Source organism: Castor canadensis, chromosome 2, assembly GCF_047511655.1.
Source record: "Castor canadensis chromosome 2, mCasCan1.hap1v2, whole genome shotgun sequence".
In the NCBI taxonomy this organism is placed as follows: Eukaryota; Metazoa; Chordata; class Mammalia; order Rodentia; family Castoridae; genus Castor; species Castor canadensis.
Genome location: NC_133387.1, coordinates 141,258,471 through 141,402,649, shown reverse-complemented (window position 1 = coordinate 141,402,649; position 144,179 = coordinate 141,258,471). Strand labels below are relative to the sequence as shown.

The 144,179-nt window shown below is 37.1% G+C and overlaps 1 long non-coding RNA gene and 4 pseudogenes across 7 annotated transcripts; 3 read left to right on the top strand and 2 right to left on the bottom strand.

Annotated features, from left to right (window-relative positions):
• Positions 1-2,265: 2,265 nt before the first annotated feature.
• LOC141418289 (olfactory receptor 8D1-like) lies at positions 2,266-3,219 on the top strand (annotated as a pseudogene).
• A 74,600-nt stretch (positions 3,220-77,819) lies between these two features.
• On the top strand, positions 77,820-120,007 carry LOC141420811 (uncharacterized). 7 transcript variants are annotated; one of them, XR_012445470.1, is made up of 6 exons: positions 77,820-78,380; positions 81,668-81,707; positions 82,036-82,137; positions 83,725-85,979; positions 119,117-119,174; positions 119,752-120,007. It is a non-coding gene; the product is annotated as an uncharacterized lncRNA (long non-coding RNA). The 7 variants fall into 7 exon arrangements; XR_012445471.1 differs by lacking the exons at positions 119,117-119,174; positions 119,752-120,007 and adding an exon at positions 101,935-106,020; XR_012445472.1 differs by lacking the exons at positions 119,117-119,174; positions 119,752-120,007 and adding an exon at positions 96,657-101,653.
• Positions 111,484-112,361, bottom strand: LOC141416863 (olfactory receptor 8G50-like; annotated as a pseudogene).
• Positions 120,008-121,839: 1,832 nt separating the features above from the next.
• On the bottom strand, positions 121,840-122,761 carry LOC109679173 (olfactory receptor 8D1-like; annotated as a pseudogene).
• Positions 122,762-133,840: 11,079 nt separating this feature from the next.
• Positions 133,841-134,879, top strand: LOC109679170 (olfactory receptor 8D1-like; annotated as a pseudogene).
• Positions 134,880-144,179: the final 9,300 nt, after the last annotated feature.

The window sequence follows — 144,179 nt, the reverse complement described above, 5'->3', positions numbered from 1 at the left end:
CTCCCCACATTATGTATATCTCTATATTCAACCATATTAAAAAAATATATACCACATTAAATTTGAATTAGTGTTTCTAGGATAATAAATCTTTAAATTCATTCATTTGATCATAATAATGCTTTGAAACTGGTATTTTCATTCTCCCTTCACAGATGAAATTAGATCATAACACTGACTTTTTCATTATATATCTTGCCTAAGGTTGAAATCTGGTCAGCAGTAAGGTTCAGTCCTTGAATTTAAGCCTCCACAGACACCAAGACCTACCCATTAGTTTGCTGAGTAGACTGTAAGTTGACCTTGTTAATCTCATTTATCATTTTTGTTATCAAATGGGTATAGGAATTATTGAGCTTACAAAGTACAGATTTCTTTACAGTTTGGCCATTTAGAGTTTTAATGCACAAATCTTCCCTCTGAACTTCTACAGGAGGTATATGTGAGTATTTCCTTGAAAATACAAGAGTCTATTTGTTTTGTTTTGTTTTTCTTCATAGAATATCTTGAATATCATTGGGGAAATGTAGCTCAAGGGTGTGAACAGTGTTTCAGTTTGCTCCTTTAAGGATTCAATGGGAAATACTCTTTTAGTCCTCTTTTGAATATTTAATATTCTGTTGAATAAGGTTTTCTGAAACCAAATGCACCTTTTTTCCTCTTTTCCATGTCTTCTTCAAACTCCCATAAGCTTTAAGTAAAATTATGAGACAAATAAATGTCAGAATCTGCTTTCTGCCAATTTTTATGTAATTGTTTAGAATCAGCTAATTCATCACAAAACTTCCAAAGAAATTTAGATGACAAGGAACTGTGATCATTTTTAGACGCTGTAGAATGGTCCAGATTTCAGAGCGTGTCTAGGAAAGTGCAAATCTAGATGGTGTACAATAGGAGGGGCATGCGGATCTGTAACTTGAGAACTATGAGAACTACGATTATTGTAGAAGAAGTCAAAACAGAGATACTAGAGATCCAGCACAAACTTCTTTATGTCATAATTTTACCTAAAGTTCATATGGAGATTCTGGACTTGAAAAGTGACTACTCTTAAATTCTTTGTGCTTCAATTGCTTCAAAAGTAAAATAGGGTTATAAATACATATAATATTTCAAGATTTTGAAGAATTAAATAATATAACATAGATAAAGCTCATGGAAGTAATGTGAAATCAGTGAGGAAAAAGGCAGGAAAAAGAAAAGAAGAAAGAGAAATTGGGGGAAAAAGAGGACGAGAGGGACAAGGAGGAGGAGGGCGATCATTATTGTCTTTGGTTGTCACTTCTGAAATAAGAACAGAATGACTGGTTCCCTGAGAAACACACTTCATTAGGCAGCCAGTTCATGTTGAACAAGTGTGGACTGATGAGACTCTAAGGCTTCTTATGAAAAAATGCAACATGCTGTTTTATTTCTTCAAATCCATGGCCCAAACTAGCACAGATACCAGGCATTGGGAAGCTTATGATTTACACTGACAAAAATATGCTTTTAGGCAACCTGAATCATCTTTTACTCCTAGGGAAAGGCTGCTAGATGGGGTTTGTGGGTCTCATAAGTAAGAGGATGGCTGCTCACTGCCAGGATTCCAGCCATTCGACTTCCCTGGGAATGACTGAACTGTGAGGAATCTCTCATTATGAGTATTTGAGTTGGGCACCTGGATGAGAGAAGGTCTACCTTCATTGGGGAGAGCAGTGGTGGAGCTCCTGCTTCCTTGCCCTTTGACAACTAGTGAGGAGCAAGGAGCTTTTGAATGAGTATTTCTGATCTTTGGTGATGGGACCCTGATGATTAGAGACGTTTTTCTTCCTAGAGTGATTGGTTGCCTTACACCTGACTCCATGACCACCCACACTCCAACAGGAGGTGAAAGAATATTTTCAATTCTCTACAGCTTTGTTTCATTCTCTCCTTTTTTGCAGATCTTGTGCAAGGTGCTTGCAGGCCTCAAAGTGTTGGAAAACAAACATTGACTACAATCCAATTTTATTCTTTTCTACAATTTTACTGTCAATATTTTGGTATTAGACATTGTCCTCATGTAGAATTTTTTAAATATTGCTGTGAAATTTAGGAGGAAAAGATTTCTAATCCAGATAGGGAACACTTTTGTGACTTAAATTTGGGATCAAGTAAGAGGAGGGTTAGGGTGATTTAGAGAGAGATGGCAGAAATATGAGAATCAGAGATGATGACAAGCAATGACTCAGTTCGTGTTCCCTTTTGCAGGCTTGGTTTCATTTAGGAGTGAAGGCCTCTTTAATGTAAATCTATGTGTTTCACAGAAATCTCCACAGAAGAATGGCCACTGGAAATCACTACACAGAAGCCATTTTTGTCTTGGTGGGTTTAATACAGCAGCCAGAGTGCCAGCTGCCCCTCTTCCTCCTGTTTCTGAATTTATGTGGTGACAGTGGGGAACCTGGGCATGATCTTCCTGATCAGTCAGTCCACTGGTCCACACTCCCATGTACTATTTCCTCAGCAGCATATCCTTCATTGATTTATGCTACTCCACTAACATTCCCCCCAAATGCTCGTGAACTTCTTAAGGAAGAAGAATATGGTCCTTTATTCCGAGTACATGGCACAGCTCTTCTTTGTGGTCTTCGTGGTGGCTGAGGGTTAACCCCTGACTGCCATGGCCTATGATCGCTATGTTGCCATCTGTAGTCCACTGTTTTATAACGTGATCATGTCCTCTTGGCTCTGCTCACTGCTAGTGTTGGTCTCCTTCATCCTGGGTATTCTGTCTGCTGTGGCCCATACAAGTGCCATGATGAAACTGACCTTCTGCAAATCCCACATCATCAATCATTATTTCTGTGATGTTCTTCCCCTCCTCAATCTCTCCTGCTCCAGCACACACCTCAATGTGCTTCTAGTTTTTTATCACTGGGGGACTCAACACCTTGGTGCCCACTGTAGCTGTGGCTGTTTCCTGTGTCTTCATCTTCTGCAGCATCCTTCTCATTGGTCCTCAGAGGGACGGTCCAAAGCTTTTGAACTTCCAGCTCTCATCTCATGGCTGTGGGGATATTCTTTGGGTCTGTCACCTTCATGTATTTCAGACCTCCTTCTAGTAACTCCCTGGACCAGGAGAAAGTGTCCTCTGTTTTCTATGCTGCAGTAACCCACATGCTAAACCCATTAATACACAGTCTGAGGAAGAAGGATGTAAAGAAAGCACTGATGAAAGTCTTGGTGGGGAGATAAGTCTTGATTCTGGAGATTTACAGATGGGAGAAATTAACATTTCAATGACTATATGTGTTTTATGTTCATTTTCTTTGATACTCTATTTGTGTAGCTCTGATATCACACCCAGGACTTATTGCATGCTAGGTAAACACACTAAGCTACATCGCCAGGCCAAATTAATAAATTTTTGAAATTTATTTTTCATCTACGGTTGATTCAGTTTTCACAATAAAATGAAAAGAGAGACCCAGGCCTGGTAGCCTATGCCTTTAATTCTAGTACTCAGGAGATGGAGTCAGGAGGATCATGAGTTGAAGGCTAGCCTGGGATACACAGTGAGATCTTATCTAGACCCCTACTCCATTGCCTCCCAAAAACCAAAATCAGAATTTGTGACTTGGGTACTAGTGTTCTTATATTTTAGCGGGAAAACATTTTTTACTGTGATAGAAAAGAATGAGAATTTAGAATTTCCATTATTTTTCCTTTCCTAAAACCTCATGTTTGCTTACTGAGTACCTGCTATGTGAGATACACTGAGTTTTGCACTGATATGAATGTAAATAAACATATAATCTGATTCTATATATCATTCATTAATTCTTGAATGAACAAGACAAATGCACAAAAAATAAGAAAAATGAAAAAATAGCTACAGAACAAGGGATGGCAATGTTGTCAGCAGGTAATATGAAATACACACTTACAATTTTTTTCTATTCAGTGTATTTATAATCTCTATATTTCTGTTTCCTTGTTTGGCATCATGACTCACTGAGTTCTTTCTACAAAGACACAGAACAAAAGGAGTAGGTGTATAGCCCACCATAATTTAATTTTAAACTCAAATTATTTCTCAATTTCATTAGACATGAGAAACCCCTAGGAGGGTAAATATTAGGAAAAAGACAAAAAGTTATCTTAAAATACAAATGATACTGTAAATTATCTTGAACTCCCTAGAAAATTAATAAGAAAATAAAATTAATTATTCACTAAAGTAACAAGTGGTAAATGAAGACTAAAATCAACACAAAAGTACAACTAGTTGAAGGATATAAAACCCCTTTACAACAGCAGTGAAAAGATAAAATACAAGTGATTTACTTAAAAAATGTGAAAAATCTATATGAGGGAAACATTCAAGTATGCTAAAAATATAATAATGGATATGAACAAATGAAAAGATCTTTATTTTTATTGGATAGAATTGCTCAACATTTAAAGATATCACTTCTCTATGACTGATTTGTACATTTCAGACAACTCTGGTAAAAATACCGAACAAAAAGTTCTAGAAAATTTTTTGACTTTACTGAAGTATTAGTATATATGTAATTTTATGTAATGTAATTTAATATGTACAGTTGAAGTACATCAAACTGCACTCAATTTCAACACAAAAGTATTAACATGTAGATATATTTTGAAAACATCACCTCCAACAGGATAACAAACAATTCCTTTTCTAGTATTCCTTTAGGCCTCTGTCCACAGGCAATGACTGATTTATATCTTGTCACAGTAGATTGATGGCATTTTCTATAATTTCATGTAAATGGAATCATACAGTATGTATTAATTTGTGCTTATCTTTCTTCACTCAGAATTATAACTTAAATGTTCATCCACAGATTCATTCTTATTGCCTAGTAAACTTCTCTTGTATGTATATACTACAATATATTCATTTATCTGTAATCAATTGAGTTGTTTGGGGATACTACTTATAAAATTGCTATGAACTATCATGTCACGTCTTTAGGTGGACATACATTGCCATTTCTTTTGAGCCAATGCCTACAAGTGGAATAGCTGGATTACATGGTAGGTGTGTGCTTTACTGTCCAACAAACTGCCAATCTGTTTTCTAGTATAGCAAATTTTAAACATGAGAGATAAAGATGGTCTGTATCATAGTCAACACTGAGTGTCATATTTTTGGTGTTAATTTAATAATTCAAATGTGTATTATAGGTTTTTCATTTGCTACCTATATGCCTAATAGTACTAAGTGTCTTTTTAATGTGCTTGTTAGCCTAATTATCCTATTTGTGAATTAAAGCCTTTTGCTCATTTTCTTATTGAGTTTTGATCTATTATTGAATTGTATTTAAGTGTTTATTCTGGTTGCATTCTGTTTCTGAATAGAAGACATGTATCAGTTATGTGTTCCAGAAATATTTTATCCAAATCTGTGACTTAACTTATGTGTTCTTTATGGTGTTCATCAAAGATAAATGTATTTCATTTTAATGTTCAATTTATCATTTTTAAATTATGTGTGTGTTCCTAGAAATCTTACATACTTCAAAGTTTCAAAAATAGGTTTTCTTCTATTATTTTTATTGCTCTGTGTTTTACTATTAGGCCTATGATTTTTTAAATATATTTTTGTACTAGGTTTCTTTGTTTTGGAGAGTCCTTAGGTGGACTTTTAATATGTGTTTCAGATTTCTAATTATAATTACTGAGAAGAGTATGCTGAAGTGAGCTTGTACTGCTGTATTAGAATTGCAGTAGTTTTAGGCTAATTTAATACTCAGATTTTCATAGAAAAAATGAAAAATAGCTAGGAACCCATTTAAAATGAAAAGCTTTGGGGGAAGTTAGAAATACTATATATTAATACAAGCTGTAAAACTTTTAAAATTAAAAAAGCATTTCAAGTGTATCAAAAACCAGGAAGTCTAATGAATACAATATCTGCCATAGCATTCAGTACATAGAAAATTAAGGGTATCACATAACTAGTATCTAAAATAGCTGGAAATAGATGGATTATTTTAGTAAATAATGCTAGAAATCCAAAATACTCATTTAGGAAAAGAATGAATGAGATATATATCTATAGCTTTTGTTAGAAAAAACTCCAACACAAGAGCTACAAAATTCAGTGTTAAAAATACCAAAAAATCTTGGGAGAATACCCCTATGATGGGCAGAGTTTTCTAAGTGTTGCACAAAATTCCAGGAATTTAAAAGAAAATGTTACAAATCGTATTATGTCAATTTTAAAATTTATAATAACAAAACATTACAAATAATTCTGTGTTTTCAGTGATACTTTCTGCTGTTCTTTCTCAATCTCCCTGGCTAATACCCTCTTTTAAGAGTATTCAAGGCCAAGAGCAGTGGTTCATGCCTGTAAACCTAGCTGCGTGAAAGGAATAGGTCTCAGACTGGATAGGGCAAAAAGTGAGACTACATCTGAAACATAAGCTAAAAGGAAAAAGGGCTGAGTCATGTGGCTGAGCACTCGGGTAGCAAGTGCAAGGCACTGCATTCAAACACAGTTCTGACAAAAACCAAAAAAAAGTGTGGTGGGGAGAGAGACTTCAAATACGGTGCCATACATTCTGTCTGGATATTTTAGTTGGGTACAAGGAGAATACATAGGCCAGTTGTTTCATCTTAGCTGGAAATGGAATTACAATTTTGTTCTGGGACTGAAAGAGAGTAGAGATAAGGCTGCAAGCAGGCATTAGATAACCTTGTTGTACTCCTATTGATCTATTTGCTTAAACTCAGCAAATTTTCCTCTTAAAAAATTGCAACACAGTATGATTGAAGCTCAAGAGAAATATTCTGAGTAAAATGAACCCTATACAAAAGAGGAATTACTGTATGATTTAATTTGTATGAAAGTTTTCCAAATGAAAACTAATCTATAGCTGCATAAAGCATGAAAGTTTAGGTGGAAAGCATTACCAAGAGACACAAGGGAACATGTTATGGTGATGGATACATCAATATTTACTGTGTGCTGGTTTTATGAGGCATGCACATGTTGATACATATTCAATTGTATAAGTTAAATGTGCACGGTTTGTTGTTTGTGCCTCAATAATGGTATTAGAAAATAAAGTATAGCAGCTTAGCTCAGTGCATCCTAGTGAACTGTTTTAAACTAGTCACTCTTGTTCTAACAAGGAATATTGAGAATTGGGTGGGATGAATGGACAGAACTGTTACTCTATAACTTCCTGTGTGAGAAAACATGTGTCCTACAAATGGAGTTTCCTTTTCTGACATTGAAGTCTGGAAGAGGAACATCAGAAACTTAAACCTTGAGTGTATGAGATTGTTCAGCATGAACAATAACTACTCTAAGTCATCTCTGCAAGAAATCTACCACTCAACTGAGAACTATATTCTGGAAATGGAATGGGAGGAAATGGAGCAAAGAAGTGAATTACTTAGGACTGCCACTTAGGAACGTGTCCTTGATCTCAGGGTCCTGAGGTGAAATGATTCACTTAGGAAGTTGAACTTTTGAAAGATGGAATTGTCCATTGTCTATACATTTTGGTAAAATAAATCTTTCAGAAAATACCTTCCTTCACCTACCATGTCCTAGATATTTTGCTATTAATAATTTCTCTTTAAATTTTGTAATGATTTATTGTTTGAGGATTATCCTTTTCAATAGAAATCTATGCAATAGTATAGAAAAGGAGGAGCTTCTATGAAGAGGGCTTTAAATTAGCTAAGAATACAAGTTATTTTTTTAGACTTGCCATTGTCAAGTGTTAAGACTACTATTTTGTATAACATCATAGTCTGATAAGACTTACCTTTTTTGTTATATAGCTAGTTACTTGAGACAGAAGGAGATGAATGTCAAGTTGTCCCAACTTTTGGAAAAAATTAATCTATGTTGTCTAGGTAGGGAAGGAATAAAAATCTCCAAAGTTACCAAGGACCCAGTGAATTATATATTAAGATATTTTTCTCAAGGATGAGGTCATTGAACATGGGCATGTAAATGCTTGAAAAACTGTACAAATCAGGGGTGGAAGATAAAATCTAGTAGCTGTGGTAGGGGAAATGAGAAAGGGATGTTAACTTTAGGAAACAGAAAGGGAAATTAGGTAGAAAGAGAAAGGGAAATGAGGTAGAAAGAGAAAGGGACAATGATCGCCATGACTTTTCGTGGTTCTGGCCACTAACCCTGGAGTGGGCCACGCTTCTTCCTCGTGACTTCGCTCAGCACCTTCTTCACATCCTTGTTCCTCAGACTGTAGACCAAGGGATTCAGCATGGGGATCACCGTGGTGTAGAACACAGAGGCTACTTCTCCTGAGGCTGGCTTGATATACATGAATATTATGGATCCATAGAAGATCCCAAGTGCTGTGAAGCAAGAGCCGCAGGTATCAAAGGCTTTGGATCTGCCCTTAGCTGAGGGTATTTGAAGAATGTTGGTGAGTATGAAGGTGTAAGAGATGGTGATCGGCACAGTTGTTGCCAACACATTGAATCCACCTACAAGTATCACCAGAGACTCATTGAGGTGGGTGCTAGAACAACAGCTTCAGGAGAGGAAGTATGTCACAAAAGTAATGGTGGATGACATTGTTCCCACTGAAGGAAAGCCTGATCATGCATGTAGTGTGAGTCATAGCTCCAAAAAGTGCCATGATATAGACACCAATCACCAGTACAACATATTTTTGGGGACATGGTGACATTGTAGAGCAAGGGGTTACAGATAGGCTGCATATCTATCCTATGCCATGGCTGCCAGCATATAGCACTTGGCAATAGCAAAAGTACAAAAGAAAAGATGTGCCGTATATCCAGAGCAAGAGATAACATTTTGCTCCCATATAAACTTTCCCAGAAGTTTGGGGGTTACAACTGAGGAATAGAAGAGATCTAAGAATGACAGATTACTGAAAAAAAAGTACATGGGAGACTGGAGTTGGAACTGAAAGTGATTAGGAGGACCATGCACAGGTTTCCCACTACAGTGACCCCGTAGATCTCCAGAAACAGGAGGAAGAGGGGCAGCTAGAGCTCTGGTTGAGTGGTTAATCCCTTGAGAACAAATTCAGTCATGGTGGAATAATTGTGTTGGGTCGTTTTCTAGAGGAACAATATGAAACTTAGAAAAGGACAAATCACAGAAAGTAAGAATGATACTTCACATTATTGGTAATTGTTTTATAACTGGTTTGACAAAAGAAAATAAAGCCTGATCATCAAATGAAAACAAAAACAGTTAAACTGTTGTCAATAGGAAGCTGGAAAATTTATGTTCCATGTTGAAATTGAGATTCTTCCAGTCAAAGACCATCATAAGGCAGGAAATGAAAAAATAAATATTATCATTTCAAAAATACTTGGAAAAGTCAAGGATGTTTTCACATTTGTGTCCTCAGAAATCACAGTGGTGTCTGAAAATTATTCAACAATTACAGCTGGAAAAGGAACTTTATCTTATAGTGCTAATATCAAGACTAGTAACATCAAGGTTTTACTAAGAGCTAGGAAAATGATTTTAGGGCTAGTGCAGGCCTTGCATGTGCAGTGGGTTGTTGTTTACCATAAAAAAACAATGACTGGGGAGAGAATGCATATTTTAGGGTCAGGTTTAAAGCCACAAGGCCCTTGGTACTCCAAGTCAAGGAGATCTCAACTTCATTCTGGAGTTCTGGGATTCAAATGAATGAGTACTTCATTATATAGTTTTATTTCTAATTGTACATTTACACATGCTTTCTCATACATTGTGGGTGCTTTTTAGCACATCAATGAAATAAGGAAGAATGGAAAAGGAACTTTTTCCCATCATTCTGCACACTGTACACAACAGGCAACAAAATACTTGTTTCCTCCAACTTGAGTTACTTTAGGTTAACAAATAGGCACGTGTTTGAATCAACTAATTTTATTGGAATGTAAGTTTGTAATTAGCCTCCAAAATTCTACTCTATAGTGAGTACTTAAGTGATACACTGCTTTTGGGAAATGGTGTGCACTTACCTGATCTCTGTAAGTAACAGAAGAGTTCTTGCTCCTATTTAATTGATGTGCTTTCTCCTGTTATGTGAGTTAAATTCACATATGTGGCTTCCTGGCAAATGCTACCTTTCTAATCTTGTTTAGGGTGTGATTTATGGACATTAAAAAACAAATGGAAATTATCTGAAATGAAGAAGAAATAAATGTCTTTCTCACTACCTCTAAAGCTTGCTTTGTGCTGCAACTGTGTCACTAATTCACTGTGAATTTGGCAAACCTTTACTACTATATAAAAGGATAGATTGGGATTGAGCATCCCCACGGTCTATTATTACTCTAAGACTAATGACACTGGGTGAGTGTATCCTGAGCAGTGTCTTCTAAGCAAGGTGTTTAACTTCTAAAGAGATGGATGAGTATTCTCTGAAGACTACAAGATTCAGGGAAGACTCTCAGGTGAAATTCTCCTGGGAAAAAACACAATTAATAAGTTACATTTGAACTTAGACTAATGACACACAGAAATTACATTTCAAATGTAGATTTAAAATTTTGACTGTGTTTTAGGAAGGATAAAAACTTATGCAACATATGGGAATGGATCCCATTTTGGAATATTACAGGATAATCACAAAACAGATGTGCAGCAATTAAATGAGGAGGCTTTCACTGGACTCAAGCTAAGGTCTCTTCTATCTTCTCTGAGCTTTAAAAACAGAGCATAGTTAATGAATTTTATGTTTTAACTCTTCTTATCATTAAGGTCTATTGAGGTTCATTGTACTATAATAAGAATTAATATACCAGTTGTAACAATGATGACCAAAGTTTTGTTACAATAGGTGTCTTGTGGTTCCAATAAGAGAGTATTCTGCTCTATTTCTACAGAGAGCTTTAGGATATATTACACATATATTGTATGTAGCCAAGTCAATATTGAAGGACATGAACAATGCGAGGACTGTCACTATCTGAGTTCAAGATACTATGAAGTTACAGAGATGATGAAAGTGTGGCATTGGCTAAAGTAAAGAAAATCATATAAATGGAACATTTAGCTGAAAAATAGCTGGGCACCAGTAGCTCATGCATGTAACCAAACTTTAGCAACTTGGGAGGCTTGAGATCAAGAGGATCCTGGTTTGAGACCAATCAGGGCAAACAGTTCACAAGACCCCATTTCCAAAATAACCAGAGCAAAATGGCCTGGAGGTGTAACTCAAGTGGCAGAGAGTCTGCTTTTTAAGAATGAAACCCTGAGTTCAGACTCTAGTCCCACCAAACAAAAGAGAGCTGAGAAATAGACACACACAAATAGAGTCAACTGATTTTTGACAAAGAAACAAAAACAACTCAATGGAGAAAGAATAATATTTTCAAAAAATGGTGCTGGAACAAGTGGATGTCTGATGCAAAATAATTAATTTAGACACATAAGACATCTTTCACAAAAATTAACTCAAATGAACTATAAATCTAAAATCAAAATGTAAAATTATAAAACTCAGAAAAAAATGGAAGACTTTGTTTGTTTGGATTGGACTGAAAGTAAGAAATTTTAAATATTATTGAGAAAAATATTTGGCTTTCAAACTGGTTGGGAATTGAACTGGGGCAAAATTAAAAACAAAACAAAACAAAACAAACAACAATAACAAAGACCAAAATTACAGTTATTGAATAGATCTTGGCTGTCTTGAGCCTATTGCTGCAGAGTTATGATGGTTGTTCTTGCGGTTGTCCCAGAGTGAGGACTGTGGTTAAACTTCCTGCTCTAGTTACTACTATTGCTGTTGGGTGATTTCCTGGATGGTTGATGCAGAGTTGTGATTGGATCTTCAGAGGGTATTTAAGATTCCTGGCTGACTGCTGAAGAATTGTAGCTTAGCTGCTTGTCTGAGTGCTTCAGAGTTTGTGCTTCTGCTTCTTGGATCAGTTGGTACTGATGATGTGGTTAGATTTCTGGGTCTTATTGCTGCACACTCTGTGGCTGTGGATATGATTTGCTTTCATGAGCTGATCATGCCAAGTCATGTATTTATTAATCATCTAAAACAACCAATTTCCTAGTTTAGCAATCTGAATAACAACATAAATAACATTTACTGCCTAAACCCATAAAAACACAAAGACTAAAATAGAAAGAAGACTAAGATTTAAAAGCAGTGAAGGGGAGAGGAACTCTCCTATTTTCTCAGATGGCTACTATACAGCATTTTACTTCCTTTGGTCAAATATATCAATTCTTAACTTTTTGCAATGACATTATTTTTATGAAAAAATCTATTCTAATTTCAAAGATATTTACAAAATCTAAAAAAGAAAATAAAGGAGCAACAAAAGATGTTCCACATTCTACTGCCTGCACATGTACACACACACACACACACAAAAGCTGTCATTAAGTAAAATCCCAAAAAACAGTTGGTAATCATATATGGAGACAGACAATATACCCACAGAAAAATAATGGTTAAGTTTGGATATTAGCTATTTGTCTTCTCTTGTTTACTTTAAATCATCCTTTGTTTACTTACAACATAAATGCTGTGAAAATAGTTGTTATACTGTACTGACTAGGTGATTATGACAAGGAAAATGACTGTCTACATGTTCAGTACATATACTTTTTCTTCTCAAACATTTTCAGATTGGTTCAATCTGAAAGATTGGTTGATCTACAGATTGGTTGAATCTGTAGATGTGGAATCTGAAACCCAGGAGGCTAACTGTATTATTTTTCAGTATCATAGAAGAAGCAAAAGAGCCCAATTTTAAATAGAAGAATTTCTTTTTTTTAATTTTTATTTTATTCATATGTGCATACAATGTTTGGGTCATTTCTCTCCCCTTTCCCACCCCCTCCCTTACTCCCCCACCCCTTCCATATCCCCCCTACCCCCTTGCTACCTGGCAGAAACTATTCTGCCCTTATCTCTAATTTTGTTGAAGAGAGAGTATAAGCAATAATAGGAAGGACCAAGGGTTTTTGCTGGTTGAGATAAGGATAGCTATATAGGGAGTTGATTCACATTAATTTCCTGTGCATGTGTGTTACCTTCTAGGTTAATTCTACTTTTTTTTTCTTTTATTATTCAAATGTGCATACAAGGCTTGGGTCACTAATCCCCCTGTCCCCACCCCCTCCCTTACCACCCACTCTGCTCCCTCCCTCTCCCCCCACCCCCTCAATACCCAGAAGAAACTATTTTGCCCTTATTTCTAATTTTGTTGTAGAGAGAGTATAAGCAATAATAGGAAGGAACAAGGGTTTTTGCTGGTTAAGATAAGGATAGCTATACAGGGCATTGACTCACATTGATTTCCTGTGTGTGGGTGTTACTTTCTAGGTTAATTCTTTTTGATCTAACCTTTTCTCTAGTTCCTGGTCCCTTTTTCCTATTGGCCTCAGTTGCTTTTAAGGTATCTGCTTTAGTTTCTCTGCGTTAAGGGAAACAAATGCTAGCTAATTTTTTAGGTGTCTTACTTATCCTCACCCCTCCCTTATGTGCTCTCGCTTTTATCATGTGCTCAAAGTCCAATCCCATTGTTGTGTTTGCCCTTGATCTAATGTCCACATATGAGGGAGAACATACAATTTTTGGTCTTTTGGGCCAGGCTAACCTCACTCAGAATGATGTTCTCCAATTCCATCCATTTACCAGAGAATGATAACATTTCGTTCTTCTTCATGGCTGCATAAAATTCCATTGTGTATAGATACCACATTTTCTTAATCCATTCATCAGTGGTGGGGCATCTTGGTTGTTTCCAAATAACTGGCTATTGTGAATAGTGCCGCAATAAACATGGATGTGCAGGTGCCTCTGGAGTAACAGTCTTTTGGGTATATACCCAAGAGTGGTATTGCTGGATCAAATGGTAGATCGATGTCCAGCTTTTTAAGTAGCCTCCAAATTTTTTTCCAGAGTGGTTGTACTAGTCTACATTCCCACCAACAGTGTAAGAGGGTTCCTTTTTCCCCGCATCCTCGCCAACACCTGTTGTTCGTGGTGTTGCTGATGATGGCTATTCTAACAGGGGTGAGGTGGAATCTTAGCGTGGTTTTAATTTGCATTTCCTTTATTGCTAGAGATGGTGAGCATTTTTTCATGTGTTTTCTGGCCATTTGAATTTCTTCTTTTGAGAAAGTTCTGTTTAGTTCACTTGCCCATTTCTTTATTGGTTCATTAGTTTTGGGAGAATTTAGTTTTTTAAGTTCCCTGTATATTCTGGTTATCAGTCCTTTGTCTGATGTATAGTTGGCAAATATTTTCTCCCACTCTGTGGGTGTTCTCTTCAGTTTAGAGACCATTTCTTTTCTTGAGCAGAAGCTTTTTAGTTTTATGAGGTCCCATTTATCTATGCTATCTCTTAGTTGCTGTGCTGCTGGGGTTTCATTGAGAAAGTTCTTACCTATACCTACTAACTCCAGAGTGTTTCCTACTGTTTCCTGTACCAACTTTAGTGTTTGTGCTCTGATAATAAGATTCTTGATCCATTCTGAGTTAATCTTGGTATAGGGTGATATATATGGATCTAGTTTCAGTTTTTTGCAGACTGCTAACCAGTTTTCCCAGCAATTTTTGTTGAAGAGGCTGCTATTTCTCCATCGTATATTTTTAGCTCCTTTGTCGAAGATAAGTTGCTTATAGTTGTGTGGCTTCATATCTGGATCCTCTATTCTGTTCCACTGGTCTTCATGTCTGTTTTTGTGCCAGTACCATGCTGTTTTTATTGTTATTGCTTTGTAATATAGTTTGAAGTCAGGTATTGTGATACCTCCTGCATTGTTCTTTTGACTGAGTATTGCCTTGGTTATTCGGGGCCTCTAGTGTTTCCATATGAATTTCACGGTAGATTTTTCAATGTCTTTAATGAATGTCATTGGAATTTTGATGGGAATTGCATTAAACATGTAGATTACTTTTGGGAGTATTGACATTTTTACTATGTTGATTCTAACAATCCATGAGCATGGGAGATCTCTCCACTTTCTATAGTCTTCCTCAATCTTTTTCTTCAGAAGTGTGTAGTTTTCCTTGTAGAGGTCTTTCACATCTTTTGTTAGGTTTACACCTAGGTATTTGATTTTGTTTGAGGCTATTGTAAATGGAATTGTTTTCATACATTCTTTTTCCGTTTGCTCATTGTTAGTGTATAGAAATGCTAATGATTTTTCTATGTTGATTTTATATCCTGCTACCTTGCTATAGCTATTGATGATGTCTAGAAGCTTCTGAGTAGAGTTTTTTGGGTCTTTAAGGTATAGGATCATGTCGTCTGCAAATAGGGATATTTTGACAGTTTCTTTACCTATTTGTATTCCTTTTATTCCTTCTTCTTGCCTAATTGCTCTGGCTAGGAATTCCAGTACTATGTTGAATAGGAGCGGAGATAGTGGGCATCCTTGTCTGGTTCCTGATTTTAGAGGGAATGGTTTTAATTTTTCTCCGTTAAGTATAATGCTGGCTGTAGGTTTGTCATATATAGCTTTTATAATGTTGAGGAACTTTCCTTCTATTCCTAGTTTTCTTAGAGCTTTTATCATGAAATGCTGTTGGATCTTATCAAAGGCTTTTTCTGCATCTATTGAGATGATCAAGTGGTTTTTGTCTTTGCTTCTGTTAATGTGGTTTATTATGTTTATTGATTTTCATATGTTGAACCACCCCTGCATCCCTGGAATGAAGCCTACTTGGTTGTGGTGAATAATTTTTTTGATGTGTTGCTGAATTCGGTTTGCCATTATTTTATTGAGGATTTTTGCATCAATGTTCATTAAGGAGATTGGCCTATAGTTCTCCTTTTTGGAGGTGTCTTTGCCTGGTTTTGGGATAAGTGTAATACTGGCTTCATAAAATGTGTTAGGCAGTTTTCCTTCCCTTTCTATTTCGTGGAACAGTTTAAGGAGGGTTGGTATCAGTTCTTCTTTAAAGGTCTGATAGAATTCAGCAGAGAATCCATCAGGTCCTGGACTTTTCTTTTTGGGGAGACTCTTATTGCTGCTTCAATTTCATTTTGTGTTATAGGTCTATTCAGGTGATTAATTTCCTCTTGGTTCAGTTTTGGATGATCATATGTGTCTAGAAATCTGTCCATTTCTTCTAGATTTTCAAATTTATTTGAATATAGGTTCTCAAAGTAGTCTCTGATGATTTCCTGGACTTCCATGTGTTTGTTTTTATCTCCCCTTTTGCATTCCTGATTCTACTAATTTGGGTTTTTTCTCTCCTCATTTTAGTCAGGTTTGCCAGGGTCTATCGATCTTGTTTATTTTTTCAAAGAACCAACTTTTTGTTTCATTAATTCTTTGTATGGTTTTTTTGGTTTCTATTTCATTGATTTCAGCTCTTATTTTTATTATTTGTCTCCTTCTATTTGTTTTGGGATTTGCTTGTTCTTGTTTTTCTAGGAGTTTGAGATGTATCATTAGGTCATTGATTTGGGATCTTTCAATCTTTTTAATATATGCACTCATGGCTATAAACTTTCCTCTCAAGACTGCCTTAGCTGTGTCCCATAGGTTCCGGTAGGTTGTGTTTTCATTTTCATTGACTTCCAGGAACTTTTTAATTTCCTCTTTTATTGCATCGATGATCCATTCTTCATTAAGTAATGAGTTATTTAGTTTCCAGCTGTTTGCATGTTTTTTGTCTTTACTTTTGTTGTTGAGTTCTACTTTTAGTGCATTGTGATCAGATAGTATGCACGGTATTATTTCTATTTTCTTATATTTGCTGAAGCTTGCTTTGTGCCCTAGGATATGATCTATTTTGAAGAAGGTTCCATGGGCTGCTGAGAAGAATGTATATTGTGTAGAGGTTGGATGAAATGTTCTGTAGACATCTACTAGGTCCACTTGATCTATTGCATATTTTAGATCTTGGATTTCTTTATTGATTTTTTGTTTGGATGACCTATCTATTGATGATAATGGGGTGTAAAAGTCTCCCACAACCACTGTGTTGGCATTTATATATGCTTTTAGGTCTTTAAGGGTATGTTTGATGAAATTGGGTGCGTTGACATTGGGTGCATACAGATTGAGGATTATTATTTCCTTTTTGTCTATTTCCCCTTTTATTAGTATGGAATGTCCTTCTTAATCTCATTTGATCAATGTAGGTTTGAAGTCTACTTTGTCAGAGATAAGTATTGCTACTCCTGCTTGTTTTTGGGGGCCATTGGCTTGGTAAATCTTCTTCCAGCCTTTCATCCTAAGCATATGCTTATTTCTGTCGGTGAGATGAGTCTCCTGTAAGCAACAAATTGTTGGATCTTCTTTTTTAATCCATTTTGTCAAACGGTGTCTTTTGATGGGTGAATTGAGTCCATTAACATTAAGCGTTAATACTGATAGGTATGTAGTGATTCCTGCCATTTAGTTGTCTTAGTTGTTTGAAGGTTTGATTGTGTGTACCTAACTTGATGTTACTCTCTACTGTCTTGCTTTTTCTTATCCTGTGGTTTGGTGCTGCCTGCCTTTTCATGGTTAAGTTGGGTGTCACTTTCTGTGTGCAGAGTCCCTTGCAGAATCTTTTGTAATGGTGGCTTTGTGGTCACATATTGTTTTAGTTTCTGCTTATCATGGAAGACTTTTATTGCTCCATCTATTTTGAATGATAGCTTTGCTGGGTAGAGTATCCTGGGGTTGAAGTTATTTTCATTCAGTGCCCGGAAGATCTCACCTATCTTTACCTATGGGTTTACCTATGTATGTACTTGTTTTTTCTCTCTTACAGTCTTCAATATTCTTTCCTTAGTTTCTGAACTTGTTGTTTTAATGATGATATGTCGTGGAGTAGTTCTATTTTGATCTGGTCTGTTTGGTGTCCTGGAGGCCTCTTGCATCTGTATGGGAATATCTTTCTCTAGATTTGGGAAATTTTCCGTTATTATTTTGTTGAATATATTACGCATTCCTTTCACTTGGACCTCTTCTTCTTCGATGCCCATGATTCTCAAGTTTGGTCTTTTGATGGAGTCGGTGAGTTCTTGCATTTTCTTTTCACAGGTCTTGAGTTGTTTAATTAATAGTTCTTCGGTTTTTCCTTTAATTACCATTTCATCTTCAAGTTCTGAGATTCTGTGTTCTGTTTGTTCTATTCTGGTGGATTGGCCTTCCGTTTTGTTTTGCAGTTCTGTTTCATTCTTTTTTCTGAGGTTGTCCATATCCTGGCAGTTTTCTTCTTTATTGTTGTCTATTTTTGTCCTGAGTTCATTTATCCATTTATTCATTGTGTTCTCTCTTTCACTTTGGTGTTTATACAGTGCTTCTATGGTTTCCTTTATTTCTTCTTTTGCTTTTTCAACTTCTCTATTTTTGTTGTCTTGGAATTTCTTGAGTGTCTCCTGTACATTTTGGTTGATCCTATCCAGTATCATCTCTATAAAATTCTCATTGAGTACTTGTAGTATGTCTTCTTTTAAATTATTCTTGTGGGCTTCATTGGGTCCTTTGGCATAGTTTATCTTCATTTTGTTGGAGTCTGGATCTGAGTTTCTGTTTTCTTCATTCCCCTCTGGTTCCTGTACTAATTTTTTGCTGTGGAGAAACTGGTTTCCCTGTTTTTTCTGTCTTCTCGAAATTGTCTTTGGTGTTGTTACTGTCCCTGTACTGTGTGTAATTAAGTATTTTCTAGCTTGTAATAATAACAATGGTAATATTTAGAATGGAAGAGTGAGCTGAGATGGAAAGCAAGAAGTTAAAGAAAAGGGGAAAACAAATATACAGACACGAGAGAGATAGCAGAACAAGGTATCAGACAAGAGAGTTTCAAAGGTATAAACAGGGAGTGTTAGTGTACTAATCGACAGTAAGCTGAACAGACTTTAGAGAGACAGAGAGAGGATTGAAAATCAAAGATAAAAAAATAAAAAATAAGTAAATGAAAGTAATATCGATATATAAAAATGAACTAAAATAAAATGGAAAATAGAAAATTAAAAAAAAAAACCAAAAAACTTCCAAGTTTATATGCAATGCAGTTTCAGTCTTAATAATTTGGGTGTCCGTCTCAATCTCCAGTCCTGGAGTTGGTGCCTCAGATGTTGTTCTGTAGTTGTCTCATCAAAGGGGATGCATAAAGTAGAACAAAACTACACACTCACACACACACACACACACACACACACACACACACACCCAAAAAAAAAAAAAAGCCCCACCAAGTGTCCCCAGTTCAAATGCAATACAGTTTCAGTAAGTTTTTTGGCTTGCAGGTGTAATTCGGTTGTTCTCTCATCAAAGGTAGGGAGAAAAAGAAAAAAAGTGTCTGGAGACAGTTCTGAGAGTGGTATCTGCAACTGTGGCTTGCCTGCCTGCTGCTCTCAGCCTGTAGCTGGCGGCGTTATTTATGCAGATCTCTGGGGTGAGCTAGCACTCACCTGGTCCCACAGGCTTTGTTTGCTCAGAGTTCTCCTGTGCGGGAGCCTCTGCTACAGGCTTTCCCCTTTCCAAGCACTGGGAAAGGTGACACTGCCCCCGCATTGTCAGGCCTGCGTGTTTATTTACAGTTCATGTGGGAGGTGGGTCTTCCCCCCTCTCCTCTGAAGTTTTCCTCCCACCGCCACTTTCACAAGCTTTCCTGCTCCTGATTACTGGGCGGTGCTGCTGCTCCTGCCGGCTGCCATGTTTGTTTACAGTTCACGTGGGAAGTGGGTCTTCCCTCCTCTCCTGTGGAGTTTTCCTCCCTCTGCCACTCTCACAAGCTTCCCCACTCCTGGTTGCTGGGCGCGCACCCCGCTCCTGCCAGAGGCTCTCCGGCCTGCCCAGCTTGTTTATTTACAGTCCTGGGAAGGATTCCCTTCCCCCAATCTTCAGCGCTCTGAGCGCCCCACCCTCTTTCCAGTGTGTCTTAATTGTTCTTATTGGTTATTACTCAGTTTCTCTTTTTTTCCCTGGGTGGAGGTCAGTCTGTCCAGGGGGCTATGCTGCTCTGGCCCAGGCTTGTCTGTGGGAGAACCGCAGTACCACGAAGCTCACCTGGTCTGCGTCTTCCCAGTGGGTGCCGGCCACTGGCGGCCCGGGGACCCTCCTCGTTTCTTCGCTTAACGTGAAGTGGAGATTCTCTGCGCTGGCTGGTGGTGTGGAGGAGTCAAAGTTGTGCCTTTTCTCAGTGATTATGCCTGCAAAGTGTGTCTCCAGCGTCTCTCCAAGATTTCACTATAGGAGGGTCGCTTTCTGCTTCCTACCTCTAGCCGCCATCTTGGAATTCCTCTTACATATTTTTTAAAAGGTCAGCACATCATCAAAAAGACTCCACTGAAAGCACAAGCATGGGAAAGTGTATCAGTTTTATGTAGCGGAGCCTCATTAGCCATGCTACCCACCAGGCCTGATGTCCTTGTAGACAAAGTTTTCAAGCCATATATGAACTCTCCTGAATGTGCACCTGCATCCACGTGGCAGCAGTAACCAAAATGCTAAGCATTTAAAAGACATCTTCAGTTGCACATGTGAAATATGCCTAAACTGAATTTCAAAGAATTAGAAATGATGTATTATGCACCTGAAATTCAATGATGCCAAAACCAGTAATTTCTAAGGAAATATTCACAGCAACTCCATTTTCATTCTTTCAGCATATGATTTCATAAAACAAAAATTCTCGATAATTAAAATAATAAACATTTCAAATTAAGAAAGGCAGGAAAATAATTATGGCTAATGACTCATTGAAAATCTTGATGAAATTGGCAAACAGAACAAAAACCTGCTATTTTGGTACACTTCTTGTCATTTTTCCCATTTTCAAACAATTCCTGTGATATTCCACAATAATATTCGAGCTGGTTGAAATGATCTCATCTTACTTTAGCATGATCTGTTCCTTTCAGTTATATTGTCTGAATCCTTTCTATCCATTCCTGCTCATGCTTGCAAGAAGCACCATGTACAACTTCCCTCCCCAAATCTAGCCTAGCCTAGATATCACTAAGAGTTTAACCTCCATGCATCACAGCTCTCATCAGCCACTCTCTGGATTATGATGAATGAAAAAGGAAATCTTACTGTCTCCCCCACAGCTACAGATTAAATCCACTATAGCACAGGGTTAAGAATACAGGACCTTGAGCCAGATTGAGTCCAATTTCTAGTTCAATCATTTTCTAGCTCTGTGACCTAGGACAAATTATTTGACCTTCACAGCTTCCTCAACTGTAAAACAGAAAATAATTATAGGGAGGTAACTATGATATGAATTAATATGAAGAGTGACTTGCAAATAGGAAATGCTCAATACACGTCAGCTATCACTGTCATTATCATCATTAGGCCACTCCAATCTTTTGAAATTGACCTGAACTTGGCTTCCAAACATTACATCCAACTACATCTATCAACTCCCAAATCATGACCTGTTCCGCACAGATTCTCTACACTTTTCCTCCTGCACTGTGTCCTCTGCCAAAATGCCCTCTCTTTCTGCATTCTTTACACCCTGATGAATTATATAACTTCACATTATCTGTCCTGATCTCTTTGGCTGAACACAGTATGTTCATTCTGAACTCCCATACTGTGTACCTTTTTGACAGGACTCAATTTTTCCTGCTTATCCTTAAGCAGTTCACATGCCCAATTCAAATGTAAAGGCTGTGACAACAGGGTTCAGGGATTTTCTCATTTTTTTTGTTTCCAGGGATATATACAGCAGACTGACATCTGATGTTTCAAAAGCACCTATAAGCTAGAAGACATTGCCTTCAAAATCCTAATCATGAACCTAGTAGTTATATTCCAGATAAAACAAGTAAGTCAAGAAGTACAATACAAAGGCATGCAACCTAGAAAAGACTTCTTAGAATTATGCTTAAAGCCACTAGCTGTGTCTTACAAAAAGAGAGAGAGAAACAGAGAGAGAGAGAGAGAGAGAGAGAGAGAGAGAGAGAGAGAGACAGAAAACAGTAAATTAAAAAACAAAACAAAACAAAAAGCTGAGTGTGAGCTGGAAGTACTGGTTTTTGGTAGTTCTCTCTTGCCTGGTATGTATAAGACTCTCAGCTTAATTCCCCAGCACTACAAAAATGAAATAGAAACAGTTCAGAGACAGAACTCCAAGAAAAAAAGGAATAGGTGGAGAAGACCAACAGATGGGTTACAGCAACTAGAAAATAACAGCATGGTTTGCTTAACAGACAAACTTCATGTACCACGTGTAAGTTAATTTACACAGACAACTAAGCCAAAAAAAGAGGTATATATAATTCAAGAAAAGCAAATGACTGCGTAACAAAGAAAATATGGTCATAGTACTGCATTTTACCTATGCAGTGAACAATCATTATATGTCATAGTGATATAAATAGTGACTAGCAATTGGTTAAAAATTATGATATATCCGTATTAAGAGCAGATAGGGAGAAGACTTAGAGAGAAAAGAGATGGGAAAAGATGTAAACTCCTTGCCTAGCATAACAACAATTGCTAGAGAATGCCTTACATTAGGAACCCAGATCATGACAGAATGCTCATGTCGCTAAAAGATTCCCTCTAATGAGTGGGTCCCAAGGGTAGCCAAGTGTAGAATGGGGTACTTCCACTTTCTATCAGAAGAGATTTTGCAAAACTATCTGATTTTTAAGTGTGCACATTATCGCTTCAGTAAAATGAACATTTTAAGCACAGAAACTAGCATTTGGCAATCTTTTGGCCTTACCAGGAATTAAATATTCTCCCTTATTTTATGATAGTCTATTTGGGGGAAAAACAACTCCAATGAAAAAAATGAGAAAAATATCAGAGTATATTTTCACAGTTAAGCAAATTCTCTAGAAATGAAACCATAGCTATATTTCAATTTTTCTTCTAAATGTTAATAGGCAAAAAGTCTTGTTTTAGCGACTGAAACAACTTAAATCCATTCTTCAGAGCAGATCAACATGAGAATTTTAATTTAATGTAAGCATTAAAGACCTGGGAATGAAATTTTCATAGGTACTAGGTACAAAATGTATAGCAAATTGTCATTTTGCTAATTAAACTGACAGCTATTAAAGCATATGAAACCATACCACTCCTTTCTGACAGATCACTGGAAACACAACATTAAATGTTTTTCCTTTTTTTTTTTTGGTGGAACTGGGGTCTGAACTCAAGGCCTCACATTTGCTAGGCAGGTGCTCTACCACTTGAGCCACTTTGCCAGCCCTTTTTTGTGTTGGATATTTTTGAGATGGGGTCTCGCAAATTATTTCCCTGAGCTGGCTTTGAACTGTGATCCTCCTGATCTTTGCCTCCTGAGTAGCTAGGATTACAGGTATGAGCCACCGGTACCTGGCCCACTAAAATAGTTTTTAAGAAATAACAAATTATTTTCACCCCCAAAAGAAGACAAAGAAGACTTTATAAGTTATTTCTCAAAAGAGAAAATGAAAATTACATAATATGAATTATAAATGCATAACCCTGTATGTTACATCAACATATGTAAACATTTGTCATGATACCTATTGGTGAATACAAAATTATATGTATTGAGACAATATATTTAATCTGAAGAGTTTCAAGAAATGAAATTCTAGTGCTCTACAAGTCTTTCTCCTCATGCCCACAGGGCTCTTTCTACATGTATAACCAGAACTGAATGAAAAGAAATAAAAGCACTGACTTGACATTGAAAAAACATTTGCAGCTTGCTTTATTTATTTATTTTATTCATTTATTCATATGTGCATACATTGTTTGGGCCATTTACCCCCCTCTACACCCCATCTTCTTGCTCTCCCCTCAACACCCCCCCACTCCAGGCAGAACCTGTTCTGCCCTTATCTCTAATTTTGTTGAAGAGAAGACATTAGCATAATAAGGAAGACAAAGCGTTTTTGCTAGCTGAGTTAAGGATAGCTATACAGAGAGATTCCTAGCATTGCTTCCATGTAGAAATATGTTACAACCCAAATTTATTCATCTCTAACTGATCTTTACACTGGTTCCTGATTCCCTTCTCGTGTTGACCTCTGTCGCTTTAAGGGTTCTGTGTTAATTCCTTTGGAGTGGGGACATCCAATGCTTTCATGTTTTGTGTTTCTTACCTGCCCCCATACCTCCCATTTGTGCTCTCTGCTTATCATGTGCTCCAAGTCCAACCACATTGCTGTATTTGCCCTAGATCTGAAGTCTGCATATGAGGGATTTTACATGCAAAAGTGATACAAATAAAGAAAACTGTTTCTCTGAAAATAGATTCTCAAGTTTCAGTAGGAAGGCAAAACATTCTTAAGTGTAAAAGAAAAAAGGATAAAAATGTTTAGGCTTTAAAAATACTTCAGGAAAAAGAGAAAGGAGGGAGAAGGTTATATAGACAGGTAAAAGAGAGAAAGAAAGAAGACAAAAATATATCAGAATATTGACAGCTATTATGTCTCAGTGGTAAAAAAGTACAAAAATGATGTAATATCCAATAATACCTGATATCAAGGTACATTAAAGAAAAAAACTTTATTATTATTTTTTAATTTTATTATTCATATGTGCATACAAGGCTTGGGTCATTTCTCCCCCCTGCCCCCACCCCCTCCCTTACCACCCACTCCGCCCCCTCCCTCTTCCCCCACCCCCTCAATAACCAGCAGAAACTATTTTGCCCTTATTTCTAATTTTGTTGTAGAGAGAGTATAAGCAATAATAGGAAGGAACAAGGGTTTTTGCTGGTTGAGATAAGGATAGCTATACAGGGCATTGACTCACATTGATTTCCTGTGCGTGTGTGTTACCTTCTAGGTTAATTCTTTTTGATCTAACCTTTTCTCTAGTTCTTGGTCCCTTTTTCCTATTGGCCTCAGTTGCTTTTAAGGTATCTGCTTTAGTTTCTCTGCGTTAAGGGCAACAAATGCTAGCTAGGTTTTTAGGTGTCTTACCTATCCTCACCCCTCCCAGAAAAAACCTTTAGAAAGTAGTTAAGGCACATGTGTCAATGTACCTACACACACACACATACACACACACGCACACATGTATATGTATTTATCTGTTTTAGCTAATAATCTTATTTCTGAAAATGTACTCCAAGGAAATGATGCAAATGACTAAAAAGAATATACCAGGAGGAGGTATTTACAGAGTTCACTAACTGTAAGGAAATAGTAGGTAGCCCATAGTTGAGTATCAGATAGCCTCTCAAAACTGCCATCTCACCTTGAGAACTGTGAGAAATATAAAAAGTATATACATTAAGTGAAAAGGCCAGATCAGTGTTGCATAGATACTAAGATAACTGCTACTTAAGGAACACAATTTTGAGCCAGATGCCAATGGCTCACGCCTGTAATCCTAGCTACTAAGGAGGATCATGGTTTGAAGCCAGCCCTGGGCAAAGATTGTGAGACCCAATTTTGAAGAAACCCTATTTTGAAAAAAGGGCTAGTGGAGTGGCTCAAGGTGTAGGCCCTGGAGAAGCTAGTAAATCCTTTTGATACATTAGAAGCAAAAAGAACAAATGTTAGGCCATTATGAAACCTCCTTGTAAGAATATAGAGAATAAGGCAAAATTTCCTTAGTTACCATAACTCATCCACTACACTGGAAATACAATTTTAATCTACGTCCTAATTTTAAACCTGTACAACTTCCTGGAAGACAAAGATATCATATTCACCCTTGCCTCACCCACAGCTACCTGGGTAGTCTTGTACATAGCATGTGCTTATAAATATTTCAGAACGGAAAGGATGAGTGAATGGTAATACCTTCTACATGCTGGGATGCTGACTGAGCATGCAGGACACCAATGCCTCCAGAGCACTGCCCATGTGACAGTCAGCACTACAAACCAGAAACATGTATTTCTAAACATTTGATCTCATTCTCATTTTTATATTCCAGAAACAATTTTCACACCAAATAAATGAAAGACCCCATATTAAAGTAAAACCTCACCAATCTGGCAAAACAGGGAAAGTAGGTTAGCTTGAATTCACAGAGACTATAAATCAGAAATATTGTACCACAATCAATTTTTTTAATTTTTATTTTCAGTACATTAAATTTACTCATAAAAACATTCTAAAAATGTACAATTTTTCCTTTTTAACAAAGTATAATAAAACATAAAAATCCCCAAAACAGAATACTTGACATTTAAATTCAAAATCAAATTAGCAGAATATTAAATATTGGCCTCTTCCAGTGCCACCTCACCTGACCTTCGGGAGCTTGGAGAGGACAGCTGACCCTGCTCAGTTCCATGGGACCATCCTCAGGGACAAGGCTGGGCAGGGGGACAGTTTCCCTTACCACCTGTAAGCTTCAGCAGGTAGTGCTGCCACACCACAGTTAATTTTCAACAAAATTCCACCTAGGCTATCCCGGGGTTAAGTCTGTCTTCTAAGTATGTACATCCTGTGTCCCCTGCCCCACAATTCTATTTATACTTAATTTTCACAAAATATTAACATAAATTGAGAAAAATAAGCATTATTCCAATCTCTAGTACGATTTCTAAGTTTTTAGATAAATTTTAACGTTGTGGCATGCCATATACAGAGAGGGAAAGAACAATTCTATTTATACTTAATTTTCATAAAATATTAACATAAATTGAGAAAAATAAGCGTCATTCCCATCTCTAGCATGATTTCTAAGTTTTTAGATAAATTTTAACGTTGTGGCATGCCATATACAGAGAGGGAAAGACCAATTAACTAATTTGAGTGCTGCTGTGTGCCAGGAGCTTCTTCTCATCTCAGTCTAGCCGCAAAGACACAGATGCACTGCTGTTGGATAGCTCACTCTACTCTAAGAGGATTAAACTGATGCTCGAGGACATTAAGAAACTGGAGATTTCTCAGTTTTTTCCTGTTTTCTTCATTTTTCAGAAACCTGAAACTTTAATGAAAAAAAATTAAGTGACTACATAAACTCAAGATAAGCACAATAGGATAAATATAAACCTAACTGGGGGAGGGGGTGTTGATTGGCTTTTAGTTCAGTAGGAAGGGTGCAAATGACTTACTGAAGTAAGAGTAAAAAGTTCTGTCTTACCTGTTAATATTACCACAATACTATAAGGGTAGACTGTCAATTCATTATTTTCAAATATAAAAATATTCACTAGATAGCTTGTTCATGTAAGGCCTTATTTACCTGCAAAACATGTAAAGATAAGTTTGAAAAGAAATACCTCACATTGATTTCCTGTGTGTGTGTTACCTTCTAGCTTAACTCTTTTTGATCTCACCTTTTCTCTAGTTCCTGGTCCCCTTTTCCTATTGGCCTCAGTTGCTTTTAAGGTATCTGCTTTAGTTTCTCTGCATTAAGGGCAACAAATGATATCTAGATTTCTAGGTGTCTTACCTATCCTCACCCCTCCCTTGTGTGCTCTCGCTTTTATCATGTGCTCAAAGTCCAGTCCCCTTGTTGTGTTTGCCCTTGATCTAATGTCCACATATGAGGGAGAACATACGATTTTTGGTCTTTTGGGCCAGGCTAACCTCACTCAGAATGATGTTCTCCAATTCCATCCATTTGCCAGCGAATGATAACATTTCGTTCTTCTTCATAGCTGCATAAAATTCCATTGTGTATAGATACCACATTTTCTTAATCCATTCCTCAGTAGTGGGGCATCTTGGCTGTTTCCATAACTTGGCTATTGTGAATAGTGCTGCAATAAACATGGGTTGCAGGTGCCTCTGGAGTAACCTGTGTCACAGTCTTTTGGGTATATCCCCAAGAGTGGTATTGCTGGATCAGATGGTAGATCAATTTTAGCTTTTTAAGTAGCCTCCAAATTTTTTTTTCAGAGTGGTTGTATGAGTTTACATTCCCAGCAGCAGTGTAAGAGGGTTCCTTTTTCCCTGCATCCTCGCCAACACCTGTTGTTCGTGGTGTTGCTGATGATGGCTATTCTAACAGGGGTGAGGTGGAATCTTAGTGTGGTTTTAATTTGCATTTCCTTTATTGCTAGATATGGTGAGCATTTTTTCATGTGTTTTTTGGCCATTTGAATTTCTTCTTTTGAGAAAGTTCTGTTTAGTTCACTTGCCCATTTCTTTATTGGTTCATTAGTTTTGGGAGAATTTAGTTTTTTAAGTTCCCTATATATTCTGGTTATCAGTCTTTTGTCTGATGTATAGCTGGCAGATATTTTCTCCCACCCTGTGGGTGTTCTCTTCAGTTTAGAGACCATTTCTTTTCTTGAGCAGAAGCTTTTTAGTTTTATGAAGTCTCATTTATCTAAGCTATCTCTTTGTTGCTGTGCTGCTGGGGTTCCATTCAGAAAGTTCTTACCTATACCTACTAACTCCAGAGTATTTCCTACTGTTTCCTGTACCAACTTTAGTGTTTGTGCTCTGATAATAAGATTCTTGATCCATTCTGAGTTAATCTTGGTATAGGGTGATATATATGGATCTAGTTTCAGTTTTTTGCAGACTGCTAACCAGTTTTCCCAGCAATTTTTGTTGAAGAGGCTGCTATTTCTCCATCGTATATTTTTAGCTCCTTTGTCGAAGATAAGTTGCTTATAGTTGTGTGGCTTCATATCTGGATCCTCTATTCTGTTCCACTGGTCTTCATGTCTGTTTTTGTGCCAGTACCATGCTGTTTTTATTGTTATTGCTTTGTAATATAGTTTGAAGTCAGGTATTGTGATACCTCCAGCATTGTTCTTTTGACTGAGTATTGCCTTGGCTATTCATGGCCTCTTGTGTTTCCATTTAAATTTAACAGTAGATTTTTCAATGTCTTTAATGAATGTCATTGTTATTTTGACGGGAATTGCCTTAAACATGTAGATTACTTTTGGGAGTGTAGACATTTTTACTATGTTGATTCTACCAATCTATGACCATGGGAGATCTCTCCACTTTCTGTAGTCTTCCTCAATCTCTTTCTTCAGAAGTGTATAGTTTTCCTTCTAGAGGTCTTTCACATCCTTTGTTAGGTTTACACCTAGGTATTTGATTTTTTTTTGAGGTTATTGTAAATGGAATTGTTTTCACATATTCTTTCTCAGTTTGTTCATTATTAGTATACAGAAATGCTAATGATTTTTCAATATTGATTTTATATCCTGCTACTTTGCTGTAGGTATTGATGATGTCTAGGAGCTTTTAAGTAGAGTTTTTTTGGTCTTTAAGGTATAGGATCATGTCATCTGCAAATAGGGATATTTTGACAGTTTCTTTACCTATTTCTATTCCTTTTATTCCTTCTGCTTGCCTAATTGCTCTGGCTAGGAATTCCAGTACTATGTTGAATAGGAGTGGAGATAGTGGGCATCCTTGTCTGGTTCCTGAGTTTAGAGGGAATGGTTTCAGTTTTTCTCCATTAAGTATAATATTGGCTGTAGGTTTGTCATATATAGCTTTTATAATGTTGAGGTACTTTCCTTCTATTCCTAGTTTTCTTAGAGCTTTTATCATGAAATGATGTTGGATCTTATCAAAGGCTTTTTCTGCATCTATTGAGATGATCAAGTGGTTTTCGTCTTTGCTTCTGTTAATGGGTTTTATTACATTTATTCATTTTTGTATGTTGAACCACCCGTGCATTCCTGGGATGAAGCCTACTTGGTTATGGTGAATGATCTTTTGAGGTGTTGTTGAATTCAGTTTGCCATTATTTTATTGAGGATTTTTGCATCAATGTTCATTAAGGAGATTGGCCTATAGTTCTCCTTTTTGGAGGTGTCTTTGCCTGGTTTTGGGATAAGTGTAATACTGGCTTCATAAAATGTGTTAGGCAGTTTCCTTCCCTTTCTATTTCGTGGAACAGTTTATGGAGGGTTGGTATCAGTTCTTCTTTAAAGGTCTGATAGAATTCAGCAGAGACTCCATCAGGTCCTGGACTTTTCTTTTTGGGGAGACTCTTGATTGCTGCTTCAATTTCATTTTGGGTTATAGGTCTATTCAGGTGTTTAATATCCTCTTGGTTCAGTTTTGGATGATCATATGTATCTAGAAATCTGTCCATTTCTTTTAGATTTTCAAATTTATTTGAATATAGGTTCTCAAAGTAGTCTCTGATGATTTCCTGGACTTCCATGGTGTTTGTTGTTATCTCCCCTTTTGCATTCCTAATTCTACTAATTTGGGTTTTTTCTCTCCTCATTTTAGTCAGGTTTGCCCAGGGTCTATCGATCTTGTTTATTTTTTCAAAGAACCAACTTTTTGTTTCATTAATTCTTTGTATGGTTTTTTTGGTTTCTATTTCGTTGATTTCAGCTCTTATTTTTATTATTTCTCTCCTTCTATTTGTTTTGGGATTTGCTTGTTCTTGTTTTTCTAGGAGTTTGAGATGTATCATTAGGTCATTGATTTGGGATCTTTCAATCTTTTTAATATATGCACTCATGGCTATAAACTTTCCTCTCAAGACTGCCTTAGCTGTGTCCCATAGGTTCCGGTAGGTTGTGTTTTCATTTTCATTGACTTCCAGGAACTTTTTAATTTCCTCTTTTATTGCATCGATGATCCATTCTTCATTAAGTAATGAGTTATTTAGTTTCCAGCTGTTTGCATGTTTTTTGTCTTTACTTTTGTTGTTGAGCTCTACTTTTAGTGCATTGTGATCAGATAGTATGCACGGTATTATTTCTATTTTCTTATATTTGCTGAGGCTTGCTTTGTGCCCTAGGATATGATCTATTTTGGAGAAGGTTCCATGGGCTGCTGAGAAGAATGTATATTGTGTAGAAGTTGGATGAAATGTTCTGTAGACATCTACTAGGTCCATTTGATCTATTGCATATTTTAGATCTTGGATTTCTTTATTGATTTTTTGTTTGGATGACCTATCTATTGATGATAATGGGGTGTAAAAGTCTCCCACAACCACTGTGTTGGCATTTATATATGCTTTTAGGTCTTTCAGGGTATGTTTGATGAAATTGGGTGCGTTGACATTGGGTGCATACAGATTGAGGATTATTATTTCCTTTTTGTCTATTTCCCCTTTTATTAGTATGGAATGTCCTTCTTAATCTCATTTGATCAATGTAGGTTTGAAGTCTACTTTGTCTGAGATAAGTATTGCTACTCCTGCCTGTTTTCGGGGGCCATTCACTTGGTAAATCTTCTTCCAGCCTTTCATCCTAAGCATATGCTTATTTCTGTCGGTGAGATGAGTCTCCTGTAAGCAACAAATTGTTGGATCTTCTTTTTTAATCCATTTTGTCAAATGGTGTTTTTTGATGGGTGAATTAAGTCCGTTAACATTAAGCGTTAGTACTGATAGGTATGTGGTGATTCCTGCCATTTAGTTGTCTTAGTTGTTTGAAGGTTTGATTGTGTGTACCTAAGTTGAGGTTACTCTCTACTGTCTTGCTTTTTCTTATCCTGTGGTTTGGTGCTGCCTGCCTTTTCATGGTTAAGTTGGGTTTCACTTTCTGTGTGCAGAGTCCCTTGCAGAATCTTTTGTAATGGTGGCTTTGTGGTCACATATTGTTTTAGTTTCTGTTTATCATGGAAGACTTTTATTGCTCCATCTATTTTGAATGATAGCTTTGCTGGGTAGAGTATCCTGGGGTTGAAGTTATTTTCATTCAGTGCCCGGAAGATCTCACCCCACGCTCTTCTTGCTTTTATTGTTTCTGTTGAGAAGTCTACTGTGTTTTTGATGGGTTTACCTTTGTATGCTACTTGTTTTTTCTCTCTTACAGCCTTCAATATTCTTTCCTTAGTTTCTGAACTTGTTGTTTTAATGATGATATGTCGTGGAGTAGTTCTATTTTGATCTGGTCTGTTTGGTGTCCTGGAGGCCTCTTGCATCTGTATGGGAATATCTTTCTCTAGATTTGGGAAATTTTCTGTTATTATTTTGTTGAATATATTACGCATTCCCTTCGCTTGCACCTCTTCTCCTTCTTTGATGCCCATGATTCTCAAGTTTGGTCTTTTGATGGAGTCGGTGAGTTCTTGCATTTTCTTTTCACAGGTCTTGAGTTGTTTAATTAGTAGTTCTTCGGTTTTTCCTTTAATTACCATTTCATCTTCAAGTTCTGAGATTCTGTGTTCTGTTTGTTCTATTCTGCTGGATTGGCCTTCCGTTTTGTTTTGCAGTTCTGTTTCATTCTTTTTTCTGAGGTTTTCCATATCCTGGCAGTTTTCCTCTTTAATGTTGTCTATTTTTGTCCTGAGTTCATTTATCCGTTTATTCATTGTGTTCTCTGTTTCACTTTGGTGTTTATACAGTGCTTCTATGGTTTCCTTTATTTCTTCTTTTGCTTTTTCAACTTCTCTATTTTTGTTGTCTTGGAATTTCTTGAGTGTCTCCTGTACATTTTGGTTGACCTTATACAGTATCATCTCTATAAAATTCTCATTGAGTACTTGTAGTATGTCTTCTTTTAAATTATTCTTGTGGGCTTCATTGGGTCCGTTGGCATAGTTTATCTTCATTTTGTTGGAGTCTGGATCTGAATTTCTGTTCTCTTCATTCCCCTCTGGTTCCTGTACTAATTTTTTGCTCTGGGGAAACTGGTTTCCCTGGTTTTTCTGTCTTCTCGTCATTGTCTTTGGTGTTGTTACTGTCCCTGTACTGTGTGCAATTAAGTATTTTCTAGCTTGTAATAATAACAGTGGTAATATTTAGAATTGAAGAGTGAGCTGAAATGGAAAGCAAGAAGTTAAAGAAAAGGGGAAAACAAATATACAGACAAGAGGGAGAAAACAGAACAAGGTTTCAGACAAGAAAGTTTCAAAGGTATAAACAGGGAGCGTTAGTGTACTAATCGACAGTAAGCTGAATAGACATTAGAGAGACAGAGAGAGGATTGAAAATCAAAGAGAAAAAACTAAAAAATAAGTAAATGAAAGCAATATCTATATATAAAAATGAATTAATATAAATTGGAAAATAGAAAATTAAAAAAAAAACCCAAACAACTTCCAAGTTTATGTGCAATGCAGTTTCAGTCTTAATAATTTGGGTGTCCGTCTCAGTCTCCAGTCCTGGAGTTGGTGCCTCAGATGTTGTTCTGTCTTTGTCTCATCAAAGGGGATGCATAAAATAGAACAAAACTGCACACACACACACACACACACACACACACACACACACACACAGCCCCACCAAGTGTCCCAAGTTCAAATGCAATACAGTTTCAGTAAGTTTTTCGGCTTGCACGTGTAATTCGGTTGTTCTCTCATCAAAGGTAGGGAGAAAAAGAAAAAAAAAGAGTTTGGAGACAGTTCTGAAGTATTTGCAACTGGCTTGCCTGCCTGCTGTTCTCAGCCTGCTGTAGCTGGCGGCATTATTTATGCAAATCTCTGGGGTGAGCTAGCACTCACCTGGTCCCACAGGCTTTGTTTATTCAGAGTTCTCCTGTGTGGGAGACTCTGCAACAGGCTTTCCCCTTTCCAAGCAGTGGGAAAAGTGACACTGCCCCCGCGTTGTCAGGCCCGCGTGTTTATTTACAGTTCATGTGGGAGGTGGGTCTTCCCGCCTCTCCTGTGGAGTTTTCCTCCCTCTGCCACTCTCACAAGCTTTCCCACTCCTGGTTGCTGGGTGTGGGCCCCGCTCCCGCCAGAGGCTCTCCAGCCAGCCCGGCTTGTTTATTTACAGTCCCGGGAAGGATTCCCTTCCCCCAATCTTCAGCGCTCAGGGCGCCCCACCCTCTTTCCAGCGTGTCTTAACTGTTCTTATTGCTTATTACTCAGTTTCTCTTTTTTTCCCCTGGGGGAGGTCAGTCTGTCCAGGGGGCTATGCTGCTCTGGCCCAGGCTTGTCTGTGGGGGTACCATGGTACCGCGAAGCTCACCTGATCCGCGTCTTCCCAAGCCATATGGGTGCCGGCCACTGGTGGCCCCAGGGGCCCTCTTCGTTTCTCCGTTTAATGTGAGGTGGAGAGTCTCTGCACCAGCTGGAGATGTGGAGGGGTCAAAGTTATGCCTTTTCTCAGTGATTATGCCTGTAAAGTGTGTCTCCAGCGTCTCTCCAAGATTTCACTATAGGAGGCTCGCTTTCTGCTTCCTACCTCTAGCCGCCATCTTGATGTCCCACCCTATTTTTTGATTTTTGAGGAAAGAACACCAATAGTGATTTCTGTAAATGCTTCACTAATTTATATTATGAAGAACAGTGGATGAGACTTTTCTTTGTTCTGCATTTGTTATTTTGTTTGTTGTTGATAGTCATTCTATTGAAGTAAATAAATTCTCATTGGCATTTTCCTTTCAGTGTACATTAATTATACAAAGGGGTTTCAATGTCATTTGTTATTGATATGCTTAGGTTTTTAATATCAGTTTGATAAGTCACCTCTCTCTAGAAATGTAGTCATTTCTTTTAGATTTTTGTGAAGCATAAATTTTCACAATAATCTCTAATCGTCTTCTGGATTTCAGTGGTATCTGTTGTAGTGGCCCTTTTATCTCTAGTCCTCTGTATTTGGGTCTTCTCATTTTTTTCATATAATTTGGCAAAATATTTGCAATCTTCTTATTCCTTTCAAAAAAGCAAACTTCCCCCATTGATCCTGTGATCTATTCTTTTGTGTTCTATTTCACATGATTTCAGCACTGAACTTGTGTTTATAATTTCATTTGATTCCAGGAAGCTTTTTTTCCTTTTCTTCTTGATTTCTTCAGTGATATTCTGGATCATTCTAAAGTTTATTGTCAAACCTCCATCTGTTTTGTAGTTTCAGCAGTTTCTTTGGCAATAGATTTGTAGTTTTAGTTCGCTCTATGAAAAGAAGTTGATATTTACTGCACTTCTTTTGCTAATATTTGTTTTTTAGGCAAATATGAGGCAATTTGTGGATCGTGTCCCATGATCTTCTGAAAACATTGTGCATTCTGTAATGTAACAGACATCTCTAAATGTCTGTGCTATCAAATTGACTTATAGTTTAGATTAACCCTGAAGTTTCTGTTGATTTTTTTTATCTGAATGCTCTATTTAATGGTGAGAGTGTGGTTTTTCATTCATTCATTGTTTTTGTGTTTGATCCTCTCTGCCTCTTTAATTCATTAGTATTTTGGTTTTTTTTTTTTTTTTGTCTAGTAGGTTTACAGTGTTATTCAAGTTTTCTGTTTACTTGCTGAGCTTCTGGCTGGTTGTTCTATCTGTTATTAACAGGGAGTACTGGAGTTCCCAACTGTTACTGTTGAATTGTCTATTTCTTCCCTCAACTCTGTAAGTTTTTGTTTCATTTATTTTAGGGCATTTGTTACGTGCCTTCTTGTATATAATTGTTATATATACTTTTTATTGTTTATTGATTTATTCATATGTGCATACATTGTTTGGGCCATCTCTCCCTCCTGTTTTCCCTCCCCCCTCTTCCCTCTCGCTTCCAGGCAGAAACTGTTCTGCTCTCTTCTCCAGTTTTGTTGAAGAGAAAACACAGAGATAATAAGAAAGGCATACAATTTTTGCTAGTTTGAGATAAAGAGAGCTACACAGAGAGAGATTCCTGTCATTCCTTCCATGCACATGTGTATTACAATCTACATTGGTTCATCTCTGCCAGACCTCTTCACTACTTCCCAACTTCCCATAGTGACCTCTGCCAGTTTCAGAGTACTATATTAGCTCCTCTACAGCAAGCACATCAACCACTTTCAAGTTTAAGTTTCCTTCATTTCCCTATTCCTCCTGTATGTGTTCTCCCCTTAGTGTGTAACCCGTGTCCAATAGTATTACTACATTTGTTTTAGGTCGATAACCCGCATATGAGGGAGATCATACAATTTTCTTTAGGTCGATAATCCGCATATGAGGGAGATCATACAATTTTTGGCCTTCTGAGCCTGGCTAACTTTGTGTAAGATGATGTTCTCCAGTTCCATCCATGTACTTGCAAATGACAAAATTTCATTCTTATTTGTGACTGAGTAAAATTCCACTGTGTAAAATATCACATTTTCTTGATCCATTCATTGGTAGTGAGGCATATTGCCTGTTTCCATAACTTGGCTATTGTGAATAGCACTGCAATAAACATGCATGTGTCTCTGGAATAACCTGAGTCACAATCCTTTGGGTATATCCCTAGGAGTGGGATTGCTGGATCACATGGCCTATTGATGTTTAGTTTCTTAAGAAGCCTCCATATTGTTTTCCAGAGTGGTTGCACTAGCTTTCATTCCCACCAGCAGTGCATGAGGGTTCTTTTTTCCCCACATCCTCACCAGCATTTATTTTTGGTGGTGCTTTTGGTGATAGCTATTCTAACAGGGTGAGGTGGAATCTTAGTGTAGTTTTGATTTGCATTTCCTTTCTGGCCAGAAATGGTATTTTTTCATGTTTTTTTTGGCCATTTGGATTTCTTCCTTTGAAAAAGTTTAGTTTAGTTTAGTTGCCAATTTCTTTATTGGTTCATTGCTTTTGGAGTTTAGTTTTTGAGCACCCTGTATAGTCTAGTTATCAGTCCTTTGTCTGATTTATAGACAGCGAATATTTTCTCCCACTCTGTGGGTGGTCTCTTAGTTTACAGACCATTTCTTTTGTTGTGCAGAAGCCTTTTAATTTCATGTAGTCTCATTTTTCCATCCTTTCTCTTAGTTGCTGGGGTGCTGGATTTCTATTGAGGAAGTCTTTGCCTATACCTATTTCTTCCAGAGTATTCCCTGCTCTTTCCTGTACTACTATAGAGAGTTGGGTTACATATTAAGGTCTTTAATGTACTTTGAGATGATACTAGTACAGGGTGATAGGCATGGAACTAGTTTCAATTTTCTGCAGGCATATACCTCTTTCCCAGCAACGTTTGTTGAACAGGCTCTATTCTCCATCACATATTTTTGGCATTTTTGTCTAAGCTAAGATTGGTATAGCTGTGTGGATTCATATCCGGGTCCTCTATTTTGTTCTACTGGTCTTCATATCTGTTTTTGTGCCAGGACCATGCTGTTTTAATTGCTATGGCTCTGTAGTATAGTTTGAAGTCAGGTATTGTGAATCTTCCAGCATTGTTCTTTTTGCTGAGTATTGCCTTGGCTGTTCACAGTCTCTTGTGTTTCCAAATGAACTTTAGGGTAGATTTTTCAATCTCTGTGATGAATATCACTGAATTTTTATGGGAATTGGTTTGAACATGTACATTGCTTTTGGTAGTATAGCCATTTTTACTATGTTGATTCTACCAATCCATGAGCACAGGAGATCTTTCCACCTTCTGTAGTCTTTCTTAATCTCTTTCCTCAGTGGTTTTTAATTCTAATTGTAGAGGTCATTCATATCCTGTGTTTAGATTACTCCTAGGTATTTGATTTTTTTGGCTTTTGTTAATGGAATTGTTTTCCTATATTCTATATCAGTTTGTTCATTATTGATGTAGAGAAAGACTACTGAATTTTGTAAGTTGATGTTGTATCCTACCATATTACTGAAGCTATTTTTTGTGTCTAAGAGTTAGTGGGTAGAGTTTTTTGGGACTCTGAGGTACAGGATCATGTCTTCTGCAAATAAGGATACTTTGACAATTTCTTTACCTCTTTGTATTCCTTTTATTACTCTTTCTTGCTTTATTGCTCTGGCTAGCAGTTCCAGAACTATATTGAATAGGAGTGGAGAGAGTGGGTCCCCTTGTCTCATTCCTGATTTTAGGGGAAATGGTTTCAGTTTTTCTCCCTTAAGTATGATGTTGGCTATCAGTTGTCATATGTAGCCTTTTATAATGTTGAGGTACATTCCTTCTATTCCTAGTTTTCTTAAAGCTTTCATCATGAAGTGGTATTGAATCTTATCAAAGGCTTTTTCTGTATCTATTGAGATGATCAAGTGGTTTCTGTCTTTGCTTCTATTAATGTGCTGTATTACATTTATTGATTTACATATGTTGAACCACCCCTGTAACCCTGGGATGAAGCTGACTCAGTCATGGTGAATGATCTTTTTGATGTTGCATTCAGTTTGCCATAACTTTAGTAGGATTTTTGCATCAATGTTCATTAAGGAGATTTGCCTATAGTTCTCCTTTTCAAATGTGTCTTTGTCTGGCTTTGAGATGAGTGTAATACTGGCTTCATAGAATGAGTTAGGCAGTGTTCCTTCCCTTTCTGTTTTAAGGAAAAGATTAAGGAGATTTGGTATTAGTTCTTCTTTAATGTTCTGATAGAATTCAGCAGAGTATCTGTCAGGTCCTGGACTTTTCTTTTTTGGGAGACTCTATTGCTGCTTCAATTTCATTTTGAGTTAGAGATGTGTTTAGGTGGTTAATATCCTGTTGGTTCAGTTTTGGATTGTGATAAGTACATAGAAATTTGTCCATTTTATCTAGGTATTCAAATTATTGGATATAGGTTCTCAGAGTAGTCTCTGCTGATTCCCTGGATTCCTTTGCTGTGTTGTTATCTCCCCTTTTGTGTTTCTGATTTTGCTGGTTTGGGTCTTTTCCCTCTTCATTTTAATCAGATATTCTAGGGGCTTGTCAATCTTGTTTATTTTTTCAAAGAACCAGCTTTTTGTTTAGTTGATTCATTGTGTGGTTTTTTTGGTCTCTATTTCATGAATTTTGGCCCTTATTTTTAATATTTCTCTCCTTCTGCTTGTTTCTCTCCTTCTGCTTTTTTCTTGTTTTTCTTGGAGTTTGAGATATAGCATTAGGTTTTTTATTTGAGATCTTTTTGTCCTTTTAATATATGCACTCATGGCTATAAACTTTCCTCTTAGGACTGCCTTTTCTGTGTCCCGTAGGTTCCAGTATGTTGTGATTTCATTTTCATTAACTTCTAGGAACCTTTTAATTTCCTCTTTTATTTCATCTATGACCCACTGATCATTGTGCCATGTGTTTTTCAGCTTCCAATTGTTTGTATATTTTCTGCTGTTGTTTTTGTTGTTGAGTTCTCGTTTTAATGCATTGTGATCAGATAGCATGCAGGGAATTATTTCTATTTTCTTATATTTGTTGAGGCTGTCTTTGTGCCATAAGATATGATCAATTTTGGAGAAAGTTCCATGGCTGCTGAGAACAATGTATGTTGTGTAGATGTTGGATGAAATATTCTGTAGACATCAGTTAGGTCCATTTGATCTATGGTGTGATTTAATTCTAGAATTTCTTTATTAATTTTTTGTTTGGATGACCTATCTGTTGGTGAGAGGGGGCTATTAAAGTCTCTCACAACCACTGTATTGGAGTGTATATTTGTTTTTAAGTCCTTTAGACTTGTTTGAGTATGTTTGTTGATATTGGGTACACTGACATTGGGTGCATATAGGTTGATAACTGTTATTTCCTTTTGGTGTATTTCCCCTTTTATTAGTATGAACTGTCCTTCTTTATCTCATTTGATCAATGTAAGTTTGAAATCTACTTTGTCTCATATAAATATTGCTACTCTTGTCTGCTTTCAGGGGCCATTGACTGGTAAATCTCCTTCTAGCCTTTCACCTTAAGCCAGTGTTGGTTTCTGTCAATGGAATGGGTCTCCTGTAAAGGACAGATTGCTGGATCTTCCTTTTTAATCCAGTTTGCCAAACAGTGTCTTTGGATGGGGGAGATGAGTCTGTTGACATTCAGTGTTAACATTGATAGGTACATGGTAATTCCAGCCTTTTAGTTGTTTTTGTTGTTTAGGGGTTTGGTTGTGTGCAGCTGAATCAATGCTACGCTCTGATTCCTTGTCTTTTCTTCTCCTGTGGTTTGATACTTTCTGTCCTCTTGTGGTTTTGTTTGCTTTCATCTTCTGTGTGCAGAATTCCTTGGAGAATCTTCTGTATTGGTGGCTTGGTGGTCATATTGTGTTTTAGTTTCTGCTTATTGTGGAAGATTTTTATTGCTCCATTTATTTTGAATGATAGTTTTGCTAGGTAGAGTATCCTAGGGATGAAGATATTTTCATTCAGTGTCTGAAATACCTCATTCCATGCTCTTGTTGCTTTTAAGGTTTCCATTGAGAAATCAGCTGTGATTTTCATGGGTCTACCTTCATATGTTGTTTTTTCTCTTTCATAGCCTTTAGTATTCTTTCTCTGTTCTCTGTGCTAGTTGTTTTAATGATAATATGCCATGGGGAGGTCCCATCCATTTTGGTCAAGTGTGTTTGGTGTCCTAGAGGCATCCTGTACGTGAATGAGCAAAACTTTCTCGAGATTTGGGAATTTTTCATTATTATTTTATTCACTATATTATAATCCCTTTTGCTTGTACCTCTTCTCCTTCTTCAATATTCATGCTTCTTAGGTTTGGTCTTTTAATGGAGTCTGTGAGTTCTTGCATATTCCTTTTACAGCTCTTGAGTTGTTTACTAAGATATTTTCAGGTTTTTCTTTAATTTCTAGTTCATCTTCAAGTTCTGAGATTCTGTCTTCCACATGTTCTTTGTTCTGGTCTGCTGGAGTGGCCTTCCACTGTGTTTTCTGTTTCGGTTTGATTCTTTCTTCTGAAGTTTTTCCATATCTTTTGTCACCTCCTCTTTTATATTTTTTGTTTGCCTCTTTAACTCATTCATCTCTCTTTTTATAGTGTCCTTTGTTTCACTTTGGTGTTTGTTTAGGTTATGTCTGAGTTCATTTATTTCTTTCTGTGTCTTGTAATGCTCTTTATTTTTGGTGTCTTGAAATTTCTGGAGTGCATCTTGTATGTTTTGGTTAACCATGTCTAGTATCTTCTCCTTGAAATTCTCAGTGATTTCTTGCAAGATTTCTTCCTTGACGGTGTTTTTGTGGACATTGCTGGGTTCCTCAGTGACATTTATCATTGTTTGGGGACAGGAACTTGGTATCCATTTTCTTCATTTCCCTTTGAGTCCTGTATTGAGTTATTTTTTTTTTTTTGAGGAGAGTGGTTTCCATCCCTTCTTCTTCTCATGGCTCCACTTGGTGCTGTGTAACTATGTTGATAGGCTAGTTGGTGGTTTTAATTGCCTGCTTTCTTTCCCTTGATTTAATTTTAGTGTTGTGATTTCCTTGGCTGTAAGCTAGGTTGGTGTGCTATTTCTGTTCCTGGCCTGGAGGTATAATTTAGCAATAACTAATTCACAGGTTTAATGGCTGACCATTTCTTTATATATTATATGCAAGACCCCTTGGTGATATTATCTATAAACTGTGAGAGTGTGGGGGGTAATGTTTGTTAGACTGGCTACAGAAATTTGGGGAATTGGTTAGGGTGGAACTAAAAGGGGAGATGGGATATGGGATGGGTGAGTGGGGGAAGCAATATGAGGCCTGCTGGGTTTTGTGGTCCTTGTATGTGTTTGGGTATATTTCTATTGTTGTAGTGTAAGGTGCTTTTCTCAGTGCAGCATGGTGTGAGGGAGCTTTCCATGGGCTAGGAGTTGGATGTCTCAGAGTTTGATTCTGCTTGATGCTCTGTTTTTGCCTGATGGAGGAGGGTGAAGAGAGGGGGGGAAAAAAGGAGGGAGAAACCACCATGGGGTAGAGGGTTTCCCAGGGCCAAACCTGCCTTGCTGGCTGTGTCATGGATTGCAGCTTTTAGGTGCAATTAAAGGCTGATTTGAGAGTCAATCTTTGAATTTTTCCTGCACCTAATGTGATGACAATTGTTATTTTGGCTAGAAGTAGTCAGAATTACCCAAGTGTGGCTCCGTTGTCTCAGGGAGGTTTCTAGAGTCACAGAGCTTAGGCTTTCTGCATCTGTATCCTAGTCACCAGCTTGGATCCTCCCTCATTAGTGCTTTTCTTTGCAAAATGTTAGGCAGTAGCATGTAGGGTCTCTATATCTACATTATATTAGTGTTCTATCATCTCTCTCTCTTTCTCTCTCTCTGTCTAGTTTACCTACCTACTCATAGCCATATTACTGTTTCTTTACCAATATATAGTGAACTTCTTTTACTCTTGTGACTAATTTTAACTTGAAATCTGTTTTATTTTAGTTTTAAAAATTGTGTTGTTGATATGAATATAAATACCCCTGCTTGCTTCCAGATTCCATTGGTTTAATATAACATTTTTCTGTCCTTTCACTTTCAGTCTGTGTTTATGTGTGCTAATAAGATATGTAACTTGTAATCAGTAAGCAGTTGAACATTGTTTTTGAATACAGTGATCTAGTCTTTTATTTATTTCTTTGGGGGGGGTAGGACTGGGGTTAGAACTCAGAGAATGATCTAGTCTTAATCTGCAGAATTTAAAACATTAGCGTTTAGTGTTATATTTTAAATATGTCTATTAATTCCAGTCATTTTGTATTATTTCTGATGTTAATTCTTTTCTGTTGCTTTGCTTATCTACCTTTCTAGTGGAATTTCTTCTTTCCAATGCTCTTATTGACTGTATTTACCTTCCTCTCATGTGTGCCATATACATTTACATATACTTAGTTATACTGGCTTAGTAGTAATTATGGTCATGCTATTCTTAGAAAGTATTTCTCCATTGATTTTGAAGGATTTCTTTTCTGGCTGTAACAATTGAAGTTGGCAGTTAGTTTACTTCTGGACGTGTATTAAATCATTTCATCATCTCCCCGCCTTTGACCTTCTTTTGGGAAATGTTCTGTTGTTCTGATGGGTTTGCCTTTAAAACTGAGCTGGTGCTTCTCTCTCAGTTTTTAATATACTTTCTTTGTTTTGTTATCTATGAATTTTAATAATATGATGTGAGAGTTTCATTTTCTGCTTAAATCTACTTTTAATAGTAGATTAAAATCTACTATTTTAAATGCATCTTGTAACCTGGATGGCCGTATCTTTTACAACCATTTGGAAAAAATTTTTTGTTATTTCAGCGAATAATTGTTCAGTGTTCTTCATCTGTACCTGTACTTCTTCTACACAAAAATATAGATGTTTGGGCTTTTAATCATTTAAAAATGCTCTACATGTTCTTTTCACATTGTTTTTCTTTATTACTATCTTACTGCTCATCAACCTTGTCTTCAAGTCCCAAAACTCACTCTTCTGCTTCACCTAGTTGATTGGTGAGGATTATCACTGAGTTCTTTTTCATGTTATTTTTTTTTTTTAAATCTTTCTCAGTCTTTTCTGAAGAAACAGATTCCAGGTATAAAAATGAAATGAGGAAATTGTGTTTACATATTAGACCACTGTGTGTCCTTTGTTCCTTGGGGACCCAATATTCTACTCAGGCTTTCTCTGTTCTTGTGGGATTGTATTTATTGCTTGTTGGAGCCAATATTATACTCTGATCTCCCCATCACCTTGATCTCTTAGTTGAAATCTATCTTTTGGGTTTTTATCTCTTTGATTCCACATCTTTAGGTAATGTTCAACAGAGTTCACCTCTAGGCTTCCTTGTTGGTTGTACAAATTTTTTCAAGGACAACAATAATTCACACTATACAATTTCTTTCCTAAATTATATCCAAAAACTACTTCTAATGTTTTGCATTTCTATTAGATATTTTAAAAACACGTATTTAAAATTCCTACCTCCATATCCTGTTGAGTCCTTAAATGTAATGGTACAATCTTGAGGTCAGCAATTTCTAAAGTCCTTATAGAAAAGAATGTAGGTGTAAAGTTAGAGGGTCTATGTTTATATCCTTACCAGTCTACTTCCTACCTTGTAATGCCTTGGACAGGTTATTTAACTCTCTATACATCAAGTAATCCCATAAAATAGGATAATAAAATAGATATAATAAAAATAGAATATATTTCACTTAGGTGTTATGGTGTTTAAATGAAGAAATATAAATGATTAAAGTAATGCCCTGTATGTGGAAAAATCTCAAATGTCAGCTATAAGCACAGGTGATCTTGGGCTCATGAATGGATTATGTCCAGTTTCGTGTATCATAATGTGAAAATATCACATGCTGACAATGCATTCATTACATCTCACACATCACACATCTTATCTCAGCCCAGCCTATCTTAAATTTGCTCAGAATCATTATCCAACAGCTGGACATCACAAGAGAATTGGATTACTTTTCACTAGCAAAGGAACGCAACAAAATTCAAAATCAAACTACAGTTTTTATAAGATGTGTGTAGCTTTCTCACAGTACTCTTTGTTTTTTTAATTCCTGTGTTCCCTTACGAACTATAAATTCTACAACTTAAATTTCCTGTGTAAATGATGTATAAGTTCATAACATACATTGCTATATTTTGGGTTTTTTTGGGTTTTTTTATTTTTATTGTTTTATTATTCATTTTTTATTTTATTATTCATATGTGCATACAAGGCTTGGGTCATTTCTCCCTCCTGCCCCCACCCCCTCCCTTACCACCCACACCACCCCCTCCCTCTCCCCCCAGCCCCTTAATACCCAGCAGAAACTATTTTGCCCTTATCTCTAATTTTGTTGAAAGAGAATATAAGCAATAATAGGAAGGAACAAGTGTTTTTGCTGGATGAGATACTGTTAAAACAGTGCTGGCCCTCAAAACATGCCCAAATGCTCATTCAATTGGGCATACCTCAACTACACAATTCTACCAAGCATAGGATGTGGTTTTGTACCTCCTGAGCACTAATACCATTTATTCTGTGCCTCTGTCTGTAATCCGTTCCAACTATAAAACACAAATAGCAGTAAAATGGCTAAGGGAATATATACTATGACATGGCCCAATAAAATGCAATTGGAGCACTGATCCAGTATCTCTGCCTCATTAAGACCACAGGGAATAGTGGTCTCACAGGCAGCAGAGACCATCAGAGACCATCTAGTTGCTCCATGCAAACTCATAGGGAAGGTAGCAAACCCAGACTTTGGCTCTCTGGGGTTGTCACCACCTGTTTCATCCAGAATCAGAATCAAAGGTTAGACTAAATAATGAAGGTCTGTTTCTGCAATTGAATGAGTGAATAAATAAATAACAAATAGTAAATATCAGTGGATGCAGCAATAACTTTAATATTAGCTCAAACAAGGAGTAAATACAATCCCAAAAGAACAGGAAAACCTGAGTAGAATATTGGGTCCCAAAGGAACAAAGGACACACAGTGGTCTAACATGTAAACACAATTTCTTCATTTCCTTGTTAACTACCATTACCATGTTGTCCATTTGACCTCCTGAACCTAATCATGTTGCATAATTGAACATTTTTTACCTCTTGGCCAGCATGAACTGAATTTCTCTCCTCTTGTCTCTTGGAAACCAACATCATTCTCCCAGCTTAAGTAAAAATAACTGTGTTAGGTTGCATATGTACTGTTTTTCTTCCAGTGTGTTGCATATTAGGAATAACATAACGTTTTTATCTTTTTGAGATGATGTCCGGGAACCTAGAAATATGCCATTTTCATTTCATTTTGTACAATCCTAAGATTGAAGTGAAGTTGGTTCAAGAATCACTTTGAAAGTGGAAGAGAGAATGTTGGGAAAGTAGGTGAACACAGAGGCTGCATTGTCCTAGTAGGTAAGTTGCCTTTATATGGACATATATCACACTATTCTAGATTTATGAGTTTCATGTGGTATGGGGAAGTAATTTAACCATTCCTAGTCTCTGGTTATGTTTTAGATCAGAAAAGTAAGAAGTAATGTTTAAAATCATGTTAAATCTTTCTCAGTCTTTTCTGAGAAACTATACATGAACAAAGTGAGAAGTTTGGTTAAAAAAATAAAAAGACAAAAGAAAAACAATCTGTAGGAGGAGCCAAGATGGCAGATAATCAGCAAGCAACCTTTAGGAAACTCTCTGCATCTTAAAATTGAAACAACTCCAAAATAGCTTCTTACCAAGGTCAGTGATGGAGGGAATGCAAGGGAATTTAAGATTGAACAGAAAGAGACTGAGATGGACAATGAGACTCTGATTACTGAACCTAAATAGAAGAGACAGCACATAAGCTCAAGGTGGCCTGGCTTCATGGCAGAGTGATGGTTAATAGAAACGAAGAGAGGGAGAGATAGTAGGAACAACTGACACAGGAACAGAGACTGAACAGAAAGGTAGTCTTCCCTTAGCTGACCTGGCAGCTGTGTAGCAGATTGGTACGTTAGAAGAGTTCTGCTTTCCTCAAGGTAAAATGATGATGCTGTTATGGGGATACATCTCAAGAATGTTGCATCCAGGCTTGCTATTTTGAGAATTAAGTACCTACATTGACCTATCCTGTAGAACTCACAGAAATTTTATCATGACCTACTAGCCAGCATCTACCTTGTGCCCCAAGTATGGCCCTGGCAGAATACAAATGAGTGAAGCATATTTGTTGGCACTGCAAGTAAAGAGGACTGAGAGGCTCAGAAAGTGTACAGGATTGCCTGCAAGGACTGTGCTTCAGAAAACATAGTTTGGGGTGGTAGAAAACACGGGACTTGGTTCATGAGCTCCACTCAGTAAGGATTGCTGCCATGATCTCAGGGAAGGTTTGAAGGTGAAGGCTGAAATGCAGGTTCACAGTGTAGCTTAATGCCAGTCCTGCACTTGGGGGTATGTGGAGCTAATCTTTCTGGAGTAAACTCCAGCTGAGGGAATTTTAACTTCATGCTTACCTTATATTAGGTAGCAGGATAATATATTGATTCCAGGCAGGATGGTCTCCAAACCACTGCCACTGTCCTACCGGTGAACATCGGGAAAAAGAGAAAGGAACAAATATCCCCTCAATCTTTGCTCTCTTCAAAGGGTGCATCATCCTAGAAGTCACACAAAGAGGTGCAGTTTGGGTTATGTAGTGCATATTCACTCTTGCCTGCACAACCACCCAAGTGGAGATAATATGTCTTTATTTCTATTTTTTACTTTGTAAATTAAGACCTTTATTATTTGCATTTGCTGGCTCAAAATTTTGTATGTGTTTGCATATATAGGTGTGTATAGATGTACATATATGTATATATTCATTATTTTGCATATGTATTTTTCCTTTTATTAATCTGTTTTGTTTTGTTACTCTACTTTTCCTGACCTTTAAATATTCAAACTATTTCATTCTTTCTTTCTGTTATTTTGCAATTAAAACCTTCACATTCCAGCTGCTTTTTCTCTTTTCACTGATTTATTATTCTAACTCTTCTTTTTCTCTCTTAACTAATTTTTCTATTTCTTATCATATCTCCTTTTCAAACTTTTTGGTTTATATTATTTCTGTCTTTACCACTCCTATTGTTGTACCTGTTGTGGATGTCATAGTTGGTACTTACTTTTACTTTATTTCTGTATCTAAGCAGTTTCATTGCTCTTTGTTGTTGTTACAATTGTTTGTTTTCCCCTTTTATCCAGGAATGGAGATAGATCAGAAAATTTTGAGTACATTGTGTAGATGTTCTGCCACTGAGCTACACTCCCAGCCCAACTAAAGATTATTATAATTTGCCTTGCACACACCTCACCAGTAGCTTGAAATTAAGCAAATATTTTAACTCAGAGAATAGGGGAGATGAAAACAAGACTTCAAGAAAGGAAAAGTATTGGACTGGTTTGAAATCATGCTTATTCTCATCCACCCCTACCACAACAGCAGAGAAAACATGAAGATGGGGCACCACACCTACAAGGGATTGTAGCATAGGTAACATCTATACCATATCAAATGCAATATAGTTGCCAAGATTAGAGAAGCAAGCATTGGAGCTGCCTCCTATGCACTCCACACTCTATAGGACAACTGCCTGATTGGCTAGAAGTAGCACACACTCATAAAACCTATAGAAAAAACAGGACCCTCAGGCACCAACACTATATTCACTGTGTCAGAAATATTCTAGCCACAACCAAAGAAGTAACAAGGAACTATACTACAATATTCAACTGGAAAAATATTCAACACTTCACAACAATCCAGTATGTCATGACACATCCTTAAGACTGTTTCCTAAAAAGGCTCTCATGAAAAACTAGAAGACATACTTATACCAAAGGATCACAAGTCTGAACATATAAATACGAGAAATATGAGAAAACAAGGCAAAATGATGCTTCCAAAAGTTCATAATATAGCAAATGACTCAAAAGGTTTTGAAGACGATTAAATGCCAGATTAAAAAAAAACAAAAGAAATTAAAAAATCAATAAATTCTGACAAAAACAATTGAAAAAGAAAGCAAAAGAGTCAGGTCTGAAATGAGATTTTTAAGAAAGACATAGAGATAAGAAATATAAAATATCTTAAAAATGAATAGTTCAATAAATCAAGTAAAAAAAAAAGAACTCAGTGATAATCCTCACCAATCAACTAAGTGAAGCAGAAGAGTGAGTTTTGGGACTTGAAGACAAGGTTGATGAGCAGTAAGATAGTAATAAAGAAAAACAATGTGAAAAGTACATGTAGAGTATTTTTAAATGATTAAAAGCCCAAACATCTATATTTTTGTGTAGAAGAATCACAGGTACAGATGAAGGACACTGAACAATTATTCACTGAAATAACAAAAAATTTTTTCCAAGTGGTTGTGAAAGATACGGCCATCCAGGTTACAAGATGCATTTAAAATAGTAGATTTTAATCTACTATTAAAAGTAGATTTAAGCAGAAAATGAAACTCTCACATCATATTATTATTAAAATTCATAGATAACAAAACAAAGAAAGTATATTAAAAACTGAGAGAGAAGCACCAGCTCAGTTTTAAAGGCAAACCCATCAGAACAACAGAACATTTCCCAAAAGAAGGTCAAAGGCGGGGAGATGATGAAATGATTTAATACACGTCCAGAAGTAAACTAACTGCCAACTTCAATTGTTACAGCCAGAAAAGAAATCCTTCAAAATCAATGGAGAAATACTTTCTAAGAAAAGCATGAACATAAGTAATTACTACTAAGCCAGTATAACTAAGTATATGTAAATGTATACAGCACACATGAGAGGAAGGTAAATACAGTCAATAAGAGCATTGGAAAGAAGAAAGTCCACTAGAAAAGTAATAGAAAAGAATTAACATCAGAAATACTATGAAATTACAGGAATTAATAGACATATTTAAAATGTAACACTGAATGGTAATGGTTTAAATTCTGCATATTAAGACTAGATCATTCCCTGAGTTCAAACCCCAGTCCTACCCCCCCAAAAAAATAAATAAAATTTATTTAGATCTAAATAAATAAAATTTATTTATTTAGATCACTGGATTCAAAAACAATGTTCAACTACTTACTGCTTACAAGCTACATATCTCATTAGCACACAGACTGAAAGTGAAAGGACAGAAAATGTTATATCAAACCAATGGAATCTAGAAGCAAGCAGGAGTATTTATATTCATATCAACAACACAATTTTTAAAAATAAAATAAAACATTTCAAGTTAAAATTAGTCACAAGAGTAAAAGAAGTTCTCTATATATTGGTAAAGAAACAGTAATATGGCTATGAATAGGTATGTAAACTAGATAGAGAAAAAGAGAGAGAGAGACAGAGAGATGATAGAACACTAATATAATATAGATATAGAGACCCTACATGCTACTACCTAATATTTTACAAAGAAAAACACTAATGAGGGAGGATCCAAGGTGGTCACTAGGATACAGATGCAGAAAGTCTAAGCTCTGTGACTCCAGAAACCTCCCTGAGACAACAGAGCCACACTTGGGTAATTCTGACTGCTTCTAGCCAAAATAACAATTGTCATCACATTAGGTGCAGAAAAAATTCAAAGACTGACTCTCAAATCAGCCTTTAATTGCACCTAAAAGCTGCAATTCATGACATAAACAGCAAGGCAGGTTTGGCCCTGGGAAACCTTCTACCTCATGGTGATTTCTCTCTCCTTTTTTTCCCCCTTCTCTTCACCCTCCTCCATCAGGCAAAAACAGAGCATCAACCAGAATCAAACTCTGAGACATCCAACTCCAAGCCCGTGGAAAGCTCCCTCACACCATGCTGCACTGAGAAAAGTAGGCACCATTTATTCCCACCACCACTGCTGGCTCCAAACCTGCGTGTGTGTCAATTGTCAGAATGAAGAGGTGAGCATCACGCCCATACGGGACTCCCGTACCCACCCTCCGGGAACATGAACCAGCACAGCCCCTGGGCTGACTGATGCCCCTCAACAAAACTGAAAAACAAACAGCAAACTGTATTCAAACATGGGCAGCAGAGGGGGTGGATGGAATGCTGAACCTGAGCACAGGAAAGGCAGGGACAACTGAGAGTGAGAATGGGCAACAAGACACCTCCCAAAGCAGGGCAGGTAGTGGATTGCAGAGCTGATCTCCTGAACCAGAGTGCAGCATTCAAAACTCAACTGCCCCACCTAACTGGGGAAGGGGCTGACCTAACAGCTGCAGCTGAAGGATAACACAGCATTCAGCTGAGGAAAACAACAGCTCCGACCACCATGTGTGATCTGGCACACCTACCTCACCTCACAATTTCAATTAAACTGGTAGACAGAAAAACGAAAGACTACTCACAAGCCAGTCACCTGGTGAGACTACATCAGAGCTTCTGCTTATATGCCAATACCAGGACTGGATGCTGCAGGAATAACTCCAGAACTTAAACCAAACTTAAATTCTATTGTCCTTAACCTGGTGTTTTTTATTGTGGTTTTTTTTTCTGATTTTTTTTATTTGTTTATTACTGTGGATTTTTTATTGTATTTTTATTTTTATTTTCTTTTTTTTCTTTACTATCAACTTTACCATCGCTATCTTCTCACCTCTATTCTCAGCTCCTTCACTATCACTCCATCTCTTATGCTACAATCCATTTTTCTACCCTACTCTTTCTGCCCCTTCTCATCCACTTTCTTCCCATCCGTTCCCCTTCCCCTATTCTCCCCCAACCTGTCACCACACTATCTCTCCCTCTTACATACTCACCACCTGCTGACTAACCTATTGTACCAACTATACACAACCCCAAACCCCTGCAATCCCTGACACAAGCACCTAACACTACAACAATAAAAATATACCCAAACACATACAAGGACCACAAAACCCAGCAGGCTTCATATTGCTTCCCCCACTCACCCATCCCATATCCCATCTCCCCTTTTAGTTCCACCCTAACCAATTTCCCAAATTTCTGTAGCCAGCCTAACAAGCATTACCCCCCACACTCTTACTTACTGTTTATACATAATATCACCAAGGGGTCTTGCATAAGATATATAAAGAAATGGTCAGCCATTAAACCTGTGAATTAGTTATTGCTAAATTATACCTCCAGGCCAGGAACAGAAATAGCACACCAACCTAGCTAACAGCCAAGAAAATCACAACACTAAAATTAAATCAAGTGAAAGAAAGCAGGCAATTAAAACCACCAACTAGCCTATCAACATAGTTACACAGCACCAAGTGGAGCCATGAGAAGAAGAAGGGATGGAAACCACTCTCCTCAAAAAAAAAAAATAACTCAATACAGGACTCAAAGGGAAATGAAGAAAATGGATACCAAGTTCCTGACCCCAAACAATGATAAATGTCACTGAGGAACCCAGCAATGTCCACAAAAACACCGTCAAGGAAGAAATCTTGCAAGAAATCACTGAGAATTTCAAGGAGAAGATACTAGACATGGTTAACCAAAACATACAAGATGCACTCCAGAAATTTCAAGACACCAAAAATAAAGAGCATTACAAGACACAGAAAGAAATAAATGAACTCAGACATAACCTAAACAAACACCAAAGTGAAACAAAGGACACTATAAAAAGAGAGATGAATGAGTTAAAGAGGCAAACAAAAAATATAAAAGAGGAGGTGACAAAAGATATGGAAAAACTTCAGAAGAAAGAATCAAACCGAAACAGAAAACACAGTGGAAGGCCACTCCAGCAGACCAGAACAAAGAACATGTGGAAGACAGAATCTCAGAACTTGAAGATGAACTAGAAATTAAAGAAAAACCTGAAAATATCTTAGTAAACAACTCAAGAGCTGTAAAAGGAATATGCAAGAACTCACAGACTCCATTAAAAGACCAAACCTAAGAAGCATGAATATTGAAGAAGGAGAAGAGGTACAAGCAAAAGGGATTATAATATAGTGAATAAAATAATAATGAAAAATTCCCAAATCTCGAGAAAGTTTTGCTCATTCACGTACAGGATGCCTCTAGGACACCAAACACACTTGACCAAAATGGATGGGACCTCCCCATGGCATATTATCATTAAAACAACTAGCACAGAGAACAGAGAAAGAATACTAAAGGCTATGAAAGAGAAAAAACAACATATGAAGGTAGACCCATGAAAATCACAGCTGATTTCTCAATGGAAACCTTAAAAGCAACAAGAGCATGGAATGAGGTATTTCAGACACTGAATGAAAATATCTTCATCCCTAGGATACTCTACCTAGCAAAACTATCATTCAAAATAAATGGAGCAATAAAAATCTTCCACAATAAGCAGAAACTAAAACACAATATGACCACCAAGCCACCAATACAGAAGATTCTCCAAGGAATTCTGCACACAGAAGATGAAAGCAAACAAAACCACAAGAGGACAGAAAGTATCAAACCACAGGAGAAGAAAAGACAAGGAATCAGAGCGTAGCATTGATTCAGCTGCACACAACCAAACCCCTAAACAACAAAAACAACTAAAAGGCTGGAATTACCATGTACCTATCAATGTTAACACTGAATGTCAACAGACTCATCTCCCCCATCCAAAGACACTGTTTGGCAAACTGGATTAAAAAGGAAGATCCAGCAATCTGTCCTTTACAGGAGACCCATTCCATTGACAGAAACCAACACTGGCTTAAGGTGAAAGGCTAGAAGGAGATTTACCAGTCAATGGCCCCTGAAAGCAGACAAGAGTAGCAATATTTATATGAGACAAAGTAGATTTCAAACTTACATTGATCAAATGAGATAAAGAAGGACAGTTCATACTAATAAAAGGGGAAATACACCAAAAGGAAATAACAGTTATCAACCTATATGCACCCAATGTCAGTGTACCCAATATCAACAAACATACTCAAACAAGTCTAAAGGACTTAAAAACAAATATACACTCCAATACAGTGGTTGTGAGAGACTTTAATAGCCCCCTCTCACCAACAGATAGGTCATCCAAACAAAAAATTAATAAAGAAATTCTAGAATTAAATCACACCATAGATCAAATGGACCTAACTGATGTCTACAGAATATTTCATCCAACATCTACACAACATACATTGTTCTCAGCAGCCATGGAACTTTCTCCAAAATTGATCATATCTTATGGCACAAAGACAGCCTCAACAAATATAAGAAAATAGAAATAATTCCCTGCATGCTATCTGATCACAATGCATTAAAACGAGAACTCAACAACAAAAACAACAGCAGAAAATATACAAACAATTGGAAGCTGAAAAACACATGGCACAATGATCAGTGGGTCATAGATGAAATAAAAGAGGAAATTAAAAGGTTCCTAGAAGTTAATGAAAATGAAATCACAACATACTGGAACCTACGGGACACAGAAAAGGCAGTCCTAAGAGGAAAGTTTATAGCCATGAGTGCATATATTAAAAGGACAAAAAGATCTCAAATAAAAAACCTAATGCTATATCTCAAACTCCAAGAAAAACAAGAAAAAAGCAGAAGGAGAGAAACAAGCAGAAGGAGAGAAATATTAAAAATAAGGGCCAAAATTCATGAAATAGAGACCAAAAAAACCACACAATGAATCAACTAAACAAAAAGCTGGTTCTTTGAAAAAATAAACAAGATTGACAAGCCCCTAGAATATCTGATTAAAATGAAGAGGGAAAAGACCCAAACCAGCAAAATCAGAAACACAAAAGGGGAGATAACAACACAGCAAAGGAATCCAGGGAATCAGCAGAGACTACTCTGAGAACCTATATCCAATAATTTGAATACCTAGATAAAATGGACAAATTTCTATGTACTTATCACAATCCAAAACTGAACCAACAGGATATTAACCACCTAAACACATCTCTAACTCAAAATGAAATTGAAGCAGCAATAGAGTCTCCCAAAAAAGAAAAGTCCAGGACCTGACAGATACTCTGCTGAATTCTATCAGAACATTAAAGAAGAACTAATACCAAATCTCCTTAATCTTTTCCTTAAAACAGAAAGGGAAGGAACACTGCCTAACTCATTCTATGAAGCCAGTATTACACTCATCTCAAAGCCAGACAAAGACACATTTGAAAAGGAGAACTATAGGCAAATCTCCTTAATGAACATTGATGCAAAAATCCTACTAAAGTTATGGCAAACTGAATGCAACATCAAAAAGATCATTCACCATGACTGAGTCAGCTTCATCCCAGGGTTACAGGGGTGGTTCAACATATGTAAATCAATAAATGTAATACAGCACATTAATAGAAGCAAAGACAGAAACCACTTGATCATCTCAATAGATACAGAAAAAGCCTTTGATAAGATTCAATACCACTTCATGATGAAAGCTTTAAGAAAACTAGGAATAGAAGGAATGTACCTCAACATTATAAAAGGCTACATATGACAACTGATAGCCAACATCATACTTAAGGGAGAAAAACTGAAACCATTTCCCCTAAAATCAGGAATGAGACAAGGGGACCCACTCTCTCCACTCCTATTCAATATAGTTCTGGAACTGCTAGCCAGAGCAATAAAGCAAGAAAGAGTAATAAAAGGAATACAAAGAGGTAAAGAAATTGTCAAAGTATCCTTATTTGCAGAAGACATGATCCTGTACCTCAGAGTCCCAAAAAACTCTACCCACTAACTCTTAGACACAAAAAATAGCTTCAGTAATATGGTAGGATACAACATCAACTTACAAAATTCAGTAGTCTTTCTCTACATCAATAATGAACAAACTGATATAGAATATAGGAAAACAATTCCATTAACAAAAGCCAAAAAAATCAAATACCTAGGAGTAATCTAAACACAGGATATGAATGACCTCTACAATTAGAATTAAAAACCACTGAGGAAAGAGATTAAGAAAGACTACAGAAGGTGGAAAGATCTCCTGTGCTCATGGATTGGTAGAATCAACATAGTAAAAATGGCTATACTACCAAAAGCAATGTACATGTTCAAACCAATTCCCATAAAAATTCAGTGATATTCATCACAGAGATTGAAAAATCTACCCTAAAGTTCATTTGGAAACACAAGAGACTGTGAACAGCCAAGGCAATACTCAGCAAAAAGAACAATGCTGGAAGATTCACAATACCTGACTTCAAACTATACTACAGAGCCATAGCAATTAAAACAGCATGGTCCTGGCACAAAAACAGATATGAAGACCAGTAGAACAAAATAGAGGACCCGGATATGAATCCACACAGCTATACCAATCTTAGCTTAGACAAAAATGCCAAAAATATGTGATGGAGAATAGAGCCTGTTCAACAAACGTTGCTGGGAAAGAGGTATATGCCTGCAGAAAATTGAAACTAGTTCCATGCCTATCACCCTGTACTAGTATCATCTCAAAGTACATTAAAGACCTTAATATGTAACCCAACTCTCTATAGTAGTACAGGAAAGAGCAGGGAATACTCTGGAAGAAATAGGTATAGGCAAAGACTTCCTCAATAGAAATCCAGCACCCCAGCAACTAAGAGAAAGGATGGAAAAATGAGACTACATGAAATTAAAAGGCTTCTGCACAACAAAAGAAATGGTCTGTAAACTAAGAGACCACCCACAGAGTGGGAGAAAATATTCGCTGTCTATAAATCAGACAAAGGACTGATAACTAGACTATACAGGGTGCTCAAAAACTAAACTCCAAAAGCAATGAACCAATAAAGAAATTGGCAACTGAACTAAACTGAATTTTTTCAAAGGAAGAAATCCAAATGGCCAAAAAACACATGAAAAAATACCATTTCTGGCCAGAAAGGGAATGCAAATCAAAACTAAGATTCCACCTCACCCCTGTTAGAATAGCTATCACCAAAAGCACCACCAAAAACAAATGTTGGTGAGGATGTGGGGAAAAAAGAACCCTCATACACTGCTGGTGGGAATGAAAGCTAGTGCAACCACTCTGGAAAACAATATGGAGGCTTCTTAAGAAACTAAACATCAATCGGCCATGTGATCCAGCAATCCCACTCCTAGGGATATACCCAAAGGATTGTGACTCAGGTTATTCCAGAGACACCTACATAGCCATGTTTATTGCAGTGCTATTCATAATAGCCAAGTTATGGAAACAGGCAATATGCCTCACTACCAATGAATGGATCAAGAAAATGTGATATTTATACACAGTGGAATTTTACTCAGTCACAAACAAGAATGAAATTTTGTCATTTGCAAGTACATGGATGGAACTGGAGAACATCATCTTACACGAAGTTAGCCAGGCTCAGAAGGCCAAAAATTGTATGATCTCCCCCATATGCGGATTATCGACCTAAAACAAATGTAGTAATACTATTGGACACGGGTCACACACTAAAGGGAGAACACATACAGGAGGAATAGGGAAATGAAGGAAACATAAACTTGAAAGTGGTTGATGTGCTTGCTGTAGAGGAGCTAATATAGTACTCTGAAACTGGCAGAGGTCACTGTGAGAAGGGGACTGGGAAGTAGTGAAGAGCTCTGGCAGAGATGAACCAATGCAGTTGTAATACACATGTGCATGGAAGGAATGACAGGAATCTCTCTCTGTATAGCTCTCTTTATCTCAAACTAGCAAAAATTGTATGCCTTTCTTATTATCTCTGTGTTTTCTCTTCAACAAAACTGGAGAAGAGAGCAGAACAGTTTCTGCCTGGAAGCGAGAGGGAAGAGGGGGGAGGGAAAACAGGAGGGAGAGATGGCCCAAACAATGTATGCACATATGAATAAATCAATAAACAATAAAAAGTATATATAACAATTATATACAAGAAGGCACCTAACAAAAGCCCTAAAATAAATGAAACAAAAACTTTCAGAGTTGAGGGGAGAAATAGACAATTCAACAGTAACAGTTGGGAACTCCAGTACTCCCTGTTAATAACAGGTAGAACAACCAGCCAGAAGCTCAGCAAGTAAACAGAAAACTTGAATAACACTGTAAACCTACTAGACAAAAAAAAAAACAAAACCAAAACACTAATGAATTAAAGAGACAGATAGGATCAAACACAAAAACAATGAATGAATTCAAAATCACACTCTCACCATTAAATAGAGCATTCAGATAAAAAAATCAACAGAGAAACTTCAGGGTTAATCTAAACTATAAGTCAATTTGATAGAACAGACATTTAGAGATGTCTGTTTCACTGCAGAATGCACAATGTTTTCAGAAGCTCATGGGACACTATCCACAAATTGTCTCATATTTGCCTAAAAAATAAATATTAGCAAAAGAAGTGCAGTAAATATCAACTTCTTTTCATAGAGCAAACTAAATCTACAAATCTATTGCCAAAGAAACTGCTGAAACTACATAACAGATGGAGGTTTGACAATAAACTTTAGAATGATCCAGAATATCACTGAAGAAATCAAGAAGAAAATGAAAATAAGATTCTTGGAATCAAATGAAATTATAAACACAAGTTCAGTGCTGAAATCAAGTGAAATAGGACACAAAAGAATAGATCACAGGATCAATGGGGGAAGTTCGCTTTTTTGAAAAGGAATAAGAAGATTACAAATATTTTGCCAAATTATCTGAAAAAAATGAGAAGACCCAAATAAAGAGGACTAGAGATAAAAAGGCTACTACAACAGATACCACTGAAATCCAGAAGACAATTAGAGATTATTGTGAAAATTTATGCTTCACAAAAATCTAAAAGAAATGACTACATTTCTAGAGAGAGGTGACTTATCGAACTGATATTAAAAACCTAAGCATATCAATAACAAATGACATTGATCTAGTAATAAAATGTCCACCAAGAAGGAAAAGGTCTGCTGCTGATTTTACCAGACCTTAATAGAAGAAATAATGACAATGGTCTTCGAAATATTTCATAACATAGAAACTGAAAGGAATACTTGTAAACTCATTCTATGAAACCATATACCAATACCAAATAAAAATACACCCTTAAAAGAAAACTGCACACTATTATCCTTGATGAACATAGATGCAAAAATCTATTACAAAATACACTCAAGCAGATTTTCAAAAATCATACATCATGGTCAATTTGCTTTCATTCAAGGGATAGAAGTGTTGTTTGGTGTGCAAAAATAATAAATGTAATGCAGCCCATGGATGGAGCCAAGGACACAATCATTGACCATCTCAATGGATCCATAAAAGCATTTGACAACATAAAACAAAATTCGTGAAAAAAGCCTGAAGAAATTAGGAACAGAAGGGTTACACTTCAACATAATAAAGGCTATGTATAAAAACCCCGCAGGCAACCTCATACTGAATGGAAAAATTCTGAAAACAAGAACACAAGCAAGTCCATTCTCAATATTCTTATTCAATGCAGTATTTGAAATTATAGCCAGAACAGTAAGAAAGTGAAAGAAATAAAAGGAACAAAAACATGGAAAGAGTAACGCAAATTATCTTTATTAAGTCCTACACATAGCAGACCCTAATAACTACACAAAAAAACTTTAAGACCTGATAAAAGTATTGCATTGCAGCGGGATAGAAAATCACACACAAAAATCAGTAGCTTTTTGTACACAATAATGAATCACTGAGAGAGGAATCAGAGAAACAGTCACATTCACAGTATCTTCATGAAGAATAACACACACAGAAGTAACACCATGCAAGTAAGTAAAAGTTCACTACAATGAAAACGACAAAGCAGTGAAGAAATAAAGAAAATAGTGCAGATGGAAAGAACTACCACGTTCCTGGATCAGCAGAACTACTATTGAGAAATGGCAATATTACTGAAAGTGATCTGCAAATTCAGTGCAATTCCCCCAGATTTCAATCACATAGTTACTGGAGTAGTAAAACAATCCTAGAATATATATGGAAACACAGAATACCATGTATAACCAAAGCAATACTGAGCAAAAAGAGAAATGCTGAATTACTGCAATACCTAATATCAAATTACACTACAGAGCCATAAAAACTAAAACAGCATTTGTGGCACTACCACAAAACTAGAATAGATGGAGGACTCAGAAATAAGCTCACTACAGCCATGTGACTTTCAAAATTTCCAAAAATACTTTGGAGAAAAAATATATATCAAATGTAGAAGACTGAAAGTAGATCCTATCTCTCACCCTGTACAAAAATCAGCTCAAAATGGATTAAGGACCTGAATAAAAGACTTTAATCTTTGAAAATACTGGAGTAAACATAGTTTTAAACACTTCAAGATATATGCATAAGGAATAACTTTCTAGGCTTCTAGACAGGACACAAATATCTCCGGACATAAGAGTAAGAATTCAGGGATTGGTGGAGTGGCTCAAGTGGTAGAGCACTTCAGTAGCAAAAGTGAGGCCCTGAGTTCAAGTCCCAGTGCCACAAAAGAAAAGAGTAAGAGTAAGAATTGACCAATGGATTGCATCATATCAAAAACCTTCTTCACAGCAAAAGACATAATTCTTATTTATCCCACAGAGGACTAATATCCACAATATATAAAGAACTCAAAAGATGAAACACCAAAAGAACAAACAAACCTACCAATAAAATGTCAAAAGGACTGAATAGTTTTCAAAAGAAGTACAAATTCTAACAAATATGTGATCGAATGTTCAACAGCTTTAGCAAGCAGAGAAATGAATACAGCGTAAATTATATGCATTACAGAAACACCACAATGAAACCCCCTTGTATAATTAATGTACACTGAAAAGAATACGCCAACGAGAATTTACTTACTTCAATAGAATGACTATCAACAACAAACAAAATAACAAATGCAGAACAAAGAAAAGTCTCATTCACTGTTTTTCATAATGTAAATTAGTGCAGCATTTACAGAAATCACTATTGGTGTTCTTTCCTCAAAAAAACAAAAAATAGAAGAATGATATGTTCCAGACATTGTACTTCTAAGTATATACGCATAGGAACCAGAGTCAGTATAAAATAGACATAGATACACAGCCATGTTTACTGGGTTACTAGTCTCACTAACCAAGACATAGAATCAGTCTAAAGGCCCCAAATTGAAAAATTGATAGAGAAAACTTGTATATGAACAGTGGAGTATTATTTAGCCATAGAGAATAACTAAACCATGCCATATGCAGGAAAATGGAACTGGAGAAGAGCATATTAAGCAAAATATACCAGATTCATTAAGGTGTCATGTTTTCTCTCATATGTGAAACCTACAAGACAAACACAAAAAAGATGGGGCTATGAGGGAAGAGTAAGGCAATCAGGAGGTGGGAGTGCAAGAGAGAGTGAGAGGGGTGAATAAGACCAGAGTAAAGCATTTCACAAAGGAAAACATGAACGTGGTCAAAACAAATATAAAAATACTCAATTTCTCTAATTGCTAAAGAAGTGCAACTTAAACCAGGAGGTTTCACCTCACACCTGCCAGAATGGCTCTTATCAAAAGTATGGCAGGTAACATGTATAATACTATTCAGATGGCAAAGGAAGAAATCCTTTTCTTTGCAAGAAAATGAATGGAATTAGAGAAACAAAGCAGGTACAAAAGACAAATGTCACAGCTCTTACTCATATGTGGAATATAAATCCATTGAATTCATAGGACAGCAGGTAGAATGGTGGCTTCCTGAGGCCTGGGGATGGGGAGAACAAAACATAATGAAAAACGATAAAAGTCTCATTACAGAAAACTAGAGTATTTTTAGATGTATTGTACAGCACAGAAAATGTGGTTATTAATAGTGTATGGTACATTTCAAAATAGCTGACAGTAAATTTCTTTTGTTCTAATGTTCTCACCACAAACACATTTGAGGTGATACATATGTTAGATTCGTTTAGTTATGCCACATCATGCTCATAAAACATAGTATCTCTTTGTGCCCCATAAATATATACAACCATAACTTGTCAATTTACAACTAGGTTATTAAAAAGGAAAAAATAATAAAGAGCTTTCAATAATTCTACATTACAATTGTAGCTAGGTAATGCAAGTATAAGTAAAAAAATTTGATTCGAACGTGTTTAAAGTTGAAGATGAAATTAAGAGTTTAATTGATGAGAATCCATGAAAGAAACTTAGCCCGGCAGTGCGTAAAGACGTTTCTGTGTACAGTAGATCATATAGTCAGTGGTGTACAGTATGTGGTGTTAATTTCAAAACTAAGGCTCCACTGGACCTTACAATATACAAAGAGCTGATAAATCCTGTGTTTCCATCTTTGATCCAGAGAAAATTTGGAAAAGCATAAAAAGGATCTGCCAATCCATGACTTAGATGGCATGTGTCACTTTACATCCCAGGGTGCTAGGGTTTAGAAACTGAATGTCCTCCAAAGACCCAGGGGTTGAAGGTTTAGTCACCGGCTAGTGGACGGGCTATAAGGTTTGTGAAAAAAGTCATGTCATTGGCATGTGTCCGTTAGTGGTTTACTGGACTTCAGAATCTCCCTCTCTTTTGCGTCCCAGCCATGATGGTGCGACACCAGCCTTCGTCAGTCACTTCACCATGATGTACGACTGCCTTATCAAATGCCCCAAAGCCATGGGCCTCCTGATCATGAACAAAAACCCCCAAAACCGCGAGCCACAAAACTTTCCATTTTACAAGGCGATTATCTCAGTTGTTTTGTACCTGTGACTGACACACAGGTAGCGTCCAAAACCAAGTGGTCACATCTGAGAGCTTTTCTTTCTTTTCTTCAAACCTTATCATAGATTGAAATTATACACAGATCAAAAATATGAGCGTCCTTTGCGTAAAGGCAGTGGACGCTCACATTTCTGAAGGATGTGAGTAATAAATGGGCCTTAACAAATCCCACAATGTGACGGCCATTGCGGGCCACAGAGGGAAGTCCCGGGTGGGGAGAGCCACCATGGGAGGCCCAAGCGGTGGCAGTGGTGCACAAGGCCGAAGTGCAGGGTGCAGCCTGGAGCTGGGACAGCAGCCATGTGTCCTGGGGTCACAGCAGCGTTCACAGGAGGACAAGACCCTGAGGACGGCGAGCCCCACTGGACCTGCCACCTCAACGCTGAGCTGCCGCCTGCTGCCCGGTCCGGCGCGGCCGAGGTGGGGGCCCTCGATACCAGCCTCGAAGACCTGCTCACCCGAGTGCACGAGTTCGTGGGCGTGCTGGACATGGCTCGCGGCGACTGACCCCCGTGGTCAGCGAGGGCGCATCCACAGCAAGATCCACAGCTGGAGGCCATGGGGAGGATGATGGTGGCAGCATGGCCAGGATGGAGGTGTTGAGTTTCAATACCTTGGTTTCATACCAATACCATGCTCAAAACAAAAAAAAAAGTTTTAAAGTCAGTTTCCAACAGGAGAACATGAGGCAATAATTTCCCAGCTGCCCTGATCCAACAAGAACCCTCTTTCCCCCAAAAAGACACATAAATGGTTTTCCTGAACTAAACACAAGTGCAAAAATAATCTTTATAAGAACAAAGCATAGGAGAATTCCAAGATGGCGGCTAGAGGTAGGAAGCAGAAAGCGACCCTCCTATAGTGAAATCTTGGAGAGACGCTGGAGACACACTTTGCAGGCATAATCACCGAGAAAAGGCATAACTTTGACTCCTCCACATCTCCAGCCGGCGCAGAGAGTCTCCACTTCACGTTACACGGAGAACCAAGGAGGCCACCGGGCCGCCAGCGGCCGGCGCCCATACGGCTTGGGAAGACGCGGACCAGGTGAGCTTCGCGGTACCGCGGTTCCCCCACAGACAAGCCTGGGCCAGAGCAGCATAGCCCCCTGGACAGACTGACCTCCACCCGGGAAAAAAAGAGAAACTGAGTACTAAGCAATAAGAACAGTTAAGACACGCTGGAAAGAGGGTGGGGCGCCCTGAGCGCTGAAGATTGGGGGAAGGGAATCCTTCCCGGGACTGTAAATAAACGAGCCGGGCGGGCTGGAGAGGCTCTGGCGGGAGCGGGGCGCGCCAGCAACCAGGAGCAGGGACGCTTGTGAGAGGAGGGAAGACCCACTTCCCACGTGAACTGTAAATAAACACGCAGGCCTGACAACGCGGGGCAGTGTCGCCTTTCCCAGTGCTTGGAAAGGGAAAAGCATGTAGCAGAGGCCCCCCTCCCCCGCACAGGAGAACTCTGAGCAAACAAAGCCTGTGGGACCAGGTGAGTGCTAAGCTCACCCCAGAGATCTGCATAAATAACGCCGCCAGCTACAGGCTGAGAGCAGCAGGCAGGCAAGCCACAGTTGCAGATACCACTCTCAGAACTGCCTCCAGACGCTTTTTTTTCTTTTTCTCCCTACCTTTGATGAGAGAACAACCGAATTACACCTGCAAGCCGAAAAACTTACTGAAACTATTGCATTTGAACTGGGGACACTTGGTGGGGCTTTTTTTTTTCTTCTCTGTGTGTGTGAGTGTAGTTTTGTTCTACTTTATGCATCCCCTTTGATGAGACAACTACAGAACAACATCTGAGGCACCAACTCCAGGACTGGAGATTGAGATGGACATCCAAATTATTAAGACTGAAATTGCATTGCATATAAACTTGGAAGTTTTTTGGTTTTTTTGTTTTTTTTTAATTTTCTATTTTCCATTTTATTTTAATTCATTTTTATAAATAGATATTACTTTCATATACTTATTTTTTATTTTTTTATCTTTGATTTTCAATCCTATCTCTGTCACTCTATTGTCTGTTCAGCTTACTGTCGATTAGTACACTAACACTCCCTGTTTATACCTTTGAAACTCTCTTGTCTGATACCTTGTTCTGCTTTCTCCCTCTTGTCTGTATATTTGTTTTCCCCTTTTCTTTAACTTCTTGCTTTCCATCTCAGCTCACTCTTCCATTCTCAATATTACCATTGTTATTATTACAAGCTAGAAAATACTTAATTACACACAGTACAGGGACAGTAACAACACCAAGGACAATGACAGGAAGACAGAAAAAACAAGGAAACCAGTTTCCCCACAGCAAAAAATTAGTACAGGAACCAGAGGGGAATGAAGAGAACAGAAACTCAGAGCCAGACTCCAACAAAATGAAGATAAACTATGCCAAAGGACTCAATGAAGCCTACAAGAATAATTTAAAAGAAGACATACTACAAGTACTCAATGAGAATTTTATAGAGATGATACTGGATAGGGTCAACCAAAATGTACAGGAGACACTCAAGAAATTCCAAGACAATAAAAATAGAGAATTTGAAAAAGCAAAAGAAGAAATAAAGGAAACCATAGAAGCACTGTATAAACACCAAAGTGAAAGAGAGAACACAATGAATAAATGGATAAATGAACTCAGGACAAAAATAGACAACAATAAAGAAGAAAACAGCCAGGATATGGAAAATCTCAGAAAAAAGAACGAAACAGAACTGCAAAACAAAACGGAAGGCCAATCCAGCAGAATAGAACAAACAGAAGACAGAATCTCAGAACTTGAAGATGAAATGGTAATTAAAGGAAAAACTGAAAAACTACTAATTAAACAACTCAAGACCTGTGAAAAGAAAATGCAAGAACTCACCGACTCCATCAAAAGACCAAACTTGAGAATCATGGGCATCGAAGAAGGAGAAGAGGTGCAAGCGAAGGGAATGCGTAATATATTCAACAAAATAATAATGGAAAATTTCCCAAATCTAGAGAAAGATATTCCCATACAAATGCAAGAGGCCTCCAGGACACCAAACAGACCAGATCAAAATAGAACTACTCCACGACATATCATCATTAAAACAACAAGTTCAGAAACTAAGGAAAGAATATTGAAGGCTGCAAGAGAGAAAAAACAAGTAACATACAAAGGTAAACCCATCAAAATCACAGCAGACTTCTCAACAGAAACATTAAAAGCAAGAAGAGCATGGGGTGAGATCTTCCGGGCACTGAATGAAAATAACTTCAACCCCAGGATACTCTACCCAGCAAAGCTATCATTCAAAATAGATGGAACAATAAAAGTCTTCCATGATAAGCAGAAACTAAAACAATATGTGACCACAAAGCCACCATTACAAAAGATTCTGCAAGGGATCCTGCACACAGAAAGTGACACCCAACTTAACCATGAAAAGGCAGGCAGCACCAAACCACAGGATAAGAAAAAGCAAGACAGTAGAGAGTAACATCAAGTTAGGTACACACAATCAAACCTTCAAACAACTAAGATAACTAAATGGCAGGAATCACCACATACCTATCAGTACTAACACTTAATGTCAATGGACTTAATTCACCCATCAAAAGACACCGTTTGACAAAATGGATTAAAAAAGAAGATCCAACAATTTGTTGCTTACAGGAGACTCATCTCACCGACAGAAATAAGCATATGCTTAGGATGAAAGGCTGGAAGAAGATTTACCAAGCCAATGGCCCCCGAAAACAAGCAGGAGTAGCAATACTTATCTCTGACAAAGTAGACTTCAAACCTACATTGATCAAACGAGATAAAGAAGGACATTCCATACTAATAAAAGGGGAAATAGACCAAAAGGAAATATTAATCCTCAATCTGTACGCACCCAATGTCAATGCACCCAATTTCATCAAACATACCCTGAAAGACCTAAAAGCATAAATAAACGCCAACACAGTGGTTGTGGGAGACTTTAACACTCCATTATCATCAATAGATAGGTCATCCATACAAAAACTCAATAAAGAAATCTAAGATCTAAAATATGCAATAGATCAAGTGGACCTAGTAGATGTCTACAGAACATTTCATCCAACCTCTACACAATATACATTCTTCTCAGCAGCCCACGGAACCTTCTCCAAAATAGATCATATCCTAGGACACAAAGCAAGCCTCAGCAAATATAAGAAAATAGATTAATACCGTGCATACTATCTGATCACAATGCACTAAAAGTAGAGCTCAACAACAAAAGTAAAGACAAAAAACATGCAAACAGCTGGAAACTAAATAACTCATTACTTAATGAAGAATGGATCATCGATGCAATAAAAGAGGAAATTAAAAAGTTCCTAGAAGTCAATGAAAATGAAAACACAACCTACCAGAACCTATGGGACACAGCTAAGGCAGTCTTGAGAGGAAAGTTTATAGCCATGAGTGCATATATTAAAAAGATTGAAAGATCCCAAATCAATGACCTAATGATACATCTCAAACTCCTAGAAAAACAAGAACAAGCAAATCCCAAAACAAATAGAAGGAGAGAAATAATAAAAATAAGAGCTGAAATCAACGAAATAGAAACCAAAAAAACCATACAAAGAATTAATGAAACAAAAAGTTGGTTCTTTGAAAAAATAAACAAGATCGATAGACCCCTGGCAAACCTGACTAAAATGAGGAGAGAAAAAACCCAAATTAGTAGAATCAGGAATGCAAAAGGGGAGATAACAACAAACACCATGGAAGTCCAGGAAATCATCAGAGACTACTTTGAGAAACTTTATTCAAATAAATTTGAAAATCTAAAAGAAATGGACAGATTTCTAGATACATATGATCATCCAAAACTGAACCAAGAGGAAATTAATCACCTGAATAGATCTATAACACAAAATGAAATTGAAGCAGCAATCAAGAGTCTCCCCAAAAAGAAAAGTCCAGGACCTGATGGATTCTCTGCTGAATTCTATCAGACCTTTAAAGAAGAACTGATACCAACCCTCCTTAAACTGTTCCATGAAATAGAAAGGGAAGGAAAACTGCCAAACACATTTTATGAAGCCAGTATTACACTTATCCCAAAACCAGGCAAAGACACCTCCAAAAAGGAGAACTATAGGCCAATCTCCTTAATGAACATTGATGCAAAAATCCTCAACAAAATAATGGCAAATCGAATTCAGCAACACATCAAAAAGATTATTCACCACGACCAGGTAGGCTTCATCCCAGGGATGCAGGGGTGGTTCAACATACGAAAATCAATAAACGTAATAAACCACATTAACAGAAGCAAAGACAAAAACCACTTGATCATCTCAATAGATGCAGAAAAAGCCTTTGATAAGATCCAACATCATTTCATGATAAAAGCTCTAAGAAAACTAGGAATAGAAGGAAAGTTCCTCAACATTATAAAAGCTATATATGACAAACCTACAGCCAGCATTATACTTAACGGAGAAAAATTAAAACCATTCCCTCTAAAATCAGGAACCAGACAAGGATGCCCACTATCTCCACTCCTATTCAACATAGTACTGGAATTCCTAGCCAGAGCAATTAGGCAAGAAGGAATAAAAGGAATACAAATAGGTAAAGAAACTGTCAAAATATCCCTATTTGCAGACGACATGATCCTATACCTTAAAGACCCAAAAAACTCTACTCAGAAGCTTCTAGACATCATCAATAGCTATAGCAAGGTAGCAGGATATAAAATCAACATAGAAAAATCATTAGCATTTCTATACACTAACAATGAGCAAACGGAAAAAGAATGTATGAAAACAATTCCATTTACAATAGCCTCAAAAAAAATCAAATACCTAGGTGTAAACCTAACAAAAGATGTGAAAGACCTCTACAAGGAAAACTATACACTTCTGAAGAAAGAGATTGAGGAAGACTATAGAAAGTGGAGAGATCTCCCATGCTCATGGATTGGTAGAATCAACATAGTAAAAATGTCTATACTCCCAAAAGTAATCTACATGTTTAATGCAATTCCCATCAAAATTCCAATGACATTCATCAATGAGATTGAAAAATCTACTGTTAAATTTATATGGAAACACAAGAGGCCACGAATAGCCAAGGCAATACTCAGTCAAAAGAACAATGCAGGAGGTATCACAATACCTGACTTCAAACTATATTACAAAGCAATAATAATAAAAACAGCATGGTACTGGCACAAAAACAGACATGAAGACCAGTGGAACAGAATAGAGGATCCAGATATGAAGCCACACAACTATAAGCAACTTATCTTTGACAAAGGAGCTAAAAATATACGATGGAGAAATAGCAGCCTCTTCAACAAAAACTGCTGGGAAAACTGGTTAGCAGTCTGCAAAAAACTGAAACTAGATCCATGTATATCACCCTATACCAATATTAACTCAAAATGGATCAAGGATCTTAATATCAGACCCCAAACTCTTAAGTTGATACAAGAAAGAGTAGGAAATACTCTGGAGTTAGTAGGTATAGGTAAGAACTTTCTCAATGAAACCCCAGCAGCACAGCAACTAAGAGATAGCATAGATAAATGGGACCTCATAAAACTAAAAAGCTTCTGTTCATCAAAAGAAATGGTCTCTAAACTGCAGAGAACATCCACAGAGTGGGAGAAAATATTTGCCAATTATACATCAGACAAAGGACTGATAACCAGAATATACAGGGAACTTAAAAAACTAAATTCTCCCAAAACTAATGAACCAATAAAGAAATGGGCATGTGAACTAAACAGAACTTTCTCAAAAGAAGAAATTCAAATGGCCAGAAAACAAATGAAAAAATGCTCACCATCTCTAGCAATAAAGGAAATGCAAATTAAAACCACACTAAGATTCCACCTCACCCCTGTTAGAATAGCCATCATCAGCAACACCACCAACAACAGGTGTTGGCGAGGATGCGGGGAAAAAGGAACCCTCTTACACTGTTGGTGGGAATGTAGACTAGTACAACCACTCTGGAAAAAAATGTGGAGGCTACTTAAAAAGCTGGACATCGATCTACCATTTGATCCAGCAATACCACTCTTGGGGATATACCCAAAAGACTGTTACTCCAGAGGCACCTGCACATCCATGTTTATTGCGGCACTATTCACAATAGCCAAGTTATGGAAACAGCCAAGATGCCCCAGCACTGACGAATGGATTAAGAAAATGTGGTATCTATACACAATGGAATTTTATGCAGCCATGAAGAAGAACGAAATGTTATCATTTGCTGGTAAATGGATGGAATTGGAGAACATCATTCTGAGTGAGGTTAGCCTGGCTTAAAAGACCAAAAATCGTATGTTCTCCCTCATATGTGGACATTAGTTCAAGGGCAAACACAACAAGGGGATTGGACTATGAGCACATGATAAAAGCGAGAGCACACAAGGGAGGGGTGAGGATAGGTAAGACACCTAAAAAACTAGCTAGCATTTGTTGCCCTTAATGCAGAGAAACTAAAGCAGATACCTTAAAGCAACTGAGGCCAATAGGAAAAGGGGACCAGGAACTAGAGAAAAGGTTAGATTAAAAAGAATTAACCTAGAAGGTAACACCCACGCACAGGAAATCAATGTGAGTCAATGCCCTGTATAGCTATCCTTATCTCAACCAGCAAAACCCCTTGTTCCTTCCTATTATTGCTTATACTCTCTCTACAACAAAATTAGAGATAAGGGCAAAATAGTTTCTGCTGGGTATTGAGGGGGGGACCGGGAGGGGGTGGAGTGGGTGGCAAGGGAGGGGGTGGGGGCAGGGGGGAGAAATAAACCAAGCCTTGTATGCACATATGAATAATAAAAGAAAAATGAAAAAAAAAAAAAAGAACAAAGCATAGTCAAATTCCAAAAGTATAAATGTTAATTTCTGATTTCTAGAAATAAAAAAATAAAATAAAATAGGACATATACAAAGAAAGGGTTGTAGACTAACAGCATATTCTAAACTTTTTATTTAAAGATATTTATATATATATGATTTTAAACAAATTATCAAATTAAAATTTTGTTATTAAAATTAATATACATTAAGAATCTTTTATTTTCAAGGTGAATACCACATTTATCCAAAAAGAATTCATTGCATAGAATGTATAGCTGAAAACTGGAGTGTATTAAATAGTTTATATAAGACAATCTGTATTTAAAATGTTGGCATTTTTAAAATGACATATTCATAACCAACAGAGTAGAGATTAGAAAGCTCGTGCTGCTTTGCAAGTGGAAAATATGAAGTGCTATGAATAATGGCATATTATCACACTAGTATCCAATTATTTTATAATTTGCAACTACATTCATTATTTTCTATGATAAAGTCCATAATGAAAATGAAAAAAAGAAATATGTAAGATTTTTCATATTATTCTTAAATAGGTAAAAGTATAAAAAGTAGAAATGGCTCACATGGTGAGAAAATAGAGAGATCCTAATGTAGAAAAACAAGAAACAAGACAATTTCCAACATTCCCACCTAACATTAAAGAAAGAAATAAGGTAACAAAGCTGCCACAAAATTTGTTAATTAAACACAGAGAATCTCTCTGTGCCTGTAGTTACAGCACAGAGTTTCTGATCAAAATGATCTCCTGCTCAAGGTTTTTCTCAGAGCAACTTTAACATCTTTGTTCCTCAAGCTGTAGATTAAGGGATTCGTCACAGGAAGTGCAGTGGTATAAGAGACAAAAGATATTTTTCTTTTATCCACAGAGTCAGTTGAGGAGGGTTTGAGATAAATAAAGACGCCAGACTCAAAAAACAGAGAAACAGCAATTATGTGGAAACTGCAGGTGCTGAAAGCTTTGAAACTGCCTTCAGTGGAGCTCATTTGGAAGATGCTGGAGAGGATGAAACCGTAAAAACCGAAGATGATAAGACTGGGCACAATGATGTTTTTACCCCTACAATGAAAACACCCAGTTCACTGACATACGTGCTTTTGCAGGAGAGCTGGAACAAAGGTGGGACATCTCAGAAGTAGTGGTTGATGGTATTTCCACCAGACAGAGGTCAGTCTCAGCATGAATCCTGTGTGTACCATGGCATCAGAAAATGCCATCAAGTAGGAACCAACTATAAGGTAGAAACACACTTTCCAGGATATGAGGATATTATACAACAGAGAATTGCAAATGGTCACATAGCAATCAAAGGCCATTGATGTCAGCACACAGCATTCAGAAAGGGAAAAAAAAAAAGAAAGAAAGTACAGCTGGTCATACATCCCATGTAAGAAGTAACATTCTTGCTTAATATGAATTTCGTCAGCATTTTGGGTGACGAAGAATGACAGAGGTCTATGAATGACAAAGAGGAAAAAGTATATGGAGTGTGAGGGTGAATTCAGCACAATTAGAATTGTCAAACCAAAATTCCCCAATGCAGTGACCAGATGCATCACTACAAAAAGGAAGAGGAGGGGTGTTTGGAGTTCAGATTTGTCTACTAAGCCCACAGAATGAATTCAGTCACCAAAGTGTGGTTTACATGACCCATTTTTCTTTGGGAAAATCCATGGGAACAAGAAATAGCATGGCATTAGAAGACAACTCAAACTGTTGAACAGTATCTCCTCCCACATGTTGAAATGCATACTGGGAATGGCAGAAACTGATCAACCTCAGTATAAATAATTTTTTTACATGCTACCATGATATTGAGTGACATTACATTCTCCATATTAGCTTCTACAAAAAAATCAATGAATAAAATGAACAGAGAAGTGACAAGAGGCTTGACTGGAATAGGATTTTCCCTCTCTCGTCCCTTCATTTGCTTCAGTCCCACCTCCCCACCCCCAATTACTGGTAAAATTAGAGGCAGAAGCCATAGCAACCTGGTGCTTATCTACAAAGCATCTCTGGTGGAGTGGGATCCCTGAACACTGTTTATAATCTAAAACAATAGAATCAGAAACTAGGAATGTAAACATATGGTCCCATGTCACAGGAAACTCATAACTGAGTGTGCTATCTGTCCATGGAGCAGGAACTGCAGCCCCTCTTGTTTCCTGAATCTTTAAACATTCTCTGCTCAACTTTCAAAGACATTTTTCTACCATTTTGCTTGAGTCTTCTGATTTCACAAAATTGAACAAAAATGGTACGTGTTAGAACATAGGAAATCATCTCAAAACATGAGGACACTATGCTAAACATAATTAGGAAGACAATGAATGAGAAAGACTGCACCACCTCACCTATATTTGCAATTTAAAACAGATATATTCACATAAGCAGAGTACTGTGCTGGTAGCCATGCCAGTGGGAGAAAAAAACTTATAATTTTGGCCAAAAGGTAAAAAAAGATTCAATTCTGCAACACGATTAAGTTCTGGAAATATCATGTATATGTAAACAATAGGTAATAAGACTGAATTGTATACCTGCAATTTGCTAAGAGGATACTTCTTAAAATTTTCTTTTTACTATATGTAAATAACTATGCAAAAAAAAACACACAGAAAAGTAACCACATAGATGATTAATATGGTAATGAGGTTCATTTCAGGATGAATATGTTCACGAAAAAATGAAGTTGTATACCTTATATCCACCAGATTACATGTTAATGATTTTCAATAGAGGTGTTAAATAAAAGACAAGACATTAATATAGAATTCAAAACTTACCCTCCTTGGGACAGAAAAGTCTGGTGTTTCTTTGTCATTGTTATTAATCCCTTACAGAGCAATATCAGACTCTAAGGCTCTGTGGTTCCTTTGATCCTAAAAGAAGAAGCTTCAAACACTTAATTTCTTATAGTCCCTGGAAATCTTCCTGAGCTATGGTCGTCAGTTATAGTGATAAACAGCCCTTGTTATTTCACTTTGTCCAGTTGATGAAACATCAAAAGATTTTACATGAGTTTAATGACACTCTTTGCTATATGCTAAGGAGAAACTTGCTCAATTTCTATTCAGGAACAGATTTCATGAATAAAGAAAGAAATTAGGACAGGAAGGAGGGAGAAAGAAAGAAAGACAGAGAGAGAGAGAGAAAAAATACAAAGACACTGCATACTTGTAGAAGGAGTTAAAAAGACATGTAGAGGCTGATAGAGAGGCTCAAGTGGCAGAGCACCTGCCTAGCATATATGAGATCCTGTTCAAACCCCAGTATCACAAAAAGAAGAAAAAAAAGATAGGTAGGAACATGCTGAATAGGCAGCAAGTGCTGGCTCACAGTTAGCTCCTATTAATAATATTGGGGGTGGGCTATTTTCCCTTTTTGAAGATCAAGAGTTCAGGGCCAGCCAGGGATATTCCAGGAGAAAAGGTTTCAAAGACCAAGGAAGGAGAGGGGGAGGAGACATAGGAGGAGGAGAAGCAAAGAGGAGACTAGAAGGAGAGACCTACAGTAAATAAAGCAAAAATCCCATTTGTTACATTGGGATGGTAGATATAAATATGTCTGGTATATGTTTTCTTTTAAAGACTGTTGCTATACCTTAAACCGTGTGAGGGGACAGAGTCAAAGGCTCACACATTAGAGGAAGAAAGCAAGCCCACTTCAAATATTGAATATCCTGGGAGCCTGATCTTGGACTTGCAAGCTTCCAAAACTCTGAGAAGTTGCTTGCGTTGGTGCTGTAGTAGTGAGCATAGCTGCCTTCCAAAACTCTGAGAAATAAAGTTCTGTTGTTATTAAATGACCCCATATTGGTATTTTGTTACAGTAGGTCAAAGGGACCAACACACACACCCAATATGCCTCCATCTTTCCTTTCTTTCAAAAGGATGCTTTCTTTGGATATGGGATTCTTGGTTGACAGTTTTGTCCCTTATCACTTTGTTTATATCGACTCACTGCCTTCTGGGTCCAAGGCCTCTGATGGGAAATCTGACCAGGACCTTTTGGGGAGATCATGGTGAAGCTCTCTTTCTCCCAAGCACATACAGGTTTGTAATACGTCCCATGGTCCCTTAGGGTGCTACTGACTTTAATTTCTAAGCAAGTAAATAAGGTTCTCCATCACCAAGCTATGAGAAAAACTTTCGGAGTATTCTAAAATTAAAGCGCAAAAGGTCCTCGTGGCCAAAATGCGAGATAACCGCTGTGCCGTTGGACCCAGCCCCGATTGGTCCGTTTCTGGCTCTGACATCAGAAGGACCCATTGTGAGGTAGTAACAAACCGCATGTATATAAGGACGTGGTCTGGGCTGGGTTTTTTATATCGCACACGGAGCTTTCCTTTGTGACCTGCTAGCGAGTGTTTTTGGGTTCTGCTTTTCATGTTTATGGTCTTGGTGTTTGGCGTTTGTCAGTTGTTCTTTGGTGGTGGTGGTTTTGTGTCTTAGGTAACTTTGTTGCAATGAGTGGTGAGCGTAGTGAAGGGCTGACCGGCCTGTTGAACACCTCCACTAAGGATGTCCTCACCGCTCGCTACCGTGTTCTGAGAACCATCAGTAGTGGCACCTTCAGCGAGGTGAAGTTAGCCTACCACCGAGGCACGGGGACCAAGGTGGTGGTGAAAATGATGCAGAAAAGAGCAAGTAACTCCCACATCGAATCTGAAATTTCTATTTTGAAGACGCTGCGACACCCTAATATTGCTCAGCTGCTCCATGTAGAGAAGACTGCAGAGCAGGTTTACCTGATCCTTGAGTACGCGAGTCGGGGGAGCCTGGATCAATACGTCAAGACGTGCCGCTCCCTCGGGGAGACTGAGGCCCGTAATTTTTTCAAATTGTTCATGGATTGGTTTATTGCCACCAGCAGGGCGTGGCACACCTAAATGTTAATCCGTGTCACATCCTATTGGATTACGACTACACAATCAAACTCTGTGACTTCCAAATGAGCACCAGGTTCGAGGTAGGGCAGGAGCTGTAGGAGGAATGTGGCGCTTGGTCATACCGGGCGCCTGAAATGTTCCTTCACGAGAAGTACCATGGGCCCAAGGCTGATGCTTGGGGCCTAGGAGGAGTACTATATTATATGGTTGTGGGAATGTCCCCCAACTCGGGCAAGACCTTTAAGGACATTCGCAACAAAGTCCTAAGCGCAGCGTACTGCGTGCCACAGCAGGTGTCTGCTGAGTGCCAAAATGTCCTGGCTCAGTTGTTCTCTTTTGACTCCAGCAGGAGGCCCACGGTGGAGGAGATCCTGGAGCACGCTTGGCTCCACAAAGGTCCTCCCAGTCCTATCCAAACCCTGTCTGAAACCCCGGACCCCAACATAATCTCAGCAATGGCTACTATAGGATTTGATCCTAGCGATATTCTGCAATCATTGCAAACTAAAGAAATAAACGAAGCCACTGCATTTTACCTTTTGTTTGAAGAGCAGGCACGCAAGCAGGCCGATGGCCCTTTGCAACTTGGTCCTGTACAACCTGGAGTAACACCTTGCCCTTCCCCCACAGATCTTTCCACCTGTTCTCCCCCTCTAAGGACAGCCAGTGCTCCTGCTCTTTCTCGTCCCTTCTTCCTGACATCGCAATTTAATCATTTGTCCCAGGATTACGACAACTCAGTGAAAAAGGGCGGCACAAGAACCTTCATGATCACCAATCCTCTCTTCAACCAGCTGAAGAAGGTCCCCATCTCCACCACCGTGCCCCAGCCTCCTCCTGTGGACCCCGAGGGAGATAAATCAGCTGAGCTCAAGTCCACGGCGGAAAACACCCTTCCCCCTGGACAAAGTCGGGATGTGATGGAAGGAAATCATCTGCCCACGGATGACAACCCAGAGAGGAAGGGCAGAACAAGAACCTTCATTACCACCAGTCCCCTCTTCAACCCACGGAGGAAAATCTCTAGTACCATCAGAGTCTCCCCTTCTGCTCCAGTGGACCCTGAGGGAAGCAAGTCAGCTGAGCTCCAGTCTCCTGTGGAAAATGCCCTCCCCCCTGAGCAAAGCCAGGCTGTAAAGGAAGGTGCTACACCCAACAGGAGGCAGCGCTGGAGAGAGGTGACCAGACGGTTAGTAGCCAACATTCTCAGAATTTGCTGCTGTCTGCCCAGCTCAAATGCACACCACCAACAACCTTTTAATAACAAAGTGCATCAAGTACAGCAAGACGATGGAGAGCAAGTGGAAATGAGTGTCGGGGACCTTCACACAACCATAGGGAAGGGTCCCCCCGGTGTGTACTGAAACAGTGACAGAGGGGCTGGGCAGAAGTTCATCCCACCGGTGCCCAGCTGACCCTGACCGGTGCCTAGCAAGCCCAGCAAAGGTGTCCACCTCATCTGGGAAAATCTCAGAGACATTGGAACTTTTTAAAATCAAAGTGAAAAAGGTAGGTTCTAGGGGCCCAAATGTGAGAAACACATTGTGCATTGGACCCAGCCCTGATGGTCCATTTCTTGCTTTGACCTCAGAAGGAGCCATTGTGAGGGAGTTTTATCAGGAGGTGGCATGGGTTGGAGTTTTGTTCACATGGTGCAGGGAGCTCTTGGTTGGTGACCTGCTAGACACACATAGCTAGGTTGTTTGTGCTTTTTCTGTTTGGCTTTTATTTTTGCTCATTTTTCTTTCTTGTTCTTTTGTTGTTGTTTGATTTCATTTTTGTTTTGTTTTTTAGTAAGCTTCAATTCTGGATTCTACTTTCTGAGTTCTGCGAAAATCACAGGAACTAACTTGTTGACATCAGGCCAGTCCCTTAATTCTTTCTGCTACTTTGTGCTTCAAGCTGTCAAATGTAGGTGTTGGACTAACCAGTTGCTCTTTAAGCTTCCCTCTGCCACTAATACTGTGCTACCCACTTCCGTCTCTTGTTAGCCTTCCTAAGTTTTCATAATGTTCACAGTGTCATGGCTTTTACTTAGCTTCTCCAGTTGGGTAATGGTGGTTGTGGGGGGGAATTAAGGGGTTTCCAGGGCATGGTAATTCACTCTTTTAACCCTAGCTACTAGGAAGGCTGGTCCAGGTAAAAGCTAAAGACCCTATCTGAAACAACAAACTAAAAGCAAAAAGGACTGGGGCGTGGCTCAAATATTGGAGCACTTCCCAGTAAGCATGAGGCCCTGAGTTCAATCCCAGTACTTCCCAAAAATGAAGAGAATTTAAAAAAAAATTAAGAATTGTTACTTCTTAAAAGGTGTCTCCTAATTTTCCCATTTTTCTTTCCTGGTAGTACTGGGGTTTGAACTCAGTGACTTTTACTTTCTAGGCAAGTGCTCTAGGCAAGAGCCACTCTGCCAGACCTTTTTTGTGATGGATTTTTTTCTACATAGTGTCTCAAGACCTATTTGGTAAGGGTTGGCTTTGATATGTGATCTTCCTGAGAAGCTAAGATTAGAAGCTTGAGCCAATGGCACCAGCAAGAATGATAATTCCTAGAATGTTCATCTTACTTAGCTTCTGCATTCGATTTCTTTCTCATATAGTGCTGTACTTAAGGGTGATATTGTTGCTTCTTGGCATTAGTTATGCTTGTTTTAAATTGGGACTGTAAATTTTTTAATTTCCTAGAGATACATGGAAGTTTTATGGCATTACTGGAAGGATGCAAGTCACTTCCTCAAAACAAGCTGAAAATGGAATATAGCAATATTTAAAAGCTTTTATTAATATGTGACAGCATAATTTGTACTAAGCAATCTTGAGCTGAATTTTACAACTTGAGGTGGATGTCATTAGTACTGGCTAGTATTCTGATCCTATCTTTCTATCTTAGATTTTATGTAACTCTGCAAATTGTTTTGACTTTCCTTTCTTTCATCTCAAGTGAACTTTAAATTTAAGAAATGACTTTTTTCTTTTAAATCCTGCACAAGCCTAGTTGCTTTAGGAATAATACATACCTACTCTTTCCTACCTTATGTCAACCTTGCAGCAAAACATTTAACAAATGCTTGTGACTGTAAGTCATCTTAGCATGTCTTACAAGTTCACTGTATGTCAACATCCGTTTCAAAGTATTTAGGAAAATATATCTTAGAGGGGGAAAAAAGCCTAGAGTTCTGTTAAGAGAGAATCGGTTTGTCAGTGGGAGATGAAATTTTACCAGCTTTAGCAGACAGTTCGGGGACAGCATAGTCATATATAAACTACAGGTAACACACAGCTCATGAATAAAAGTAAAGGTTGCTTTTATTTCCCTAATGGGTAGAAAATGAAAAGAAATTGCTTGTGAATTAACTCAGATTGAACCTCAGGGAAGCGAGAAACAATGCGTTTCTAGGCAACGCATATCGGGTCGTTTTCTACCTGCCATCTTGATGCGTGCTGTTCCCCCTTCCCGCTTTTCAGTGATCAAAGTGGCTTTTCGAGCACCGTCAGGAGCCTTAGGCTTCGCGGCAGGCAGAGTGGGACCCGGGCAGGGCGGCGGCGTCCAGCCCACTCGGCCCCTTTTTACCCTAGAGACGTGCGGGTCCTCAGGACGGACGCGGCGTCCGTTGCCGTGGGTAACGGCTGGGCGGAGGGGAGGGGGCGGGGCGACCCCGCGCGCCTGCGCACTGATGGCCCCTGGCGGGCTCGCGACCCCACGCGGGGTGGACTGGGCGCTGTGCCGGGTCCGTCGTTCACGCCGCGGGGTTCCTGCTCCTCCGCCTGCACTCGGCTGCCTGGGCCCCCGGGTGGTGCTGGAGTCGGCGGTCACGGACCTGCTGCGCCGCTTCCTGGGGGACCATGTGGCTGTAAGCGCGAGGGCTTGGGGCGGCAGGTGCGGGGGCCAAGTCCGGTGGCCGCCGTGGGCTCTGGAGGAGGCGGGACCCGCCCGCGCCGCCCTGTCCGGTCCCCGCGTCCCTGCGGCCACCGCCCCCGCCGAGTGACCGACCGCGGGAAAGGAAATGGCCTTTCGCACTCATCTGCCCCAGCAAGCTCCCATCGAGAGGACCTGGCCTCCCTCATCAAGGGCCCGGGGAGGGACCGGCAGAGAAGAAGGGCGGTCTCTCCCACTTTGCTAGGGCCAGCCTGGAACTTTTCGTCCTCTTGCCTCCACCTCCAGGTTTGCATTCCTATTGTAGCTGTATCCACGCACCCCGGTGTTAAATGCATTCTAAGTCAAGTCAACCTTTACTGAGTACATACTGTGAGGAAAAGAGGTAAGGAGCTCATAGTTAGGTTGGATTTAGATAAGCTTAAAGTGTTAAGAACTTAAAATACAGCATGAGCTGGAAATTTGGAGAAATTTTTGGTGGGAGGTGTTTAAACATCACTATATCTCCTACATTTTGTAGGTCATTTTAAAGGCATCCTTGGACTTAGGCAGGGTTGTTACATGTCAGTGCCATTTGATTTTTCTTCATAAATACAATAACTTGCTTTTCTGTAATTTAGAAACTTTGTTTTTCTTTAAGGTGATTCTACCCCTTGCTGTCATTTCTACCTTGTAGCTCCTTAACACAGATTATGTATTAGATAATTTTTCTTTTCTTTTTTGGTGATACTGGGGTTTGAACTCGGCTTCATGCTTGCAAAACAGGTGCTCTGTCTTTGTGCCACATCTCCGGTCCATTTTGCTCTGTTTAGAGATGGGGTTTTGTAAACGGTTTGCCTGGCCTGGCCTTGAACTGTGATCCTCCTTATCTCAGCCTCCCAAGTAGGTAGGATTATGGGCACCCAGTTTATTAGGTAAATTTTGAGTGGGGTTTACCCTTTTAGGGCTGTTTCTTACTCTTTTTTTTACCCTTTTAAGGCTATCATTCAAGATGGGTTTTGAATGTTTATGTGTCACTTTCCAGCAGCATGTGCTCATCCAGTGTTTAAGCAACATGTGGGAGCTCCTGTGAAGCAAGGCTATACCTGTAGCTTTCCTTATCCTTTAGGCCTGCCAGTCCTGCTCAGGGGGCCACAGAGCTTTCCTTCCTGTCTGTACTTTGGTGTCTTTGGCCCTAATGAGGTTAAGAGCCACCTGATGGTGGGATTGGCTTTAGTGGTTTCCTTGTTAGCAGTCAAGTGTATCCATCTTTCATCATAGGTCATTCTGACCCCCTCCCCCTTTTTAAAGATTAGACACAAATATTTGCCTTTCTGTGTTTTTAGAAACTTCCTGTGGCTGCTGTGTGTTTTTGACCTGCTGATTTAGCAACAACAGTAAAGTTATTTGTATGTGTATACAATTACTATTTTTTCCGTGAAGGAAAACTTCTCTAAGGTACTTGGTTAAATGTAAACTTGTGGTCAATCCCAAGTAAGGAAGCTTGGGATTCCTTACCCAATCTGGAGTGAGGCAGGAGAATGGTGAGTTTGAGGCAGGCTGGGCTACATACCCAGACACTGCTCTCCCCTTCCCCAAACCCCAAAATTTTTGGGCATTTATCATAGGATATGTAATGAAACTGCTGCATCAGTGTCGGTGAGACTAATTGGTGGTGGTGTCGGAATACAGTTGAAGGAACGAATTCACTTTTATCTCTTTGCCTGAGGTTGGCGTTAATCTGAAAGCTGCTGCTGTTCGTCCTTTCTCTTTACATTAGGACTTGAAGCTCCTCCTTCACTACAAATAATTACAGAATGAGATTGCTAAATTACTGTTAGGTCACATGCACTGTTTTTAGAGGCAAAGTATGCATTTGTTAGATTCTGGATAGCAGAAATAGATCTTCGTTATTTTTGTGTATCTGTTGGTAAGGTAGATATTAGGTATAGGAATAATTTATATAAAAATATTGAGGTCATACTGACCTTAGGACTTACCTTTATTTTATTTTCCACGTCCCTTATTATAATTTGTATCACCATTCCACATAAAAGTCGTATCTGAGGCTGGGCATGGTGTGCATGTCTATAATTCCCCCTACCCAGGAGGTAGAGATGAAGAGCATTGTGGTTTGAGGCTAGCCCAGGCAAAAAGCTGTTGAGACCTCATCCCAATAAGCAGTCTAGGCCTGGTGGATCGTGCCTGTAATGTTTGAACCGAGCCCTGGGCAAAAATGCAAGACTGTCTTAAAACTAATTAAAGCAGAAAAGGCTTGGAGGCATGACTCTGAAGGAGGGACTGCAGGAGGTCCCAAAAGGTGATAAGCCATCATGGAGATGATAAGTGGTCCAGGAGACACTTCTCCTTCCCAGGAAATGGCTGTCTGCACCTGAGAGACATCTCCACCCTCAGGCAATGCTCAAGAACCCTGAACACCTGAAAATTCTTGCGTGCATCATCTGTGCATCAGCCCAAGTGATAAAGTGCCTGCCTGTCAAGCATGAGGCCCTAGGTTCAAACTCCAGAATTGCCAAAAAAGTAGTATATAATCTAAAAACTAGAAATACTGAAAACCATTAATAAAAAAGGCGTTCTTAATCTATCACCCAGTGACAGTTACTTAAAATCTCCCTGTAGGTTTTTTAAATACACTACTTTCACTTTATTAGCCATATTAGTAATATTCAGTATTCCACATCTTAAATATCACCCATTACTTCTTCAGAGCACCAGAGATCAGTGCAGTAGCAACAGCCCTCTTTTTGTAAGGACATTCATGATTTGATACTGCACACATTTGTGTTAGTTCCTTACCAGCTATGATGCAGACGACTTCTGAGCACCCTTGGCGAACTTGACCCACCAGTCAAGAGTCTCTTGGAGGGAGAGTCAGGTTCGCAAGTCTTCATATGGACCTTAGGCCTTGCTAACTAGTTGAATGGCTTAAAGTAGGCACTAACAGCTGTGCAGATCCCTTCCCCTGGCTTGAACAGAGGTCCCAATTGTAATTTTGTACAATTCTGTGTAAAGAATCAAACCATAAATATTTGCTCTGTGTAACTTTAGAGGATGTAATGCTTAAAGTTTTTTTCCCCCAAATGCTGAACACGTATCTGTTTTCCATGATTACTTTGGTGCTGTGACATCTGGGCAGTGACAACCTCCGTCAATTCTGCCTCCCAGATCTTTCTTTACTATGACCCCACACCTTTGACCCTGAACTTACTGCCTTATTTTAGGTTTTAGTTTATGTTCAGTTTATAGAAGCTGCCTGACTGAACTCTCTCCTTTCTCTCTTACCATAATGTAGTAGTGTTTTCTGGCTTTTCGTGGGGCTTCTTACCTGTTTCTCTTCCTTTATTGCAGCTCTTAACAGTTTATTTTAGAGAATCTGAAAATTGCATATTTTCGTCTTTGTTTATGCTATGGATACAAATACATAAACACACACACCCCTTTAAAATTGCACTACTCTGGGTGTTCTGTGAACATTTCCGCTGTGTCTGTCTGTATTTTTGCTCTTCAGTATAGGCATACTGTGATTTCAGCCTTCTCTCTGAACATTTGGTCTTTGGGCCCTTCCTTCACCATGTATTCTTAGCTCTTAGGATTGTATTGTTAGTGTTTGGTATTGCATTATGACAGACACCAGTGTGTTAATTCTATTTTTTTCCTCTTTTTTATATGTAGTGTGACTTTTGATAATCTACAGAGGAAAGAACATGCCCTGGTAAGTTTTTTTTAAGCTACGGTTAATTTAGTAAGTTAATTTAGTAAGTTCAGTTAATTTAGTAAGCTCTTAAGAAACTTGTGGCTACTAGGCCATCTGGTACCAGGTGTCAGATAAAGTGATTTGTGTCACTAACAGCAGGATTACTTGTTTTAACTATTTGCCATAGGAAAATCTGAGATTAAAGATTCAGAAGTTTTTCCTAGTGATCAAAATAGTATCTTTTGGAAAATGGGAATTTCTTTCATTTAATTTGACTGTATAGCTTTGTACTATGCATTTTTCTTACAGGAATTTCTTTTCAAACTTATCTTTACATGTTTTGCAGGTAAATAAGGCCTTACATGAACAAGCTATCTAGCGAATATTTTTATATTTGAAAATAATGAATTGACACTCTACCCTTATAGTATTGTGGTAATATTAACAGGTAAGTCAGAACTTTTTACTCTTACTTCAGTAAGTCATTTGCACCCTTTCTACTGAACTAAAAGCCAATCAACACCCCCTCCCCCAGTTAGGTTTATATTTATCCTATTGTGCTTATCTTGAGTTTATGTAGTGACTAAATGTTTTTTCATTAAAGTTTCAGGTTTCTGAAAAATGAAGAAAACAGGAAAAAACTGAGAAATTTCCAGTTTCTTAATGTCCTTGAGCATCAGTTTAATCCTCTTAGAGTAGAGTGAGCTATCCAACAGCAGTGCATCTGTGTCTTTGTGGCTAGACTGAGATGAGAAGAAGCTCCTGGCACACAGCAGCACTCAAATTAGTTAATTGTTCTTTCCCTCTCTGTATATGGCATGCCACAACGTTAAAATTTATCTAAGAACTTAGAAATCGTGCTAGAGATGGGAATGACGCTTATTTTTCTCAATTTATGTTAATATTTTATGAAAATTAAGTATAATTAGAATTGTTCTTTCCCTCTCTGTATATGGCATGCCACAACGTTAAAATTTATCTAAAACTTAGAAATCGTGCTAGAGATGGGAATGATGCTTATTTTTCTCAATTTATGCTAATATTTTATGAAAATTAAGTATAAATAGAATTGTGGGGCAGGGGACACAGGATGTACATACTTAGAAGACAGACTGAACCCTGGGATAGCCTAGGTGGAATTTTGGTGAAAATTAACTGTGGTATGGCAGCACTACCTGCTGAAGCTTACAGGTGGTAAGGGAAACTGTCCCCCTGCCCAGCCTCGTCCCCGAGGATGGTCCCATGGAACTGAGCAGGGTCAGCTGTCCTCTGCAAGCTCCCGAAGGTCAGGTCAGGTCAGGTGGCACTGGAAGAGGCTGGACTGTTGAGCAGGCCAGGGTCTGAGTGAAAGTAGGCATCTTTAATCAACACTCGCAATATTCTAGAAAACCCTATACTGTGCTGGTGGAGGCCAAAGGTCCAGGTCACTGACACACAAGGGGGCAGTGGCCCCAGTCCCCTCTCTGGCTCTCGTGGGCTATGGGGAACCCTTGGCATCGTCAGTTTTGAGTATGCACACGGCTGAGGCGTTGGTACTGAGCCTGAAAAACTTCACAGCTTCTATTGGGCATATTTTCTTTTTACAAATGAGGGAAAATTCTCCCCATTTTTGAGTCATTCTTTTGTCAGTTCTACAAAATTGCATGTAACTTATAAATGTTTTTAAGAGATACAGTTTTGTCAATATTTAATATTCTGCTAATTTGATTTTGAATTGTAAATGTCAAGTATTCTGTTTTTGGGATTTTTATGTTTTTTTATACTTTGTTAAAAAGGAAAAATTGTACATTTTTAGAATGTTTTTATGAGTAAATTTAATGTACTGAAAATAAAAATTTTAAAAATTAATTGTGGTAAAATATTTCTGATTTATATTCTCTGTGAATTCAAGCTAACCTCCTTTCCTTGTTTTGCCAGATTGGTGAGGTTTTACTTTGATATGGGGTCTTTCATTTATTTGGTGTGAAAATTGTTTCTGGAATATAAAAATGAGAATGAGATCAAATGTTTAGAAATACATGTTTCTGGTTTGTAGTGCTGACTGTCACATGGGCAGTGCTCTGGAGGCATTGGTGTCCTGCATGCTCAGTCAGCATCCCAGCATGTAGAAGGTATTACCATTCACTCATCCTTTCCGTTCTGAAATATTTATAAGCACATGCTATGTACAAGACTACCCAGGTAGCTGTGGGCGAGGCAAGGGTGAATATGATATCTTTGTCTTCCAGGAAGTTGTACAGGTTTAAAATTAGGACGTAGATTAAAATTGTATTTCCAGTGTAGTGGATGAGTTATAGTAACAGGAAATTTTGCCTTATTCTCTATATTCTTACCAAGGAGGTTTCATAATGGCCTAACATTTGTTCTTTTTGCTTCTAACGTATCAAAAGGATTTACTAGCTTCTCCAGGTTTACTCACTGAGTTGTAAGAGTCCCATTACATATAAGGTTGCAAGCATATTTTCCTCATTTTGCCCTTCTTAGGAGCATTCATATTGGTTATTAAATTTCTGCTTAGGTTGAAGTGTTACCACTTAACCTGTAGAGTCATTTTGGCTAAGTAAGATCAAGTATGATTTGATTTTCTAAGAGCTGGCTATATATAAAGTTGCCCCTGACTTATCCTTTTACTCAAATTAAAAAAAAAGTAATTATTTCTGATTTATAAAGGGAGACAGTAGTACAACTAACTGAATTCCAAGACCTTTTTGAAATACAAGACATAATGAATTACAATAAAGGGACAGAAAAAAGATTTAGGGAAGATAGTCCTGTTTTATTAAATTAAAGGAGCATTTCCTACACTTTCATCTTACCACTAAAAAGGCAATCAAGTTTTGTTAAGAGATGACTATAAATAATATCCAAAATTAGTAAAGATGATATCCAATAAAAAATATCAGACTTAAAGGTGACAGTGAAGTATACTGGTATTACCTCTAGACTTCCCCTGACCTCAGAACCATTTAAAAAACTCAGAGGTTTACAAGTCAAAAAGAAATTAAATTTTTTAATTTTTTTTTTATTTTGGAGGTATGGGAGTTTGAACTCAGAGCATCTGTACTGGCTAGGCAGGTACTCTACCACTTGAGCCACTCTAACAGCCCTGTTTTGCATTAGATATTTTCAAGATAGGGTCTCATGAACTTTTTGCCCAGGCTGGCTTTGAACCACATTTCTCCTGAGTTCTGCCTCACAGTAGCTTAAATTATAGGTGTGAGCCACTGGTGCCAGGCTGGAATTTATAATGGAGAAATAATTTGATGTATTAACCCTGGGAGCAAATTCCCAGGTAAAACTGGCTTGATTACATCCCTAACCAGGTGACCAGAATAATCTCCCTTACATAACATCATTTCTTCTTCAGCTTGGTATATTATCAATTCTGTGAACTTTGAGCATCTTCATTTAAAAATGCTAGTGATTCTAGTGTGACTCATTCATGTATGAGCTAAGTCAAGATTCTTTTCTCCTAAATGTCTTGATGAGCAGTATCAAGAGAACCAACACATTAAAAGTAGCATTATTCAAAATTAATAATGAGGAAGAAGGTATTTTATTTTTGGAACATGGAAAATTTTAGGGGTAGGTAAGGTTTGGGCAGAATTGCTATAGTGCAATTGAGGCGACAGGGTCATTCCCTGCTGAGAGACTTGGAAAGAAGGACACTAGCAAATAGGAAAAGGATAAAGAAAGAAAGATGAGAAGACACCCAAGGCAGATTTTACGCATTTCAAAATTGAGCTGTCTTCTCTCTTCTGTCCTGTATAGGCTTTTTCCCAGGCAGGTTAATAATATTAGGGCCATAGTTCATCTATCTTGGAAGTGGAAGTTTTTGCCTGAGTGGACTCAAGCAGTTAGTTTAACCTCTCTGGGACTGAGTTTTTCCTTTTTCTCCCAAATTGAAATAATAGCTACTTCATTTATCTTACAGTTTTGAAATATTAAGTGAGAGAATAGCTATCAAAAGTTTTACAAAGTATTAAGTATAATGTGAATATTTAATTGTAATATCAAAAGATACATATAAACTTACGTGTAAAGATATCTTTGTAAACTTTAATGTTTGGGGTTCTTCATTTTTTCTGAGTGATATACATAAAGTATTCATGGAGTCTTGTTATACTTCTACTTGAAAGTGAGAAATTCATATTCTCTTGAGCTGTCAAATAAGGATATAAGGATGAAATTGTTTCTTTAGGTAAATTAGCTGTGAAGATGCCTTGGAAAAACCTTTATGGAGCATTTGTTGCTACCCTAGAGAGATTATACCTGCTTATTGTTCCTGGAGTAAGTATGTTGCTGTTTTATTAATCATTCTTATCACAGTGAAATTAAATTGTTATTTGGGTTAAGTATTTTAATATCTTTATAAGACAGAAGATAATGTAAGGAAATGAATCATATGCATATATATAACATGGATAGATACACGCTTTACACATGTACTTATTTGTTACTCTAGCTGTCTATAAAATTTTTATCTTAATGTTAAAAAAGAATAAATTCAACCTATTTCAAGTTTATTCTACTCTCTCTGAGTAATTATTTTGCTTTTGAAGCTTTCTTTTGAGATCATTACCAGGTTTACTGTTAAGGAATGAAATGAAATAAATTTTTTTAAATGTACTGATGATATGGTAATTGACAGTTTTGAATTGGCTAATATATTTTTTCCTCATTTTGTTGCTTCTGATTTTAAATGAATTTTTTTCAAAAATATGTGTGACATAATTTTATAGAAATGATAGTATTTTAATTTGAATGCATATTTTAAAATATTAAAGTTTAAGTCATAGGTTTAGGTATTAATGTTTTCTAATTAGGTGTATCCATCTGACTGGTAGGAAAAAAATGGATGTTTTAGGGAAAATCACTTTTAATTTCTCAACTGTAATGCAAATATAATTTTTATTTTTGCATTTTGCCTACTAGTCTTTATCATATACAAAATTGCTTCTTTTTTTTTTTTTTTATAGTACTGGTGTTTGAACTCTGGGCCTACACCTTGAGCCACTCCACCGCCCTTTTTTGTGGTGGGTTTCTTCAAAATAGGGTCTCACAAACTTTGCCCAGGGCTGGCTTCAAACCATGATCCTCCTGAGTAGCTAGGATTACAGGCGTGAGCCATTGGCATCTGGCTCAAAATTGTGTTCCTTAAGTAGCAGTTATCTTAGTATTTATGCAACACTGATCTGGCCTTTTCACTACTGTATGTACTTTTTATGTTTCTCACAGTTCTCAAGGTGAGATGGCAGTTTTGAGAGGCTATCTGATACTCTACTATGGGCTACCTACTATTTCTTTACACTTAGTGAACTCTGTAAATACCTCCTCCTGGTATATTCTTTTTAGTCATTTGCATCATTTCCTTGGAGTACATTTTCAGAAATAAGATTATTAGCTAAAACAGATAAATACATATACGTGTGTGTGTGTGTAGATAGGTACATTGACACATGTGCCTTAACTACTTTCTAAAGGTTTTTTCTTTAATGTATCTTGATATCAGGTATTATTGGATATTACATCATTTTTGTACTTTTTTACCACTGAGACATAATAGCTGTCAATATTCTGATACATTTTTGTCTTCTTTCTGTTTCTCTCTTTTACCTATCTATATAACCTTCTCCCTCCTTTCTCTTTTTCCTGAAGTATTTTAAAAGCCTAAACATTTTTATCCTTATTTCTTTTACACTTAAGAATGTTTTGCCTTCTTACTGAAACTTGAGTATCTATATTTAGAGAAACAGTTTTCTTTTTTTGTATCGCTTTTGCATGTAAAATCCCTCATATGCAGACTTCAGATCTAGGGCAAATACAGCAATGTGGTTGGACTTGGAGCACTTGATAAGCCGAGAGCACACATGGGAGGTATGGGGGTAGGTAAGAAACACAAAACATGAAAGCATTGGATGTCCCCACTCCAGAGGAATTAACACAGAACCCTTAACGACAGAGGTCAACATGGGAAGAGAATCAGGAACCAGTGTAAAGATCAGTTAGAGATGAATCAATTTGGGTTGTAACATATTTGTACACGGAAGCAATGCTAGGAATCTCTCTGTATAGCTATCCTTAACTCAGCTAGCAAAAACGCCTTGTCTTCCTTATTATGCTTATGTCTTCTCTTCAACAAAATTAGAGATAAGGGCAGAACAGGTTCTGCCTGGAAGTGGAAGGGGGGTTTGGGGGGAGAGCAAGTAGATGGGGTGTAGGAGGGGTAAATGGCCCAAACAATGTATGCGCATATGAATAAATGAATAAAATAAATAAATAAATAAAGCAAGCTACAAATGTTTTTTAAATGGCAAGTCAGAGCTTTTATTTCTTTTCATTCAGTTCTGGTTACTGTATGTAGAAAGAGCCCTGTGGGCATGAGGAGAAAGACTTGTAGAGCACTAGAATTTCATTTCTTGAAACTCTTCAGATTAAATATATTGTCTCAATACATATAATTTTGTATTCATCAATAGGTATCATGACAAATGTTTACATATGTTGATGTAACATACAGGATTATGCATTTATAATTCATATTATGTAATTTCCATTTCTCTTTTGAGAAATAAGTTGTAAAGTCTTCTTTGTCTTTTTTCTTGGATGAAAATAATTTGTTATTTCTTAAAAACTAGTTTAGTGGGCCAGTGCCAGTGGCTCACACTTGTAATCCTAGCTACTCAGGAGACAAAGATCAGGAGGATCACAGTTCAAAGCCAGCTCAGGGAAATAATTTGCGAGACCCCATCTCAAAAATATCCAACACAAAAAAGGGCTGGCAAAGTGGCTCAAGTGGTAGAGCACCTGCCTAGCAAATGTGAGGCCTTGAGTTCAGACCCCAGTTCCACCAAAAAAAAAAAGGAAAAACATTTAATGTTTGTGTTTCCACTGATTTGTCAGAAAGGAGTGGTATGGTTTCATATGCTTTAATAGTTGTCAGTTTAATTAGCAAAATGACAATTTGCTATACATTTTGTACCTAGTACCTATGAAAATTTCATTCCCAGGTCTTTAGTGCTTACATTAAATTAAAATTAAAATTCTCATGTTGATCTGCTCTGAAGAATGGATTTAAGTTGTTTCAGTCACTAAAACAAGACTTTTTGCCTATTAACATTTAGAAGAAAAATTGAAATATAGCTATGGTTTCATTTCTAGAGAATTTGCTTAACTGTGAAAATATACTCTGATATTTTTCTCCTTTTTTTCATTGGAATAGTTTTTCCCCCAAGAAGACTATCATAAAATAAGGGAGAATATTTAATTCCTGCTAAGGCCAAAAGATTTCCAAATGCTAGTTTCTTTGCTTAAAATGTTCATTTTACTGAAGTGATAATGTGCACACTTAAAAATCAGATAGTTTTGCAAAATCTCTTCTGATGGAAAGTGGAAGTACCCCATTCCACACTTGGCTACCCTTGGGACCCACTCATTAGAGGGAATCTTTTAGCGACATGAGCATTCTATCATGATCTGGGTTCCTAATGTAAGGCATTCTCTAGCAATTGTTGTTATGCTAGGCAAGGAGTTTACATCTTTTCCCATCTCTTTTCTCTCTAAGTCTTCTCCTTATCTGCTCTTAATATGGATGTATCATAATTTTTAACCAATTACTAGTCACTATATCACTATGATATATAATTATTGTTCACTGCATAGGTAAAATGCAGTACTATGACCATATTTTCTTTATTATGCAGTCATTTGCTTTTCTTGAATTATATATACCTCTTTTTTTGGCTTAGTTGTCTGTGTAAATTAACTTACACGTGGTACATGAGTTTGTCTGTTAAGCAAACCATGCTGTTATTTTCCAGTTGCTGTAACCCATCTGTTGGTCTTCTCCACCTATTCCTTTTTTTCTTGGAGTTCTGTCTCTGAACTGTTTCTATTTCATTTTTGTAGTGCTTGGGAATTAAACTGAGAGTCTTACACATACCAGGCAAGAGAGAACTACCAAAAAGCAGTACTTCCAGCCCACACTCAACTTTTTGTTTTGTTTTGTTTTGTTTTTTAATTTACTGTTTTCTGTGTCCCTTGCTTTTTTTTCTTCTAGTTTTCTCTCTCTCTCTCTCTTTTGTTAGACACATACTAGCTTTAAACATAATTGTAAAAAGTCTCTCTAGGTTGCATGCCTTTGCATTTTACTTCTTGAGTTATTTGTTTTATCTGGAATATACTACTAGGTTCATGATTAGGATTTTGAAGGCAATGTCTTCTAGCTTCTAGGTGCTTTTGAATCATCAGATGTCAGTCTGCTGTGTATATCCCTGGAAACAAAAAAAATGAGAAAATCCCTGAACCCTGTTGTCAAAGCCTTTACATTTGAATTGGGCATGTGAATTACTTAAGGATAAGCAGGAAAAATTGAGTCCTGTCAAAAAGGTACACAGTATGGGAGTTCAGAATGAACATACTGTGTTCAGCCAAAGAGATCAGGACAGATAATGTGAAGTTATATAATTCATCAGGGTGTAAAGAATGCAGAAAGAGAGGGCATTTTAGGCAGAGGACACAGTGCAGGAGGAAAAGTGTAGAGAATCTGTGCGGAACAGGTCATGATTTGGGAGTTGATAGATGTAGTTGGATGTAATGTTTGGAAGCCAAGTTCAGGTCAATTTCAAAAGATTGGAGTGGCCTAATGATGATAATGACAGTGATAGCTGACGTGTATTGAGCATTTCCTATTCGCAAGTCACTCTTCATATTAATTCATACCATAGTTACCTCCCTATGATTATTTTCTGTTTTACAGTTGAGGAAGCTGTGAAGGTCAAATAATTTGTCCTAGGTCACAGAGCTAGAAAATGATTGAACCAGAAATTGGACTCAATCTGGCTCAAGGTCCTGTATTCTTAACCCTGTGCTATAGTGGATTTAATCTGTAGCTGTGGGGGAGTCAGTAAGCTTTCCTTTTTCATTCATCATAATCCAGAGAGTGGCTGATCAGAGCTGTGATGCATGGAGGTTAAACTCTTAGTGATATCTAGGCTAGTCTAGATTTGGGGAGGGAAGTTGTACATGGTGCTTCTCGCTGTCATTAACAGGAATGGATAGAAAGGATTCTGACAATATCACTAAAAGGAACAGATCATGCTAAAGTAAGATGAGATCATTTCAGCCAACTCTAAAATTATTGTGGAATATCACAGGAATTGTTTGAAAATGGAAAAAATGACAAAAATTGTACCAAAATAGTAGGTTTTTGTTCTGTTTGCCAATTTCATCAAGATTTTCAATGAGTCATTAGCCATAATTATTTTCCTGCCTTTCTTAATTTGAAATGTTTGTTATTTTAATTATCCAGAATTTTTGTTTTATGAAATCATATGCTGAAAGAATGAAAATGGAGTTGCTGTGAATATTTCCTTAGAAATTACTGGTTTTGGCATCATTGAATTTCAGGTGCATAATACATCATTTCTAATTCTTTGAAATTCAGTTTAGGCATATTTCACATGTGCAACTGAAGATGTCTTTTAAATGCTTAGCATTTTGGTTACTGTTGCCACGTGGATGCAGGTGCACATTCAGGGGAGTTCATATATGGCTTGAAAACTTTGTCTACAAGGACATCAGGCCTTGTGGGTAGCATGGCTAATGAGGCTCCACTACATAAAACTGATACACTTTCCCATGCTTGTGCTTTCAGTGGAGTCTTTTTGATGATGTGCTGACCTTTTAAAAAATATGGAAATGTAATTCATGTTTTCCCCCTTTACCATCATTTCCTCTTCCCTACCTTCTGCAGCCATTTATTGATTTGCTAAATGTTTGAGTGTCTTCCTGTGGAAGCTGTGTTGTGTGCTGGCTGTACATGGGTAAACAAACACAACTCACTGGCTTTGTGAAGCTCACAGTTGGAGCCATAAATAATTGTGAAGTTTGTACTGCCTTTGTACTTTACTGGTTTTCTAGAACACTAGTAGTTTCCCAATTAAGCACTTCTGTCCTATAGCAGTGGTACTGAAACTTGCATAAAGTAATAACCTAGAAGTTTTTGGCAATACTTTATTCAGAACTCCGTAGGGGTACCCGTCTGCATTTCTTCTCATTTCCTCTGATTCAAGCCACAGCAACAGTGGAGGCCCCTCTAAGACCACTGTCTTTTAGCTTACTAAAATTTGAAGCTCCACAAAGGCAAATTGAAGGCTGTTGGCTTTAGCATTTACAACAGGATTCTTTTATACATCAGGAAGCCTACCAAATACAGTACTAACTTTTAATATTAAAAGTAATAGTTTTATTACATTTTATGCTTTATGTAATTCTTCAGGAGCTTGTTATTTTAATCACAGTAAACATAAATGCTGTTAGAGCTACTTTTTCATTGAAAAAATATATCTTTTATTCGTATGTGCATACAATGTTTGGGTCATTTCTGCCCCTATCCCCCTGCCCCCTCCCTTTCTCCCTGCCCCCTCACTTCCAGGCAGAAACTGTTTTGCTCTTACCTCTAATTTTGTTGAAGAGAGAGTATAAACAATAATAAGAAGGACCAAGGGTTTTTGCTAGTTGAGATAAGGATAACTATAAAGGGAGATTCCTCACATTGCTTTCATGTACATATGTGTTACATTCTAAGTTGACTCTTCTCAAACTGACCTTTTCTGTAGTTCCTGATCCCCTTCTCCTATTGGCCTCTGTCACTTTAAAGTTTCTGCATTAGTTCCTTTGCATTGAGGACATCAAATGCTATCTTGTTTTTTGGGATTTCTTACCTATCCTCATACCTCCTTGTGTGCTCTTGCCTTATCATGTGATCAAAATCCAATCCCCTTGCTGTATTTGCCCTTGATATAAAGTCCACATATGAGGGAGAACATTAGATTTTTGGTCTTCTGAACCTGGATAACCTCACTCAGGATGATGTTCTTCGGTTCCATCCATTTACTTGCAAATGATAAGATTTCATTCTTCTTCATGGCTGAGTAGAATTCCACTGTGTATAAATACCACATTTTCTTAATCCATTCATCAGTAGTGGGTCATCTTGGCTGTTTCCATAACTTGGCTATTGTGAATAGTGCTGCAATAAACATGGTTGTGCAGGTGCCTCTGGAGTAACCTGTGTCACATTCTTTTCGGTGTATCCCCAGGAGTGGGATTGCTGGATCATAGGGCAGATCTATGTTTAGATTCTTAAGAAGCCTCCAAATTTTTTTCCAGTGTGGTGTACTTGTTTGCATTCCCACCAGCAGTGTATAGGGTTCCTTTTTCTCCACATCCTCACCAACACCTGTTGTTGGTGGTGTTTCTAATGATGGCTATTCTTACAGGGGTGAGGTGGAATCTTAGTGTGATTTTCATTTGCATTTTTTCATGTATTTTTTGGCCATCTGAATTATCTCTTTGGAGAAAGTTCTGTTTGGTTTACTTGCCCATTTCTTTATTGGTTCATTAATTTTGGGAGAGTTTAGTTTTTGAGTTCCCTGTATAGTCTGGTTATCTGTCCTTTATCTGATGTATAGCTGGCAAATATTTTCTCCCTCTCTGTGGGTGGTCTCTTCAGTTTAGAGACTATTTCTTTTGTTGAGCAGAAGCTGTTTAGTTTTATGAAGTCCCATTTATCTATGCTATCTCTTAGTTGCTGAGTTGCTCGGGTTCCATTCAGCAGTCTTTACCTATACCCATTAGTTCCAAAGTATTTCCTACTCTTTCCTGTACCAACTTTAGAGTTTGGGGTCTGATATTAAGATCCTTGATCCATTTTGACTTAATATTGGTATATGATGATAAACATGGATCTAGTTTCAATTTTTTGCAGACTGCTAACCAGTTTTCCCAGCAGTTTTTGTTGAAGAGACTGTCTTTTCTCCATTGTATGTTTTTAGCTCCTTTGTCAAAGACAAGTTGGTTATAGTTGTGTGGCTTCATATCTGGGTCCTCTATTCTGTTCCACTGGTCTTCATGTCTGTTTTTGTGCCAGTACCATGCTGTTTTTATTGTTATTGCTTTGTAATGTAGTTTGAAGTCGGGTATCGTGATACCTCCAGCATTGTTCTTTTGACTGATGATTGCCTTGGCTATTTGTGGCCTCTTGTTTTCCATATAAATTTAACAGTAGATTTTTTAATGTCTTTAATGCATGTCATTGGAATTTTGATGGGAATTGCATTAAACATGTAGATTGCTTTTGGGAGTATAAACATTTTTCCTATGTTGATTCCACCAATCTATGAGCATGGGAGATCTCTCCACTTTCTGTAGTCTTCCTCAATCTCCTTCTTCAGAAGTGTATAGTTTTCCTTGTAGAGGTTGTTCACATCCTTTGTTAAGTTTACTATTAGGTGTTTGATTTTTTCTTTTTTTGAGGCTGTTGTAAATGGAATTGTTTCCATATATTCTTTCTCAGTTTGTTCATTATTAGTGTATAGAAAAGTAATGATTTTTGTATGTTGATTTTATATCCTGCCACCTTGCTATAGCTGGTGATGGTGTCTAGGAGTTTTTGGGTAGAGTTTTTTGGGTCTTTAAGGTATAGGGTCATATCGTCAGCAATTTTGACCGTTTATTTACCTATTCGTATTCCTTTTATTCCTTCTTCGTGTCTAATGTAGAGCTACTTCTGAAGCTAGAAATTTCTTTAATATGTAGGTTCATATAACAGATGGAAGAAGAATTTGCATGGCAGATTCACATTAAATGATTATTCTGAAAGCAAATTCTCTGTTAACAAATCTACCCCTTTAGTAAGTGTTAATTTGTTACTTTGCTTAATACATAGAAGATAGCATCTGGATTCTTATAACTTGCTATCCAGTTTTGTGGGTTATAATTGAACCCATTCTCTGTGGTCACCCAGTGGCAGTATTTTCCTGTCCTTCTAGCAGTACCCTACCTCTAAGATACAAATGAATTCCAGTGGCAATTTGAATAGCATAAAACCACTGAACGTTATTGTTACAAGCAGCAGACTGTGGTCACTATGAAGGAAAACAGAATTGATTCAGTTTCCTTTTTTTCTTAAATAGGAATAGTCATTCTTTGGATATCTTCATTCACTTGGCTAGGAATTAATGTGTTCATATTGACATTTCTTCTTTTCAGTTTCTGAGTGTATATTCTTTCCTCTTTCCTCATTTTGATGTCAGGATTTTTTTTCTGGTTACTGTTTTTTTTTTTTTATTCTTGAGCTGTGGTTCTCAAAATGTCAAACCTATTTTCATAACACATTTGATTTTTCACTGAGTTGACATTTGTGCTGCTGGTATAAAAGAGCAATGCTTTGTGAAGTTGCTGGCTGCTTTAGTGTGATTTGGTGTGGGGCCTCTCACAGTAGCAGTAGTATTAAAGTATGTTGTCTGACTCAAGGAAAAGTATTTGTGTAGTTTGAGTTCGAGCTGAACACATTGCTTCCATTTTTTGATGGAAAACCATTTTTGCTTGAAAGAATGCAGGTGGTCAGTTCAGATTCAGGTGGGTGGTAGACACATCAACAAAACAACTTAAAGGAAGAGCAACTGGTAATACTTGTTAGTGATAAAATTTGGGTTTAAGAAAAAAATTAGAATTTTAGAAAACTTCTATTTGCTTGCCAGTACTTAAAAGACTTTTTCTGATGAGATGGGCTGTGATGTTAACAAATGTGAATTTTGATGTTATATAATGAGATGATGTAACATTTGGAAGATTTGCATAATTCAGTGAAGCAATATTTCCTTATTAGCAATGAGTGTTAAAAAGATAATACAGGTATAAAAAGTTCATTTAAAGTGCAAGGTGGACCAACTGCTTTTAGTTTGAATGAAAAATTCATTGGTAAACAAGACACGGGAGCCTGTTGAAATAATTTTAAGTAAGGGAAGAGGGATGAGGGGAAATGATGGTGGACATGAACCTAACCAAGGTACATTGTGGGCCTACATAGAAATGCCACAAGGAAACCCCACTGTGCAAATAACATATACTAATTGAAATGTATAAAAAAGTATTGCCCCTTGTTTTTCCTCTGAGTTGTTCTATTTTTGTTTTCTTTATATGTTTGATATTTTTCTTATAGAGATAACAAATGGCTTTTTCATGCCTTACTTGCCTTTTAGTTTTCTTAATGATATTTCTGCTCCTTTGAAGGTTTTTTGATGCATCAAATTCTTCAATATTTTTTGGCATCTGTGTTTTTCTCTCACTTAAGGTGCTTTTCCCTTCTTCAATGTTGTAAGAAAAAATTTATGCCGGATTATAAGAGATGCTAAACATTCCAATAATAGCATTACTTTTTACAATTTGGCTTATTTTCCACAAGCCATGCATATATGGCACAAGTATGAGAATTGCCCTTCTTTCTTCCAAATGAATTTCCAAATATGCCAACATAATTCTTTCCACAGTCTATTATTTCTATACTGATTTGAAATACCAGCTATAACTACTCAGATTTCCACAATTCTATGACTAAGTTTATTTTTTCTTCTACTCACTCTCTTACATATAACTGTTTAAGGTACTAAAGCATTTTAGTTTGTGTTAATATCCTGAAAGGTACTTTACACTTCATGTTACATATTTTAAAAATGTGTTAGATGTATTCACATATTTTCTGCCATATGAACTTGATAATTTGTCAAATTCAGCAAAAATGCTAATAACAATTAAAATTTGCTATTCTGTTTAGGAGTGTCAAACTAATAGATTAATTTGAGAACATGAATATTACTACTATGTAGTATCTTTTCATAAGGAACACAGAATGATTTGTGCTTTTTATTGTTGTTCAGTAAAAATGTATAATGTTTTTATGTGTGTGTTATAAGGGATTTTTTCTGTTTTTTGTTTGTTTGTTTGTTTGAGAAAGAGTTTCATTATCATAGTCCAGGCAGGCCTTGAACGTGCTGTCTTCCTGCCTTAGAGTCATGAGTGCTGGAATATTTTGTAATTTTTAAATAGAATGTTCCTGTTTAAAAAAAAACTAAAGTGCAAGGTGGACCAACTGCTTTTAGTTTGAATGAAAAATTCATTGGTAAGTTTTCAGATTCCTGGATGCAACTACCTCATGAAACATCATTGCTGAATTGACTGTATTATTCATAATTACATGAAAAGGCCATGAAGGTATGCGTTCCTTTTCCAATTGCATATCTTCAGTGAAGTCATGTTTTCAGCATAAACCTCAATCTGACAACATCTCCAGATTGAAAGCAGAAGCGTTCATCCAGCAGTCTTCCAGGCCAGACATTGAAGAAATTTTTAAGAATGTAAAACTGCATGACTCTTCTCACTACAACTTTTTGTTTCAAATTATATATTTGAGTTTCAAAGTATATGTTGTCTGCATAGTCATATACCTTGAAAATCAATTAATAAAAGTGCTTACAAATTATCAGTTTTGAATTCCAGCATGATCAGTACGATAGCTATAACCCGCATCAATCGAAAGCTCTTTAGAATCCTCAAGTTTTAAATGTGTGAAAGGGTCCTGGGACCACAGGTATGAGAACTGTTTCAGAGTGTGATTGAAACAGTGAAAAAATTGGAAGATAACAGGTGAAGTACGAAGAGAAAAACTACATTGTCTCTGAAAGCTGCTCTAGCAGTTAGTCTGGCTTTACTTCTTTTCAATTGTTTTTTGAAAACTCGTCCTTTTCTGTGTTTTTAATTTTTCAATGAAATAGAATCAGGGATAGTTGTTGTGGCAAGTAACACTAGAATCTGTGCCATGCTGACATTGTTACATATTTACTAAATATTTTCTTCTTGAGACTCAGAGTTTTGTTCTTGTAATCAGGTTTGGATTCTTAATTTTGCAGTAGAACAATTTGCAAACATGAAGAGCAAATTAGAAATTTGAAGTTAAGTTTCACTTATATTCTGTGAAATACATACAACATGGAGTTTACATATTTTGTTACAAGGTTCAAATGTGGATTTTTTGCAGGTAAGTATTGTGTACTTTTTGCCCATGTATTAATCCCTGTCCTAAAGTAAGGCTCCTGCCAGATAAAGCCTGATGGCAAGAGAATTTTTCTACCACTACAAATACAGTGTAACCACTGTTAATTGAAAGTCTCTGTCGAATTCAGTCCCTGGAGCTGAAAGGAGTTCCAAATTATTCCCACAGGCAGTAGTACTAGATTTGAGATTTGAAGTCCCCTAGAAATTTAGCTGGTAAAGTAGTGAGGGCAACCCAAGTTTAGGGAATGACCTGTGTACAGGCATGAGGCCTTAGAACTTACTGCCAATAATAATGATAATGACAATGATCATTTCTGTACTTACCAGTGCAAGGAAATAGAAGAGGACAGGTAGGTAGGGTCAGATCATTGAAGGACCTTCTGTGTCATGCAAACACCTTTTGATTTTCCCTGGCACACTGCATACCACCTTTAAATAACTGTGAAGAGGGGATTAGCGGGCTTACTTAGTATTTTAGAAGTCACCAATCTGATAGCGGTATAGAAGGACCTTTAGTAGGAGGTGAGGTTCAGAGGCAAGAGGACTGTGCAGACACTGCTCCAAAAATTTGGACTTGTGATGCCTAGTGGGCAGATAAATATAAAGATTGCGAAGTTGGGTAAGAATAATGTTGTTTATGACAAAATGTACTGAAGCAGTACCAAATAAAGAAAGGATGAGGTTTTAAAGGAATTACCAAATTACTTGAATGTCCAATGAACATTTTGTGCTCCTCTTCTATTATTTTATACTTAAGTGAGTTGTATCATTGAGAGGAGGTCATTTGTCAACATTCTGCTTATTCATTTCATTTATTCCTATGACTATACCACACATTTATCAAAACCATTTCCTGAAAGTTTTGTATTGTGATTATTACATTTCCAATGTTTTGGTAACATTGATGTTAAAGTGGAACTTTGTACTGTAAAGTCATAAATATTATAAAGGACATTGAGAACAGATCTTTTGTCCAGGTTCTATACAATTGCACTTGGCAAGTTATTTTCTAGATTACAGAATGTTATTCTTTACTGCAGAATGTTAGTCTAGACTAAAGAATATTTGTGAACGTGTGTTTGTATCGAAATAATAGGTCACTTTAGCGTAAGGTAACATTGAGTTGAGTGAAAATTTGCTGTCAGAAACAATTCTTATTTTCTTTTCTGTCCTCTATTAACTTGAATTTTATCCCTTTCTCACTAAAATGCTTCCACTAGGACATAAGTGTAGAAAGCAAAAAAAAATTAAGAAACTTTTAAAGGTCTTGATCACTCAGAAGGTAGGTAAAAGTTTTTATACCATGTGTTTTTTTAATTCACATTGCCAGTTGATTTCCATCTTGGAAGGTAAAATAAATGTTAGATTGCAATTTTAACCTCAAATGTAAGTTTTAAGTTGGAAATGTATAGTAATGTCTAAAATAAATCTTAAAAAGATACAAAAATAGTTGTAATTTCTATTGAATAGTGCCCCCAGGTCTCCTTTGATCTCTAGTTAAGAGGTATGTGAGTGTTTTAATCCTTGAGCTTGTATTTTTCTGTTTTGGGGGGGTTTTTTTTGTAGATATGCCAAAAGAAGCCAAAAAGGATACCTTTTTGGAAAAACTGGCAACTCAATGAAATATGTACAATAAAAATTATACACATTCACAGTAAATATGAGGATGATATAAATAATTTTAGTTTTTTGGTTTAAGTTAGGAATTAAATACATATTTTATGATATTGTTGATCTGTCTATATATGGATTACCTATACCCAAGTTAAATCCAAGGTTGATTTTTTTTTTTTATGAGTACATCATATACCTAGTTTCCTATGTTAGGCCTCTATATACGTAAATGTAGCACAAAACCACCACATGGATTGTTCTCCATCAGATTTTTGAGTTTTGCCTTCTGTGTTAAGATGTAACTTTAAGGAACTACTTCCTTTTTCTAAGATTCTGGTTGCTTGGGTGTAGTCCATGGAGCTGAGATGAGTCACTCAGAAGTACTCATAAGGTATTTAGAAACCAAACTTCACTTACAACCACAAGTTTAACATCACTTGAGTGTTTAAATGATTTAGTTATTGTTCTATCTAGATGAATATTTGTTGTTTAAAACTTTGAAGCACATGGAAGAAAACTTGAATTTTATCATTTACTCAGGAAATTGCAAATGTTGTTCCACCTCTTCTACAAATGAATTTACATTCTTTTTGATTTTCATTTTCCTAAAATTTAACTTGAATTAAAGACATGCTAACATACAGATTTTTCCTTTCCTAAGTTCTCTATGTAATTTAATATTTGGTAGCACATACTTACAGTTTTAAAAAACTATTTTATGCTGATTTTATCTTTTGGGTTTCTGGAGTTACTAATGTGAATTTTTACTAGCAAATAAATGTCCTAAAAATTTTAAGTTATAAATGCCTATGTTTATAACAAACTCAGGAGAAATAAAGTGTACTCATATATGGATTTTAAAAAAATTTTAAAACTTTTTGAGAAATGGGAGCACTTACACTTAACTATTATTGAGGCCTTGTACCTTCTTCCTTACAGTACATGCTGGCTTTCTGTTTTTAGTCATACCCAGTTCCTTCCACAGTTCAGACACATAGTAGCCCAATAATTATTTTCAGAATGAAGGAACTCAGTTTTTCATTGTTCCTTTGTTTATGCCATATAAATATGTACAGAAAGAAGTAGCTAATATTAGCCAACATTAGCTAGATATCTCTTGTTTCTTAATTGTTTTCTTACTGTTGTGTGACATTTAGAGCATATTTCAGTTATTCTTTTTTGTTCAGTCTACAAATGAGCACTGGACTTAATGAAGCTGAAAAATTGTATACAAAGTATTATATTATTATTAGAGTAAAAATTGTTACTTTCCTAGTGCAAACACTTAATGTATTCTCTTGAAGATGTGATGGAGCAGAATGTGCCATTGTTGTGAGTTAAAAGTCTAGAGTTCTGTATTTTTAAAAACAAAGTTGCTGTATATAAAGTTTTCAAATTTCTTTGGTATAGATCAATTTTTATACTTGTATAGGTAGTAGGTAGGTATCACTACACTTGTAAGCTATGAAATGTCAGATATTAGCCTGGTGAAAGTCAGAATTGAGCAATGAAAGTCAGATTACGGTGACTGGAACACCCAAGGAACCATTTAGTTTTACCTTGCTCTGAAAGTATCACCAGTTTGTAGTTTGAGTATTAATTCTGCAGGAGTGTCTGTAGATACATCTTATTTAAGGCTAATCCAAAATGAAAGTCAGAATACAGTGACTGGAACAACCAAGGAACTATTTAGTTTTACCTTGCTCTGAAAGTATCACCAATTTGTAGTTTGAGTATTAATTCTGCAGGAGTGTCTGTAGATACATCTTATTTAAGGCTAACCCAAAATTAATACATCAGAGCTTCAAAAACTTTGGAAAAGGGTGAGATTAAGTATAAGCTTAAAGTAAATGAACTGATTTTTATCAATTGCATTGACTATGTAAAATGCTGAAATTCATAGGAAACCTGGTCACCTTGGTGTTATGATAAAAGTGCCAGGTGGAATGCCAGAAAACAGTGTCTGCTTCAAAAGAGGATAAACTCTGTCTCAAAAGTGGTAATACACTTATTTTTAAATGGCCACTGTCAATAAAAATAGATCAGTAGTGGAAAAAACTTTGACTCTGCTTCTTCCTATGACTCTGTGATCACAACCTACTTGGGTTCTTCACCTACTGAGTGAAGAAACTAGAGAAAATTAATATTTCATAATGTTTGGTATTTATGAAGCATTGGGCAACTGAGATATATTAGATGTAGAAAAGACATTCTCTGATCAAGTAAGATTACTTATTAAAGTACTAATTAAACTAGTGTGTTCATTTTTAAAAACTGTACAACTTCACAGTACTTTAAATATGTTAATAAATATTGTGACTCTCTAACAGGGTTACTTATTTAGTATGTAGCTGTCCCAACTTTGTTAACCATAGATAGCTCTTTCACCATCCCTCTTTTGGAAGCAGCCTTTGGTATCTACTTGGAGGATCATGTCTTTCTTAGCCAGCAAAACATTTACTGGGTCTGTTAATCATTAAATTCTTAATAAATATTTGATAGTTAAATGAATGAATCTCTTGGAAATTATGTTCCTGAAAGCACAATTTAGCAAATTCTAAACTTAATAATAATGTCTTGTGAATATATTTTTCTTTATTCATTTTTACATTATTTTCTTTCCTTTGAAAGTTCAGAATAGCAGTTGGGTAATTTGGGAATATGAGAATAATCTTGTAATGTTGATGTATAGTGTCAGGGGGTTTGTTGCTTGACTGCTTTCATTTTTCTTTTGTAGCTGATAAGACTTGACAGTCTTACTGCCTCCTGGAATGTAAATTGCTGCATGTCTTCCTGGGGATCAAGGAAGCAGATCTTGGTAATTTCAGTTTATACCTGGAGGAGCTAACTACATTCCCTAAGTGGGCTTGATAAGAGACGTCCTTGACAAGAATAGGATTTCAGACATTTGCTAACTTATATAGCACTAAATCAGAAGTGTGAAAAACATATTTTGAAATCCATTATTTGATTTCAGAGATTTTTATGAAATCAGTCACTAGTGACATGAGAATCTGTTAAAACTTATAGTCTGTCATATTCATTTTGATGGTGGTGTTAAATTGGGTTATTTCATAGGGGAATGATTAAGAGTTCTATAAGCAAGATGATACCTTTCAGATCTAACGCATGTACCTTTGGCAAGTATTTTAAGTATTCGTGACAATGATTTTCTGAATAGTGGAAGATTAAGTCAACCCTTCAACATGTTGAGCCACTCTTAGTCATGCTTCTCATGGGTGGCTGAATATGTGTGCATTTTCTTTTTCATCCTCGTATAATTCAAAAGTAATTTTTTTTGTTTAGACCCGATTGAAAAGTGAAATTCTTACAGGTACAAATATACCCTCAAACCATCAGTACAGTAAATACTAGTGAAAGCTGATTTCATGTTATAAGAAGAAACATGTAAATAAATATATTTTAGCATAGTGTTTCTAGTACAGTTACTTTAACAAACAGAACACAATAATTTTGCACCTTAGCTTTATGATAAGTATATTTGGATTATAACTCATTACTTAGGAGTAGATCATAAACATACAGCACTGGGGAAAGAGAGAGAAGGGCACTGTAGCTAAGGTTCTTTCCTGCAGCCAACCTCCTTTGACATCCATGTTTCCTTCACATCTTCTTGCTGTATTTTTTGTTTTAGGACTTACATTTTCTTCCTTTCTTCTATTACAGTGTGAAGATAAACCACCCACTACAGACAAAAAAGTGAACTTTTTACTTTATAAAGTGATGAATATTTTAATTTAACATTTTTATTATCATATATTAGTTGGATGGCAGGGGGTTTCATTATGACATTTCCATACATGCTTATAATGTACCTTGGTTAGGTTCACCCCTACTGTCACTCTCCCTTATCCTCCTTCTCCCTACTTAAAGCAATTTCACAGGTTTCATTGTTCTGTTTTCATGTATTTACATTGGGCCATATTCACCTTCCTTTACCCGTTCCCCTCCACTCCCCCTCCCACTAATACCCCCCCCCAGCAGGCCCTGTGTTATAATCTTATCCTTCATTTTTAAGTACATTTTCGTTGTTCAAAGGGGTTTCACCATGATATTTCACCTGCGAATACACTGCGCTTCAATCAGATAACCCCCTTTATCACTCTCCCTCTTATTCAACAGCTTTCAGCTTATTTCAGTATGCCTTCTTCCTACAGACAGACACAAAGTATTTTAGTATTGTTCATTCCTTTGTCATTCCCTTTTCCTCTCCCTCCTTTCCCTAGTTCCCTCAAACAGTCTCATTATTATAAGCATGTTTTCTCTAATGTATATATGACCATATTAGTGTATATGTTTATCTTTTGGCTCTTCCATATATGAGAGAAAACATGAGACCTTTGTCCCTGTGAACTTGGTTTACTTCAATTAACATGATAATCTCTAGTTCTGTCCTTTCTCCTGCAAATAGTACAATTTCCTTCTTCACAGCTGAACAATATTCTATTGTGTTTGTGTGTGGTGTGTGTGTGTGTGTGTGTGTGTGTGTGTGTACCACATTTTTATTGATCAGTTGTGGGCCATCTGAACTGTTTTCATAGGTTAGCTAGTGTGAACAGTGCTGCAGTCAACATGGATGTGCAAGAGTCTCTATTGTAGAACTTTTCTATTTTGTGGCACCCTCTTATTTATTTAAAAAGTACATCTTAACAAACTTATCTGTTCATTTATTTATCTGTTTTCTCCATTTCAGGTACCTTCTAAAGAAGCTATCAGTTGTTATTTGTGACCACCTTTATAACTGTCTTTAGCTTTCATACCCATGTCCTTCCTTTTCCCATGTTGCTCTGGTCACTATTGTTTTTTTCCTGTTACAGTATCTATTTGCCACTGGATAGTAGTATTTTTTCTTAGGGTCATAGACACCTCTAATGATGACTGATTTTAAAGTGCTCTCAGTTTGTGAAAGAACTAATTCAGAAAACCGTATCCTTTATTCTTAGGCATTTGTAAATAACCCAGAGGTCAGTTAAAATTTTTGTACTACCTTATGCAAATTTTAATTATCACAAAGTGTCTATTCACAGTTAATGTTTATCACCTTACTTTTCACTATGATCATTCCTGAAATGCCTTTTTTATGTTACTAATCAACCTCAAGAATATTTCCTTTAATCGACTCTAAGGTTATATATCTATAATCAGCTTAAATACCAAGGTGTTGAGTAATTTTGTGCTGGGATAGTTTTATGTATAATTCTATTCCTAAATTCTGCCAGTGATTAAGACAGACATTAATAAGATTTCATTTCCTTCCTTGTATTAGTATATTTAACAAATAGTGAAATCATTTAATGTCTTTTAGCAAGAAAGAGAAATATAATTTTATATTAAAATTATCTATGTCTTTACAGTTCTTACCTAGAAACAAAGGACTCCAATCTCCTCTCTGAAGATTCTGCATTAATAGATGAGCTTGGTAATTGCAGATATTAGATATTTAAATGTTTTGGAGGAGTGATTTTGTTCCCTGTACTTTGGATCATTATTTTTTCGTTCAGAGTAGCGGTGTTGTTGTAATTTAGTTTTTTCATATATAAAATCATATAAACATACATAAAGTCTTCCCATGTGATGTAAATTTTCAAGCCAGTGTCAGGTAAGGAGCCCAAGACATTTTCATCTCTTGGTTTCTTTCACCTTACACTGTTTCTTGATTGCTGAAAACTGCCCACAGGAAGGATGGCAAATACATTGCTTCAAGGTTCTCGCTCTTCAAATGAGTCTGAGTGCCCCAATACAAGGAGTCTATTCTATATAAACTTCATTCGGTCCATTCTTATCTTGCCCAACTCCAACACAGTTTCAATAGGGATTGCTTAGTACCTGATGCTCCTCTTCCAACTCAGCCATTGCTTCATTAAGAAGAGTCCATCTCTTTCTGAAATATCTGATTGACCAGAAGAAAATCAAGAGTAGCCCCACCCAATGAACTAACTCAATATATTATCATTCTCCTTTCAGTTCTATCAGATTTTGCTTTATATATAGATTTAAGATTGAGCCTTATTGTAGAATTGACACTTCTATCATTAGGTAATAACAACCTTTATTTTTTTAGAATATGATAGTTATACATGTCACAATTTCATTGTGACATTTCCATATATACATATGTTGTTCCCCAGTTGGTTCATTCACCCCATTAATTATCTTTGGGAGTTTCTTCTCATCTTGGCTTTTTCTAAAATTAACATTACTATTCCAATTTCTGTTAACTAGTGTTAGCATTATATGTCTCTCCATCCCTTTAGCCTCTCTTTAAAGAAGGTCTGGTAAAAAACATGTTTCTGTCTTTTTTGATCCACTCTGAAAATCGTTTTTTTAAAAATAGTTTATTTAGAACACAAATATTGTATATACTATATTTCATGACTATTTTCCATTTGTTGCATTTTTCTTTGATTTATTTTCCATTTTATTTTCCCCTTCCCTGGTTTTAGTTAAGCATTTTCTGTGATATAATTTTATTTCCATTCTCATTATATAAATTTTCTATGTGAAAATATCCTTGTCTCTTCTGACACCAAATAATCATCACACAAGACCTTCATGGGTTGTCATTTGAGTTCTAACTCATTTACACATTCCTTACATGTTTTCTCTTTTCTGAACTGTTTTAGTTTGGATTTGTAACTGACCTGTGCAGGCATGGAGCAAGGCTTACAAATTTCTCTGACCCTTCAACACAAAGTCTCACTTTAGTTGTTTCACACCACTTATTTTATTAAATGGTTAGAAGGGTTCTGTGAGGAGAGGAGGTGTGAAATAGAAGAGCGTGTATAAATCACATAGTTCTATATCAAGGAATCCCCGTGTTCATGATGTGTATTTCAGTGAATGAATCAAGGAGCTTCAGGGACCTGACTCCTCCCAGTATTTAAAAATATTTTTAGTTGCATTTGATGATACATAATTATTTTAATTTTTCATATATTGGAAGCAAATTTCTTGGATTACAGCTAGCAAGGTGATTCTGATAAAGTAATGTCTGTGAGCAATGAACAGTTTTCAGCCTCATCCTCAGTGGTGGTTATAGACTGATTAGCTTCCTATAATGCTGGAAGCACTTTGAAGTGAATTTTCAGACATGGTTGACATGCAAAGATGTGAAATCAATTGAAATCAATAGACATAAAACCTGAACTAGTACTTCAAGTAAAAACACCTACACTTTTTTTAGTCATATAGAAACCATATGTAAGTTACTGTTATGTAAATCCTCATTTTTCTTGAAAATGTATAACCGATCATCACAAAGTATATTCCCTTACCAGAATTAAGGACAATTCACTAGATGAGTTTATTTTTTGTAACAATCACTTTTCCTCATTTTAGATACATTACTTCTTTTAATTAGTCCTTTGAAATTATTGGTATGTTTCGGTATTTTTCTTTGCATGCATGGCTTTTGAACATGAAAAGCTCTTATAGTGGTCATGGGAGACTTTTAACACCCCATTATCATTAATAGATAGGACAACTAAACAAAAAAACAATAAAGAAATCCAAGATCTAATATATACAATAGATCAAATGGACCTAGTTGATGTCTACAGAACATTTCATCCAACTTCTACACAACATACATTCTTCTCAGCAGCCCATGGAACCTTCTCCAAAATAGATCATATCCTAGGGCACAAAGCAAGTCTCAGCAAATAGAAGAAAATAGAAATCATACCATGCATACTATCTGATCACAATGCAATAAAACTAGAACTCAACAACAAAAGTAAGAGAAAAAACATACAAACAACTGGAAAGTGAATAACTCATTGCTTAATGAACAATGGATCATTGATGAAATAAAAGAGGAAAATAAAATGTTCCTGGAAGTCAATGAAAATGAAAACACAACCTACCAGAACCTATGGGACACAGCAAAGGCAGTCCTGAGAGGAAAGTTTACAGCCATGAGTGAATATATTAAAAAGACTGAAAGATCCCAAATCAATGACCTAATGATACATCTCAAACTCCTAGAAAAGAACAAGCAAATCCCAAAACAAATAGAAGGAGAGAAATGATAAAAATAAGAGTTGAAATCAAGGAAATAGAAACCAAAAAAACCATACAAAGAATTAATGAAACAAAAAGTTGGTTCTTTGAAAAAATAAGATCGATAGCCCACTGGCAAACCTGACTAAAATGAGGTGAGAAAAAACCCAAATTAGTAGAATCAGGAATGCAAAAGGGGAGATAACAACAAACACCATGGAAGTCCAGGAAATCATCAGAGACTACATCGAGAACCTATATTCAAATAAATTCAAAAATCTTAAGGAAATGGACAGATTTCTAGATACATATGATCATCCAAAACTGAACCAAGAGGATATTAAACACCTGAATAGACCTATAACCCAAAATGAAATTGAAGCAGCAATCAAGAGTCTCCCCAAAAAGAAAAGTCCAGGACCTGATGGATCCTGTGCTGAATTCTATCAGACCTTTAAAGAAGAACTGATACCAACCCTCCATAAACTGTTCCACGAAATAGAAAGGGAAGGAAACTGCCTAACACATTTTATGAAGCCAATGTTACACTTATCCCAAAACCAGGCAAAGACACCTCCAAAAAGGAGAACTATAGGCCAATCTCCTTAATGAACATTGATGCAAAAATCCTCAATAAAATAATGGCAAACCGAATTCAACAACACATCAAAAGATCATTCACCATGACCAAGTAGGCTTCATCCCAGGAATGCAGGGGTGGTTCAACATACAAAAATGAATAAATGTAATAAAACCCATTAACAGAAGCAAAGACGAAAACCACTTGATCATCTCAATAGATGCAGAAAAAGCCTTTGATAAGATCCAACACCATTTCATGATAAAAGCTCTAAGAAAACTAGGAGTAGAAGGAAAGTACCTCAACATTATAAAAGCTATATATGACAAACCTACAGCCAATATTATACTTAATGGAGAAAAACAAACCATTCCCTCTAAACTCAGGAACCAGACAAGGATGCCCACTATCTCCACTCCTATTCAACATAGTACTGGAATTCCTAGCCAGAGCAATTAGGCAAGCAGAAGGAATAAAAGGAATAGAAATAGGTAAAGAAACTGTCAAAATATCCCTATTTGCAGATGATATGATCCTATACCTTAAAGACCCAAAAAACTCTACTTAAAAGCTCCTAGACATCATCAATACCTACAGCAAAGTAGCAGGATATAAAATCAATATAGAAAAATCATTAGCATTTCTATATACTAATAATGAACAAACTGAGAAAGAATATGTGAAAACAATTCCATTTACAATAACCTCAAAAAAAAAAACAAATACCTAGGTGTAAACCTAACAAAGGATGTGAACGACCTCTAGAAGGAAAACTATACACTTCTGAAGAAAGAGATTGAGGAAGACTACAGAAAGTGGAGAGATCTCCCATGGTCATAGATTGGTAGAATCAACATAGTAAAAATGTCTACACTCCCAAAAGTAATCTACATGTTTAAGGCAATTCCCGTCAAAATAACAATGACATTCATTAAAGACATTGAAAAATCTACTGTTAAATTTAAATGGAAACACAAGAGGCCATGAATAGCCAAGGCAATACTCAGTCAAAAGAACAATGCTGGAGGTATCACGATACCCGACTTCAAACTACATTACAAAGCAATAACAATAAAAACAGCATGGTACTGGCACAAAACAGACATGAAGACCAGTGGAACAGAATAGAAGAACCAGATATGAAGCCACACAACTATAACCAACTTGTCTTTGACGAAGGCACTAAAAATATACAATGGAGAATAGACAGCCTCTTCAACAAAAACTGCTGGGAAAACTGGTTAGCAGTCTGTAAAAAACTGAAACTAGATCCATGTATATCACCCTATACCAATATTAACTCAAAATGGATCAAGGATCTTAATATCAGAGCACAAACACTGAAGTTGGTACAGGAAACAGTAGGAAATACTCTGGAGTTAGTAGGTATAGGTAAGAACTTTCTGAATGGAACCCCAGCAGCACAGCAACTAAGAGATAGCTTAGATAAATGAGACTTCATAAAACTAAAAAGCTTCTGCTCAAGAAAAGAAATGGTCTCTAAACTGAAGAGACCACCCACAGGGTGGGAGAAAATATTTGCCAGCTATACATCAGACAAAAGACTGATAATCAGAATATATAGGGAACTTAAAAAACTAAATTCTCCCAAAACTAATGAACCAATAAAGAAATGGGCAAGTGAACTAAACAGAACTTTCTCAAAAGAAGAAATTCAAATGGCCAAAAAACACATGAAAAACTGCTCACCATATCTAGCCATAAAGGAAATGCAAATTAAAACCACACTAAGATTCCACCTCACCCCTGTTAGAATAGCCATCATTAGCAACACCACGAACAACAGGTGTTGGCGAGGATGCAGGGAAAAAGGAACCCTCTTACACTGCTGCTGGGAATGTAAACTCATACAACCACTCTGAAAAAAATTTGGAGGCTACTTAAAAAGCTAAAATTGATCTACCATCTGATCCAGCAACACCACTCTTGGGGATATACCCAAAAGACTGTGACACAGGTTACTCCAGAGGCACCTGCACATCCATGTTTATTGCAGCACTATTCACAATAGCCAAGTTATGGAAACAGCCAAGATGCCCCACTACTGAGGAATGGATCAAGAAAATGTGGTATCTATACACAATGGAATTTTATGCAGCCACGAAGAAGAATGAAATGTTATCATTTGCTGGCAAATGGATGGAATTGGAGAACATCATTCTGAGTGAGGTTAGCCTGGTCCAAAAGACCAAAAATCGTATGTTCTCCCTCATATGTGAACATTAGATCAAGGGCAAACACAACAAGGGGACTGGACTTTGAGCACATGATAAAAGCGAGAGCACACAAGGGAGGGGTGAGGATAGGTAAGACACCTAAAAAATTAGCTAGCATTTGTTGCCCTTAACGCAGAGAAACTAAAGCAGATACCTTAAAAGCAACTGAGGCCAATAGGAGAAGGGGACCAGGAACTAGAGAAAAGGTGAGATCAAAAAGAATTAACCTAGAAGGTAACACCCACACACAGGAAATCAATGTGAGTCAATGCCCTGTATAGCTATCCTTATCTCAACCAGCAAAAACCCTTGTTCCTTTCTATTATAGCTTGTACTCTCTCTACAACAAAATTAGAAATAAGGGCAAAATAGTTTCTGCCATATATCAAAGGGGTGGGGGGTGAGGGAGTAGGTCGGAGGGTTAGGGAAGGAGGGGTGGGGATGGGGGGAGAAATGACCCAAGCATTGTATGCACATATGAATAATAAAACAATTAAAATTTTATTAAAAAAGAAAAAAGATATTTTTTTAGTGAGCTTTTGGGTGGGAAATAGCCTAAACATTAGACAGAAAGTGATTGTCCAATTTTAACTTTTCCATGTGAATTAATAACCATATGAATACAATAGTAAAAGAATATCACTTCTGAATATGAAATCCTATAATGTAGTTTGGAAGAAAAAGCATTATCACTTTGGAATAGGAGACTGAAAAGAGAATTGTCAGAAAATAGAGGTGCTAGAGAATCCAAAATCTGGATTAAGGAATATTAAATATGTACATATACATATATATATATATACATATATATATACAAATTTGTATATGTAAAAAGATAAGATACCTAATGCATAATACACAATATCCTGTTCAGGACTGTCAGTCTTTTTCATTAGAGTGCCGTCTCCTTGTGCATAGGATCTATTTTATCAGCCATCATACATTTCCATATTCCAAGGTATGAATAAGAATTATGTTTAGTATATTATAAATTTGCTAAAATTAGTATTTTGGCCATTAAATTGTTAGAAAATTTCAATAATGTACTTTGTTAAAAAGGCCAAGTGCACATAATATTAAGAATAATAAAGGATTCTGAACAAAAGTATTTATTCTCTACAATAAGATAAATAACTATTGACATAAAAGAGCCATGTTCCATACACATAAAATATAATAAAAAATAAGAAGACTTTGATGAATTTTAAAAAATGTTTAGAGGTGACACAGCTTACTCTGAGTAGTTGAAGTCTGGGACATCATAGAGAGGTGTTCTCCTCCATGTAGCCACTCCCATGAATCCAGTCTTATCCTTAGCATCTTTCTTTCAAATAGTCAAGTACTAAAAGTAATCTTATGACTTGTGGACATGCTTTGCTACCTCTGGACTGATTCTTTACCAAATCTCCAGAAAAACTTAAGGTTGGTTAAGGCAAGATACTCCTTTTCATACAAAAGTTTTTCCCAGAAACTTATTTAGGGCAACTTTGACATCCTTATTCCTTAGGCTGTAAATCATGGGGTTCAGCATGGGCACAATAATGGTGTAAAGCACAGAAGACACTTTCCCTTGGTCCATGGAGCTGACTGAGGATGGATGCGGGTACATGAATGCTAGAGAACCAAAGAAGACAGCGGAGATGTGAGAGCTGCAGGTGCTTAAGACTTTCCCTCAGTGGAGTGAATGCAGAGGATGCTAGACAGGATGAAGATGTAAGAGCCAAGGATGGTCAGCGCTGGGACAAAAATATTAAAAGCACTGAAGCACAGAACTACTACCTCACTGATAAAAGTACTAGAGCAGGAGAGCTCCAATAATGAGAAAAGATCACAGAAATAATGGTTTATTACTTTAGCCTTACAGAACATCAGCCTTTGATGCAGACTGTGTGAGCCATGCACCAATCAAACCCATGCTATATATCCCAACTATCATCCAAGAATAGACATTGTAAATCAAGGGGTTACAGATGGCCATTGTAGCCAATATGTGATATTCTGATATTGCAAAAACAAGAAAGTAGAGCTGACTAATACGTTCAGGGTAGGCTATAATGTTCTTCTCTGTTACAAAGTTCACCAGCATTCTGGGGATAATGATGGTGGAATGGCAGAGGTCAGTGAAGGACTGCCTGCTGAGAAAATAGTAAATTGGGGTGTGGAGATGGGATTGAGCCCAATCAGAGTGATGATAACAGGTTCCCCACCCACTGTGAATAAATAGATTCCCAGGAAGAGGAGAAAGAGTGGCAGCTGAAGTTGTGGTTTATCTGAGAGCACAGCAAGGATAAACCCAGTCACTGTGGAGTGATTTCCTTCTGCCATTTCCTTTGGGGCATTCTATTTGGAAAAGAAGAGGAAAAAATTGGGGTATTTGTTGTTCCACACCACATAGAGGTGTGTAACAGAATTCAATTCTTTTCAGCCAGGCATCTCTAGTTGTCTGACATCTTCTCACATATGTTAGCAGTCATAGCCCTTGGGATCCCTAACATATGGGACAAGTGAATAAATGTAAGATAAAATATTCTTGGTTGTGTTCTATGTTGTGAAAGTGGTTATTATACTCCATCTCTGAACTTTCAAAGAAAGAGCTAGTATCTTTATGGCGTGTGAAAAGAACTTTTCATGTCGTATTTGTAATGCTCCCAACTTCTCTACAAAGAAAGTAACTTTTGATGTTATAATAGCAGCATCATGAACACAAATCTCACAACCAATACCACAGTTACCCTTGAAGGAATGAAAGACTTTCCCAAAAATTTCATGAACAAAACAAGATGTACATTTCTTGTACTTTTATTTGACATTAAATTTCAGATTCTAACTAGGGCAACCAGGTAAGAAAATGAAAATAAAGACTTTCAATTTCAAAAGCAAGCAATAAAAGTATCTCTAATTTTAAATAACATAATCTTGTATATAGAAAAGTCCAGGCCATTTGTAACGAAGATCTTTAGGACTAATTAAAATGCTCAACAAGGTGATTAGACACAAGTTTAGTTTAGCAACAAAAGTAAACTATTGTAAAAACCATACCAGTTTTATGAAACATGACATTCTTCAGAATAAGTGACATAAAAGTAATGTGTTATGTGTAAAATTACAAAACAGTGTTGAAAGGAATTGAAGACCTATATAAATGGAAAGACATCTCATGTTCATGAATCAAATGATTCAATACTGTAAAAATGTCAACATTTCCCTCAGTTGCTATAAAAATCTCAGCCCTAGTTTTGTTACTGCTGATATTGACATGCTGGTCACAAATCCATACAAAAACTGTAAGGGACACAGAATACTCACTACAAGATTGAAGGAGATAATAAAATTGAAGTCTCACATCTTCCAATATGAAACCTGACTATGATATTACAATAATCAAGATAGTGTGCTACTGTTATAAGTTTAGATATACAAGCCAATGGAATGAATTTGACAATCCAGTAAAAAAGCTCATTTTGAGAATTACATTGCTATGAGGGTTTCATGAAAATTGATTGGGCAAATGTATTTTCAACAAATGATGCTGAAGCTCTTAGGCAACATGTATAAAAAATAAGTTGAACTCTTTCTCATACACAGAAAATAATTTTAAAAATGTGCTACTGAACTAAATGTAAGAGCTAAAACTGTAAGATTAGGAAAACAAACAAGACTTAAGTCACTGTGAATTTGGAATTGTAATGGTTTCTAAGATAGATGCCCAAACAAGAGGCCAGTCACAGAAAAAAAAGTAAATTGGATATCATGAAAAAAGAATTTGTTTTTTTTTTCCTTTTTCTTTTATATTCATATGTGCATACAAGGCTTGGTTCATTTCTCCCCCCTGCCCACATCCCCTCCCTTACCACCCACTCCCCCCACCCGCCGATTGTTCCCTGTAATAATATATAGTGATGCCCTTTGTTTCTTCTGACTAATTTGGGCCCTACTTTCTTTTGTCTGATAGGAGTATAGCTACTCCCGCTTGCTTTCAGCTTCTACTTGCCTTTTGAATCACTTTCCATTATTTCACTTATAGTCTGTATATTTTCCAGCAAAGTGTGTCTGTTTTAGACAACAAATACTTGCATGTTTTTAAAAATTAAATCAATCAGTCTACATTTTTTATTTTTAAATTTTCATTGTGCAGGGGGGATTCCTTGTGAAATTCCGAGTAGGCTTACATTGTACATTGATTATATCACCGCTGCTTTCTCTCCCCTTCAGTCCTTTTGCTGCCCCACTTCAGGCAATTGCAAGAGGTTTCATTGTCCAATTTTATACGTGTATTAAGTCCATCAACCATTTTCCCTCACCTTAATCTCCTTCTTTCACCTTCTTGCCTCCCCTCCCCACACACTGTACCAGGTTTACAGTACTGTCTTTCATTATTAATTTCTAAATAAATGTACAAAGAAGTTTTGTGATCTATCCCTTCTGTGAGTATACTTTACTTTGGTCCATTCAATTCCTTCCCCTTCTCTCCCACCCCCAAGTTTTCAAGAGCTTTCAATACAAATCATTATATCCTCTACCTTTCATGTTTCATGGAAGTGATACCTAGTTTAGAGGCTGACCACAGGGAACACGTGGATGATAACCCAGCTGAGGCTGAGGGTGGAAGAATAATGACCTTGGGCTGAGGAGGTTGCCCACCCCACCTCCTGAACCTGGGCACTTAGAGTGTGGTACAATGGTCAATAACCATTTGAGAGGGAAAACAGTTGTAGGGGTTGAGTAAATTTTTTTATGGTAAGACTTAGTTGCAAGAAGCCTCCAGTGAAACTAAAGATCCAGGATGTGTTGTTTAAATATGTCAGGAATTTCAGAAGACAAAACTGAAAGGAGAAGGAGAGTCCCGAGCATAAAGTGCAGAAGGGTAGCCATGGGAGAAGCATGGTATGGCATAGGTGGTGACCAAGGCTGGTGTGAAGAGAAGAGTTTGTGACTCTTCTTACCAGATATTCTCATTTTCGCATGTTGGAGAGAGCAAGGACTTCTCAGTTTCAATGTGTGTCCTGGAGTTTTTCAGTTCATACAGTGCACTCACCCTACCAAGATCTTAAAGCCTAGACCTTGATCCACAATGAATCTGCCTCTTGAGACCATGGTAAACCAACAGAATGGTTAGGATCACCATAGTTTGGTGGATTACAATGGCCTCTACACTCCTAAGTGAGCACTTTTCCAAGAACCTTCTCTCACCAACTTGTCTGTCACCCATACAGGAGGAGGCATACTTCAAGCTGCTATTGGTGGTCTGAAAACAATATTCATGTCTCTCAAAGAGATTATCTGTGAGACAGGAAAGACCGAGTTTTCCACCAATACATCTACTTGAAAAGTTACCATAAAGGTGACATTGGAGTCAGTTTGCTTCTCTGATCTATGGAGACTGAAGAACTAATTGTTCTGCTACCTTGTAGCTTTGTCTACCTAGGAGGTAAATTATATGGAAGGCACCAGGCTGAAGGTGAGATTCTTCCAGTCTTTGTATTTTCCAGAGTCAGTCCAGCTTCCTTAGTCTACAATATAGGACTCTGAAATGTTCTACCGCACTGGAGTCTGGGATGGCCCCCAGTTGAGCAAAGCTCTTGCCATCTCTGCGTCAAGATTGCCTGTAGGCAGGACCTTACTCTTTCATAACTATGGGGCCATCATGTTGGGATTGTTGCTTAACTAGTCTTCCTTTCTCAAATTGGTTTTGAAGATGGATATGGAGTCTGTCTGATGAGTTTTCTTTGTATCACTCTTATTAAAGCCTGTTCTGGATTAAGCAGTATATTCAAGTATGCCGAGGCCAAAAAATCCATAATTTTCCATCCTTTTTCTCTTCTTTTTGTTCTCCTTTCTCTCCTCCTTCATCCTTTTTTACTTCTCTTTCTCTCTCTCTTTCTCCCTCCCTCTCCACCCCCTTCTTCCTCCCCCCATCCTAAAAGTCTTTAAAGAGAATATTCTTGTGCAGTTGCTTTTCCTCTAAAAGGCAAATATTTCCTGGACCTAAATGATGGTCTAGCCAATGTTCTATGTATGACATTGGAAGACATTTGGGCTATGTGCCCTGCCAGGGTGAGATTCAATGAAAATCAAAGGATTCTGTTTTTGATGGAGTAAAGTTGATAAGAATTTTAGTGGCTCAAGTTCTTCCTGGGAAATCACAAGATAGGGGAATCATAGATTGAATTAATTTCTAATAAGCAGAAGTAGAAGTGTTTGTAGTTATGTTAGTGCTGAAGAGCAAGAAATGAATGAGCTAACTAATAGGAGATTACGAAATAATGTTGATGCCAAAGCAAAAACAAAAATCCTCTCCAAAAGTGATTATACTCCCTGCTAGTCATCTTAGTTGTGGAAATAAAAATTAGTGAGCTACCACTCTGCCAGGCACTATGCTACACACTTGATGACCTTTTAAATTCTCCACCTCAATTAAATAAGCTTAGTCTTATCCTATTTCTGCTTATAAAAAAGAAAGGGAAGATTGCAGAGGTATAGAAATGAGTCTGAGTCTGTCAGTTGTAGAATTCCTACATGCTGACAAGTATATACTACATTCATTATTTTAAGATAACTTGATAAATCATCTAAGACTTACGATGAAGGGTTAAATTTAAGACAGAAGTAAAAATATGAAGAATAAATATCATTCTGAACTTTGAAAGTATGGAAGATGGTCAAATTTCATATATTCTATAATTGTACCATCCATTCAGTATCCACTAATCAAATGTTGCTATTGAGCCTTGAAAATGTGGCCAAAGCAGGTGAGAAACCAATTTTCTAATTTAATGGAGGTGTTCTATATTGTTAAATACATTTAAACTTCAATGGCAGTATAAAAATATAAAATATTTTATCTAAGTTATTTTATATCGATTAGATGTTAAAAAGGTAATACTTTTTAGCATTTTAGCATAATGGGTTTCATAAAATATTCTAGTAGCTGGAGCAGAACTCACCTCAGGCTCAGCATGCACAGGACTTTGATTCAGTCCCGAGCACAAAAATAAGATAAAATAATAAAATAATTGTGCTTATTCATTTTGACTATTTACAATATGGCTATTGGAAAAAATAAAATGTCATGTTTGTCTAGCTTTGTGTACTTCAATTAGAAAATGCAGTTGTATAACCACTTGTAAGAAGATATGAGGAGCATAGCATTTTACCTTAGATTCACTGAGAACAAGATATATATCTGACTGAATTTTCCCTCTTTCACACAATAACCAAGCCAACAAATCAAATGGAGTTGAGCCCTGTTTAACCTGAATTTCAGAGAGTAAATTGAATTTTTTTCAAATGATAGAGTACATGGAACAAGTGTAAAGTAGTGGAAAACATGTATCCATGATTTCAAAATGGAACTGTATTTTGAAACCCACCAACATCTGACTATTGTTATAGGTCAGTATTTTCAGTGAAAATTTTGATCATGGTTTAGGAGAAAGTTTTTCTATTGTAGATGACAAAATTGTGAGAAAAAGTAGTAGACAAAAGTATCAGAATCCCCAAAAACCTCAGAACAATGAGTTGCAACTTACATTAAAAACCACAATAACAAATACCAGAAGAATAAAGTTAAGAATTGTATCAGGCTCTAAACTCTCACCTACATAAATGGAGAATCATACTGACATGCTCAATTTAATGTGAAAACCAGAGTTTTCAGAAGGCTACAAACAATGTGGAAGAACATAATTAAAATATGATTAGTGAGGATTAAGATTATCAAAAAAGTCAATGTATTCTGGGGCTGTGATTATAGAATTTCAAAAGTATATTTTCATTTAGAAGTAACCATTTCAGAAGGTATATTTCATAACTCAGCGTCATCTTTGCTTGTAGAGTAGGAAAACAGGCATGGAAGTACTTATGCTTTCACATAAAATGTCATCCTAAGGAAGAAGTGAAGTGATTATAAGTTTTAAGTTTTCATGTGAAATGAGAAAATTGATAGAGGTCATGATAGCTGTTTCCAAATTTTAAATGTCATTAAGTCGTGAGGACTGGAGATGTAGCTCAGTGGTAGAGCACTTTCCAAACATGCATGATGCCCAGAATTTTAGCACTGGCATCATCGATGAGGGGGAGGAGAGAAAGAGAGAAAGGTAGAGAGAGAGAGAGAGAGAGAGAGAGAGAGAAAGGAAGACAGAAGAAAGGAAGGAAGGAAAAGAAAGAAAGAATGAGAGAGGGAAGGAGGGAGGGAAGAAAAAGGAAGGGAGGAAGGAAGGAAAGCAAGGAAGACTGATGAAGAGAGGAAGAATGAGAAAGAAAGAAAAGAGAGAGACAAGGAGAGAAAGAATGAATGAGAGACAGAAAAAAGAAAAGGGAGGGAGGGAATGAAAGAGGGAGGAATAAAAGAAGGAAGGAAAGAAAGAAGAAAGGAAAGAAAATATAAGGAAAGAAGGAGTGAGAAAAAAGAATGAAAGAGAAAGGGAGAGAGAAAAGCAAGCAAGCAAGAAAGGCATGATAAAAGTGAATTACCCCTTTGATCTTTTGACTTTAAAAACAGAAGCCTTAGGGACCATGGGGTGAAAACTCATGGTCAAAAATTCTTGAATCTATGTTGGAGATTTTTCTTTTGAATAATATGACTAGAGTGAAAATATGTGGCTTTCAGTTCCATCTCAATGATTTGCTAGAAGGTTAATTTTGGACAATTAATTTAATATCTCCATGAATCATTTTAACAGTAAAAGTTATGGTAATTGATCTTCCTTCATGTCTCTTTTGGAGGAAGGGAAGGATTCAAATTTTGAAAAAGAAAATACTTTATAAAATATACAGAACTATGCAAGAGTTTCTCCTACCACATCTGAATAATCCCTGTATGGATGTTTAGGGGTTTCCAGCACTGGCCTGGTAGTTACTCTGGAATTAAAACTTAAGACCTTTCTACACTAAGATTCTGAGGTTCAGGGCCTGACATTATACTTTGTAAGTAGTCGATGGAGGTAGAGAGACAGGATAACTCCATCCATCTCATTGTCATTTTGGATGGTGGCAGAGAGGAAGGAATGAGCTATTTACGTCCTTTTAAGAAACTCCTTTCCTGCCTGGGGAATTCAGAAAAGTCTCACTCTGTTGTGCAGCAGGTGGACTCTTCAGATTGAGCCACAGTCCTGGTCATGCTCTGGCTGCATACCAAAGGTAAGGACCTGAAGTGTGAATGGGAGCTTCTGGAAAGGGAGGCCATGGCTGGGCTTCATGACCATGCGGGTAGGAGCGTAATTCCAAGGTCATTCCCTTCCCGCTTAGGAATCTGGCTGTCTCTCCAAGTGCTGTGCTCCAGACCTTGTAGATGGAGACAAAGCGAGTCCCCATAGTCACTCTGTGTCCCACCTAGTACTTTCCTTGTCAGAATGAGGTAAAGTGTGGTTTTGGTGGGGGAGGTGCTCAAAGAGGGAAAGAAATGTGGATGGGGAGTGTGAATTGAATGCATGAAGCAGCACTCGCTCTCTTCTGGGTGTCAGTATTAAGCTGATTAAGAGTCGGACAGGACTTTGGGCACTTACACTTTAGGTCTTTACAGTCTCACTGCTGCACAGCTTTTCCAGTGGCATAGAAGATTAAAGAAGAAGCAGAGCAAGAAGAAGAGAGTATCAGAACTAACAAAAGATGAAAGAGGAATCATGGAATATGGCTAGGGAGGTGAAGGGAACACTAAGAGAAATTCCTGTCTCAAATATGCTCTCTCCACCTTGATTCTTCTTTCTCCTACTCACAGGCTCCACCACACACCTACTTGCGGAAGCTGGCAATACTTTCCTCAAATAATCTTTGCTCATAAGGAGACCATCTAGAAGAAGAAGACCTGTCCTAGGCTATTGCAATGTCCTTCACCTTCCTTGCAGATATGATGGGTTTTGTTTTATACCTGTCCAGTCTGATTCTTGTCATAAAAGTAATGGATGCACCTTGCCTCATTCCAGGTCCCTTTGGATGTGTTCATCTTTCCTTCAGCATATTCCTTTATAGAAATGATACACATTCAAATCATTACATTAAAACTAAAATATAAAAAACTCAGTTGTGACTATGTTTCATCACTTTCATATACTGATGATACTTCAATAAAGTCAGAAATTCTCTAGAATTTTTGTTTGGTATTTTAATTAGAGTTGTCTTAAATTTATAGATCCTCCAGAGAGAAGTAATATCTTTAAATGTCGAGTGGTTCTTTCCAATAAAAATAAAGACCTTCTCATTTGTTCAAGTCTCCTATTGTATACTTTGGGCATACTTGACTATTTCCCTATATAAGATACGTTTCTCACATTTGTGTAGGTAGGTCAATTGTACTGCATCTTTTCTCTACTGCTGTAAATGGGGTTTATATCCTGTAAACTAGTTGTATTGTTATATTGATAGGAGTTTTAGTTTACTTTTTGTTACCTTACTAAATTATTAGTTTAGTTTTATCATTAATTCTCTAAGGATTTAAAGGTAGTCTATTGTATTATCTGCAATTTAGGATAACTCTTTTCCTTTCTTCTAACACTTATTCTCCTAGAGGTTTCTCCTATATAATTGCATTTACTACCAATTTGAGTATAAAAATAAATTTTGATGGGCTGTGCACTTACTTCCTTTGCTCTGTATCTTTGTAGAAAGACCTCAGTGGCTCATGAGTACAAAAAAGGAAACAGAAGTACAGAGATTACAAATATACTCAACAGAAAAAAATTGTAAATGTGTATTTGGTATTACCAGCTGCCAACATTGCCATCCCTGTTCTGTAACTTGTTTAACTTTTTTCTTATTCTCTGTGCATTTGTCTTGTTTATTCAAGAATTCATGAATGATATCTAGAATCAAGTTATATGTCTATTTGCATGCACATAAGTGGGCTACTCAGTGCCTCTCACATAGCACGTGCTCAATAATCAAACATGATGCTTTAAAATTTTTTTTTCCTTTTTTTGTTGTGCTGGGCATACATTGTGGCATTTACTACTTATTCAGAGTAGAACAAAGGAACCTCTTGCAATAGTTTTAAGGGGGCAGGGAAGGATTGAGGGGGAGAGACCATGACGGTGCTCTAACCAATGGACAATATATGCCTATTGGGAATTGTCACAATGAACATCCCTGCGAAACAAATATATCCTAATAAAAATTAATGGAAAAAAGTTCTTGTAATATATCATACTTAAACTCACCCCTCCATCATTCTCCTTTATCCTTCTTTCCCCCCCCACTCCTGGAATAGTTCACTAGGCCTCTTTTTGGCTTTTACATATATGTGTACACAGTATTTGCACTATAGTCACCCTCCTATTTCCTTTCCCCACATCCTTCCCTGTCTCACTGCTACCAAGTAACCCAAACAGGACGTGTTTCACCCAAGCATGATAGCGAAATTCTAAAATCTTATCCCTTTTCAATCACAGTAAAAGACAGTTTCCCTGTCAAAAGATAACAATACTAAAACCCACTTTACAAAATTCTGTTTTCAATTTTGGGCAGGAGGCTATGGAGTAGTGGTTGACAAAGGGTCTCACTATGTAGCCCAGGCTGGCCTTGAACTCATGATCATCCAGACTTAGCCCACTGAGTGCTAGAATTACAGACATAGGTCACCTGGTCTAGTTCTCTCTTTTCATTTTACTGTGGAAACTGAATCAACTATAAATGAAAAATACACTTCAAAAATCTGTTTAGGAGGTCTGGGGATGTAGCTTAGTGTGTTTACCTAGCATGCAATAGGTCCTGGGTGTGATATCACAAACAGAATACCAAAGACAAAGAACAAACACCACAGACTCATTGAAACTATTCATTTCTCCCATGTGTAAATCTGCAAAATCAAGATTTATCGCCCCAATAAGACTTTCATCAGTGCTTTCTTTACATCCTTCTTTCTCAGACTGTGTATTAATGGGTTTAGCATGTGGGTTACTGCAGCATAGGAAACAGAGGACACTTTCTCCTGGTCCAGGGAGTTACTAGAAGGAGGTCTGAAATACATGAAGGTGACAGACCCAAAGAATATCCCCACAGCCATGAGATGAGAGCTGCAAGTTCAAAAGCTTTGGACCGTCCCTCTGAGGACCAATGAGAAGGATGCTGCAGAAGATGAAGACACAGGAAACAGCCACAGCTACAGTGGGCACCAAGGTGTTGAGTCCCCCAGTGACAAAAACTAGAAGCACATTGAGGTGTGTGCTGGAGCAGGAGAGATTGAGGAGGGGAAGAACATCACAGAAATAATGATTGATGATGTGGGATTTGCAGAAGGTCAGTTTCATCATGGCACTTGTATGGGCCACAGCAGACAGAATACCCAGGATGAAGGAGACCAACACTAGCAGTGAGCAGAGCCAACAGGACATGATCACGTTGTAAAACAGTGGACTACAGATGGCAACATAGCGATCATAGGCCATGGCAGTCAGGGGTTAACCCTCAGCCACCACGAAGACCACAAAGAAGAGCTGTGCCATGTACTCAGAATAAAGGACCATATTCTTCTTCCTTAAGAAGTTCACGAGCATTTGGGGGGTAATGACAGTGGAATAACAGAAATCAGTGAAGGATAAGTTGCTGAGGAAATAGTACATGGGAGTGTGGACCAGTGGGCTGACTGCAATAAGGAAGATCATGCCCAGGTTCCCCACCACTGTCACCACACAGACTTCTAGGAACAGGAAGAAGAGGGGCAGCTGGAGCTCTAGCTGCTGTCCTAAACCCACCAAGACAAAGATGGCTTCTGTGGAGTGATTTCCAGTGGCCATTCTTCTTTCAAGATTTCTGTGAAAATGGAACATAGTTTTACATCAATGAGGACCACAACTCCTAAATGAAACTACTCCTGTAAAAGAGAATAGAAATTCTGAGTCATAGTTTTCATTATATCTGATCGTAATACTTCTGTCCTCTCTGTCTAAATCACCCTAAACCTCTTCCAAGTTGGTCCCAAATTTAAGTCACCAAAGTGTTCTCTGACTGACTTCAAAAACTTTTCTTCCTGAATTTGACTGCAAAATCAAAAAAAAAAAAATCTACATGGAGAGACTGTCCAATTCTCAATTATTGAGAAAAAAATAGTAGAAAAGAATAATGGAGTATGCTAGTCAATGTGTCAAGGAGAGAATGAAGCCAAAGCCTCAGAAGACTGAAAATATTTTTTTACATCCGGTTGGAGTGTGGGTGGGCATGGAGTTGGGTGTAAGGCAACCAATCACTCTTTGAAAAAAAATCTATAATGATAAGGTTCTCACCATCAAAATCAGAAATACTCATTTACAGCTCCTTGCTCCTCACTAAGTCGTCGAAGAGTGAGAAGCTAGAGCTCCACCACCGCTCTCCCTGATGAAAGTAGATCTCTTTTCATTCAGGTGCTGGGCTCACAAGTTCATAATGAGTCTACTCACACCCCAATCATTCCATGAAAAGTGGTCAGCTTAGAACCCTGGCAGCGAGCAACCATCCCCTTACTTATGAGTCCCCAAGCCCCACCCAGCAGCCCTTACATAGCAGTAAAAGATGCTCCAGGTTGCCTGCAAACATACTGCTATTGGTGTAAATCTTAAACTTTCCAATTCCTGGTGTATATGCTGGTTTGGAACTGGATTTGAAGAAATAAAATAGTATGTAGCATTTTTCCACAAGACCTAAAACAAATGCAGTGATATTATTGGACATGGGTCACACACTAAGGGGAGAACACACATGGGAGGAATAGGGAAAGGGAAGGAAACCTAAAACGTGAATATGGTTGGTATGCTCACTGTACTGAAGCAAATATAGTAATCTTAAACTGGAAGAGGCCACTATGGGAACGGAACTAGGAAGTAGTGAAGAGGTCTGATAAAGATGAACCAATACAGGTTGTAATACACAAGTGTATGGAAACAACACAAGGAATCTCTCTTATAGCTATCTTTATCTCAAATTAGCAAAAACGCTATGTTTCTCTTGTTATCTTTGATGTTTTCTTTTCCACAAAATTGGAGAACAAGAGAGTGGAACAGGTTCTCTCCAGAAGCGCTGGGGCAGGGTAGGGAAAAGGAGGGGGAAATCTCTCAAATAATGTATACACAGGTAAGTAAATGTAAGAATGATAAAATAAAATTTTAAAAATTATACAAAAAATTCTGTTACTTTTAAATAAAATTTTATATTCACACACACACACATACACACCAAAAAAAGAAGCAGTGGGAACTTCTACATGGCTTGAATCTCTAAACTCCTAGCTTCACACTCTACCCAAGGCAACCACCTTTGCACATTATATCAAAGACCAGGGCACAGTTCTGTCACAGCCTGGAATTTACACATTTCTGGGTTAAGTCTGAAAGCACACCCAAATGCTTTGCCTAGGCAGGGAAGCAAACACATTTCTACACAGCATAGCAGCTTGTCCTGTTCCAGCTTGACAATATCCCCATTTATTCTTGAGTCTCCTCCTGAAACTCTCTAAGTACAAAAGTAGTAGTAGTACCATGGGCCAGCAAATACATTATGTGACCTAGACCAATCAAATGCAGTTGGAGCACCCATCAAGCATCTCTGTTTCATTGCACAGGAAGCTCAGCCAGTGGTCTCACCAGACGTGGAGCACCAGCCATGTGCTCCATGTGAACTCAGAAGAAAGGCAACATATCAGTCACCTAGAGAACACAAATACAGGCTGTATCTGCTGTGCTGTACCACCTAGTCCATCTAGGGTCAAAGAGTAGACTAAACAGTGAAGATCACCTTTGCAAGCATATATAGTGATATCTTATATATATTTATGTATAAATATATTAATATAGAACAAATGCAATTTTTGCATATAACATATATAAATTCATGTTATTTATATTTTAAAATTATATAAATAAGAGTATTCATCTATGATAAATATATAGCTATACTTATTCAAATAAATGTAAGCCAGAAATGGAGGCTATATATATTTTAAGGCAAAGAGTCCAATGTAAGCACAAAAGAATTACAAAGACTCAGGAAATCATGTCACTTCTAGAAGTAATTAATAAAGCTCAAGTGATGGATGTAAAGGAATGGAAATCTATGACATGACAGGCAAGGATTATGACCTTAGTGATTTTCAAAAAATGGTAAAAATAGATGATTAAAAATTAAATAAAATTTGTAAAACTATACATACACAAAGCGAAAAGTTGATAATAAATATATAGAAAAACTAAAAACAACTAGTAGGAAGAGCCAAGATGACAGATTAATAGCAAGCAGCCCTTTCCAGCTTCTCAGCAGCTCAGAATCAAAACAGCCAAGAAAACAGATTCTTAGTGAGGTAGCCAACTGAACAATGCAGCAAAGTTTAAAATTGGGAAAAGACTTGGAAAGGCCCAGAGACTTTAGTTATTGGAACAGAGAAGAGTGATAGAGGTGATGAATTTGATTCAAGTACATTGTACACATCTGTGGAAACATCACAATGAAACACCTTTGTACAAATAATATGTCGATAAAAAGACCATATTATCAGAGAACAGCTATAATAATTTCATCTATTCATTTTCTATTACTATTTCTATTTCTACAGTTTTATCTCCTTCTCTTTCCCAGTTGCTCTAGCTGAAACCTCCTACTATCTATTCAACAGAAGTGCCAAGAGTGGGCGTCTCTGTCCTGTGTGGAATAAGGATAGGCTTTTGATTGTTCAAAATTGAGTATGATTGATAGTTATGGGTTTATCCTATATAGTCTTTATAGTGTTGAGATACATTCTTTCTATGTCTAAGTCTTTGAAACTTCTTTTGTTGTAAAGGATATTGAATTTTGGAAATGTTTTTCTTCCTCTAATGAGATAAGTATATGAATTTGGTCATTCATTCTGTTAATTTTTTGTTTAACATTTATTAATATACTTACATTGGAATTTTTTTATCCCAAAATTCACTTGGTCATGTAGAACTGTCTATTTTAGACATTGTTGAATTCAGTTTGATTGCATTTTTTGAGAGTGTTTGTTTTATGAAGCTGAAAAATATGGACCTGACCTTTTATATCCTTAACTGGTTTTGGTATTAATAATACTGGCCTTATAAAATGAATTAGGAAGTTTTTCCTTCTGTTTCATTTTTTGGAAAAATTTGTGAGAAATCATTATTATTACTTTATATATTTGGTAGAATTTAGTGGTGAAGCCATGAGATCCTGAAATTTTTGTTTTAGAAGACATTTGATTAGTGTCTCAATCATCTTACTGATTATTTGTCTATTTAGATTTTCCTGATTCTTCACGATTCTACATGTAAGCATCCAGTTTATCCAGCACCATGTGCAAATCTGGCTGTCCTTTCTCCAGTGTATGTTTTTGACAACTGTATTGATAAACACAATAGTCATCTATTCTAGTCCATTAGTATGTGTCTGGTTTTCTCAGAGTACTATGATATTTTATTTACTATGGATCTGTACTATTCTTTGAAATAAGGTATTGTTTCATCTTCCAGCATTGTTCTTTTTGCACCAGATTGTGTTGACTTGGGTCTCTTGTGCTTCTATATGAATTCTAGGGTTAGTTTGCTATTTCTATGACAAATGTCATTGGAATTTTGGTGAGTTTTGCATAGAATCTGCATATCACTTTTGGTGATATGACCATTTTTCTCAGTATTAATACTGCCAATCAATGAACATAAGAGTTTTGTTTTTCTTGTGTCTTATTTCGTTAATTTACTTATTGCTCTGTAGTTTCTATTTTAAAGGATTTTTACCTGTTTTATTAGGGTTACTGCTCAGTATTCCATTCTTAAAACTATTGTTAATGTGATTATTTTACCAATTTCTTTCTCAGTGGTTTAATTATTTGTGTAAAAAAGAGCCACCGATTTTTTATATGTTGGGTTTCTTTCCTGCTTCTGTTCCTTATTTGTTTATCAGATCCAAAACTTTTTTGGTGTAATCTTTACAGGGCCTTCTAAATACAGGATCGTATCATCAACAAGTAACTACAATTTGCCTTCTTCCTTTCACATTTGCTTCACTTTTAATTCTTTTTGGCTGTTCCTTTTTTTTCTTTGGCAATATGGGGATTGGAACTCAAAGTCTCATGCTTGCTAGGTAGGGGCGCTACCATTGCCAATAGCCTTTCTTTTTTTCCTTGCTTTAGTTATCTTCTGGTAGCATCTCCTGTTTTTGTCCTTGCTAGTCTAGACCATGATTCTCTTTTCTTTTTTTTTTTTTTTATTTATTTTATTTTATTTTTCATTTTTCTTTTATTATTCATATGTGCATACAAGGCTTGGTTTATTTCTCCCCCCTGCCCCCACCCCCTCCCTTACCACCCACTCCACCCCCTCCCGCTCCCCCCCTCAATACCCAGCAGAAACTATTTTGCCCTTATCTCTAATTTTGTTGTAGAGAGAGTATAAGCAATAATAGGAAGGAACAAGGGGTTTTGCTGGTTGAGATAAGGATAGCTATACAGGGCATTGACTCACATTGATTTCCTGTGCGTGGGTGTTACCTTCTAGGTTAATTCTTTTTGATCTTTTCTAAAGCCTCCCATGTAGCCAAAAGCATAGACACATTCCACCCTGCCTGGCTTATTGGTTGAGATTGGGTCTCACTAACTTTTTGCCTGAACTGACCGGGAAATCACAATCCTTATGATGTCAACCTTCTAAGAAACATGTGTTAACTGCATATTAACCTCATGTCTGGCTTCCCTTTTATCTTTTGCTTTCTGTATTGTTCTAGAAAAAAATTCCAATTCTAACTTGAATATAAACAGTATCTTGTCCCTGATTTTAGAGGAAATGCTTTTACTCTTGCCTGTTCTGTATGATCTTGGCTATGGGTCTGTCATAACTAGTCTTCACTATGTTAAGCTGTGAACCCTCCATGCCTAGTTTGTTCTGGACTTTTATCATGAAGGGTTGGTAAATTTTGTCAATTTTCTGCGTTTTTTTCCATCATTGAGATGATCATGTGACTTTTGTCATTGATTGTATCTTATGTGCTGTGTTACATTTATTGGTTTGTCTATGTTGACCCATTCATGCTCTTGTTGTTCAATTTGTGTATATTAATTGTATAAAATGAGTGGATTCATTGTGATGTACCCATGTGTACATACAATGTACTTAGATCACGTTCGTGTCCTCTACTTCTGTTTCTTATCCCACTTCGGCTTCTCTCCACCCATTCCACCTCACAGTATTCCCCATTTTACTTTTATAACCTTGTTTTCTGTCCTTTCCCCTAGCTTCCACAGATTGAAGAAAAACTGCAGTGCCTGTCTTTGTGACTATCTTATTTCACCTGACATTATGATCTCCAGTTCCATCAATTTTCTAGGAAATGACATAATGTCATTCTTCTTTATGGCTTAGTGATACTACATGCGTATTTATACCATTATTTTCCTTTATTTATCTGTTGATGGACACCCAGATTGATTCCATATGGCAATTGGAGCAGTGCCATAATAAACATGAGTTTGCAGGAATCTCTGCAATAATCTGATGTTGACACTTTAGAACATATACCCAGATGTGGTATGACTAGATCATGTGAAAGCTCTATTTATAATTTTTTAGGAAACCACACTGATTTCCATCATTACACTTATTGATTTGTTAATGCGTTGTTGAAATTAGGTTGAAAGTATGGTATGGATAATCATGCCCTGTTCATCAAGGATTTTGGTCTATGGCTTTCCTTTTTGGTTGTGTTCTTATTCAATTTTGTTATTGGGGATCATAGAAGGAATTTGGAAGCATTCTTTTTTACTTCATGGAATAGTGTGAGAAACATTAGTGTTAGTTCTTTAAAGATCTGGTAAGGTACAGAAATGAGTACATTCAGTCCTGGACTTTTCTTTGCTTGGAGACTTTATATCATTCTCATTATTTGTTACTGATTTGTTTAGGGTTTTAATCTTCTTGGCTCTACGTGCCTAGAAATTATCAATGGCTCTGCTTGCCTAGACATTTATCAAATTCCTCTACATTTTCCAATTTATTGGAACATAAGTTTTCTAGATAATCCCTATTGATCTTCTGTTTTTTCTGTGGTACCTGTTGTAATAGTCCTTTTTTGTTTTTAGTTTTATAGTTCAGGTTTCCTCCCTGCTTCTTTGTGTTTGTTTTGATAATATTTTGTTAATCTTATTGACACTTTCAAAGAACCAACTCTTTGTTTCCTTTATTCTCCATATTATTCTTTTTGTTTCAATTTCAATAGGTTCAACTCTGATTTTGTTTCTTTCTATTCTATTGATGGGTTTTGTTTTTTACTTGTTCTTCTTTTCCTAAGACATTGAAGTGCATAATTAGGTGTTTTATTTGAGATCTCTCTTTTAATTTAGACACTCCTTACTGTAAACTTCTATCTTAAAACTCCCTTTGCTGTAACCATCCAATTTGGATATTTTGTCTTTTCATTGTCATTTATTTTAGAAATTTCTTGCTTTCCATCTTGACTTTTTCAGTGACTCAGTGATCATTTCAAACTATATTGTTGTGTTGTCATTGATTTGTACAATGTCTGCAGCTTCTTTTGCTAGTGAGTTCTAGGTTTTTTCCAGTATTATATGATAAGATATCATAATTTTTTTTCTATTCTTTTGTATTGGTTAAGATTTGCTTTATAGCCTGAAATGTGGCTTATTTTGGAGAAAGCTCAATGAAATGCTGAAAAGAATGTGTATTCCATAATTATTGAATGAAATATTTTAAAAATATTCCGTTTGTTAAGTCCATTTGTCCTTTATTGTAGTTTAGCTCTCAAGTTTCTTGGTTGATTTATTGTCTGGATGACCTATCTCTTGTTGAGAGTGTGGTTTTTAATTTACCTCTTGTTATTCTGTGGAGCTTTCTGTCTTTTTATATGCATTAGTCTTTGTATTATAAAATTAGGTGCAGCAACTTTCACCTTCTAACCTTCTGTGACTGAGGTATTGTTCCTTTACCAATATTTAGTGATCTTTTTTGCTCTTCTGACAAGTTTTGACTTGAAATCTGTTTTTCCCAACATGAGTGTAGCTATTCCTGCATACTTTGAGATTCTATACCTAAGCTCTTTCTTTGACACCACAAATAATGAAATTTAAGCTTAAAAAATTTATATAATGGAAAAGAAAAGACATGTTTGAATATTCAAACAGTGAAGAGGGAGAAAGCAGGAAGAAGTGGAAAGTGGGAGACATAATTGCAAAAATGTAAGAAAGATTATCTATCTACCTATCTATCTATCTGTCTATATCTATCTATCTATCTGTCTATCTGTCTATCCATCATCTATCTGGATATCTATCTATCTATCTAGTCTTACTTTTTTGTACATCTGTCTATTACTTTCTCTCCACGCACACACACACTCGCACAAACACACATTTGAACTCATATACCAATCTCCAATCAGCAAATACCATAAAAAGTCTTAATAAAAAACAGTAAACAAATAAAGGAAAGAAGACATTTTCTACACTGGGCTGGTCACTCAATTAAGAGCATATATGCACTGCCTCTTCCAGTCTCCATTTATTTCTGCTTCTCAGGCTATGCACCCCTTAGAGAGAGCAAAGGGTGAGAAATTCATGCATTCCCTGACTTTTATGATCACCAGTAGGTCAAAGGGAATCCTTTGGGACCAGATATGGTAAGAATAGTGTTCAGTCCCTGCTCCTTAGTATAACTAGTGTGGAACCAAATTTCCTCCCATGGGAGTTTACTTCAGACAGATCAGCTCTACATACTCCCAGAGCGTGACTGGCGTCAAGCTCCATGTGGGCCTGGATCTCAGATTCCACAGTGAGACGACTAAAGGTGGAAATTGTTCAGGAGGTCCTATGCTTTCCACCTATCACTACGGTTCTGAGGCACAGTTCCGAAAGGCAATCCTGTCTGTTTGCTCAGTTTCCCAATCCTTTTTAGCTGGCTGCCAGAGCTGCCAATCATAAAAGGGAAAGTAGCTTCACTCCTTTTCCTGTCTCTGATTCATGTATTTGTTAATGAACTTTCACTGATTATGTTCTACTGGGTCTATACTTGGTCACAAGGCAGATGCTGTCTGTGACAATATGGCAATAATTGCTGTGAGTTCCAGATGAAAGAAGAATGTATTATATTGTTTTCCAAAAGACCAAACTTGGGTGCAACTTTCTAATATGGTTCCCAATGATAGCAGCAGGCTTTTACCTTGAAAAGAACAGAGCACTTCTCAAGTACAGGCATGTGGTGTAGTTCTCACATCAGCTAAGTTCAGATGCATTTCTGTTCAGCTTCTGTGTCTGTGTCAGTTTTTCCCTACTAGGTCATCCGTTCTGTTCCTTTCTATTACTGTGCCCCTCTGTGATAAGACTTGGCCACTTGGGCTTAATGTTAAGGTGCTTTTTTTTGTTCTCTGTTCCAATAACTAAAGTCTGGGTCTTTCCGAGTCTTTGACCAATTTTAAACTTTGCTGCATTGCTCAGTTGGCTACCTCACTAAGAATCTGTTTTCTTGGCTGTTTTGATTCTGAGGTGCTGAGAGCTGGAAAGGGCTGCTTGCTATTAATCTGTCATCTTGGCTCTTCCTACTAGTTGTTTTTATTTTTTCTATATATTTATTATCAAACTTTTCACTTTGTGTATGTATAGTTTTACAAATTTTATTTAATTTTTAATCATCTATTTTTACCATTGTTTGAAAATCACTAAGGTCATAATCCTTGCCTGTCATGTCATAGGATTCCATTTCTTTACATCCATCACTTGAGCTTTATTAATTACTTTTAGAGGTGACATGATTTCCTGAGTCTTTGTAACTCTTTTGTGCTTACATTGGACTCTTTGCCTTAAAATATATAAACGCTCCTCTTCTGGCTTACATTTATATGAATAAGTACAGCTATATATTTATCATAGATGAATACTTTTATTTATATAATTTAAAAATATTTATAAATAACATGAATTTGTATAATATATGCAAAAATCATATTTGTTGTATATTAATATATTTATACATAAATATATATAAATTATCACTACATATGCTTGCAAAAGTAGATCTTCAGTATTTACTCTACTCTTTGACCCTAGATGGACTAGGTGGTACAGCACAGCTGATACAGCCTGTATTTGTGTTCTCTAGGTGACTGAAATGTTGCCTTTCTTCTGAGTTCACATGGAGCACATGGCTGGTGCTCCATGTCTGGTGAGACCACTGGCTGAGCTTCCTGTGCAATGAAACAGAGATGCTTGATGGGTGCTCCAACTGCATTTGATTGGTCTAGGTCACATTATGTATTTGCTGGCCCATGGTACTACTACTACTTTTGTACTTAGAGAGTTTCAGGAGGAGACTCAAGAATAAATGGTGATATTGTCTAGCTGGAACAGGACAAGCTGCTATGCTGTGCAGAAATGTGTTTGCTTCCCTGCCTAGGCAAAGCATTTGGGTGTGCTTTCAGACTTAACCCAGAAATGTTTAAATTCCAGGCTGTGACAGAACTGTGCCCTGGTCTTTGATATAATGTGCAAAGGTGGTTGCCTTGGGTAGAGTGTGAAGCTAGGAGTTTAGAGATTCAAGCCAGGTAGAAGTTCCTACTGCTTTTTTTGGGGTGTGAAGGGGGCGCATATAAAATTTTATTTAAAAGTAACAGAATTTATTGTATAATTTAAAAATTTTTATTTTATCATTTTTACATTTACTTACATGTGTATACATTATTTGAGAGACTTCACCTCCCTCTCCCTACCCCCCACCCTGTGCTTCTGGGCAGAACCTGCTCCACCGTCTTGTTCTCTGATTTTGTGGAAAAGAAAACATCAAAGATAACAAGAGAAGCATAGCGTTTTTGCTAGTTTGACATAAAGATAGCTATACAGAGAGATTCCTTGTGTTGTTTCCATACACTTGTGTATTACAACCTGTATTGGTTCATCTTTATCAGACCTCTTCACTACTTCCTAGTTCCGTTCCCATAGTGGCCTCTTCCAGTTTAAGATTACTATATTTGCTTCAGTACAGTGAGCATATCAACCATATTCACGTTTTAGGTTTCCTTCCCTTTCCCTATTCCTCCCATGTGTGTTCTCCCCTTAGTGTGTGACCCATGTCCAATAATATCACTGCATTTGTTTTAGGTCTTGTGGAAAAATGCTACATACTATTTTATTTCTTCAAATCCAGTTCCAAACCAGCATATACACCAGGAATTGGAAAGTTTAAGATTTACACCAATAGCAGTATGTTTGCAGGCAACCTGGAGCATCTTTTACTGCTATGTAAGGGCTGCTGGGTGGGGCTTGGGGACTCATAAGTAAGGGGATGGTTGCTCGCTGCCAGGGTTCTAAGCTGACCACTTTTCATGGAATGATTGGGGTGTGAGTAGACTCATTATGAACTTGTGAGCCCAGCACCTGAATGAAAAGAGATCTACTTTCATCAGGGAGAGCGGTGGTGGAGCTCTAGCTTCTCACTCTTCGACGACTTAGTGAGGAGCAAGGAGCTGTAAATGAGTACTTCTGATTTTGATGGTGAGAACCTTATCATTATAGATTTTTTTTCAAAGAGTGATTGGTTGCCTTACACCCAACTCCATGCCCACCCACACTCCAACTGGATGTAAAAAAATATTTTCAGTCTTCTGAGGCTTTGGCTTCATTCTCTTCTTGACACATTGACTAGAATATTCCATTCTTCTCTTCTACTCTTTTGCCATAGTAATTGAGAATTAGAGAGTCTCTCCATGTAGATTTTTTTTTTTTGATTTTGCAGTCAAATTCAGGAAGAAAAGTTTTTGAAGTCAGTCAGGGAACACTTTGGTGACTTAAATTTGGAACCAACTTGGAAGAGGTTTAGGGTGATTTAGACAGAGAGGACAGAAGTATTAGGATCAGAGATGATGAAAACTGTGACTCAGAATTTCTATTCTCTTTTACAGAATTAGTTTCATTTAGGAGTTATGGTCCTCATTGATGTAAAACTATGTTTTATTTTGACAGAAATCTCGAAAGAAGACTGGCCACTGGAAATCACTCCACAGAAGCCATTTTTGTCTTGGTGGGTTTAGGACAGCAGCTAGAGCTCCAGCTGCCCCTCTTCTTCCTGTTCCTAGGAGTCTGTGTGGTGACAGTGGTGGGGAACCTGGGCATGATCTTCCTTATTGCAGTCAGCCCACTGGTCCACACTCCCATGTACTATTTCCTCAGCAACTTATCCTTCACTGATTTCTGTTATTCCACTGTCATTACCCCCCAAATGCTCGTGAACTTCTTAAGGAAGAAGAATATGGTCCTTTATTCTGAGTACATGGCACAGCTCTTCTTTGTGGTCTTCGTGGTGGCTGAGGGTTAACCCCTGACTGCCATGGCCTATGATCGCTATGTTGCCATCTGTAGTCCACTGTTTTATAACGTGATCATGTCCTGTTGGCTCTGCTCACTGCTAGTGTTGGTCTCCTTCATCCTGGGTATTCTGTCTGCTGTGGCCCATACAAGTGCCATGATGAAACTGACCTTCTGCAAATCCCACATCATCAATCATTATTTCTGTGATGTTCTTCCCCTCCTCAATCTCTCCTGCTCCAGCACACACCTCAATGTGCTTCTAGTTTTTATCACTGGGGGACTCAACACCTTGGTGCCCACTGTAGCTGTGGCTGTTTCCTGTGTCTTCATCTTCTGCAGCATCCTTCTCATTGGTCCTCAGAGGGATGGTCCAAAACTTTTGAACTTCCAGCTCTCATCTCATGGCTGTAGGGATATTCTTTGGGTCTGTCACCTTCATGTATTTCAGACCTCCTTCTAGTAACTCCCTGGACCAGGAGAAAGTGTCGTCTGTTTTCTATGCTGCAGTAACCCACATGCTAAACCCATTAATACACAGTCTGAGGAAGAAGGATGTAAAGAAAGCACTGATGAAAGTCTTATTGGGGAGATAAGTCTTGATTTTGTAGATTTACACATGGGAGAAATGAATAGTTTCATTGAGTCTGTGGTGTTTGTTCTTTGTCTTTGGTATTCTGTTTGTGATATCACACCCAGGACCTATTGCATGCTAGGCAAACACACTAAGCTACATCCCCAGACCTCCTAAACAGATTTTTGAAGTGTATTTTTCATTTATAGTTGATTCAGTTTCCACAGTAAAATGAAAAGAGAGAACTAGACCAGGTGACCTATGTCTGTAATTCTAGCACTCAGCGGGGTAAGTCTGGATGATCATGAGTTCAAGGCCAGCCTGGGCTACATAGTGAGACCCTTTGTCAACCACTACTCCATAGCCTCCTGCCCAAAATTGAAAACAGAATTTTGTAAAGTGGGTTTTAGTATTGTTATCTTTTGACAGGGAAACTGTCTTTTACTGTGATTGAAAAGGGATAAGATTTTAGAATTTCACTATTATGCTTGGGTGAAACACGTCCTGTCTGGGGTACTTGGTAGCAGTGAGACAGGGAAGGATGTGGGGAAGGAAATAGGAGGGTGAATATACTGCAAATACTGTGTACACATATATGTAAAAGCCAAAAAGAGGCCTAGTGAACTATTCCAGGATTGGGGAGGGAAAGAGGGATAAAGGAGAATGATGGAGGGGTGAGTTTAAGTATGATATATTACAAGAACTTTTTTCCATTAATTTTTATTAGGATATATTTGTTTCGCAGGGATGTTCATTGTGACAATTCCCAATGGGCATATATTGTACATTGGTTAGAGCACCGTCATGGTCTCTCCCCCTCAATCCTTCCCTGCCCCCTTAAAACTATTGCAAGATGTTCCTTTGTTCTACTCTGAATAAGTAGTAAATGCCACAATGTATGCCCAGCATAACAATAAAAAAAGGAAAAAACATTTAAAAAGCATCATGCTTGCTTATTGAGCATGTGCTATGTGAGAGGCACTGAGTTGCCCACTTATGTGCATGCAAATAGACATATAACCTGATTCTAGATATCATTCATGAATTCTTGAATGAACAAGACAAATGCACAATGAATAAGAAAAAAGTTAAACAAGTTACAGAACAGGGATGGCAATGCTGGCAGCTGGTAATACTAAATACACATTTACAATTTTTTTCTGTTCAGTATATTTGTAATCTCTGTATTTCTGTTTCCTTTTTTGTACTCATGAGCCACTGAGGTCTTTCTACAAAGATACAGAACAAAGGAAGTATGTGCATAGCCCATCAAAATTTATTTATATACTCAAATTGGTAGTAAATGCAATTATATAGCAGAAACCCCTAGGAGAAAAAGTTAGAGGAAAGGAAAAAAGTTATCTTAAATTGCAGATAATACAATAAACTACCTTTAAATCCTCAGAGAATTAATGATAAAAGTAAAACTAATAATTCAGTAAGGTAACAAAAGGTAAACTAAAACTCATATCAATATTGCAGTTCAACTAGTTTACAGGATATAAACCCTATTTACAGCAGTAGTGAAAAGATGCAGTACAATTGACCTACTTAACACAAATGTGAGAAACATATCTTATATAGGGAAATATTCAAGTATGCCCAAAGTATACAATAGGAGACTTGAACAAATGAGAAGGTCTTTATTTTTATTGGAAAGGACCACTCGACATTTAAAGATATTACTTCTCACTAGAGGATCTGTAAATTTAAGACAACTCTAGTTAAAATACCAAACAAAAATTCTAGAGAATTTCTGACTTTATTGAAGTATCGTTAGTATATGAAAGTGATGAAACGCAGTTGACGTACGTAAAACTGTACACATGTAACTGCAAAATTTGAACACAGAAGTCTGGACATCTGGATATACCTTTGAAAGCATCACCACCATCAGGATAACAAGCACTTCATTCCTTTTTGAGTATTCTTTTGCCCTCTGTCCACAGGCAATAACTGATCTGTATCTTGTCACAGTAGATTCACTGGCATTTTCTATAATTTCATGTAAATTAAATAATACAATAGGTGTTAATTTGTGCTTAGCTTTCTTCGCTAAAATAGTAATTTAAATGTTCATCCATAAATTCATTTTTATTGCCTAGTAAACTTCTCTTGTAAGTATATACTACATTTGAGCCAATACCTACATGTGGAATAGCTGGATTACATGGTAGGTGTTTGCTTAACTGCTTAATAAGTTGCTAACCTGTTTTCTAGTATGGCAAATTTTAAACACAAGAAACAATGATAGTCTGTATCATAGTCACAGCTGAGTTTTATATATTTTGGCTTTAATGTAATGATTTTATAAGTTTTTCATATATTTTCCTGTGTGCCTAATAGTAGTATGTTTTTATGTGCTTATTGTTAATCTTCTTACCTTATTTGTAAATTAAAGTCTTTTGCTCATTTTATTGCTGAGTTTTGATCTCTTATTGAATTGTACTTAAATGTTTATTTTGGATGCATTCTGTTTCTGGATGGAAGACATCTATCAGAAATGTGCTTTGCAAATATTTTATTCAAATTTGTGACTTACTTTGCATGTTCTTTATAGTGTTCTTCAAAATAAATTTGTTTGATTTTGATGTTCAAGTTATCATTTTAAAATTATGTGTATGTATTCCTAAAAATCTTTGTATACTTCTGTTTCAAAATAGATTTTCTTCTATTATTTTTATAGATTTGGGTTTTACCATTTGGCCTATAATGTATTTTGAATATATTTTTATACCAAGTTTATTTACTCTAAAGAGTCCTCAGATGGATTTTTAGCATGTTTTTCAGATTTCTGATTGTAATTAAGCAATGAGTAGAGTGAAATGGGTTCGTATTGCTATGTAACAACTGCAGTAGATTTAGGCTAATCTAATAGTAGATTTTTATATAAAAAGGGAAAATGCTAGAAAACCATTTAATATGAAAAAGCTTTGAGGGAAGTTAGAAATACCATATATCAAAGCAAGCTGCTCCCACTCCTGGGGATATACCCAAAGAAATGCAACACAGGATACTCCAAAGGCATCTATACACCCATTTTATTGCAGTGCTATTCACAATAGCCAGGTTATGGAAACAGCCAAGATGCCCCACTACTGATGAATGGATTAAGAAAATGTATTTATACACAATGGAATTTTATTCAGCCATGAAGAAAAATGAAATCTTACCATTTGCAAAAAAATGGATGGAACTGGAGAACATCATTCTGAGCGAGGTTATCCAGGCTCAGAAGACCAAAAAATCATATGTTCTCCCTCATATGCAGTCTTTAGATCTAGCACAAATACAGCATTGTTGTAGGACTTGGGTTACATAACAAGGGGAGAACATATATGGGAGATACGAGGTTAGATAGAAAACCCAAAACATGAAAGCATTTGATGTCTCCACTCCAGAGGAATTAATACAGAAACCTTAAAGCAACAGAAGTCAACATGAGAAGGGGATCAGTGTAAAGATCAGTTAGACATGAATAAACCTGGGTTGTAACACATATGTACATGGAAGCAATGCTAAGAATCTCTCTGTATAGCTGTCCTTATCTCAGCTAACAAAAATGCTATGTCTTTCTTATTATTGCTTATTTCTGCTCTTCAACGGAACTGGAGAAAAGTGCAAAACAGGTTCTGCCTGCAAGGGAGGGGAGGAGAGGATGGAGGCGGGGGTGGGGGGCAGGAGAGAGAAATGACCCAAACAATGTACACACATGTGAATAAATGAATAATAATTTAAAAAAACAAGCTGCAAAACTTTTAAAATTACAAAAGCAGAAGTCCAAATGAATACAACAACCACAATAGGATTCACAATATAGAAAATTAAGTGTATCACATAATTAACATCTGAAATCTCTGGGAAAAGTGGATCATTTTAGTAAATAATGGTAGCAATCTGAAATGCCAATTTAGCAAAAGAATGAATGAGATAACTATCCATATCCTATGTAAGAATAAATTCCAACTCAGATCTACAAAATTAAGTGACAAAAGTACACCCCCAAAAAATCCTAGAGAATACCCCTATAGTCTGGATGTTGGGCTGAGTTTTCTAAGTGTTGCACAAATTCCTGAGGACTTAAAGGCAAACGTTATAAACTTTATTATGCCCATTTAAAAATTAATGACAACAATTTCAACATAAAACACTTCAAATGACTCTGCCTTTTCAGTGATATTGATAATATGGTCCCTCACTGCTGCTTGCTAAGATATGGGAAAACAAAATTGTATATTTCTTCTCTAATGCTGGATTATCATGCAGAAGTCATTGCAGAATCAAATCCTCACACTGGGCTTAAGACTTGGGGGGAAAGTGGACTTGTTACCCATATAGGTCTGCCAGTCTGTTGGTAAGGCTACCTATCTTACCTTGTGATGTAGGCAGGGTAGGAGATGCAGACTGTTTCCTAAATTATTATCTTGCCTTTCTGCTGCTTCTTTGTGGTTTTCAGTTGACCTGTCCCTCTTTTGTGGTTTCTGATTCTTTTCATTTCTTTCTCCTTTCATAACATAATCTCTCCTTGTTATTGTGACTCTACCCATTCATGGACTCAAATGGTGAAAGCTCCTCCTTTACTATCTTTGCCCATCTCACATTTTGAGCTGTGGTGTCCAAGATCAAAATGCCAACAGATTCAGTTGTCTGGGGAGGATGGCTTTCTGCCTCCAAGATAGTGCTATGGTGCTGCAGACTCCACAGGGGGGAACATTGCTTCCTCATGGCAGAAGATGGGAGGTCAATAGAAATCTTTATAATATAAAAAGTAGGAAATTCAAAATTCCATAAGATGCTGGATATCAATATTTATCAAACTTTTGAATGAAGAAACAAAATTGTTCTCAAGAATTTGACAATTTTCATTAGCATTCATCTATAAGCGTTCATTAACAGTAGACAATACCAGAAAAGACATCATTATTATAGAGATTCAACAGAGGTGAGTATGATTATACCTTGGAGTGGTGAGATCTACAGAAGAAGAAAACACATGTGGTTATCACTGAAAGATGTGTATACTTTGGAATGACATAATGGATTCAGAAACAATATCAACATGAGGAAGCAAAGAAAATGAAGACAGGGCATATAAATGACCCCAGAATATAATATTGTTGTGACATTATAAAAATCTGCTCCAAGCACATGACATGTACGTTGTTTTTATTTCACAAATTTGAAGGAAACATATGACAAAACAAGGTGGCTTTATGCCTGTTATATGAAACAGATGATTTTGAAACTGTAACTCAGAAGGTTTAAATGGTGAAGCTGGGTTAAAGAACAGTAAGGAGCCCTGTGCTGTGCCTCTGGGTGCAGCATGCTAAAAAGGGGCATGGAGATTTCCATTTGTTGTTTATTCATTTATTCATATGTGCATACATTGTTTGGGCCATTTTCCCTACTGCCTTTTGCCCCCTCCCACTCCCCCTACCCCACTCGCTTCCAGGTAGGACCTGTTCTGCCCTCTTCTCCAGTTTTGTTGAAGAGAAAACATAAGAGATAATAAGAAAGGCATAGCATTTTTACTAGCTTGAGATAAAGATAGCTCTACAGAGAGATTCCTAGCATTGCTTCCATGCACCTGTGTATTACAACCCACATTAGTTCATCTCTACCAGACCTCTTCACTATTTCCTATTCACCTTCCCATAGTGACCTGGGTCAGTTTATGATTACTATATTCACTCCTGTACAGTGGGCACATCAAACACTTTCAAGTTTTATGTTTCCTTCCCTTTCCCTATTCCTCCTGTATGCATTCTCCCCTTAGCATGTGACCCATGTCCCATAATATTACTGCATTTATTTTAGGTCTAAAGTCCTCATCTGAGGGAGAACATACAATTTTTGACCTTTCGAGCCTGACTAACTTTGTTTAAGATGATGTTCTCCAGTTCCATCCATTTACTTATGAATGAAAGATTTCATTCTTCTTTGTGGCTGAGTAAAATTCCATTGTGTATAAATACCACATTTTCTTAATCCATTCTTCAGTAGTGGGGCATCTTGGCAGTTTTCATAACTTGGCTATTGTGAATAGTGCTGCAATAAACATGGGTGTGCAGGTGCCTTTGGAGTAAACTGTAAACTTACAACAACAGATACAGACAAGGAGTGATAATACATTACAGTGAAATAACTGGTATGGAAAACAGTCCATTTGTCCTGTTAGAAAGTTGACTCCTCAAGCTTTAGCCATGTATAGATTAGTCAGCTTTCTGGAGTGACTAGATCAGGGCCGTCGTCCTGCTATCCATGGTCCCCTGTTGTTTCCTGGGAAGCAGAGTCCTGCTGAGGGAGGGTGGTTCCAGAAGGTGATCTTACATGGTGAAGCTGGCTCAGGGATGCACTCCCACTCAAGAGAAGCTGGCTTGACCGGACTGTGGTGGATCCAAGGAGCAATCTCTGCTACTTTAACTGTAGTGGAGATAGACAAGACAACAACAAAAGGGCCCCTTTAATGGAGTTTTAATGGCTGAACATTTTATCTTTTACCCAGACAATGTCTTTTGTTTTTTAACTGAGTAGAATTACCATGGCAACAATATACTGTCAGTATATATGTCCAAGAAAACTCATTGTTTAAAAAAAGTTAAAACTATCATCTTTAAGTATCACAGGACATGTTTAGAGCCAGTAAAAATAGTCATTTTGTCTCTAGGTCGAAGACCCTGTCTGAAAATATAAGTTTGTATCTGGAAGGGCTTTAATGCCAGACAGCAACACGTATGTAAGAACCATTTTTTTAATCCTCTCAGCCTTGGTAATTTTTGAGAGGTCTGGCACCAGTGACTCCATTTGAATTTTGATGGCATTCCCACCTTTGTCTCTAAGTTGCTTGTCTCTGTGCAGTCTCTTCTGAAGATCTGTTTCCCATCTAAGTACTAACCAGGCCCAAGTTTGTTTAGTTGATATTGAGATCAGATGAGATTGGGTGTGTTCAGGGTGGTATGGCCGAAGACTGAAGATCTTTCTTGACTAGTCATTTTCTTTTTTCATTGTGAGAATTTTGTTCTTTTCTGGATTTTGTTCATTTGGTTGGTTTTGGTCCCACATCAGGGGGAAAATAATGAACAGATAAGGTGGGAGTCAGTGCCAACAAGACCCTTTTGACCAAATTTAAGCAACAAAGAGGCTTAGAAGGAGTGTCTCTTAGGCAATGGGCTTTTAGACAAGGACAATATAAAACAAAATCCAACAAAAGCAGATGTCTAAAAGCTAATCTGGCTGACACATAAGTACTTAGTAGAGTCATTTTTATGGACTTGATTGTAAATGCCCCAGAAGGATCAGAACTGTAATGACAAAAACTTGAAAGAGCCATGGTTAAAATTTTGATGGACAATTTAGCAACTAACAGAACAGTATATCAGTACCATTAACTTTTTGTTACCATGTTTATTTAAATTTTGTATTTTAGAAGTCTTAATATACTTGAAAAACATAAATATATTTATATAAGGAACCAGCAATAGCATCATAGCTCTATAGAGGTTATATATGTATATAAACTAATATACATATTAGTTTAGTTGTTTTTGAAGTAAAACCTTATCAGTTGTAGGGAGTTTTAGTAAACCCAAATAGCCCAGTTACAGATACATATAGGGTGCCGACTGTGTTAGAATCATCCAAGACAACTTTTGTTTAACCATGAGGTCATCTAGAAATTTTTATATTAACTATTAGAAAATAAGAGGGATGGAAGAGGCAGAGGCTCAAACACCAGCACAGGGTTTATTGTTTAGGCAGGAGCCCTGTGGAGGGGGACCCCAGCAAGAGAGCTAGAGCCTATTGTCATACACAGGCTTGGGCTAGATATAGAGGGCTAGTGGAAAAGTACCAGGAAGGTCAGTAAGGGATATTGTTGCTGGTCAACCAAGAAAGATAAGTTGTAGTTAGGTTATTGTCTGCCCAAATGTCCTTGTCATCTATCTGGGAGATAAAGGTTAACAACTGTCTCTTTGTCAGTCTTTGGGTTTGAGTGGGGAGTTTCTAGTAAGCCATCTGCAAGGGGGGAGGAGGTCCAGTCCTAACATGGCTGTCCTCATTGTTAACCCCAACAGAAACCAACTCTTAAAGGAACATAACTCAGTTACCTTAGTAGTTAAAACCCTGACAAAAGTCATCAGAGAACACAGGAAAATATTTATGGGGACCAAGCATGGAGTTAGGAAACCTAATGACCAAGAATCATGGCTTAGATGTTGATAAGGGATCACATCCCAGATTGTTGACATTAACAGATGGCTCATGATATTTAGCAGGATCTCCTCAACATGTAGTCAATGGAGCCCTCCCTAAAATAATAGGTTCAATTTAGCTATCTCAGGCCAAAAATTCCCTTTGCCTGCCATGTGGAAGGAGTAGGACTAACATCTCAATTTTGTTGACTTTAATAAAAACTAGATGTCTTGATCTCCAGTGTAACACTTCTTTTTTTGAGGTTTTTTTTTTTTTATCCATCTGGAGGGTGTAGTTTGGGTTGGTTATTTTTTTTATATAAGTAAATTTGTCTCAACCCTCACATCAGTGCAGCAGCACTCCCTGTGATTTTATGTGTTTTAATAAACTCTTATTGTCTTAACAAATTTGTGGATCAACCTGTAGCACCAAGAATTTCTGATAGTTATCTTGACAAAAGAAAAACCATTTTTAAGACAGTTTTTGTAAATGTTATTAAGAACAATATTTTTAAGATAGTTTTGTTATTATGAGCTTAGAGAATGAAGTTTTAGTTTAACATCAGTACATTAAATTTTGACCTTACAAAACCTTTAATGGAACTAGATTTTAGTCAACCCAATCACTTACATAAGCATTTGTAAGCTCCATCTGTTTATGACAATTTACTCTGTACCTTTATGACAACTTATTTTGTATCCCCTGGGGGAGAGTGTCTTTGTCCTTTTTTTATTTGAGTATTTTTATCTTTTTATTTTAAAAACCCATATCTTTATATATATATATATATATAGAGAGAGAGAGAGAGAGAGAGAGAGAGATGTTACTTATTGAAATTAACTTATAAAATCTTTTAACTTAGAACCTTATATTTGTATGGAAAAAAAACAGAAAGAAAGCAACCTTGAAATTATTTTTTGTATAAAAACAATTTATAGAAAGTCCATTTGTTAACAGACCAATGTATTATAAGAGAGAATTAAATCTCAGATTTTATTTATGACAGAATGAAACAGGCTAAGGTTATTTTTAACTACCCAAATTTTAAGATTTCTGTTGCAGGCTGTAGCCTCCCTTTTTCTCCCTTTGGTCTAAGCAAGAGTGTTAACCCCTGAATGCCTGCATCCTAGTG